We start from the raw sequence: 144179 nt of genomic DNA, 5'->3' as shown, positions 1-144179 counted from the left end.
CTTTTGGCATCGTTTCAATCCAAAATTGTTGAATGATTTTTTTTAGTAAATGAATAATTTATTTAGTGATCAAGAAACCAATTTTAGTTTTTTGAAATTCTGATCATTATATTTCGATATAAAGCAACGGAAGAACTCATTTTTCCAATTAATGAACGTTATCATCGAAAATAAAACATCATAACTGATTTTGTTATTATATTGTTATCAAAAGTTTCAACTTTCAACTGATCTCATTTGTTAAAAATCTCAAAATATCACAAACTGATCGGGTATGGTACCCAAAAGGAACACGAAACATTTTGTGGAGCGAGAAAATGAACCTTTCCATTTTTATTCATGCAACTTCAACCTATTATTTCTCACTCATGCATACATACACAGAGATATTTTCCGATCTCGCCGAGCTGAGAAGAATGATTTGCAATACAAGAGGCTTTGATCAAAAGTCTTTTTTTTCAATAATTCTTTTTTTCTCGATAGAGAAAGGCAAAGCAAAGACACACATACGCAGACAATTCCGATTCTAAAAATGAGCAAAACGTGTCATTAGCTGGGGAGAAGAGTATATCGAAATTTTGCAAATACTTTTTTTAATCTTTTGAAAAGCCGTCTTATTCAAAATATTTAGATCAATGCAGCCTGTGTTGTTACATCTATTAAACAAAGTGTTTGAACAAGATAGTTTTTCTGACTTTCATTAGATGGTGTACTAATTTTATAGATGAATTGATTTTACGCTTTACGCTAGCCCTTAGAATGATATTGGTCATACAAAAAGTAACGTTGATATCTGCCATGTAGTCATGTTTAGTACGTTCATTATTTTTATGATGTCAATTCTCTGTTAGTCGGTGGAAAAAAAGACACTATTTGTAATTATAAAATGAATATTGCTCAGAATCAAGTATGCATTTTAAGAAGTTCTTGTTTGTTTGCCTCCTCATTAATCTATAAAGCAATACATCATATCACTTGAGTTAGAAGAATTAAAGTGATATCCGGTTTGAAAATTTAGGTTACGAGTTTTAAATGAAATACATTCTTCAAGTATCGCATTATCTGACCGTGATTACTTTTCAAGTGAGAAAACTTATTGCTCGTGATTTGAATCCCTTTTGATCATGAAATCATGAACAATTATCATATAACTTGGATTGGATTTTCTAATAATGACAACTGTAACAGATTTCTTTCCATGTACCAACAGATTTCGACAAACAGAATCTAGTGGCATATATCGCTCGATCTTCAGTCACAGTGATTGCATATTTTATATGCTCAGCTAAGTTTAATTCCAGTTGCTATACATAAAAGAGTGAAATTAATGTTTTTTGTTAGATATAATGTATACCTAATTGATGGACTATGTATAGAACATTTTGGATCTCATATGGACATAAGTTGAGTTGAGCGAATCCCTAAAATAAATTCCGTGATATGCTCACTGATTACACCTCTAAAACGATTTCATTTAAAAATCAATCAAGGGAACCTAGATTTCCCACTATACGAAGACACTAACAGCTAGAGATGGGAGACTTATTGATATTTATCAATATTATCTATATCATGGCAACCATGGAGTTCAGTAAAATTATAATTTCATATTTTTATTTCGCTTGCGTAGTTTTTACTTAATGACGCTTACCCAAAAATTAGTAATATTTATCGATAATTTCGAGATCGGACTGCGAAATATCGATAGTATCGATAATCGATTTTTGTCCATATTTCTACTAATAGTGCCAAAATAGCTAAATTGTTGGTTTACATGGCATTCTTTTCGGAAATACAAAATACAATCTCGGGACGTTCGTTATCGGTAAATATTTTAGTAAAACAAACGAAACCAAACTTCTGTTCCTGTACAGTTAAATATCGCATCAAATACTAAATAAAGAAAAATATCACTTCCCGAGCTCATGCTTGCAAGTACAGTATTTGAAATATTCCAAGGACGCATTCAAATTATCATCATTTCTGCTTTTTCATCCAAATGGGAAAATGTATAACTGGTTCTGAATGGATTTTTACATGCAAGAGAACAATTTATCCGCTCCAGTGAATTCAACTTTAAATTGCCCCTCCCTACCCGCCGAAGAAAAGCTCGTACATGCATCAGAATCGACGTGACTCGCACAGGTTAATGCTGACTGGTACTTCACAATGTAGACATCCTATTGTGTTTGTACCATATCGGTGGGTAAGTATTCCTAGAAACGGAAGAGTCTTCGCAACAACGGTACCATCAGCAAATACTGGAAATGTGAGCGTAGAAATTGCTTCACAAAATGGACTAGAACAAAAGAACCAAGAGGCATCAAGGGAATGAATTATTTGTTACTTTGCCCTCATGCTCTTATCCTAACCGATATTTCCGCGCCACCGGTGCTCCCGCATCCAAAAACTCGATTCCTGCTGTCAAAATCGTTTTCATCTTCTTCGTCGCAGCCAGACATATCAACACATCTGCTACTGTTCAACGTTAGAGCGAGAAGCACGAAATGGAAAGTAAGTGTAACAGAGACGACTAGACCAACTTTGAGAGCGTTATTCCGTAGCGGCTCCGCCCAGCGAAAGGGCGTGCTGAAAATTTTATCGACCTCAGAATAAGGTTTAATAATATTGGTTTCGCCACCGAAGACGTTTTCACAGGCGACGTGTTGACAGGGAAAACGGGACCAAGTGGTCGTAGATGTCTGCGTATAAACCGATGTTGAAGCTCTGATGACTGCTCTCAGAGCTCAAACGATTGCTGATAGAGAGTAAAACTCATTCTAAAAGCAGTTGGTACAAATTGAGTCACGACACGCAAAGTTTTTAACAATTTTGTTCGATCCAATGTACAGGCTATGAGCTTGTACTTTCATTAGTATTTTCCAGCAGCATAATGCTTGGGGCCAATCGAGTAGCGGTAGCTGGCCGAACAATGGTGCTGATGTATTTTTTTCGAGCTATTTACGCGCCAGGTACCGACTGTTGGAGCTTATAGAACGCACACGGTAACCGCGAAAGTTTATTTACAGGTCAAAGAGACTTTTTTTCCAGATTGATTGTGTTGCACGAAAATTATTCGATGGGTGGTGAACAAGTTTATTTGAACAGAATCCCGTAAATTATTCTAATTATATTTCAATTAATGCCGATGTATGGAAAATAATTTATTCCAATTCAGTAGTGCTATCCTAGTTGGAATGACTAATTAATCTGGTACGTTCTCAATGAAAAAAAGAGTCGTGGTAGAAACCGATGAAATCAGAATGACGACATCAATTTGGTTGAGCATAAAACGTACTATTTTTATGAAATTTGATTCACTTCTAAAGCTGCTGAAATTCAATTTGAATATTTATTCGATCAAAAACTCAATTGACAATAGATTTCCTATTAATCTGAATATGGCCCACTACCTAAATTACGTTCAGAGGAATTTCGCGTTGCTGAATCAGTATCGCTTTCACGATGTATCTGAAACGGTGAGTAGTTTGAAAATTACTCTAAATTCTTTATTCGAATTCTCCGAATGATGATACACGCATTAAATGGGTTTGAATCACAAATATTGAATTCCAAATTACTCAATTCGACCGACAGTATGAAAGAAGATTATTTACAATCATAAGTACAGTCTTGGCATGACATTCCTTTTGTTTAACTTGGCATATCTGTTTCAACAGATTTCACAGTCGATTCATGCGTTCCTACTGACACTAAAAATCCTTCCAAGTCGAGGTTCGGACATACTACAGCTGGTTTGTAAGACCAGCGTCCTACGCATTGAACCGACAAATAACAATCATAAGATTAGTAAATCATACGTGTGTCGCTGTTTCGTTTATGTTTTTCATTGCAACATGTTCTCAAACCAACATACCAAGATACTCCAAACATTCTGAAACAGACTACAAATATCCAGGCTCGCATATGAACTGTGAGAAATTTTTTTAGTGTGCAGCCTGGTGAACAGATGTCGACGTGATCGCTACTACTTTGGATACTGCAGTCCCATCGCACCTAATTTTTGCTCCAATATTTGGTCGTAGCGGCGGTTTATTTTTTTTCTTTTTGTCTGTTTGAATTTGCGTGTGACTTCAAAAAGAACATGGAAATAAAATGTCAGTTTACACTTGTGTGAGATGTGTTCTAATCGTTGTAAAAATATTCTGTAAAGGACACGAGAACACTGTAGTTGCTTCTATTTTCCTATTTTCAACTATTTTTGATGACTTAATTTAAAACTAACACAGGTTTTTATAAAGTATTGGTCGGGTCTGTATATCTGTTACCTAAGATGCTACTTTGTATAGTTTTCTGAATTATATCGTTGACTTCAATCTGATTATTATGAAAGCCCTCTAACTGGCATGATGCTTAATCCAGCCAGAAATTCATCGGACCGTCGTACAGTGATGCAAAGGTGGCAGAAATATTAATGCTTTTCAATTTATTAAAAAATCAAGAATCAGGTAGCTCGGAAGTCGAAAATTTTCGAATGAGAAATAAATTCTCCAAAATTTTCATAATTTTGCATAAAATTTTTACTTCATTATTCGAGAGACTGAACATGAATATCATTTCCCATGTTTCAAATTAAGTAGATGAAAACGTGCTTATTCGATCTAGCAGTTAGATAAACGGTAAATGGTAAACGCATATATTGTTAAATTTGTCACTATTTCCAAAAGATTCAGACGATGACTTCGAAATTTTGTGGCAATCCACACTTAGAGCTTCCATGTCTAACTTCACGAAGAATAATTTTGAACGTTCTACCTTGAAGACGATGAAAAAAGCTCCCGAAACCTTAGGCAGCATCTCAAAATTAATATCTGATAAACAAACATGTTTTAATCCACTTCGTGTTACAATGGGCACTTTCGCATTAACATTTCCCGAGAATTCGATGCAAGTTTCATATGGGAAATTTTGAATAACTGTTTGCGGAGCCGGACTCGGGAAACTGTCGAAGTTGTGGTAAGTTTTAGGGCCATTAAATAACCAGGCCCACAGGTTCGAATTAATTAACAATCTGTTTCGAAAATTTCGTACTTTTTTGTATCGTCAACTATATGAAGGTTAGACATTTCTATCTTTCATTATCCAGTCTTTACCTCAGCACCGCTTTCAACAAAAAAACACACACCGGTAACAGAGATGTGTGCCTATGCCGTGATTCTGTTTTCTTCAAAACGGTTGAAAACTTGGACTCATGTGTGCTTGATGCCGGTGGACTTGCTTGTGTTTTCAAAATTGAGCTTCGGTGTTGGTTTTCGTTTCTTTTATCACGTGTACGAAATCGAGCACAACACACAGCGTGCTTTGTTCATAAAGGTGGTGTTGTGTTTTTCTTCTTCCGTACTACCGCATGTACGTACCGGTTCGCTTTATAAGACGGTTTAAAATTTTAGACGCTCATAACCTCATAATTTCGGAACCGGAAGTTATGTATGGAATCATAAGACAATAAGCCATCGCTGAGAAAAGTAAGTTCGTTTCATTTTAGAAATTGCGGAACCGGAAACCGTGGTATGGTATAGCCGGAATGAATACAATCAGTCGTCAACAGACAAGGCCTATCGATTGGAGCTGATTTGAGCCCCCCGCAACCCCTTTTACCTGTTTTTTGATTCACTGCTCTGTATAACTGCTTGAAATATTTAACACTCTTTATCTTGTGTCTCCGGAACCGGAAGTCGGACCCAGATGAAATTCAGAAGATTTGTATGTTGATTCGAATCTAAGTTTGTGAAAATCAATCACGCCATCTCTGAAAAATATTTGAAATTGTAATTTTTACACTATCAATTTTCAATTTTCAATAATAATTATAAGACCTGTCATTTGAATCTAATTTTGTGAAAATCGGTTCAGCCATCTCTGAGAAAAGTTAGTAAACATAATTTCTTCCCAAACAAAATTCATGAATTTTATATTATTTTACCCCATAATTGCAGTACCGAAAATCGGATTCAAACAATATTCAGGAATTTTGTATGAGACCGCAAGACCTTTCATTTGAATTTAATTCGCGAACTGAGCCGAATGGTATATGACACTTGGTCCCCCGGGCCTCGATTCAAAAGGATTTCACAGTGATTGCATAACCTTTCTCTATGAGAAAGGCAAAAACGAATTGACCGAAAGCTATATTAGAATTCAAATAAATTGGAAAGGTATTATTTTACTCTAGGTGAATAGGATATTGTTTCATATGATATCAAGCTGAAAATTTATTTTGTGATCTAAATATATTGACAGAAATCTATTAAACAGGCAATTAATTTATTGGTTCTACTAGCCTACATATGGAAAGGAATCACTGTGCGTCAAAAGCTTTCAGGAGAGGCAATAACTGCTTCTTTTTTATTCAATATTATAATATAATTTTAAGGCACACTGCTTAAGCTCTAAAATGCCAAGGGTATTTACTAATCTTAATTACGACTAACTTAAAACTAGAATAGTATCATTATGTAACGTAGTATCGGGGTAGCGGATTCTCGAGAATTCAGCTTTCAGCTGGCGATCGGCAGTGGCCGGTGAATTGAATATTGCATGAGGGTCTTCCATATGGCGTTGGTGCATATCCATGTTGGCCGCATCCATCGGTCCGTGTGGGTCCGCGGGAAACACCCCCAGGCTGCGAAGGCCCGGCGGGTGACCCGCATGGTGGTCATCGACTGGAGCGGTCTTTCGTGGGCGGTGATGATGATATTGCCGAAGAGAATGATGATGATATTGCCGAAGAGAAGTAAATATTGTGGAAGACATGGTAAAAAGGGGATGTGGGAACAAAATGTCTGAAAACGATAGAAATCTAATTAGTTGCCATCGAGATGGTGAAGAGACAGGGAAGGAGAGCGAAAAAGTTAGTGACAAAAAAAAAGATCTTGTTAGTTCCAATTAAGATGGTGGACAGGGATAGGGATCGAGAGAATAGGGCGAATGTTAGTGTCGAACCGGTAGGTGGAGTTTATGCTTTCTGAGCGAGGAATAACACATTATACTTATATATCAATGTGTTTAAGGTACTGGTATATGAGAAGCATATATGAACTATCCCGACTCGTCAACACATCCCGAACCGGAGCCTCAGGCGGTCTACCTTGGGCCCTAAGGGATTCCAGTAGCTTCGACCTGGCGTCACGATACTGTACGCCCGACCACACGACATGCTCGATGTCGCCACAGGTGCAGAGACCGCTCTCCCGAGCCCAACACGTCGGAGATGTGCGTTGAAAGTGTGGTGATTTGACATGAGCCGCGACATAACACGAATGAAATCGCGACTCACGTTCATCCCCCTGAACCAAGGTTTCGTCGATACCTTAGGAATAATAAAGTGTAGCCATCGTCCCAGTTCGTCATTCGTCCATGAAGTTTGCCAACCTTCGAGAGTTTTCTGGCGAGAGATACTGAAAAATTCATTGAATCAGATTGGTCTTTCATAAATATCACCTTCTAATGCGCCAATAAGTCTGCCCTTCATTGCCCGGAATGGAACAATGCGAAGGGACCCAAACTAACGATATCGAACCGTCCAGATAAAGCTCTCAAGTGTTCCCATATTTTCCCCACAAAATAGGGGGGATACTTTCCTGGCTTCATTGCCTGGAGAGCTTCTATTGAACTTAGACTGTCCGTGACAATGAAGTAATGGTCTCTGGGTAAGGTTTCAATGATCTCGAGGGTGTAATGCTTTTGGAGACATTCTTCCAAATTCATGGCGCTTGCGGTAAGGAAATACACAAATTCAAATCGCTTGCTAAATTAAGGACTTCGACATCACACTTTTCGTTGGCAGTCACATACAGGTTTCCTGGAAACGGGTTTAAATCCGTCTTTACATCCTGAAACTCAAACGTACGTAGTCCAGTACGAGTTTTGGTATTTTGCACGAAAGTCTCAAACAAACCAAACCAAATTCTTCAACAACTGGCAATGTAGGGGTGACCGGACAGCTTAATTCTATTTCTTACCACTTGTTAAAATTAGTTTCACTATAAATTAAATCAAAAAACGTTAGTAATATGTAGCAAAACAATCGAATAGTATCTTGCACTTTCCATTATTTAGTACTACAGGGCGTGAAGTTTCGAGACAATACCTGTATTCCCAGCGAATAGGATTATGTCGCAAGGTTGAAACTACATTCTCAGAAAAAAATGAAATTTACGGTTGACGTAAATTCAAGAGTGCCGTAATTTCTTCGGTGATGAAACAATATTACATATACTAACATGTAAATATAAATCGATGCTTCAGCTTAATTAACTGTGAAGTTAAAGATATGATTTATCTATATATGTTTTGAATTGTGAACGTAAGTGAGTCGCGACGCTCCTTCCATGTGCATCTATTAGGAAACAAATTTTTCTATGTGTGTATCAAACAATCAATTCAAACACGATTTCATTTCTTTTTGCGCTCATTAAGTTATCTTAAGGTTCTTAAGTTGTATTCGTTCTTCATTTTTGTCTGGAACTGTATAGTCTGGTTAAGCTCCACAGGGAATTCAATTTAGCCCCGCGGTTCCTAAATATTGGATTCTGGATTGGTCACTTCATGATCACTTGCTACAAAAACTAATAGAAGTTTTTTCATATTCATAAATTGAGAATTGTAGCAAAAAGTTGAAGCTACACAACTATACCTATAGATAAATTGGGTAAAAACCTAATTGTAACCGGTGTTTTTTGAATTCCAAGAAGTTTCCGGTTTTGCAAAAGAGCGGTTGCGTTTAGTCCCGCAGTATCTGAAATTTTGAGTTCTGCATATTATTTATAATCACAAGTTAGGAATTGTAGCTGAAGGTTGAAGCTATACAGCGGTATGGATAACTTGGGTAAAAACCTAGTTGAAATGGATACTTTTTTCAATTCCCTAAAAGTGTCCCGCTTAGCCCCGGTCTCTCCTAGGGTAATGGTACCTTCATTCATATCAGCATCACTATTTATCTCATAAAACCATAAATTAGAGTGAGAGCAACTGTCTCTATTTATCACAATCCGTTGATTGAAAGTCGAACGTCCTGAATTGATAACAGAAAACTTGTCTTGTACCATCAGGACAACGCCAGGCTTCGCACTAGTTACTCTGTGAGAGCTTACTTGAGAAGATTTGAAGCGTTCAGCCTGGCACCAATTTTTTCTTGTTTTGAAAAGCATCAAACCAATTTTTTTTTATAAAAAATTTGCATCTACAGAAGAGCTTCAAACCAATTACTAGAATTTTTGCTAATATGGCACAAAACTCCTCTGCGAGAGGAACTATGAAACTTCTTAAACTGTGGCCAATTTATAGAACAAAACTGTGCAAATTTGATTGTGTAGAGCAGTGATTGCCAAATTTTTTCGGTCGAACACCCATTTTAAATATATTATTCGTTCTACTGTCTTTGAAGTAGAAAAAAATAATTAAAATTCTGCGACAATCAACATTTTTGCTGTTAACTCGAGATTTAAATAGAAATGATACAAAAAATAATTTACTTTCCAATCCTAACGCGGTAGAAATTTTTAATTCAAAACCTATCGTGCAAACATTGGGTAAGCAAAACAACAACAAACCCTCACATATCATTTCTCCACCGGAGAAATATTAAAGTGTGATCGACTGGTAGAGGAATGAAGTTTTTGAGTGCGAAATCGGATTACAGGAGATCCACTAAAAAGTGAACTTAATAGACCGTGCCCAGTCAGATGAAATACCAAGTTCTTTTCTAGCGGTAAGTCTTCTGAGTTGTGTATCATAAAATCCACAGTAGTTCAGTCAGAGCGATCTCCCCGGATTGGAGAAAGTTGCGGACGGAATTATAACTATCTCTGAAAGCCTCTGACGCCAGTTTTAGGATTTCAATATTTTCATTTTATCAGTCATAATTTCAGACTCTCTTTTCGTTGGGTAATGGATAAAAATTCTGCATTAGAAGTGTTTCCTTGTGGCGTATGTTGATAACACTATGATTTTTTAGGAGCTCGCTCTCACGCCGTCCTCTCACCCAATAATAACTAGGCGATATCTAGATCTGGATTCTACTCCTCTAGTTCGGGATTGGAATACTGAACTATCGAGCAAGGTTTCTGAATCAGAATACTGAATCTGATCCTGGATTCTTGAAAGAGATTCTTTACTCGACAAAAAGTTTCTGAACTTAAGACAGAATTCAATACCTATATTCGGAACATATATTTGGATTCTAGACCTAGAGTTAGATTGTGAATCTGAACTTCTGACAGAGACCTTAACCTAGATTCTGCGTCTGAATTCTTATGTTTACGTTTTGTTTTAGACTAATCAGTGCGTAGCAGTTTATGTTGAACTGCTACCTCCGACCTGACGGTTCAACATAAACCGCTAAGCAGACGTAAAGCTAATGCTATTGGCAAAAATTAAAAAAAACAACAAGGATCAGCCCCATGGGGTTGTTCGAGCCATTGATGTGGATCAAGGCAACCAAAATTTCTAATGATCTACAATCAAAAAGTTCAATCAATCCTAACCAACACCGAACATCATTTGAAGACAAACACGAGAAAAGGTCCGAAGTGCAAATGACAGTTTCTCTTTGTTTACTTTCTCATTCGAGTATTACGGTCCAATCAGCAATCTTTCCATCTAACACTTCACATAGGATTATATCAAAAACCATCTTCTTTCGATATGCACAGTAGAATTTGTTGGAAATTACTGGAATTTGCCGTAATAATTGAAAGAGAAAGTAAACCAAGAGAAACTGTCACTTGCTCTTGGGACCTTTTCTAATGTTCATCGATATTTGTCTTAATTTGCATTTGTTTTATAACCGACGAAATTGCACCATTATACCAAATGTATGCAATTATATCTTTGTACATACTTGCGATTTCGATAATTAAGCTTCTCTTCGCCAAGCTTGTGTTCAAGTTTTTTATGCAAGCAGTTTTTTTTTAGCGTTAAGTTTCTCTACCATTCTGCGATTTCGGTTGAAGCGATAAACTATTTCTCATTATCAATCGAGTTCATCTAATATAAATATAGAATTAATCTTAAGCACTAAAAATTTATCCAGGGGTAGTTGTCAATTTCTCATGGGGAATCGACTTAACATGGAATTCCGAGTTTGCATGACACAAGATCAGAGCATATCAATTAAGGGCTGAGGCCAGTGTATTTTAGGACATTTTAAAGGGCTATTCTCACGCTTCAAACCTGATTTTCTCAGAAACGGTGACGAATATGAAAAAACACAACTGACAATCTCTTAGAAAATTAGTTTAGATTATTCTGTGAAAATTTCAGAATGATTGTTTGACTTTAGGGGTCGGGAAAGTCTTTTTTCTGAAGGAAGAATTGCATAACTGAAAACAGCAACTTTCAACTTGTTCATTGAATACCTCGCCTTCAAAAGCATGGATCAAAAATCTATCCTGACAATGTCTAGATAATTTAGTTTAGATGCGATTAGTGCATAAAACATATATGTTGTCGCGATAAAAATTTAGTGAATGTTATTTTTGTAATGGTAAGTCTATTTCTATGGCGGCACCATTTTTTCCTGCTCTTGTATCCTGGTAACATAACGAAACATGAGAGAGAAATAAAATCGGCTCAGCAAGGCTGCCAAACAAGCGGTAGCTTTATTGGATTTTATGCGATGTAGTCAAACTTGTAACTGAAAATATCAAAACTTTCTTGGCCACCCGGCCACATCGAGAGTCATTTTACACATTTACGAGAGAGCGACACGGTTTTACGCTAACAACTGGCCTCAGCCCTTAAAGCTTCAAATCGTTTTACGACACGTTTTTGTCTTGCTGTCTAGCAACAACCTACCTCTAGCATGCTACGAGTAGAACTGAAACGTTAGCTTTAATTTCGCTTCTTTTTATAGATTCGCGTGCTTCCAACAGCTTCGCTTTTGCATTGATTAACTATGGCAGGGAAATCAGGTATGCTAAAGATTTTTAGCAGACAAATAGGACACTGCTCGCTACTAATCAAAATTTCAATCATATATAATTGAAAATACGTGGCTTGATACATTCAAATCGAAACGTAGAAATATTTCCTATCAAATGATGAAATAATATGAATAATTGATACAAAATAGACTGAGCTGTAGGTGTTTAAAACCTAACCACAATTCTACATGTAGTTTTTCTTGAGTTTCTGATTTGCACCCCTATATAGAAAATAAAAATGTGTTCCACATCAAAAACTTGTAAAATGGTTATGTGCACCTAGCATAAATTAGGGGATAAAACTTTTGCCCTCACAATCTGTACGGCTAGCAAACTGACACTCGTTTTCGTCAAGACGTCTGTTTGGATATTACACTTAGGGTAATATCAAAAAAGTGTTTGCAAATAGTAGTTACTTTACTGCCTAGCGGTTTATGCAATCAAAATCGTGAACATTCTGACCTAGAATCCTGATTCTGTGTTCCGAACGAAGATTTTAAGCCAAGATCTGAATTCCAGATCAGAACTCCGTACAATAATTGGAACTCAGAACCTGGACCTGAATTGAGTAACTTGACCTAACCTCAGAACATGAATTTGTAATCTGAGTGCAGAATATGAATTCTGAACCTAAAACCGAAACTTCGTTTCTGGACCAGAATTCTTAGTCTGGATGTGAATTCAGGAACGGAAGGGTGGATCTCAATATCCAGAATTGAGACTATGATTATAAGAAACTCCTTTTCAAAGTTGATACATTTATACGCAGTCGTGTTGATGATTTGGAGCAATGTCTGACCATGTTTATATGTATTGTATCACATTTTTCTCATCGATAGGTGACAATCGAAATGATCATCATCTGATTGGATTGCAGCCGATGAATCACGTCTGAAGTGTCCAAAAGTACGGCTTTAGTATTTTGAGATGCACATGGTACAATCCTTATCGACTATCTTAAGAAAAGAATAACAATCAATAGCGAATACTACATAACGTTGTTAGATCGTTCAAATGTAAAAATTAAGAAAAAACCACCGTTGGAATTCACCAATTCACAAGTCGATGGCAACGATGGTTAAATACAACGAATTACATTTTGAATTATTTCATTATCCACCGTATAGTCCAGGTGATCTCATAAAAATGCTTGCCAGTAAGAAATTCACCACAAATGAAGAAGCAAGCGCTGAGTGTGAAGCCTATTTTGAGGCAAAAGACAAATCCTTCTACAAGCACGGCATCGAGAAGTTAAATTGGAATGATTGTATTGCTCTTGAAGGAGATTAGATTGATGAATAAAATCGATTTTTGACAGAAAACCTGTTTTAATCCACCTAGTGGTGTAATAATGTCTTTCTCTTCTTTTCTTCAAAATAATTTGCTAGGATTCTTGAGAGAATAACCGGAATTGCTTTAGTTTACTGATAATGACTACCGATTGGAGTAGTTGTGAGGCCGATCTAGAATTATTTCACGTTTTCTGTTTCGCCCGTTTATGTGCTGGTATACAATTTTTAATACACTTTACCCTATTACCTATTACAGGACCTTCCATTAAAAACTAAGCTGGTGAAAATCTATGGTGAAATGACTATCGAATGGAGGTCAGTTTAGATTTTTTTTCGTTTTTTGTTTTGCTCCTCTAAGTGATCGTATAAAAGTTTTCAAACGCTTTGCCTCATATTCCGGAACCGGAAGTTACATCCAAATGAAATTCAGAAGTATTGTAAAGGACCATTAGACAACTCATTCTAAGTTTGTTGAAATCGGCTAGCTCTAAGAAAAGCTATTAAGGGACCGTTCGTGAACCCCGTAGACTCACTAGAGTGATGGGGGAGGAGGGGGGGGGGTTCACGAAAGTCTACAGTAGTCTGCGAGGGAGGATGGAGAGGTTTAATTAAAGTCTGTGTAGTCTCATAATTATTTGTAAAATTTTTCAAGACTAACTTCGTTAATCTTCCGCTTGTTTCCTTCGATTGATTAAAAAAAACATTGTTAAACTGTTGAGCCAAATGCACGATACGTGCAACCTAAACCGGTTCAGAACATGAAATTTGTTGAAATCAAACCTGCTAACTATTTCCACCCGTAAAATTTTGATTTTTGTCACTCTACAAGGAAATACATTTTCTTTTTTTTTCGTTCATCCAGTAAAACCTCTTGAGATTTTTTGTATATCCTAATCTTTTAAATAACTGCGACTTTATGACAACGCTTTATAATAGCGAGATTATCGTTATTTGAACACAGATACCGATATGATATTAGTAAAATTCCCCAAATTTAATTAAAATTGAAGTTCGTCATTTCAAATCCATGTATCAGAACAAATTGTCTCAAATGGCACGTTCCCCTTGATATTTGGAGATTTGTGCCGACTCGATGGATAAATTTAATATCCTTTTCTTAATCCACAACAGAATAAAATCTTTAATAAAATTATAAATTTGCTCTAATTTTCAAATAGTCTATTGTTGCGTTCGCTGTGTGTCAAGTAGTGTCTTCTTGTTGGAACAAACCTTTTGTAAATATTTCCACTAACATAAATTGCCCAACCGCCTTTGATTGTCTCACTAGGTCTGAAAATGAACGGTACATTTCTTTTGAATGCGAGGAACGGACTATTCGGACTCTAAAATATTATGTCTCGCTGTTGGACGCAGTATTGCCACAATATGTTCGTCTATATTCACGATGGATCAACACTACTGACCGATTATGTTTAATATAAATCGTCACTATTTCGAAGTGTTCTCGGGGTATATGTCAATACCTGATTGAAACCTTACTTTGTTCAACTTTTTTTTGATTTTGTTCAACCCTGTTATAGGATTTCCGCGAATAGACTATAAAAATCAGTTTGAGCTATCAGTGACTGTGGACAAATAACCTCTCACTAAAAAATTAAAAAAAATTGTTTTGTAAAAAGTCTACGTAGAATTTAAATGGTGGGGGTGGGGGGGGGGGGGGTGGCTTATTTGAAAAGGCTACGAAAGTCTACGAGGGGCTCAGGGGCACAGTATTCTGATCCCGGATCAGCTCTTGATAGAGTTTTTGAACCTGAAAATAGATCCTAAACCTTGACTCTTCACCTGAATTCTGGACCTAGTTTCAGAACATGGACCTGGATTTTTGAGCGAAAATCGGGATCCGAATTCTAGGCCTGCATTTTTGGACCTGGGTTATAGACCTGAACTCCTGACAGGAATAAATAGATTTTCGTGTGTTTTGGACATAAGTTCTGATCCCAGACCTAGTTTCATGGTATAAATTCCTGACAGAAATTTTAGATCTGAATTTAAATTCTGAACCGGGAAACAGAATTCGGGGTCTGAATTTCGAATATGAATCTGAATTCTGGATCTGACCTCAGAATTTTGAACAAGATTTTGGACTCGAACTATGAAAATCATTCCGATCATTTGGATTCTGCGAAGATCTGTTTTTTTTTTCATTATTTTGTATGAGTTCAGTTTGGAATATAGACATGATATAAATTTCTAATGAAACATTGAAACTATTTATCATTTCGACTAATGATTTTATTGAATGGAATGAATAGTTGCAGTTGAATGACTATTGTATTAGTCAGGTGCAGCAGGGATGAGGAATATGATTGGAGGAGATTGGCAGGAATGTAAAAAGTGCCGTATGATATTTTTCATGTATTTTTCACATTAAATTCCAGTTTATATACCACCAACATGTATGTTTCTTATTTTTCCCTATGTTCAATAATCACTCTACACTCTCCATTCTAAATTCTAAATTCTACATTCTAAATTCGACCATTAATCATCAAAGTCATTACGATAATCAAATATTCATTATATAAAATTTCGCCCTTTTTGCGTCGTCTACACTTTATTAATCCGTAACACCGAAGCTGAACCTCGAAAACTCCATAATAGTATGTGAGCCAAAACGATTTTTCTTTTGAATATGAAATCGGTTTAGCGATCGACCTCAACGATGACATTCGATCTTCCTTGTCCGGTTGTATAGATGATTTTACTAGTGATTGCAAGTTAGAAAATTTAAGATCATGTTTGAAAAATCTCGAAGGTGTTTTCTATGTAGGCTTTTAGAAAAAATGTTTCTCAGTACCCGTGATATTTTTTTTTCTATCCAAAACTACCTAGGTGATAAAGGTAATGCGTAATGATCCCCTACACTCAATTAGGAAAATTGCAATTTTATTGATTCTTTCAATTTGTCTGCATTCAAAGTTCTGCAATGAAATGCTGCACAAAACATCCGAAGGCGAAATCACCTTAGCAATTAATTTCTCATGCCCGCTTAAAGCTTCTTTCATTGACTGAAGGTCGCCTATTCATTTCAACTGCCAGCAGTCCCTTTTTGAATCAATTTTTGATGAAATGCATCCCGAAAACACGCTGCAGCTTGACGTTTCTCTCCCTCACTTACCCTTCGCATGCCGTTATGGAACCTATTCTCGGCAATGAATAATATAGTTTCAGGCAGTAGCACACAAAAAGGGTATTAGCATCCTAATCTTGTGTGAATGATATCGTACAGATGGATTCAGGATTTTTCTTCGACTTTTTCGCTAGGTTGTTCAAGCTCTGAAAAGTAAGTTTCGTTAAAACCGTCACATGGTGATATTCGATATTGGTGACTTTTACCAATTAGCCAATACCGTTTCGGTCCCAAGTGCATCCCTGATACGGTACCTTGTAGAAAGTAAAAACAAATATTAGTTCTCGCCACCCCTTGGGTGCCTGTTCGGCCACGAACTGACGGAATAATCCGTGAGCGCTCGCGTGTAGGGCACTGCGTGGTGAGATGAGAAATTGCACGCAGTATAACAGCTTGTTGTAACTTCATCCGAGCGAACCAAAACTCGCGCACGCCATCGTTGTTACAGTTTAACATCTGCACCGTATCGCTTCATCGTGAACTAACAACAAGAGGGAGGATTAAACCACCACCAAGAGAAACATTCATTGCTTGCCTATGTTGTTCAGATCAGGATCTAGGATCAAACCTACCCTCTAATGTCCATTTTTCTTGCGAGTTAGATTTAATATCACGTCGGAAAATTGATTTTATTATAGCTTTAATTTCGGTAATACATTTATTTGACTGTAGTCAAGTTTACTCAGTTACCCCTGTATAAAACAACATAAGAGAAGTATTACCAAACGGTTTCATGGAATAAACGCATCTGAAGCAGAGGCTAGTGAAATGGGCCGAGTTTTATTGCATACCTGCTATAAATCTGGGAGTCACATTCTTGGTTAAAAACGCAAGCCTTACCTTTCCATAAGCGAACACAATTCTTATGAAGATAAAAAAAACTTTTGTTAATATACCGCTTGATATTAAACATCGGAACAAAATTTGCACACCTCTTACTGCTTAGTATACTTTCTCTGATATGTAAGAAGGCATACCTGGCCGTCAATTAGGAACTCGGAAATTAATTTTTAGAAAGACACAATAGAACAAATTATGCAAAATATAGTCCGTTCAATCGATTAATGCGTCTCTATGGTCAATTTTGACCTTACTATGTAAAAAAAATCAAATTAGAATCCAATTTTATCGTAGACATAATGCGTAAAATAAGTAAACATTGTTAATAATGTATATGTAGTCTGCATTTGACAATTCAAAATTGTCTAATTAGAGAAATGCCTGAATTTTCAGTTTCTCAAATTCCTAGCTTCCCAAGCTTCTCGGATTTCATACATCACAAATTTTGAAATTTTCGAATTCCCATATTCCCAAGGTCTCAAATTTTTATACATCAAAATTCCCAAACTCCTGAATTCCGAAATACCCAAATTCCTACAAGTTACAAATTACTGAATTTCCAGATACCCAGCTTCGCTGATTTTCAAATTCCTAGTATCCGAAATTTTGACATTTTCCGTTCCCTAAATACTTAATATTCCTGAATTCCCAGATTACCAAATTCTTAAATTTCTAAATTACAATATTCCCAAATTCCCAAATTTTCAATTTTCTGATATACAAAAGTTTCCAAATTCGTATTTTCTGCTATTTTTAAAAATTCTAAATTCGAAGGTCCAATTTAAGATTTCATATGTATTATTTTTCGTCGATTGGGATTATTTTACTTTAGATCCTCCTTTCCAAAAATAACTTCACGCAAGAAAATCTAAGCCAAGTTTGGTGGTAGTTGTTCCGGAGTTTGGCGGTAACATACACACATACACACATGCATTTTGTTTTGTTAATTCAATTTACAGTTTTCAGAGATATGGGTATTGTACCAATAGTCATCTCATTAGTACAGTCGCCATGTTATTTTGGCAATTAGTCGACTTTCAATTAACTAATTGTTAGAAAAAAAATTGGATACAATATCTTTGCTTCGACTCTAAGAAGCAATACCGCAGAAAAAAATAGTTTGAAAATTGAGCAATACTACACCAACGCGAAAACTCAATGCGAATACTCCTATTTTCATCCTACGATTAGAGTAAATCTATCGAACAGAGAGCGCTGATCTCACTGTAACTAGCGGTTGTCGTATATGAGATGACTTTTAGAGCCGAGAAGAATGAATGTACCGTTACCCTATTTTCAATTAAAAAGAAAAAAAATCCTGAATGCTCTGTCAAAATTTACGTTAATCTTCAAAATCCAAGAGCTCTTACCAATATTGGATGAAGTTGAATAGGTTTGCTTTTCTCTAAAAGGATATGGAATTGCAGGAAACTAATTTTTTATTAGAACCTCGAAGATCTCTAGTTTTATATACCATTCGACTCAGCTCGACAAGGTCTAGAAATGTCAGTGTTTGTTTGCTTCCTTTCGGAGAATTTTCAAGCCATTCAAACCTGATCAATTACCTTACAGTAGCTTCCAAACAAACCGATCATTGTTGGATTCCGTGAAGCCATCTCCGAGAATATTCAGCAGATAGAGAACAATGCGGCTTGTCAGTTATGCCATTTTCAAGATCATATATCCAGAACCAAAAATGTTTGTCATTTACGCTTCGAACTTGATCGATCATTCAATGATATCTTTCAAACCAGCATAAAAGTATTGAGGCGAGAAACTTGATAGCATAATAGCCGACGACGTCTGTATAAAAACCTTTCAAAATCCACCTAGTTGTAAGATAATGCTTTCTCTAGCTGTTTAAATGGTCTTATAATTATAAGATTATATCATGGCCATTTGTGTTGTGAGCCTGTCAAATAATCTAATAGTAACTTTCAAACGCGCTTAAGACTTTCTATATCGATTCAGGCATTTGCGATTTGTCAGTTACGTCACTTCTAAGATTACATCTCCTGAACCGGAAATGTTCGCCAGTTCTCTTCGAAACTTGGTCAATGAACTTATTGTAGCTTTTAAACAAGCCTGTTTGTATGTTCTCAGAATTTCGGAAGCAAATAATGTCCTCATGGTAATAACCAAATCATATATATAATAGGGCTGAAAAGTCACCACTTGTGGCTGAACACCCAATTTAAATCTTATTAATTTAATTTTAACTCATATTCCAAATAATTGTTATTTTAAAAAAAAGCCTGTTTGTCGAAATTCATTGAGGGATCTCCGAGAAAATTGAGCGGATAAAAAACAATGAGTTTTGTTGGTTACGTCACTTATACTATTATAACTCCAGAATCAGAAGTGGCAGCTATTTGAGCGATAAGAAATAAAATGCGTTTTGTCGGTTACGTCACTTATGCCATTATATCTCCGGAGCCAGAAGGTTGATCTTCGAACTTGATGAATGGCGCAAAAGTGGATTTCAAACGAGCCTTAGCTCATGGAATTCGGTTTAGCCAACACCGACAAAAGTGAGCGATAATTTTTTTAATTGGAACACACATACATATACTCACACGCTCTCAGACATTTTTCGATCTCTTCGAACTGAGTCAAATAGTATAAAATACTATGGGTCTCCGAGGCTCCGTTCGAAAGTCGTTTTTCCAGCAATTCTATTGCCTTTCTATAGAGAAAAGCAAAAAGTCCTAAAAGTACACGTACGTAATGCTAAAAAGGTACAAATACACATATAGACATTTACCAAACTCATCGAGTTGAGTTAATCCAGGAGCATTTCTATAGAGAAAGGCAAAAATATAGTCATTTTGTTTGCATAAAATGCATAACCAGTTTAAGGTTTATTCAAACATTTCCGATCCGATTCAGTTTTAATCCAGCTCCAAACCCCAATATTTTTCCAAACGTTTCAATACTTGTCCTTGTCCGGCACCGTTTCGTATGGGTGCTGAGCCGGAGAATACACGTGTGGATACACGCTTTGAAGAGAGTGAAAGAATACGCTGAGGTCTTTTTACGCGGTTTTTTTATGCGGTTTTTACGCGACTTTTTTTACACGGATTGCTGGTATTACGCGGTTTTTTACGGAAGGTGTTTTTGGCGGAAGTTGGTGAACCGAAAATTTAAATATCGCGCTTATCAAAACTATGTTCAGATAATAAACTGAATTTTCCTGAAATTATACAAACCTCAGAACGGGACCAAAAACTTGTAACAATAATATCAAAAAAGGAGGCTGAATATATTGACGGAATTAAAATTGCTTTATCGAATGCAAATAGAAATTTAGACAAAATACAAATTCTAACCACAATTCCGCCAAACTGGACCATAAAAAAATTCAAAGACAATTACAAGTTCCACGCAAATAGGTAATTTATCAACTGCAAATTTGGGTTTAGCTATAAAATAGGGATACTTACTTCAAAATCGGTTACGTTGCGAAAAATGGGGAGGCCACTTCAGGAATTTTTACTCGTATTCGAAATCACTTTCGGCGAAATGGCATTCGGCGAACCAACCAAAATGTTGTAAAGCACCAGCATTATATTATTTAAATAGTTTGGTGTAAGAGAAGTGTTTGTTAATAATTTTAAAATTCTTGAAAAAATAATGTTGATTCCATTTTTTGAGCGTATATATTATTGCAGGATTCTTCAAAAACCTTTCCTTGATATTTGAATGAAAACGAGTAATTTTTTTTTGGCTATCGATCAACATGAGAAATAGTTCTGAGTCCAGTTTTGAAGAGTTCAAAGTCAGATTCGGATAAAAATCAATAGCTCTCTAAAGGCTGGTAAAGACTTTCATCGTTGAAAACCGGCCCAAGCATCTTAAAGAAAAACGAGATGTTGTGCAAAGTGAACATACTCCGTGACACATTCATACACACACTGACAAATATACACATTGGCATTTATCATCACAGAACCTAGACAGGAGTCTAACGAAATATAATTCAATTGGCATTCGTAGTGCCAAGAACTTGGCTACGTTTCATTGGCATTTTTTGTATATGTTTATTAGACAAGGCACGATCCGTTCTGTCTAAGATATCAAAAGCAATCAAATCCACAGAAAGAAATAATGAAATTTACACGAGATGTAAATCAATAGTAACATGGAATAGACATGGGTTCAATCGAAATTTTGATTGAAAACCTTCATCGATGCAAAACTAAATTGAATTGCATTGAATTTTCAATGAATATAACTGTATCTTTCAATTACCGCTTATTTTGCGATTAAATTGTATTGAAACGTACAGAATTGTAAAGTAATTTTATGTTTAATTACCTGCTCCAAATCTGTGCATGAAAATAGATGTAAATTCACAAAATATTTTTATCTGTGTAGGTATTGATAATATGTCTGCAATGACGTCAATCAACTGTTTCATTTCACTACCGTAGGTAAATAGATTAAATTATTAAGGAGTGATGATACAGTTCCTTTTATTAAACTAAGCAACATATTTGAAACGACTTATGCGGAAACGCATCTGAAATACAAATGGCAGTTACTCTTTGTTGACCAATATTACGGTCCAACAAAGAGGGCGGAGGATCTATACGAGAAGCGTAACACTTTTCTGTTTGCTTGGGGAATTAGGCGTGGAAAACCAACGTTGCGGTGCTGCCAGAGACACGTGTATCGAGCCAGCAGACAGGGCATTTGGAACGACGTGTGCGTGTCGAGGATTGACTTTTTGTTGTTTAGCCTAAAACTAATTGATAGGACTCTTCTAATTGGGCAGCTGTTTCGCGTGAATTTTTACCGAAAATCGAGTGACTGCACTTCCTGTACGGCTGTCTGTGGCCACTTGGTAAGCGACCAAAGCCGTGAGAAAGGGAGAATGGAACTAATCTGTTGAATTATTTCCTGATTATTTTTCGTCTAATATTCGTGTAATCTTTTTTGACACTTTTCAACATAGGTTTAATGAAGCAATTTATAGATCTTCGATGTTTGTTTTTCGCTTCGTTGTTGTTCAAATTCGAGCGTTCCGTTGCACAAAGTTTGTTTACCTTCACTTATTGTCTGTCAGCCTGTCCCAATTCAGGGTTTTCTTTCAACATTCGTTTTCTCAAGTTCGGTTTATTTGGCCTGGTGAATTACTGCTCAGCCGTTATGCACAACTAAATACGCTGCTTTGTGAAGGCGGTGAGGATTATGATGGCGGGTGTTCAGGGATTGTGGAACACAAACTCTATAATTGAATTCCATTGTTCGAATCGATTGAACGCATGATAAACTTTGCCCGTTTCTTGCTTGTAGAGCTACGATGAGGAATTCTCGACAGAATTTCCCCCAAATATATTTATGTCTTCTTCGAAACAGTATGAAGACAGTGTGAATGACAACCTTTTTTGTTGTAAATTCAAAATAACAGATGTGAGTAATTCACCACGAAATGTTTAATGTTTCAAGATAGAGTTGAGGTGAATTCAACAAAACAAACAGGTAATATAATTCTGTTGGTCGACTTTATGATTGTTATAATTAGTTTAATTAGTTTAATGTATACATTTTTGGTTTGTTTTTAAATTGATTGAAAATACAAAATAAGTGCTTTTTTATAAAGCGAAAAGATTTTATGTCAATTTGAGAGAGAGATTGAAAAATTTCAGTTAAATAAAATTTCGATGCATTAATATATTAATAAATCAATAAATGAGGCGATAACTATTTTGTTCCATGCATACGATAAACATAAAGGTATTTTCTTTAAGAGTTTGCTGATTTGAAATTTATATAAAACACTTTTTTTTTTGTTTCAATTATAGAGGCTTTAATATCTTAGGTCATTCGCCTCTTCGGACCAGTAAATCTTTCTGACCCTATGTGCGGGGTTGGGAATCGAACCCAGGCGGGCTGCGTGAAAAGCATCGACTATCCCCTCACGCTATACCCGTCCCCCTGTAAAACACTTGCCAAATTACGAAATGGTCAATTTTTTTATTTGGTAGATAATTTCTTGGCATTCAACATTCAAATATTATTCCGACAATTTTCACACAGCTTCGACAACTTTGTCAGGAATTTGAGAGCGTATTTTAGCAATGATATGTTGTATATTGATTTCCAAAGAATCAATCGTTGCTGGTTTATCCACATAAACCAATGACTTCATGTATCCCCACAAAAATAATCATGTGGCGCCAAATCACACGAACGCGGAGGCAAATTGATGGATCCATTTCTCGAAAAAATGTTGTCGTTGAAATGTTCTTTCAATAAGTCGATTGTTTCGGACGCAGTATGACAAGTAGCACCATCCTATTGAAACCAAATTTCGTTGAAGATTTGGCAACAAAGATTCATTGTTCATGTTTTTTTATCGATTTCTATTTCCACCGCATCGAACAGTATATTTATCGAGATGCATCGGTAATTCTTTAATGGCATGTGGAATACCTTTGCTCCAAATACGGTAATTTTGCATGTTGACGTATCCAACAAAAAATTGACCTCATCACTGAATTTTGTGTTATAAACAGTTTTAATTTAACATATTTGGAAGCGTTGTTCTGGAATTAAGCTATTCATGATGATTTGCCAAACAATATTGAGTAGACGCGTAACTTTACATTGTCAAAAAACAACTTTCAGACAACAGAGTAATCCCTATTGAAAGAAACAAACCTCCTAAGACAACACCCGTTAGCACTCAGGAATCCAGGTACTGAATACTTTGTAAAATGTGAACCAATAATCATCTGACATGACTAAATGGATAAAATTATGAGTACAATAACGAATTGATGTAATTACTGCACGATTTCATAGTTTTTTTTTCATAAATACGTTTATTTCATAGGCAATATACATAAGTTTTTCTTCGCCGTGGCATCCACAATACATAGTAGTTTAAACCTAATACATTTCGAATATCATATTAGTATGTTGGTACTCATTAGTTAATCTAAACACTGTTTTTATCAAGCGAGTTGCTATTTTAATTACATTAAATAAAATACATTTATTTTGTACATGATCTTATAACTATTTCAGGATTGTTTGTATCAGTTCACCACTTATATTCAATATCCTATAGTTGGCTATTGGTTGAACTCATGGAAGAGAAAACAGTTTAACATAAAATAAAATTTAAATTGGAACTCCAATGGATTTAATGAAATGATAAAGAAGTTTCATGTATGGAAGGTCACGACAAGCAAGAATGTCGCGAACTGGGACATTGGATAGTCTACCTTGGGTACGCAAGGAATTTATTAGTTGAGATCTGACATCACGAAACTCCACGCATGTCCAAACAACATGGTCAATATCGCGGTAACCTTCGCCGCAAGCACAATGATTAGTCTCGGAAAGTCCAATTCGAAGGAGATGTGCATCTAACGTGTAGTGATTGGACATGAGTCTGGACATCACACGAATGAAATCTCTACTCACATCCAGTCCCCTGAACCATGCCTTTGTCGATATTTTAGGAATAATTGAGTGCATCCACCGACCCAGATCATCTTTATCCCAAGAAGCTTGCCAGCTGGCAAGTGTTCTTTGGCGAGACGCGCTATAGAATTCGTTGAAAGCAATCGGTCTCTCATAAATTTCACCCTCAATAGCACCACGTTTGGCTAAAATATCGGCTCTTTCATTGCCTGGAATGGAGCAATGAGCCGGAACCCAAACTATTGTGATTAGATAATTATTATTCAATATGTCGTTCAGACACTGTTTTATTTTACCCAAGAAAAACGGTTCATTTTTGCCAGCAGCGTTTGAGCGAATGGCTTCAATTGCACTCAGACTATCTGTGAAGAGGAAATAATGGTTTGGAGATAATGTGACGATTACATTCAAGCTATAATGAACTGCTGCTAACTCTGCTATATAAACAGATGCAGGTTCTTGAAGCTTGAATGAGGCCGAAACATTATTGTTGAACATACCAAACCCTGTCGCTTCTTCCATTCGCGATCCGTCCGTGTAAAACATTTTCTCAGAGTTAATATGCCTGAACTTACTTGAAAATATTTTTGGGATTTCCATAGAGCGTAGGTGGTCCGGGATTCCACGCACTTCGCGCTGCATGGATGTGTCGAAAAATAAAGTTGAGTCAGGTACATTTAGGAGGCTGACACGGATAGGAATATATCTTGAAGGGTTGATTTCCTGTGACATATGGTTAAAATATACTGTCATGAATTTTGTTTGAGATCGAAGCTCGACTAGTCGTTCGAAATTATTAATTACCATGGGATTCAGCACATCACATCTTATTAGCAGGCGTGATGAAAGCTCCCAAAATCGATCTTTTAATGGAAGAACTCCCGCCAGAACTTCAAGACTCATTGTATGTGTCGAATGCATGCAGCCTAAAGCAATTCGCAAACAACGGTACTGAATTCGCTCAAGTTTGATAATATGAGAATTTGCAGCGGAACGAAAACAAACGCATCCATATTCCATCACTGAAAGTATCGTTGTCTGATACAATTTTATTAGATCTTGCGGATGAGCACCCCACCAAGACCCTGTTATTGTTCGAAGAAAATTTACTCTTTGTTGGCATTTCGTTATCAGATACCTAATGTGTCCTCCCCACGTGCATTTGGAATCAAACCACACCCCGAGGTATTTGAAAGTCAAAACCTGTTCGATTATTCTTCCCATCATATGAAGCTGAAGTTGCGCGGGATCATGCTTTTTTGAAAAGACGACCAGCTCTGTTTTCTCCGCAGAGAATTCGATACCAAGATGAACAGCCCAAACGGACAATTTATCTAAGGTATCTTGCAATGGTTTTTGCAGATCAATAGCTTTGGATCCAGTAACTGAAACCACGCCATCATCTGCCAATTGTCTTAGTGTACATGGGGTTACTAGACAGCTGTCAATGTCATTCACGTAAAAATTATAGAGGAGCGGACTGAGGCATGAGCCTTGCGGGAGACCCATGTAGCTAATTCTGATTGTTGCCAAATCGCCATGTGAAAAATGCATGCGTTTCTCTGACAAAAGGTTGTGCAAATAATTATTTATAACCGCTGGGAGTCCATGTTGGTGGAGCTTGTCTGAAAGAACATCAATGGAAACTGAATCAAATGCTCCTTTAATGTCTAAAAATACAGATGCCATTTGTTGCTTTTGAGCGAAGGCAATTTGGATGTCAGACGAAAGTAATGCAAGGCAATCATTCGTCCCTTTATTTCTACGGAAGCCAAACTGAGTATCTGACAACAAACCGTTCGTCTCGACCCAAGTGTCGAGACGTCGTAGAATAATTTTTTCGAACAATTTTCTGATGCAGGACAACATCGCAATGGGTCTATATGAGTTGTGATTGGAAGCTGGTTTCCCCGGCTTTTGAATGGCGATAACTTTCACTTGTCTCCAGTCAGGTGGAACAATATTTTGCTCAAGAAACTTGTTGAACAATTCCAACAAACGTCTTTTTGCGAGGTCGGGCAGATTCTTCACCAAGTTGAATTTAATTCTGTCCAATCCAGGAGCGTTATTGTTACAAGACATGAGTGCTATGGAAAATTCCATCATTGAAAAGGGGCTATCAATGGAATCATCATTTGAAGAAGACTCCCTAACAATGCTATGCGTAGGAACGGAATCTGGACAAACTTTCCTCGCAAAATCAAATATCCATCGATTCGAGTACTCCTCACTCTCATTTCCTACGTTACGATTCCTCATTCGTCTGGCCGTATTCCAAAGAGTGCTCATTGAGGTTTCTCTTGACAAACCTTCCACAAAATGTCTCCAATAGCTGCATTTCTTAACCCGAAGTATGTTCTTGTACTTGGTTTCTAAAACCAAGAATTTTTCAAAATTCTGAGGAGTTCCTCCTCCTCGTTTTAAAAACGTCTTGAAAGCATTTTGTTTCGCGTGTTTAGCATCTGAGCACTCTTTGTCCCACCAAGGATTTGGAGGTCTTCTGTTAGACGATGGACCAAGAAATCGTTTGGTTTGGGCTTGTTCTGCGGCCTCCAGAATCGAACAAACGAGGAAGTCATATTCTTCAAGTGGGGGAAGCTCTTCCATTGAAGTTAAGACACTTGAAATATTACTTTGGTATTTAATCCAGTCAATATTTTTTGTCAAATCATATGGAATATTAACTGAATTAGCAATGCCTTTGTTACTGCTAATTGAGATGATAATTGGTAAATGATCGCTACCATGTAAATCAGGAAATACTTTCCAGGTGCAATCTAGTCGAATTGAAGTCGAACAAAGAGATAAATCTAATGCACTTGGACGTGCAGGAGGTCTTGGGATCCGTGTCATGCTACCCATATTTAGTACCGTCATGCTAAAATTGTCGCAAATATTATATATTAGAGATGATCTGCTATCATTGTAAACGGAACCCCACATCATTCCGTGCGAATTGAAATCTCCTAAAATCAAACGTGGAGCAGGAAGGGCTTCGACAATTTCATTAAGCTGTCGTTGTCCAACTTGAGCTCTTGGAGGAATATATACCGAAGCAATGCAAATGTCCTTTCCTTTAATGTTTATTTGACAAGCAACAACTTCTATACTAGAAGTCGAAGGAATGTTTAATCTATAAAAGGAATAACATTTCTTAATTCCTAAAAGCACTCCACCATACGGGGAGTCTCTGTCGAGACGTATAATGTTAAAGTCATTAAAATTTAAGGCTATGTTTGATGTAAGCCATGTTTCGCACAAAGCAAATACATCACATTTTTGACTATGCAACAAAACTTTAAATGAATCAAGTTTTGGCATGATGCTTCGACAATTCCACTGCAGGACAGTGATTGAATCATTTGCGGCGGATGATAAATTATCCATCAAATGATACAAAACCTGAAAGAGCTGGCCATTGAGCTGATAACTGTTTCAAAAAAGTTCTAGCTATTGGAAGGAATGCTGTTATGATGGTCTTTAGAGGTTCAGAAATATTGAATGCAGCGAAAATCCATTCTACAATTTCCGAAAATTTCAGTAATCCTGTTGGTGAATGTGAAATGGAGCCCACTGGATTATTGTCTTTTCTTGAGCTAGTTCCTGGATTGGTTTGTGAATTTGACAAACCAGGAGGCACAGTTTTTGGTTTTAAATTTGGCTTTTTAGCTTTAACACGGGGATCTTTTTTTGAAGGTATAATTTTAGGTGTCTTTTTTGGTATTTTGTGGTTTGTTAATCTCCTCTTAACAGACCCTTGAGGAGTGACAAACGAGGTATCTTCACTATTTCCGTCAGAGTCAGATTCCTCTGGCTCCGCAAGATTTGAAAAACCGTTTTCGGTTTCCAAAGGGGAGACATGTATGACCGTTTTGAGCATTTCTGCATATGTGCGCTTAGACCGTGCTTTTAAAGAAAGCTTCATTTTGTCTTTACGCAGCTTAAATGCAGCGCACACTGAAAGATCATCATGAGGGCTTTCCCCACAATAAACACATTTTTCAACATCTTTATCGCAAAGATTATCCTTATGAGGCCCTTGACATTTGATACATTTGGACTTATTACTACAGTAAGTAGCTGTATGTCCGAATTTTTTACAGTTCGTGCAATTCATAACATGCGGTACGAAAAGCCGAACAGGAAGACGAATTTTATCGATATAGACATGGCTAGGCAATGCAGATCCGGCAAATGTTACGCGAAACGAATCTGAGGGACGATAAGACTTTTTTCCATCGACAATAGATGCTGAGTACAATTGTTTGCACTCGAGTATCTTAACTCCCTCAAGCATGGAGTTTTTAAAACGGCCAACTCCATTTTTAAGTAAATCATCTGCTGTCAGACTTGCTTCAGTCACAACACCGTCAATTTCTACCTCCTTCGATGGAATGTAAACTCGATATTCAATAGCAAATAATTTACAGGTTACAATATCGTTTGCCTGTTTCAAGTCGTTAACTACAACTCGAATTTTATCTCTATTAACCTTACAGATTTCTTTAACTTCAGAGAAATGTGATGTCAAATCCTTTGTAATTTGCATCAAGTTTAAAATCTTTTCTTTTTTTCGAAGATAGACTATCCATGGCCCAGTGGTACCCTGTGGATAATGTTTAGCCCTCGGAGTATTTAAACTTTTACTAGTATCCGGAATCGGATTCGGATGATCTTCCATGAGATCATCCATTACATTAAATTTTTTTTGTAAATTAATAATACCAAAATATAAACTTATGTTTAGTAAAATTTCAGATATAAGAAATAAAAAATAAATTAAATTAAATCTACCTTGTAGCTGATGTCTCTGTTCCTTTATCGTGAAGAACGACGTGAAGCTCTTCCAACGATTTCCAATTGGCAGTCTTTTGCTGTTTCCAATTGGCAGTCTTCTGTCGTTTACTGCTATCTCAGTTGCTCTGCCGTCGTTGTGAACACCACTGCACTTGCTGTACCTGACCCCAGGTACAGTGCTTTTGCTCTTGGTGGCGATCAAATGCGATGCTTGCAGTGTAGCACCTCGCGATATATGCCGTCTCTTTTGATCCTACGCAGCGTACAAATTCTGGTACCTGGTAGATCAGCACTGGGTTGCTTTAGCACCTCTGTGCCTTTGCACCCCTTCGTCTTCGCACCTTTATGCGATGGCACCTCTGTGACTCGTCACTTCTATGCTCTCGCACCTCTGTGTCTCTACACCTCTGTGCGTATGAACGGGATGGCCTTCGTTGCTAGCTTTCCAGTCGGGAAACGCCCCGAATATTGCGTTTGCTATGGGCAGTTTAACTACCTGAAGCTTAGAATTGTCTCGGTAGCAGCCGTTAACTCACGAGCCAGTACAATCGAAACACAACCTCTTCGCTTGAATGGTTTTTACTGAATCAATTTCATAGTTGCCGATGTAAATGTTTTGAACAACATTCAGACATAAACCCGACTAAACCAACGAGGTGTAACTCATATATACAATCATTGATTGCTCTTGTTGTTTTCCTACTAATTGATTGTTGGATATCGATTCCATATACCTTATTATAAAAAAGAACCGGAATTTTCATTTTAAAATTCCAGACATAGTTCCGCGCTTGTCCAGTCGGTAAACTTTTATTCTCTCAACGTTGGCAACACTTTTATACACATTCTGTCAAATTTTGACGCATATCGTACGATTAGTTTTTGTTTGACGTCTATACAAAAAGTTGAAAAATTTTCGTGTGGCGATTTTTATAATGGATGAAAATTTAGAACAACGTGCGTGCAAATTTTCAGTTATATTTAAGTGATCCGAAACGATTAAAATGTTAGAAAAGGCCTTTGGTGAATCGTGTCTAGGAAAAACACAGGCATACGAGTGGTATAAACGCTTCAAAGGTGGTCGTACAAGCTTGGATCATGATGAGATCCCTGGCCGCCCAACAACATCTGTTACTGAAGAAAACATTGAATCGGCGAAGCAAATCGTGTTGCAAAATCGTTCTGTACCGATTAGAGAGATTTCTGTGTTGTTGGGCATCTTTTATGGATCAGTCAAACAAATTTTAACTGATGTTTTGGGTTTGAAACGCGTCGCTTCTCGGCTGGTTCCAAAAAAGCTGAATTTCATTCAAAAACAGCGTCGTGTTGATGTGGCCAAAGAGATGATTTCCAACGCAGATAGTGACCCCAAATTCATCGAATGCATCATAACTGGTGATGAGGTAATATAATTCTGTTGGTCGAAACCGTACAACAATCGACCGAATGGCGCTTCGAAGGCGAGCCGAAACCATCCATTATAAAAATCGCCACACGAAAATTTTTCAACTTCTTTGTATAGACGCCAAACAAAAACTAATCGTACGATATGCGTCAAAATTTGACAGAATGTGTATAAAAGTGTTGCCAACGTTGAGAGAATAAAAGTTTACCGATTGGACAAGCGCGGGAATTTTAAAATGAAAATTCCGGTTCTTTTTTATCATAAGGTAAGCAATTTCATAAATAAGTAGCAAATCTTCAGACTTTACATCGGATAAGGCTTAATACATGCCTTCAGCATGGCAAACAATTGTTGTGCTCGGTTTGATAGACAAATTCGACTCAAGATTGACTAGTACAAAAATGCAGTCTACTTGCCACTTACCATGACCTAGAACACGTTGCAGGAATGTAAACAAACACTCTAAAAAATATACACTGCAACAATATTAACCGTTTTTTCAAGAATTAATGATTCAAGCAAAAAATTAAAATGAAAAAAATTACATCTTTATTTCTTTTTGCATGATCCTCATTTTAAACTAGCTTTGACAATAAAAATTTGACGTGAATTTGATTAGTGTTTTTTATTGAATGGATTAAAGTAAAAACAACTTACCAGCATTTACGAAATATTTAGTTCTTGATAAAAATTCAACTGCTTAAGAGCAATAAATTTCTCTCCTGGGGACGGATATAGCGTGATGGGTAAGTCGATGCCTTTCACGCAGCCCGCCTGGGTTCGATTCCCAACCCCGCACAAAGGGTCAGAAAGTTTTTCTGGTCCAAAGAGGCGAATGACATTTTAATGTTAAAGCCTCTGTAATTGAAACAAAAAAAATCTCTCTGGAGACCTTTCTCCTAGGAATAACTGATCTCGAAATATGTATACATGAAGTTTGTGGAAGCAGGATTATCGTTGAATTGTGTCGATTTAACAAGTTTTCTCTTTCACAGGTATTTAACAAAGAAGGGTTAATTATTTGCCAAGAATTAATTAATACGGCAGTTGATCTGTGTGTTCGTCAAATTCAGCAAACCGTACATAATGATCGGCACCATAAAAAACAAAATATAAATAAGAATATCTCAAGAAGTCCTTCCTTTGGTTCCACAAAAGTGACGCTCTATTTTGCTGCATCTGGTATCGTACCGTTACGCGAGTCCGGTGATGGAGTGATACGAAGCAAACGAAGTTATTTTTATACCGAATGGCATACCGTTTGGCAATCCGCCAAACGAACGATTGTCTTGCGTTGCTCTCAACCGAAATTCAAATGGCATTTGCTCGTGAAGAACAAATGGCGTCAGTTTTTGTAGACATCAAGGGGGCTCAGTTTTCATAAACATCCTATCCGAGAAGTTGCATCAGCATGGTCTTTCGCCAGTTTTGAATAACTTTTTGTATAATCTATTGTCCGAGAAACACATGTATTTCGCGCATGGTGATTTGTCGACAATACGATTCAGTTACATGGGTCTTCCTCAGGGCTCATGCTTAAGCCCCCTTTTATACAATTTTTACGTGAACAACATTGATGAATGTATCAAAACATCTTGCACGCTAAGACAACTTGCCGACGACAGCGTTGTGTCTATTATAGGACCCAAAGCTGCCGATCTTCAAGGACCATTATAAGATACTCTCGACAAATTGTCATCATGGGCTCTTCAGATGGGTATCGAGTTCTCTACGGAGAAAACTGAGTTGGTTGTATTTTCAAGGAAGCGAGAACCAGCACAATTACAGCTTCAACTAAGGGGTGAAACCATAGCTCAGGTCTTCACATTTAAATATCTCGGGGTCTGGTTCGACTCCAAGGGAACCTGGGGATGTCACATTAGGTATCTGAAACAAAAATGCCAGCAGAGAATAAATTTTCTTCGTACAATAACAATGATTGAAAACTTTGAAAGGCTTATCGAGCTCAATTCTCAGACCCGTTTCATGTCCTTGTACTTTAATTTCATGGCTCAAAATATCAATCCTTCTTCATATATTCCCAACCGTGCTCATTTCTTGGATACTTCTAATTCTACTGTGTTTTTCGATACATCCATGAAAGAAGAAATTCGTGGAATCCCGGATCACGTACGCCCTCAAGTGGCCCCAAATATTTTTAATAACAAATTCAGAACAGTCAACTGTGAAAAGATGTTTTACACTGACGGATCAAACATCAACAGGTCCACTGGCTTTGGAATCTTCAATCAGAACATCACCGCTTCTTACAAACTCAGTGATCCGGCTTCAGATTACGTCGCAGAATTAGCTGCTATTCAGTACACCCTCGAGATCATTGGAACCTTGCCCAAAGACCATTACTTCATCGTCACGGACAGTCTAAGCTCAATAGAAGCTCTCCGGGCGATGAAACCAGGAAAGTATCCCCCATATTTCCTGGGGAAAATACAGGAACATTTGAGAGCTTTATCTGAGCGGTCTTTTTTAATATCGTTAGTCTGGGTCCCTTCGCATTGCTCTATTCCGGGCAATGAAAAGGCAGACTCATTGGCTAAAGTGGGCGCATTGGAAGGTGATATTTACGAAAGACCAATCTGCTTCAACGAATTTTTCAGCATTTCTCGTCAGAAGACACTCGAAAGTTGGCAAGCTTCATGGAGCAATGGAGACCTAGGACGTTGGCTATACTCTATAATTCCAAAGGTATCGACGAAGCCTTGGTTTGAGGGGATGAAAGTGGGTCGCGATTTCATTCGTGTGATGTCCCGACTTATGTCTAATCACTCCGAGTTGGGTACGCATCTCTGGCGAATTGGCCTCGCTGAAAATGGTATCTGCGCTTGTGGCAATGGTTACCACGACATCGAGCATATTGTGTGGTCATGTGCCCTGAATCGTTTCGCAAGATTACAGTTAAGAGACTCCCTTTGGGCCCGAGGTAGGCCACCAAATGTGCCGGTGCGAGATGTACTAGCAAGTCGCGATTGCACTTATATGTACTCGATTTACATCTTTCTGAAAAATATTGGTTTATCAATCTAGTTACTGCTTTTCTTTATTTACATCCTTTACAGTTCACCTTTCCCCAAAATGCCATATGGTGACGTACTGATTGGTTTTTGGTAACCACACATCGGAAATTTTGAGCCAAAATGAAACGAAGATTACACGAAGACTTTGAAGTTATTACATTATTATTATCTGTTTTTTGTTATTGTATATTGTTTGAGTGTGTATGTAACTATTTGTTTTTTCCATACTAACCTGGAGTAACCGCCAGTAATTCGGCTCCCTTTTTTAACACTAACCTTAAATTTTCTATAGTGTAACCATAAATGTATTCCCCACTCTTTAACTCTCCTACCAACCTTGTATGTGTATGTATATATGTTAAATAATAATTGTAATTATATTGTACGAAAAAATACAATACAGAGTTTGGCACCTCTGAGCTAAAGCTATGTGCCATATCAAATAAACGATCTGAAGAAAAAAAAAATCCGCCAAACTCGTCAGAACCCAAAAGAAAAAAATCTGGGAGAGCTTCGGAAAATAGGGAAACAAAAACGACAAAGATTTGAAGAAAGACTAAATGAAAGTGTGTAGAAAAGTTGGCGCAAGTATTGCACTGAATTTTATTGTTTAAATAGTTGTTTGAATAAACCAACAATATATGCAATATATGCCGGTAAAAGCTTGAAGCTTTTCAAATCCGTTTTAACTGTAAGACTAGTAACTTCGTTTTGAAAAAATCAAATTCAATCGATTTGACGTCAAACGATGGTATCCAACACTAACTTACAAAAGAATTAAAAATAGGACAGTTGTTTTGGTGAACTGTCTTGAGAAAAAAACATTTCACATTTTTGTCAGTTTTCACAGTTCAGTTCTCTTCAGGGTACCCAATTGATTTCCCAAAATTTCTCCTTGGGCAATTTTTTTGGTACGAGTAATAGTATTCGAATTTCAGCGAAAGTGCATTCGTTCTTTTCAATCACTAGTCTTCAGTCGAATCGGTTTCTCTATCCAAACAAAAATAATGGTTTGCCGTTCTGAAGAAGTGTACGAAGTTTGATTGAAAGCGAAAAAAGTCAATTATAATTTTTTCCCGAAGTTGTACTTCGCTACAGTTAGACGTTAACTCATTCATTGGAGGATTCATCTTCTTGGGTACGAATTCAACTCCGTTGGCTTTGTACTAGCGTACCGTGTCCTTCGCGTAATGCACTGATGCGAAATGCTGCTACGACAGTACTAGAATATGATATTTTTGATTCGTTGTGGAAAGGCGCCGCTGCAAATATTTCCGAACGGATACATCTACTGTCATCGTTTCTGTTGTCAGAAATGGATTCGAAAGTATTTGATACTAACATATTGCTTGCCATATGCAAAAATTGGACTTTTTACCGATTTTTCTAGTAAGTCGATATATCTCAATGCTTCCTCCAGCACGGACCGGAAGCATCTTACAATGAAATCTAACAAAGCATTCAGGAGCATTTAGCATTCATTGATTACGTACGTTGATTTTATGCACAGTATTTTATAGTATATCGTTCGGGACCTTATTTTGACATATGTGGCTTGTTCTCCACTTTTTTCGACTCCTGCTAGTTGAAAGTTTTCAGCTTTGGGCTTCATCTTAACTAGAAGTAGGCGTTTTAAAAAATAAGAGTTTTCACGATTTTCTGGTCCAAGTTTCGGTTCACGCCAGATTTTTTCTTGTCTGGGAATTTAAACTTTTCACCCTACCTCTGAATCGCATTACTAACTGCTCCGATACTTACATCTTCAATTTTCGCCAACTGACTCAGTGAAACGTAGGATAAAGTACTTCATTTGTGCACGGTCTTATTGTGCTTTTCCAAGAAAATACTTCGCACTCTTATGAACACTGAATGCACCGGCACATGAGACTCACATTTGCAGATTTAAATGTAAACAATAATACGTACTACGTTCTGAAACGTCATCTAAAAACGTGATTAATCCACCTAGCAGTGAGATGATACCTTTTTTATCAATACGCATGTGTTTTTGCATGGATATTCTTAGGTGTTTTAGTTCTCATGACATTATTTTAATTATCGTCGTTTTAAACGGCAAATTGAGATTTTAATCACTCATTACCCTGTAATGCCGAAACTGCAAAACATATCGAATTTCAATCTTAGCGTGCGACAATCGATTGAACATTCCATGAGATGTCGAAGTAAGTTCCACTTTAGAATTTTTCGTCATTATTTATAGTACTTCCAGAGCCGGTATTCAGGAATTAGCATAGCCCAAAATGATTCGAATGGCCATAAATTATTACGCCAAACAATTTACATGAAATTTATAAACTCATCATCTGTAATTCCAGAATCGGATAAAATTCACCAATTTTGTATGGGACCTTAAGTCCTGTAATATTTGTTTTTGAAGTTCGATTTGGTCTTTTTTGAGAAAATGATTGAGCTTTGAGAATCGATTCGATACTGCAACCGAAATTCTAAAATCGGTGTAATCGAAATCAGTTAAATTCACCTGAGCAGTGTGTAGACATCTTTGAGAAATTGTAGTGCGAATTAAAATTTGGGGGTACATTCCGAATCCAAAAACGAATACCGCTCAAACTGAAATAAATTTATTTGGTAATCGACTATCCAAATCTGCAAACCCGATAAAACTGATTAATTTATGTGAAATGGACATTTTTATGCTAATCACCCTGCATTTTCTAAACCAGAAGTCGAATCTGACTAAAAAGTAAGAGGTTTTATAGGATTTTAAGACCTCTCATTTGAATCATTGATGATTCTTAGATTTCATTTGAATCATAGATCGGTTCGGCCATCTACGACAAAAATTAATTGCATTATTTTAATTTCGTTTCACATATCATCCTGTGGTTCCGCAATCAGAAGTCGGATAAAAACGTAATTCAGGAACCTTGTTTGGGAGTATACGACTTTTCATATGAATCTGAGTTTGTAGAAAACGGTTTAACCATCTCCGAGAAAATTGAGTGAAATTATTTGTCACACACGCATTTGCTGATCTCGACGAACTGAGTCGTATGGTATATGGAAGTCATGTTCTTCCAGCATTTATTGCTGTAAATAGTTTAAATCAATATAATTATGGAATTACTTCCAACTCGATAATGCTGGTAACATCTGGTTTACATATGCCATATTCGAAAGATTATGTTGCCAAAAATGAACCGTGCTAAAATTGGTCCGAGGCAAATTGTCATAAAAAAGGATACTGTACACAGTCTTTTTGGTACTTAGAAACAATTATATGTAACAGTATAAAAAATCGTGTTTCATGTTGCTCCCAAGCATTGCTTTTTCATACAGCGCTCAAAATTCCTTCTACTGGAATAAGGCTTACACAAAAATATCGATATCTCCGTTAAAAATGGACGGATTTTAACAATCTATGGCTTGTTGGATAGGTATTACCGAGCGAAATCTAAGTCTGGAAACATATTCTGTTTTCAAGGTCAAATGTGACAGATACTGTCAAAAAACTGAAAATTTTGACATAAAACTTCGTATAACTCAAAAAGTAAACATCCGATCTCAAAACCATTGAATAGCGTTCTGGGTGACCTTTCATTTGCGACTAGTTTGATCAAAATCGGTCCAGCCATCTCTGAGATCTCGACCTCTTAGTTGACAACACACATACAGACACACACACACACACACACACACACACACACACACACACACACACACACACACACACACACACACACACACACACACACACACACACACACACACACACACACACACACACAGACATTTGCTCAGTTCGTCGAGCTGAATCGATTGGTATATGACATTCGGCCCTCCGGGCCTCGGTAAATTTTTCGAAAGTTTGAGCGAATTCTATACCTATTTTTTATATATATAAAAAAAGGTAAAACAACAAAAGCACGTTACAATCGTGCTTAGACTTTCTAGGACACCCTATATTGGGATATGGCAGAAACGTTGCGTACACAAAAAATATCGAAATTTTTGTTAATAGTAGATAGATTTTACCAATATATGGCTTGTTTGAATGATTTTATCAAAGAATATCTAAGTTTCAAGTTTCAGTTTTTTTACATAATCAATTGTGATAGACAAAACTGAAAATTTTGACAAGAAATAAATCAAATATCTGAACCATTTATTGGAGTTTCGGATAATGGGTAGGCTTTTCATATGAGACTGGTATGATCAATGTCGGTCCAGCTATCTCTGGACCTCTACAAACAGAAAAAAATATTTTGTGAATATACATCTATTTCCATGCACATATTTGGAGCAGATAATTAAACATATAGTTATCAAACTTTTGATCCAACCCATGTCTATTCCATGTTACTATTGATTTACATGTCGTGTAAATTTCATTATTCGGGGACGGGCATAGCGTGATTGGCAAGACAATCGCCTTCCACGCAGCCTATCTGTGTTCGAACCACAACCACGCACAAAGGGCCTGGAAATTTTTCTGGCCCGAGAGGCGAAGTACCACATTAAAACTGAGAGGCGAACGACCAATGTTAAAACCTCAAAATAAAAATATCATTATTTCTTACTTACACACATATAAACACAGACATTTGCTCAATTCGTCAAGCTGAACCGATTGGTATATGAAACTCGACTCTCCGGGCCTCGAGAAAATTTTTCAAACTGATCGAATACTATAACTTTTTTAATTTATACAAAAACGGTGAAACCTATCGATATGTGCAGTAATCAAGATGCCTCACATACTTGTTACAGTTTGACTGGTGGATGTTGTTTTACACGCATTCACTGTTGCTCGGAGGCAGTATTGATCGGCACTCGTCCTATGCGGTGAACACGGCAAGTTATCAGATAATCGTTTATTTCTCACATGCCATTAGCAGCTTCCATCATGAACCTACTTCGGCATTCGATATGTGAATTAGGTGTGATCCAAACACGATGTGATGTGGCTGAGGTCGAAAGAAGGCGTAATGTTTGTCCCAAGTCATAGGCACATCTGTCAAAATTTGTCAGATCTTAATTTCAATCATACAAATGTAAAATTTGTTTTAAACTTTATTCATTCTTCATTCAACATCGCTTTTTTTACTCTCATTCTCAAAACGATTTCTTTTGTTCCGTTCATCCGATTCGTTTATTTGCTTTCGAAGAGCTGAGCACCGATGGAAAGCTATTGTGCGTTGATTTGAAACTTATTTTACAGACATTTCCGGTCAGCATCCAGGGAAAGGAAGAGTCGTCGCTACTCCTACTCCATATTAGACGTTCGTATTTCGATTATATTATTGATCTAAATCACAGATTAGCCTTCACGTGTGTTTACAGGCTTCAGTCAAAAATTTTGATAGTTTTCTGCCCTTTTCTATCACCTTTCGGATACCATTTTTGACGTTTCATCGGCATCGGATTAAGCTATTTTTTCACTCTTTGCTGAGACGTTTGTTTTTTTCGTAACAGTTCCATAGGAAGCTGAAAATTGGATATTTGTGTTTTGCCCCTCCGCTTTGTTCGGTGGACTATGGAACCAGTTGTGTTGTATGAGTCATTAGACAAATATGCTTTTTTTTCTTCTTTTGCATCCATCAGAGCTTACGATGATGCTTAGTCTAGTTCTGATAGTAACATCAACAGAAGAAGACTGCACAAATATAAGCGACAGACTACTTACCTGGAGGGATCGAGCTCCTTCCTCAGCAATAGCAGTTCACATGTTAAAGCTATCGAAGAGATTAAACATATTGTAAGGACGACCGCCAGAACCTAGAAACAAAGAAATGGAAAAGAGGTGAAAGTGATGATCTCTTCTCTCAATTTGCAAATCCCTGATTAAAAACTTGTTGCGAACCTGAAGCGTGAAAGTGATATAGGCTGGCTTATACCCGGAGCTAATCGGTTTGGCTAACGCATCAAAAACAGTTTTGATGGGTGTGAGCGACCGAAAGTGCTTGTGGCCACAGCCAACGACACACTCGCGAGTGCGGCCTGTGGAGGAAGAAAGGACCGAAAAGAAGACAAAGTAAAGTAGCAGAGATTATGCACTGTTGATACCTGGAATTATCGTTTAATATGCACTCGTGCTTGAGTAGAGTTGTTCAGGAGTGAGGAAAGTTCTGAAGTGATGCATATAGATTCGACAACCCGGCCTAATTATTGTAGTCTAAGAATAGCCGATGATAGTCATTTTTGGTTGACAAAAAGGCAGGATTCTTTTGAATCAAGTGTGCTTTAAATCGTATCATCCACTGTAATCAGGCACACTCGGAAGTTGAAGGTTGATAGAAAGATAGATGAATGTATGATTGAAGAATTCATGAATTAGAGATAATAACATTTGTTCATTCAATACACCTGCAATCGGATAAGCAATTTTTACCTTAAATGTGACAATATCGATTACCTGGGACTTATTATCAATTCAAAAGATTGTTAAATGTCTGCGTCACTTTGTTAAACGGTTCTGACATTTGGATGGATTCATATCAAATAATTTTCTATAGATTCAAAAACAAAAATAAATCAATGACACACACGTGTAGCGCCGTGGGCTTGCGGCACGTTTTGTGTGCTAGTAAAACAGATTTTACCGACGATCAATTTATTCATTCCATTTATAACCAAAATGCTTTTATAATTTATTTTCTCGCCTATAGCGGAATTGTTCATTGTTTGTTAGCAGTCCAAAATCTTTGGCATGACCACAATACTTTATCTAGCTGACTCCAAGTACGCATCATTTTATAAAAGAACTGAGTAATATTCGAATCTTTTTTATAGATTCAATTTTATATTAACCATAGATAGAAGTTGATTCGAATAAACTAAAAGCTTGTTTTAATGCATACCTCTACTCACGTATATTGTTTTGTGGCAGAATTGGTTTCTCGGCTGTTTAAAACAACAAAATGGTCAGTTGTTTATCAAATCACAATAATAGTTGTTTTAAAATGAGAAATCACAATAATAGTTGTTTTCAATTAAGAAATCAAGCCTGAATCTGTAAATTACAAACTAGAGCTTGATTGTTTAGCACAAATGTTAATTGTTTCAAGAAAAAATTGGTTCAATCAAACCAGAGTTGTTGTTGTGTCCAAAAAAGTCCTTGGAATTACGCAGCATGTATTGATTTTTTCAATATTTTTTTCTACTTTTATCACTTAGTTTCAACCGGTATTCGAAGGTTTATAAATAGAAAGATTTATAGTAGATTAGGTTAGCGGTTTTCGGTTTGTGTATACTTTTTTAAACCGCTATTTAAAACTTGAATTAAGAAATTCTACATAGCCACAAAACGATTTGTTATTAATTTTTCTAATTTAAATGAATCTATGACTGAATATTAACATTGCATTTTTAATGTCATCGTAATCGGACTTGTCCCCTATTAGGGATGTCCGATATCGAGTCGATACTTTGAGGTACTTTCTTTCAAGAATCGGGTATTTTTTGTATCGATATCGCATCAGAGCGATACTGTTAGTATCGATACTTTTGGTCTCGATACTTACAGTATCGCAACAGATTGAAGTCAATTCCCATTACGACGGAACATTTTGTTGTTTCAATTATAGAGGCTTTAACCCTAAGATCATTCGCCTCTTCGGGCGAGAAAAACTCTCTAACCCTTTGTGCGGGGTTGGGAATCGAACCCAGGTGGGCTGCGTGTAAGGCATCACGCTATACCCGTTCCCAATGGAACATTTTTATTTCTTCGGCTTCGACGAAAATCCAAGCTAGCGCATGTATTGGTATGACTTGGACTAGCCGTCGTTGAAATTCGTTCTCGACAATGTCGCTTCGTCTCACAGGTGCGCTGAAAGAGAGTGCAATGAAAGAAAACCATCATACTCTCAGAGAATTCAAACATTTCAATTTGTTCACACTCATTGCACTCTCTTTCAGTACGCCTAATAGTGATGGAATAATAGCAATATGAATTAGCTTTTAGTGTAGTATTGGTGTATCGACATAAAGGCATGTTCCTACACAGAAAAAAAGAATTGTAACAATCTCGATATGATTATCAATCGGTGGGAAAAAAAATTAGACGTACTGAACATCAAACGCAATGATTTTTTGTTTTCAAGAAATATTGTAGATAAATCTCACGTTATTACAAAGAAACACCGTTTTGAGTACATTACATCACCTTAACTGTGTAGAAACACCTTTCTGTACATCATACAATAACGCCACAGTCGACAATTTTATTTTATTTTTAAATGATTGCTGCTCAAGTATCAATTGATACTTACAGGTATCGATACTTTATTGCCTTTTGATATCTTGTATCGATACTTTGCCTTCCGAGTACCATCCCTATCCCCTACACAGCCCAGTAATTTTTTGCTCTTGTGTGTTCCACTTAATACCGTTACAAGTCTGCTAGTAAATCATTGCAACAATTGCGAAATTCACACAATCAATGAACTAGTACGTACGATTATCGATATTCGGGAGTGTGGAAAAAGCATGTCAGCTTTATTCGTATTCATGTCATTCAGTTAAGTCTCTAACATTACCTACCCGCTTTTTTTCTGTATATGGAATATTTGGTGCTGGTCCTAAAAGCAACACTTCGTATATTTGATCCCCGATTGGTAGGGATTCTTGCATCAGTAGTAGGGCTAAATCCGGATGAGATGCCGCATCTTTTTAGAAATCGATATTTCTTTCAAAACTATTCCCTGAAACAGAATTTAACTTATTGAATTAATTACTTCATTGTTTTCCTCTCATTTAGTTGCATTGATCAATTTTGACATATGTTTAAGCAATTATATAGGTAAGATCTTGAATAACGCTCAAAAAAGTTCGAGTTCAAAAAAAAATATTTATAGTAATTTGAAGGGGAAAAAAGTTTACTTTTACCCCCAAATTTATGCTAGGTGCACATAACCATTTTCAGTTAAGTTTACGTTTCGTCTTCGACTCATCAGTGCGTCAGCAGATTATGTTGAACTGCTGACGCAAACCCCCGGATCAACATAATCCGCTGAGCAGACGTAAAGTTAATGCTATTTGCAAGACACTTTTTTTGTACACATGAAGTGTAACGTCTAACCTGACGTCTCGAACGAAACAAGTTTCGGCTTACTGGCCGTACAGATTGTGGTAATTTGAAGGGGAAAAAAGTTTACTTTTACCCCCAAATTTATGCTAGGTGCACATAACCATTTTCAGTTAAGTTTACGTTTCGTCTTCGACTCATCAGTGCGTCAGCAGATTATGTTGAACTGCTGACGCAAACCCCCGGACGTAAACTTAACTGAAAATGGTTATGTGCACCTAGCATAAATTTGGGGGTAAAAGTAAACTTTTTTCCCCTTCAAATTACCACAATCTGTACGGCCAGTAAGCCGAAACTTGTTTCGTTCGAGACGTCAGGTTAGACGTTACACTTCATGTGTACAAAAAAAGTGTCTTGCAAATAGCATTAACTTTACGTCTGCTCAGCGGATTATGTTGATCCGGGGGTTTGCGTCAGCAGTTCAACATAATCTGCTGACGCACTGATGAGTCGAAGACGAAACGTAAACTTAACTGAAAATATTTATAGCTTTCTGGCTATATGAAGTACTTATACTTGAATTATCACGGTGAAAATCGGTTCTGTCATGTTCATGTATGTGCGAACACAAATACATTTTTTTCAATTTCGTTGAGCCGATTCTGATTCATAATGGAAGAGAAAGCTCTGCGTTTACCGTCCTTTGATGCAACTAGTAACCAACTGAACAGCTCTTTCGAAGTATGCTACTAAACTGCCAGTCCTCAACATTAACATTATCATAACATTACCTTTATTAATATCAGTTGAGCCTCAACTGTTAGCTGTGGAATTAATTCATTACCTCATCAACTCCGACAGTGCACAGGTGGGGTTTTATATTTTCAACCATCATCACAAATGGTCAACATCTAATCAATAATATCGATTTGAGAAGCCCCGACGAGGCAGACGACACTCTTCTAGGTACAAACGATAACACGGCATGTAATAAGGGAAAACTTGAGTGCAATATGCGGTAAGAGTGAAATTCGTTATTCATTCAACCGAATATGCTTCTCACAATTGTAAAAACATCATTCATCTAGGTAAGGATGATCGACTGATAATGAATGTGCCCACCCACGCTTTGCTTGCCTCTGGGAGTGGTTATTCCTAAAAGAGATTCTGTAATTCCTTGGGGAACTGTTCCAGAGAGATCGGATTTGTGTACGTACAGTGGATGAATGCTTTGTTCTCTTTTGTTATTGCCACCGACTGGGGTCGGTAGTGCTAGTCACGATTATGTTTCTCGGTAACGCCAGGATGAATATCGAACTGTTGTCTAAACTTAAAGCAACCGCAACAAATAATGATGCGATTGAATTTCATTGGGCCAAATGCCATTTTTAACTGTACCTATGATAATCAAAGTACAACTTCAATAAGGCCAGAAATAAACAATTGTTCCCATCCATCTCAATGTGTCATATTTTCAAATATTGTTTGACTTTTGCAACTATTTGCAACTTTTCAAGAGAAGACAGCGCTTAAGCTTCAGTAATGGTTTCAATATGTTTCCTATTTTAGAATTAAATTCAGGCCTAGGAGAGAACTAACCATTTTTCTCCATTTGGAAACTTTGAGTAGACTAATAGCCATTAGAGATGGTCGGGTTTCGGATATTTGTACCAGAAACCCGACTCGAACCCGAACCGTGAACGGGATGGTTTTCATTTTCAACAGGTACGGGTTAAAAAATCTGGTCGGATTTTGGATCTTTTTTACGGTTCGGGCGGGTACGGTTGAAGATTTTTATTTTTTTTTATCGTGTACGGGTCGGGTTCGGGTTTGGAAGAAAAAATAATCTAGGGTAATGGTGAAAGTTTTTTATTTTCGATCGGGTACAAGTCGGGTTCGGGTTTGAAAACATGTTCACCCGACCATCTCTAATAACCATGCAGTCATGGTCATCATTGTACCTATTTAAAAAACGAAATGTGTTGAGATAAAAGTACATTTATTAGTATTCTAGTACCATGGAATAATAACTTTCGATTTTTATCGATTTCAGAACATCTTCGGATAATAAATTGAAGTTACTATATGATTATGGAAACAACATATATATGCGACTGGACTTTATTGGGGACTGCATCTAGATACAAAAGCTGTTCACCTAGTTTTCTAAATGTTTTCTTAGGAATAAGCTATTCATAAATATTTCTAAATGTGCTAGACTCGTCAGTAGTCTAGACGAAACTTGAAATTGCAAGAATTTGTAAAAGGGTACACTCTGTGTAATTTATAGCTCGTTGAACCTTCTTGTGTTCCACTTATAGATGCCGGTTTTGAAAGTCACAAACAAAAAAACACAATACACAATAAGAGGTTTCTGTTGATAAATTACTGCAAAGTGAAGTTTGCTGCTCTAATTGGTTACACCTGCTGAATATTCATGAGCTAGGTGGTTTTCATAAAGACAGAAAAGTTGGGAAAATCAAGAACGATTGTTTTTAGATTTGGAAGAAAATTTGTACATGTCTTGAGTATGACAAACCAATAATGTTACACAGATAGGGAGATCGATTCGACTCAAGACTGACTTTTTAAATAGTGAATGTATTTTAGGCATTCATTTTCTTTAAACTCTTGTTACTAGGAAAATGTTACATGGGAAAGATTAAATGAGATATAAGAATCTTCACTGGAAACAAAAGTTGAACGCTTTTCCAATAATCACAAAATCAAGTGAAAGAAAACAAGTAAAAAAATAAACGCATCTCTTGTCTTTAAAATTAATTATGAAACCAACACTTGACGTTATTTTGTTAGTTAAAAGTTTACCCATTATGATCTTCCGCCGTTCGATTCGTCGATGTGAATTTTCCAATTTCCAATTTTGATTGCACCATTGTTCTAAAATAATTGGTCTTCCGATATGATTGTTGAATTTTAGTGATTTAGCGTTATGCGATAACATTTTGGTTATTTAGCGTTATGCAACACAAAATGTTTTTGCCTTTCTCATATAGAAAGGGTATGCAATCACTTGAAAAACCGACTAGTGAAAATTGGCCAAGGCCAAGTGTTATATACCATTCGACTCAACAATGTCTGTGTGTGTGTGTATGTGTGTATGTATGTGTGTGTGTATGTGTCAAATAATCTCACTAGGTTTTCTCGGAGCTGGCTGAACCGATTTTGACAAATTTAGATTCAAATGAAAGGACTCGTGGTCCCATACGGAATTCCTGAATTTCATCCGGATCCGACTTCCGGTTCTCGAATTATAGGGAAAAGTGTGTTCAATATTGTACACCGTCACTTAAACCTGCGAAGCAAATAACGTGAAAATTTATCTAAACTGGTCTCAAAACTACACAAATCGATAGTCATTATCAGTAGGCAACTAATCAAACCGATTCCGGCTATCCTGCTTCCCGGTATCCGGTTCCGGAAGTACCAGAAATAGTGGTCATATACACCAAAATGGTTCTCACTCACTTTTCTCAGCGATGGTTTGACCGATTTTCACAAACTTAGATTCAAATGAAAGGTCTTTCGGTCCCATACGGAATCCCTGAATTTCATCCGAATCCGACTTCCGGTTCCAGAATTATAGGGTAAAGTGTGTTCAATATTGTACACCGTCACTTAAACCGGCGAAACAAATAACGTGAAAATTTTTCTAAACTGGTCTCAAAACTACACAAATCGATAGTCATTATCAGTAGGCAACTAAACAAACCGATTCCGGCTATCCTGGTTCCCGGTATCCGGTTCCGGAAGTACCGGAAATAGTGGTCACACATACAAAAAAATGGATCTCACTTTTCTCAGCGATGGTTTGACCGATTTCCACAAACTTGGATTCAAATAAAAGGTCTTCTGGTCTCATATGGAATTCCTGAATTTTATCCGGATCCGACTTCCGGTTCCGGAGTTATAGGGTAAAGTTTGTTCAATATTGTACACCGTCACTTGAACCGGCGAAACAAAAAACGTAAAAAATTTTCTAAACTGGTCCCAAAACTACACAAATTGATAGTCATTATCAGTAGGCAACTAGACAAACCGATTCCGGCTATCCTGGTTCCCGGTATCCGGTTCCGGAAGTACCGGAAATAGTGGTCATACACACTAAAAAATGGATCTCACTCTTTTTTCTCAGCAATGGTTTGACCGATTTCCACAAACTTGGGTTCAAATAAAAGGTCTTCTGGTCCCATACGGAATTCCTGAACTTTATCCGGATCCGACTTCCGGTTCCGGAGTTATAGGGTAAAGTTTGTTCAATATTGTACACCGTCACTTAACCGGCGAAACAAAAAACGTAAAAAATTTTCTAAACTGGTCTCAAAACTACACAAATCGATAGTCATTATCAGTAGGCAACTAAACAAACCGATTCCGGCTATCCTGGTTCCCGGTATCCGGTTCCGGAAGTACCGGAAATAGTGGTCATACATACTAAAAAATGGATCTCACTCTTTTTTCTCAGCGATGGTTTGACCGATTTCCACAAACTTGGGTTCAAATAAAAGGTCTTCTGGTCCCATACGGAATTCCTGAACTTTATCCGGATCCGACTTCCGGTTCCGGAGTTATAGGCTAAAGTTTGTTCAATATTGTACACCGTCACTTAAACCGGCGAAACAAAAAACGTAAAAAATTTTCTAAACTAGTCTCAAAACTACACAAATCGATAGTCATTATCAGTAGGCAACTAAACAAACCGATTCCGGCTATCCTGGTTCCCGGTATCCGGTTCCGGAAGTACCGGAAATAGTGGTCATACATACTGAAAAATTAATCTCACTCTTTTTTCTCAGCGATGGTTTGACCGATTTCAACAAACTTGGATTCAAATTAAAGGTCTTCTGACCCTATATGGAATTCTTGAATTTTATCCGGATCCGACTTTTGGTTCCGGAGTTATAGGGTAAAGTTTGTTCAATATTGTACACCGTCACTTAAACCGGCGAAACAAAAAACGTAAAAAATTTTCTAAACTGGTCTCAAAACTACACAAATCGATAGTCATTATCAGTAGGCAACTAAACAAACCGATTCCGGCTATCCTGGTTCCCGGTATCCGGTTCCGGGTGTACCGGAAATAGTGGTCATACATACTAAAAAGAGGATCTCACTCTTTTTCCTCAGCGATGGTTTGACTGATTTCCACAAACTTGGGTTCAAATAAAAGGTCTTCTTGTCCTATACGGAATTCCTGAATTTTATCCGAATCCGACTTCCGGTTCCGGAGTTATAGGGTAAAGTTTGTTCAATATTGTACACCGTCACTTAAACCGGCGAAACAAAAAACGCAAAAAATTTTCTAAACTAGTCTCAAAACTACACAAATCGATAGTCATTATCAGTAGGCAACTAAACAAACCGATTCCGGCTATCCTGGTTCCCGGTATCCGGTTCCGGAAGTACCGGAAATAGTGGTCATACATACTGAAAAATTAATCTCACTCTTTTTTCTCAGCGATGGTTTGACCGATTTCCTATACGGAATTCTTGAATTTTATCTGGATCCGACTTTTGGTTCCGGAGTTATAGGGTAAAGTTTGTTCAATATTGTACACCGTCACTTAAACCGGCGAAACAAAAAAACGTAAAAAATTTTCTAAACTGGTCTCAAAACTACACAAATCGATAGTCATTATCAGTAGGCAACTAAACAAACCGATTCCGGCTATCCTGGTTCCCGGTATCCGGTTCCGGAAGTACCGGAAATAGTGGTCATACATACCAAAATGGATCTCACTCACTTTTCTCAGCGATGGTTTGACCGATTTTCACAAACTTGAATTCAAATGAGAGGTCTTCCCATACGGAATTCCTGAATTTCATCCGGATCAGACTTACGGTTACGGAGTTATAGGATAAAGTGTGTTGACTCTAAACCGTTATTCCAAATCTTAGGGTCAATTGAAAGGTCTTATGGTCCTACCAAAAATTACTGCATATTTTCGAATGCGACAAACATTTAAATCGTAATTTATAGTGCGTATTAGTAGAGTTTGTATGTCATGTTAGTTGGTGGCCGTACGAACCGAATTCGATTATACCGGTTCTCGGGTTCCGGTGCCGGAAGTGCATATAATAGTAAACCCACTTCGTTTTCTTAAGGATGACCTACGCAATCGAAGCACTGTTTTATTCTGTATGTTATACTAGTTAATGCACAAACAATCTCTTGGTTTCTTTCAAAAATCAAAGAAAAAATTTTTGAATAGAATACCACAATAGCATACATGAGAAAGGCAGCATTACACCACTAGGTGGATTAAGACAGGTTTTTTTAATGGCTGGATGTGTTTTTGCCTTCATTACAGCATGATATTCACGATCAAGCTCTATCATTTCTTCCACTGGATGAATTTTGGAATGGCACCTAATACTAAAGTTAGACGTATTTACTCAAACAAAACATTCATAATATGTGAAAAGAAAATGTAAGAAATGGGATGAGTCTGGTAAAACTGAAATGAATACAATACTGTTGCTGAATACAGCTTGTTGTATGATTTCATGATTCATTAGTTTCAATTTTATTTTATTATTTTTGGTATATCTGTTTGAAAATCTTTTTATTTTTTAAAATACTAAGAAATTCAATTGCAATAAATTTTATGTTATAGGTCTACCTTAAATTTATTTCTAGAAATTTTAACAACTGTCAGCAATTTACTTAAACAGTGCACAGTGCCGAGCATAGAGATTTAAAAACCCGCGTAGAACAATATTGTTCTTGCATTTCTCCTAATGTAATGTTGCTAAAAACAAAGTTTTTTTTTCTGAACTTTCTGAAAATTATGGTCAAACTAGAAATTTGTCACCGAAAATCAATAACTGAATGTAGAACACATAATAAATTTATGAAACATTTATTAATCAAACAATCAAATGAATCAGAGTTGAATAAACAACTTCCGAAAGGCAAAACTATGTTTTCAAATAACTTTACACGCCGAATTGTGCGTTCCACTAGACAGATTCTAGCTGACATTTTTATATTGGTCTAGATCCAATATTCGGATTTCATTGGGTTAAATCTTCAAAAATATGAATCTGGCCTAACAGCTTAAGACAAGTAAAATATGTAGAAAAAAAAGTAATATGAAATGACACACATCCAATCAACCAAAAAGACAATCGCATGTCCAGTCGAACAACATCCATTCTTCCTTCAAGCTTTTATGCTTCATTCCCGACATTTCATCAATCTCCACTCTACACACGGGAATAATTTTGAATAGGAAATTTGATACTTTAATGGCGTTGGCCTTCAAAGGTCGTGTTTTTTCTCAGTTCAGCAAACAAAGCCGTGGTTACTACCGCTATAATCAGTTTAATTCAACAAGAAGCTACCCAAACCAGATGATTATCACACTGTTTATGACTGCTCTTTCCTGACGCTACTATAGGGAGTAAAAGGTATTTTGAACATTCATTTTCGTAGGTTTCAACTTTCAGGAAAGGATACGGAAGGTTCATACAAGAATCAAAATACTCCATTTTCTTCCATTTGGATTGTAAAACAATAAAACTATTATTATTACTCTTATGCTTAGCCAAACTCACAAGCGAGAGATCCTATTCTGAGTAAAGGATTAGTTATTGTTATCGTAAGGGAAAGGATAAGTGATGATGTCCATCAGTGGAGGGGCGTTCCGAACGTGGTAGACTTAGTGGTGTACTAATCAGCAGGAACTTGGTAGGGTTTAACAAATCCCCCTGCCTAAATCATCAACTGTCGATGAAGAGTAGCTAATTTGATTGCTTTGTTTATCTCTGAGGTCTACCAATTTCAACTTCTGCCGCTTGCGAAGGAGGATCAAAGCGTGATCCTGCTGATTCCAACGGTCGTTCGTACAGGAGATGATGCCCACTTGGGTTCCTTTTCTACACTTTGGCATCTCAATCTTCGATGTAGGCGTATCTTTATTTATTAACATCATTACTGATTTTATGTTTCTCGTTTGCCGATCATTGTCTGCTGGGTGTTTTCGTGGTTTCCTCTGAAATTTGTCGAAACGTTTTATGGAGCATGAAATTGTCGGTTTTATTGTTTTTTGTTTAATGCAAAAAAGTTTCGCTAGGAAATTTCATCCCAAACATGCGACGTATAAGCGAAGTGATCATAAAAGTCTTTGCTTGACCGCAGAAACCAGATGTTTTATGATTGCCACTGCGCACCACTCGTGTCACGCCACTCTGTGCTAGAATTAACTGGTTTTCAAGTAGCTAAGGCGCAACTTAATACTGCATTTATTTCTTGAGTGCAGGTTCTGAATGAAATGAATGATATATATAAATACAGCCTGGTTAAATACTTATTGCGATTATGTGCAAATTACACACTGAATTCTATTTTATACGGTGAGTAGCGCCGATTCATAAAAACATTGGAAAAAGATTTGGAAAAGGGCCTAAAAATAATTAAAAAAAAAACTTTTTTAATCCACCTAGTGGTGTAATGATGACTTTCTCATATTACATAAATTTTCAACAATATCCATAGAAGATTCTGATCAGTTCCTGTTTTTTCAAACTTGAATAAAATCAAATAAATTCTTCGATATAAACTATCATCATCTTTTTAATTTGTAAAAAGTTATGTCAAGTTTATATATGGCAACCCTGCACGCTAAACAAAATTGAACAAATCACGCAGTGTGCTAGGCGGGTGCGTTTTATTCTTCTTCCGTACCAGCACGTACCGATGCGTACCGATTTCGCTTCATTTTGTATGACAGTTTGAACGTGTTGATACTCATTGTTCTATAATTTCGGAAACGGAAGTCGGATCTGGATGAAATTGCACAGGATCTTTTAAGACATTTTTATAAAATTTACGGGTAAATTCATCTAACAAAGTCTCCCAACTGGATGAATTTACCCATAAATTTTATAAAAATGTGCACCTCGTTTCGCCATCGCTTGTGAAAAACATACTCATGAAATTGAAAATTTTTACTGATTCCGCTGTAAGACCGAAACCGGAAGTCGGATTTGTATCAACTTTTCAAGAATTTTTTGAAAAATTTCAAGACCCTCTATTTGCATCTTAGTTTGTAAAAACCGGTTGAGAAGTTTCTGAGAAAATTTAATGCACTTTTCCTCATAGATTTGCACAAAGTCGGATATCGATAAAATTCAATATGGATCTATGGGACTTTAAGACCTTTCATTTTAATCTAAGTTTGGTTCAGCCATCTCTGAGAAAATCGAGTGATATGTCACAGTCACACATACTTACATACATACATACATACACACAGACTCAAATGTTCAGTTCGTCGAGCAGAGTCGAATGGTATATAACATTCGGCCTTCCGGGACTCGGTTCAAAAGTCGGTCTAATAATATGTCTAGGCATCTTCAAGAACATGCTGATGAAAGAAAGTCATTTACGTCATTTTAACAATTATATCTCCTGAATCGAAAGTGTTGACCATGAGTCTCCCAAAATGAATAAATGAGTGTGTTTTCTGTTTTCTGTTTTCTGTTTTCTGTTTTCTGTTTTCTGTTTTCTGTTTTCTGTTTTCTGTTTTCTGTTTTCTGTTTTCTGTTTTCTGTTTTCTGTTTTCTGTTTTCTGTTTTCTGTTTTCTGTTTTCTGTTTTCTGTTTTCTGTTTTCTGTTTTCTGTTTTCTGTTTTCTGTTTTCTGTTTTCTGTTTTCTGTTTTCTGTTTTCTGTTTTCTGTTTTCTGTTTTCTGTTTTCTGTTTTCTGTTTTCTGTTTTCTGTTTTCTGTTTTCTGTTTTCTGTTTTCTGTTTTCTGTTTTCTGTTTTCTGTTTTCTGTTTTCTGTTTTCTGTTTTCTGTTTTCTGTTTTCTGTTTTCTGTTTTCTGTTTTCTGTTTTCTGTTTTCTGTTTTCTGTTTTCTGTTTTCTGTTTTCTGTTTTCTGTTTTCTGTTTTCTGTTTTCTGTTTTCTGTTTTCTGTTTTCTGTTTTCTGTTTTCTGTTTTCTGTTTTCTGTTTTCTGTTTTCTGTTTTCTGTTTTCTGTTTTCTGTTTTCTGTTTTCTGTTTTCTGTTTTCTGTTTTCTGTTTTCTGTTTTCTGTTTTCTGTTTTCTGTTTTCTGTTTTCTGTTTTCTGTTTTCTGTTTTCTGTTTTCTGTTTTCTGTTTTCTGTTTTCTGTTTTCTGTTTTCTGTTTTCTGTTTTCTGTTTTCTGTTTTCTGTTTTCTGTTTTCTGTTTTCTGTTTTCTGTTTTCTGTTTTCTGTTTTCTGTTTTCTGTTTTCTGTTTTCTGTTTTCTGTTTTCTGTTTTCTGTTTTCTGTTTTCTGTTTTCTGTTTTCTGTTTTCTGTTTTCTGTTTTCTGTTTTCTGTTTTCTGTTTTCTGTTTTCTGTTTTCTGTTTTCTGTTTTCTGTTTTCTGTTTTCTGTTTTCTGTTTTCTGTTTTCTGTTTTCTGTTTTCTGTTTTCTGTTTTCTGTTTTCTGTTTTCTGTTTTCTGTTTTCTGTTTTCTGTTTTCTGTTTTCTGTTTTCTGTTTTCTGTTTTCTGTTTTCTGTTTTCTGTTTTCTGTTTTCTGTTTTCTGTTTTCTGTTTTCTGTTTTCTGTTTTCTGTTTTCTGTTTTCTGTTTTCTGTTTTCTGTTTTCTGTTTTCTGTTTTCTGTTTTCTGTTTTCTGTTTTCTGTTTTCTGTTTTCTGTTTTCTGTTTTCTGTTTTCTGTTTTCTGTTTTCTGTTTTCTGTTTTCTGTTTTCTGTTTTCTGTTTTCTGTTTTCTGTTTTCTGTTTTCTGTTTTCTGTTTTCTGTTTTCTGTTTTCTGTTTTCTGTTTTCTGTTTTCTGTTTTCTGTTTTCTGTTTTCTGTTTTCTGTTTTCTGTTTTCTGTTTTCTGTTTTCTGTTTTCTGTTTTCTGTTTTCTGTTTTCTGTTTTCTGTTTTCTGTTTTCTGTTTTCTGTTTTCTGTTTTCTGTTTTCTGTTTTCTGTTTTCTGTTTTCTGTTTTCTGTTTTCTGTTTTTATATTAGAATTATTCATGTACATGTAATAATTGTAGAAATAGCAAGCAAATAAAGAATTCATGGAAATATGAAAAATGGTATTAAAATTAAGAATCCAAGTATCTCAAGAACAGCTACTTTTAGAAGAACGGATATCATGAACAAATTTAATCTGTAGGTTTTAATAAGAGCTTTAAAATAAAAATTATCTAAAAAAAATCGAAACCCTGATTCTTTTTTATTATTTTTTTTTTGGTTCATTTTGAAATTATTGAGAAAAAAAATCAAATTTTTTTTCAGCGTACATTTTTTTAGAGTGGCCTATTGATTCTCTACAACTTCCTCCTGGAAGCCATTTTTGTACGTTGAAAGGTTTCCAAATTACAACGAGATCCGTAAACTGTTTTAGCTGTAAATTCTTCATTTTTCAAAAGGCACGGATGGGATAGCCATCAATCTGTAGGTTTTAATAACAGCTTTGAAATAAAAATTATCAAAAAAAAAAATTAAAACCATGCTTTTTTTTTTATTTAACTTTTTCGGATTATTTTGTAATTATTGAGAAAAAAAATCAAAAATTTTTTTCTGTGTATATTTTTTTATAATGCCCAATCGATTCCCAACAACTTCTTTCTGAACGCCATTTTTGTACAATTAACGGTTTCTGAGTTTCAACGATTTGAAAAAGGCAATTTTGGTGAAATGCAAAAATACATACGCCCTTTTTAAAAATCGCTTCAAAACTTATGGTTTGCCATACTGAAGCCATGTGCAAAGTTTCATCCAAATCAGAGAAGGTCGATTCTGATTTTGTCACTTTTTCGTCTACTCATTCCTGAAATTGCTCCACCTGAAAATTAAACTTGTCTTGTAAACGGTCCAAACTATTGAAATCGAATATTTTTAAGTACAGCAGGTTGCCCAGTTTTGTTCCATAGTAAAGAATAATCGTTGCTACTGACTGGACGAATCAACGACTAAAACATTTGCGTCGGGGCCGTCTCTGGGGAAACATTCCGTCTGGACACCTTGCTGCAAAATATCCACACAAGTAGAACACGCTAGCACGCGTACTTTGAACCTTGTCGCCGGGTTCGTCACGCAAGTGAATACCTTTGCCAGGACCTGTCTCGTCATTGGGGTTATGTTGACAGTCAGGTTGTTCGTGTTGGGAAACCTTTTAGTTTTATTTTATATCATTATTACATTAAACTCGTATTTACGGCTTCTTTTCTAGCACGAACCTTACCGTAACCTGAACAGCTTGAAAAACGGTCGGAATGGCATGGAATACTGTAAATAGAAAAACGGTAGGTTGAAGCAGCTGAAATCTGGTCCCATGTTTCTGTTGATGTATTGTTTATGTGACAATAATTGTCGCATGATCACGGTGAAGCATTTAGTGACATTTGAATGAACAATATCTTCCGATACATAGAGAAGAACATGAACCAATCGAAGTTACGCGCACGAAAACCCTTTTGCTGAAAAATGGGTGTTGACACCTACGCAGAAAAAAAAATATTCGTTCCATAGCTTGCATCGGGCATGAACTCGCTACCACAGCCGCACATAAACAACATAATCATCGAATGAGCCAATATTTTCTAAAACAATCCAATAATTTATTGTTATCAGGCCTTCTTTGGAATGTTACACATCTTGAAAAGCAGACAGACACAGTTCCAGAAGTACCGAACTCGATCATGCCGTAAAGCGCCCCGATATGCGAGTATTCTGTGAAAGCATATTCGAGAAGAACCTCAAACAGTAGCGTCATTCGGAAGCTTATTGGTCGCAGGATTAAAGCTTTATTAGCTCGCATCAACTACACGGGAGATAGCCTTAATCTGATTTTATGAACCACGGAAACTCACCATGAATCGAAAATCGGAAAGTTTTCGCCCTTCGTTTAAGGTACGTTGCCTCCACTGTTTCTGATTGTCGGGTTTTCGACAGATTGGCGGTGAATTCTCGTACCGGTAGACGGTTTATTCTTCTCCGTTAATCCTGAGTGCCACGGCATGGTAACCGCCCTGGTATCTCTTTTGAATGCCGAAGGAAGGATGCGAAGAGGTAGCGAGGCAATCAAAGTTTAACTTTAATTTATTCAAAACTGCTACCGTGCATCGATACACAGTCACGGATCTAATTCAACAAGCATGATTGAAAGTTGGGTTGGTCTAAATCCGCCCCAAAGCGAATGAACGAAGTCGGCGACCAAGTTGTGATACTCAAATAATTCACTTGGGTTGCCCAGTGGCATAGAACTGAGCTGGCGTGCCACGGAAAAGGCACGTGAGGTGAATATGTTGAAACTAGCGAAATATATTCATGATTGAAGTATAAAATACATATTTATATCAAATTTAGCCGAAAAGGGTTTGGCATTAGAAGATCGAATATATGTCTGGTGCGTTGTAAATTTATTGTATGTATTCGACTGACACAAGAAATACAAAAAATTGAGCTTTTTAGATTAAAAACGGATTGGTCCCAAAGCATTGAACCTAATTCGATGCTTTTCAATATATTTGGCCATTCATTAGAGGGACATAAGGTCACTGCACTACTTGTGAATCGTTCGTAGTAAATTCTACCGATAATCAAGAGATCATTTAGAAATGTAGTTTTTATGAGTTATTATTTACCCGATTAGAATTAGGCAAGTGAGAACTTTTGCTCAAACTCTCTCCATTTCTTCCATTACAATACCTAATTTTGTGCAGTTCATTTTGAATATACCGATATCAATTATCAACAGAGAGTAAAATTCTAAACGAACACTTTGACATTATAGAACTCAATTATGCATAGTTTTAAATCGAAATCATGCCTGCATTGCCTTCACACAGACAAACACATACTCACATCATAGGCTTCAAGTAGGACCGCAGACAGACGAAGATACCTAGTGTGGTCACATCATGGTTAGTGCCCTCGTTCCGGTCGTACTAAGCTGGCTGGTGAGTTGGAGAATTTATTTGGCTCACACATGTACAGTAAGCCGCTATCATCACTAACGAACCAGAGAATGAGGACACTAAATATCAGATCTTAATCCCCTAACATATGTGTAAATGCGTGAAGACAGTTTTTGGGAAAGCGTACATAATTGTTAAGCTTTGGAAGTTTATCGCGTAGTTCAGTAGTACTTTTGTTTGCTTGAATTGTTTTTTTTTTCAACTTTAAAAAATGTGTTTTTTATTTCGACAAAATTTAGAACCTTGCTAAATGTATTTAGCAACTTCGTCGATGTCCGTCTGGAAATAAAATGAAATCTTATTGCTCTTGTGGGGCTTTTGTGTTGGTTGATTAGCACTATTAATCATGGCCAAAGAAAATAAATCAGAAATGAATCATTAGCCTCTGCGGTGGCTAAAATTATAAATAACTGGTTTTGCATCTTTCGTATCTTCTTTAGAATGGATTACTTTTTCGGGCTTCATTTTATTTGTTTCGTGAGTATAGTTATGGTATGACACTGAACTCAAACCAGAATGTGTAACTTTTGTAGTCAAGTAGTTGGTTCCACAATCAACCTTAACACACAGATTACTCGTGAAGGCACTATCATATGATTAATTTTCCATAGGGTTGAAAAATAAACCAATCGGATCATTCTGCTTAAAATTACAATTCAAGAAAAGCGAAAATCTTAGTCTAAAACTCTTCCGCTTTCCTTAAAACTGCTCGAGAAAAAATATTTCATTTTCAGCTTACTTCCACTGACACATTTGATTAGCAACAAACACATTCCTATGTGGATTTCCTCTTGCAGAAATTATTGCGATTTAAAGATTTACCTACCTTCTATAAGTGATCCGGCAAAAAAGAAACCTTGAATTTAACACGCGAAAGGCAATGGATATGTAATGTTGTCGTAAAGCTATTTATTTTTCCGCAAACTACTTTTGTAACAGAAAATATTTAGTTTTGTTTATTTTGTGTAGCGCAATCTAATACATATCCATTGAAGCAGTGTTGCTAACTTTTTTATTAGTGAATTGAAATCTACATTCATAAAATGTAAGCAGTTTTCCATCAAACGTTGGTAAAAAATTTATCAAAACTGATATTTCATCCAAAAAGTCTGGCTTAACGTTCGTTTGAGAATAAATTATTGTTAAAAAAGATTCCTTGAAACTCAATCGTGCAAGCCACTTTGATAAACTGGTTGCACTGCATATATGAATACATAGATCTATGACATACGTACCAAATAAAATGTACGTAATACACAAATTACCAACACAAGTTAACTTGGTTTACTCTTGATCCTTAAGGGAATGCATTAGTGCGCTGATCTTACAAGCCATGGGAGGTTGGAATTCTCTGCATCACCACAAGTGTCACGGAGTGATGTTAGTGAGGCGAGGAAACGATCAGGATTAGCTTGGTAGATAATACGATCTTATTATTTGAAAACCTACACGCGATGTTCGTAACCTGAACGCTCGATTGTAACCGATCTTACAATAACATGAAGTAATTATCAAATTACACCGATTCAAAACGACGTGTAACTCCGTATTATTTCAATAATGCAATATTTTCGTTTAGAAATCATGTATGTACAATTTAAATTCTTAAGACGGTTGTCAATCAATTTGAAACCATCTGAATCGCCAATCTTACTTCATAACACAATGTTAATAACAATTGTTTTACAAGAATAATCTACAAAAAATTCACAATAATCGTTTGATTTTTAACATGCATTGTTAAATTCGTAACGAAAATTTAGTTTTTAATCCTATAGTTTTTTCTCAATCCCCCAGACAGCGTAATACTGACAGATAAATATGAAATACTTTATTTATTTATTTGTTTATTTATTATCATTGTTATGTCAATCGGATATAAAAATCTAAATGGACGAGGATGTGAAAAAGCCCATTTGAGTAGCCAATCAAATGGGCGCAAAACCCATCATCTTTTGAATCAAAAATATGAATAACAATAATTACAATACGAGAATAAAAATAATCACAAATTAACATACATATGACAAATAACATCAAAACAAAGATTGTAAAATATATAGCCAAAGTTCAACAAATCTTTTAATTTTCCTAACAAAGCTACTAGATGATTCCCCAAACTCGAAATGATTTTCCACAGAAGTAAACGTTCGAATACATGCAGCTATCGGCTCATTATAGCCAAATAGAGTTCTGTGAAAACTGTTCTGAAGCAGAGTTGAATTTCGCAGCGTTCTGCTTGGAATCCGAAAATTGATTTTGGAACGTAGCTCGGGAGCATCAATCTCTCCGTTTATCAATTTTGCGATGATCAATGCCTGTTGAATTTTTCGTCGGCGTAGCAACGTATCAGTCCCTAAAAGTTCACATCTTTCCGTATATGGTGGTAGATTTGCAGGGTCTCGCCATGGATGGTAAGTGTCGCAGCGCCAAACGAACAAAGCCTTTTTTGAACTCTTTCACGAAATTTGTTAAGGCAACCAAATCGTTTCAATTGATGGCCAATTATGTTAGTGGAACAATTTTCTTGCTGACGAATAGTCTTATGTGAAAAAGAAACAAAGAATTAGATTGGACTACTTTAATAGCTCGAGGAAATAGATAAAAATTTCTTTCGAAGTAATAGTGTTCTGATAACTGAGAGTAACTCCTGCAATTTGGAGAAAGATAATAGGTTTTATCAATCATCTATTGGGCCACATCCCTCTCCAACGAAAGGTGTATTTGAGGTACAATAACTGCTATTGTATTTTGTTAAAAACTACGACTATGGATTCCGGAGATTTGGGTCTGCTAGAAATATCAATTTGATGCTCAACAAAAACCGAGAGTCAATTGCTTCGATAGGTGATTGACTGAAGCTCTGTTGACCCCATTGGTTTCCAATTACAAGACGTTTCGTTGACGACTAACCAAAGCGCAATTGATCGCTTTGATTTCCGATACCCAAAATTGAGATTAGTTTTCATTCGCTCTTCTCTGTGGCACAGTATATAAATTTCAGTTCAAGAGTCAAATGCATATTCTACTATGAATCCCATAGTAATATACATATTTTGGTTAAATACTTTACAGCTTTATAGTCCTGTAAATAATTCGATTCAATTTCCGTCGTCTTCCATGGAGATATCCTTTAAACCAGGGGTTCCCAAACCCCTTTACTAAAATTAACTAAGGCCTCAGACCCCCTTCAACAAATTTCTTTGAAAATTCAATTTCATGTTTTTTTTAATATTGATGTTAAATACTTACCAATTTCAGAGGATGGTCAAATAAACACAACTTTTTTAGCGTAAATATTTCAAATAACAACTTATATCAAACAATAGGGGGTCGATTTCTAGACCTCGTCGACCCCCGCAAAAAGGATATCGGTCCCAAGGGGTCTATATCGAGCACTTTGGGGTACCCCTGGTTTGAACCCACCGAGTTACCATGACCGCAGCAAACTGCTGCTACTTTTGTAGAAGATCTACTTCTGTCACAAATCGATTGCTACAAGCTATTACAATTGTTACAATTAGATATTCGAATTTTTTTTGGATTCTCTATGCTCGAACCCATTATAGATAATAACCATTGCTAGAATGCGCTGCATATTCAAAAACTGTTTCAATAATTTCGAATTTCATTTATCGCGTAATATTATCAAGAAATCATTCCTAAGGTTATTGCCTAATTAGTTTCAATTTCCATAGAAATAAATTTAAGGAAATTTTGGATGATTGTAATGTTGTTTGAAAAGATGAGAAGGTTTTATGCTAGTTTGACAAATACGAACTCCAATGGGCTTTTCCCGGCACCAGCAAGAATAAAAATAAAAATTTCGCTGAGGAGGAACAGAGTTTGCAAAAAGTTACGTTATTCTTTAGAGGGGGTTTCAAAGGAAGGGGGGTTTAAATTTATTGAAATTTAGCCTGACATAATTTATACATGACGCCAAACATGAGAGATCATTTCAAGCACAATTCGAACCTTTTGAGGCCAAAAGGATAAATTCATCCGTGTGGTTTGTCCAACAAGCAATGAAGCGGGTTACACTTTCGAAATCTCAGGCATCATTGATACGCGTTAACGCGTTAACAAACATTGCGATTTGTCGTTTATTCCACATATAAGATTACATCTCCCGAAATGGAAATGTTCGTCATAACCCTTCCCAACTTGATCAATGATCACCTTGTATCTTTAGAATGTGCCTAAGTTTATTAAAATTCGTTACGTCATCATCGAGAATATGAACCGTTGAATAAAGAGCGATTAGTCGGTTACCTGTATCTCCGAAACCGGAGGTGACCGCCGTTTGATCTTCGAAATTGACTGATAAGTAAATAGTACATATAAAAAACGTGATTAATCCACCTAGCAGTGAGATGATACCTTTTTTATCAATCCGCATGTGTTTTTTGCATGGATATTCTTAGGTGTTTTAGTTCTCATGACATTATTTTAATTATCGTCGTTTCAAACGGCAAATTGAGATTTTAATCACTCATTACCCTGTAATTTCTAATCTGCAAATCGTATCGAATTTCAATCTTAACGTGTGACATTCGATTGAACATTCCATGAGATGTCGAAGTAAGTTCCACTTTAGAGTTTTTAGTCATTATTTATGGTACTTCCAGAGCTGGTATTCAGGAACTAGCATAACCCAAAATGATTCGAATGGCCATAAATTAATACGCCAAACAATTTACATCTTCTATATCGGTATGAATTTTAAAAATTCATCATCTGTAATTCCAGAATCGGATAAAATTCACCAATTTTGTATGGGACCTTAAGTCCTTTAATTTGAATTTTTGTTTTTGAAGTTCGATTTGGCCTTTTTGAAAAAATGATTAAACTTTGAGAAACGATTCGAAACTGGATCCGGTGTTCTAAGATCGGTGTAGCCGAAATCAGATAAATTCACCTGAGGAGTGTGTAGACATCTTTGAGAAATTGTAGTACGAATTAAAATTTGGGGGTACATTCCGAATCCAAAAAAGAATACCGCTTAAACTGAAATAAATTTATTTGGTAATCGACTATCCAAATTTGCAAACCCGATAAACCTGATTAATTTATGTGAAATGGAAATTTTTATACTAATCACCCTGTATCTCCTAAACCAGAAATCGGATCTGACTAATTTTTATAGGATTTTAAGACCTCTCATTTGAATCATAGATGATTCTTAGATTTCATTTGAATCTTAGATCGGTTCAGCCATCTACGAGAAAAATGAATTGCATTATTTTAATTTCGTTTCACATGTCATCCTGTGGTTCCGAAATCAGAAGTCGGATCCAAATTTGGAAGTATACTAGTTTTCATATGAATCTGAGTTTGTAGAAAACGGTTTAGCCATCTCCGAAAAAATTGAGTGAAATTATTTGTCACACACGCATTTGCTGATTTCGACGAACTGAGTCGTATGGTATATGGAAGTTATGTTCTTCCAGCTTTTATTGCTGTAAGTAGTTTAAATCAATATAATTATGGAATTACTTTCAACTCGAAAATGCTGATATCATCTGGTTTATAAATGCCATATTCGAACGATTATGTTGCCAAAAACGAACCGTGCTAAAATCGGTCCAAGGCAAATTGTCATGAGAAAGGATGCTGTACACAGTCTTTTGGGCACTTAGAAACAATTGTATGTCACAGTATAAAAATCGTGTTTTCCGTTGCTCCCAAGCATTTCTTTGTCATACAGTGCTCAAAACTTCTACTGCTGGAATAAGGGGAAAAGTCGTTTACACAAAAATATTGATATCTCCGTTAAAAATGGACGGATTTTAACAAACTATGGCTTGTTGGATAGCTATTACCGTGCGGAATCTAAGTCTAAAAACATATTCTGTTTTCAAGGTCAATTGTGACAGATTTACTGTCAAAAAACTGAAAATTTTGACATAAAACTCCGTATAACTCAAAGAGTAAACATCCTATCTCAAAACCATTCAATAGCGTTTTGGGTGACGGGGAGACCTTTCATTTGCGACTAGTTTGATCAAAATCGGTCCAGCCATCTCTGAGATCTCGACCTCTTAGTTGACAACACACATACAGACACACACACATACACACACAGACAGGCATTTGCTCAGTTCGTCGAGCTGAATCGATTGGTATATGACATTCGGCCCTCATTCGGAAAATTTTTCGAAAGTTTGAGCGAATTCTATACCTATTTTTTATATATATAAAAAAAGGTAAAAAGTCTAAGCTTGCTGAAATCTTCAAGAAATTTGAGCAGAGAAGTAAAAAGTGCCCAAGAAATTCAGTTAAAAGGACCAGAATGTGACACCAGACAGAGGATAGTATTATTACTTCATGAAAATGCTCCACGTCAAATTTTGAAACTGGTCTAAGAGTTGATAGAGAAGTTCGGAAGTGCTATCGCATGCGCCTTCCTCACCAGATCTAACCCCTTCAGATTACCACCGAAAGGAAACAATCTCGCTGAGTAGCACTTCGATAACTTCGAATTCAATTCTTTCTTCGAGTCGAAAGAGGCAGATTTTGTTCATGAGAAATCCACACTATTTTCCAGAAAGATGATAAAAATATGTAGTTAGATAATCAATAAGCGTTTGTTTTTGCCTTTTTCGTATAGAGCCTGAAAGAATCGCTGAAAGAATCGATATATAATTTGAAAATTTGTTTTTTTTATAAGTTGTTTGTATTTTTTTTAAATTATGGTGTAATTATCATGTAAATGTTTGTGATTGTTTTCAGAAGATAAAAGTTTTTACGCCTATCTGTAAATGATATAAAGCTGTTTCAACTCAGTTGGGTTTTTGCCACGCTGTTAGTTCATTTAGACATTATTCCGATGGACTTGGTTTGATAAATAAATACACCTTCGAAAAACTCTAAATCAATAGATTTGATAAATCTTGCAAAAAAATATGGTTCAATATAGCTTATGGTCAGTTATCTGATGTCTACAAATATGTTGTCAGGTCAGTTTTATGATCCTTGTTAAATTTCGTAACTGATTCAGTTCCTTCATAAAGCATTAACTTTCTAAGCACTTTCCAATTGCAATCAAAAGATTTATTCGGATTTATAAGTCATCTTTTCTTGACTGTACTAGGGGTGTAATGCTACTATTCAGGGCAAATATTACCACAAGATTGTAAAACGTCACTTTTAACTTCAAAACTTTAGTTTCGTCCCACTAATTAAGCCCCCTCATAAACCGAGTTACTCACCATCCTCATTTTCCAGTTTCATCATTATCGAGCCTATTGTTTCGTCTTTCTTATGAGACCGCAGCTAGACTACAGAATTTACTACCTCAACAGAATAGCTGGAGCAAAGCAACTGCATTGTCTCAGTCGCTTTAAAGGTGGGCGTATGGAAATTGTTTGAATTTTATTGCATCCCTTGCGGTTTTACCAGAGAGGTAGTAAAATGCATTGCCCTACTCAAAGGTTTACAGACTATCGGCAAGCTTCGATTTTATTACATGACAAAACCAGTACCCTGATTTAATAAACAATTTTTCGGGTGTGACAAAATGTGACTTTTCTTTTACTATCAATTAACATGTTTCTTGTTCTGAAACCGAAAAACATTGAAGTAATGTATAGCCAGTAAAATTCTGTACACATGGAATATTGCGTAATTTGAGAAGCTAAGCAATTATAAATTGTATCGTTTGTAGAATTATGTCACCTGTAAAATTCAGGACTTCTTTCTGTGTAGTACACAATCGACCTGGGTGCGCTCCCCTAACTACCGCCGAGAGAAGTTTTCCAACGCGTATTGAAACCTGACATCTCAACTTATGGCCTACACTCTTAGAAAAAATGAAATTTACGCTTGACGTAAATTCAAGTATGCCGTAATTTTTTCGGTGATGGCACAATATTACATCTACTAACATGTAAACATATATTTTGCGTCTGTGTCGATGTGAGTTTCAGCTAAAACAACTGTGAAGTTAATGATATGACTTATCTTTAAATGCTTTGTATTGTGAATGTAAGTAAATCGCGACGCCCCTTTAATGTGCATCTATAAAGATGTAACATTTTTTAAGTGTGTAGGAAGACGTCAACTTGAATCGTCAACTTGTCATCAATCTTTCGTTTTTTGTTTCATTCGAAACCAAGTAACTTTCAAACCAAGTAACTTTCAAATCACATAATGTTTTTGAATATAATTTTGTGTTAAATACGACGTTCTTTTTATGTGCAACTCATAAGATGTAAAATCAAAAGTTTTTTTCGGACTGTGTATGTTTGGTACAATTTGAAGTCATTTTAGTAAAATTCTGTTCTATGACGAATTACGTTCTCATGAATTGCGTCATAAATACTGATGTTAAACATTTCCAGAAATACCTCGCATCGTCTTTGGAATAACTTTTCGTTCACTTTTCGAACTTTTATTTCACAGCAACAAGTGAAGCATCTGTTGACTGTAGTAGCATGTATCCAAAATAGCGGCAGGGTAGTTGTGTGCTTTGGTAGACGGTAGAATGCGTTTTATGATAATCTTCATTGTAGAGTTTTACGTTCATAGACTCAATTGTTAAAAAAAAACTTCAGGTTTTGGTCCTCCATATAGCTGGCTAAATCAGAAGTTACCAATTGCATGCACTGCTGCGAGGCTTAGGATCAGTATCCGCAATTTTTGAATCAAACATCGGATTTTCAAAGTGGTTGTCAGAAATGAATTTATTTTTTTTAGTTTCCTTATTAATTTATTTCGTCAGATAAATGAAGAGTCAGACAATAAACTTTTTTAATCCGAATAAATGGTAATAAATCGTTTACCGTTTAATAATATGGGTTTCTCGAGCAATCTGTTGTTTAATCACTACCAGAGCCCACCACTAAGAGCGCTGTAAAATATTAGTCGTAAATAGTTGATACTGAAGCAAAGAAATGAAAAATAAACATTGTAAATGTCAATTATTGAACTTTCAAGACTGTTGATCTAATATCCAAAGACCTCAATATTTTATTTTCTACATAGGTGAAGGCAATATTCGGATATATTCTTTGCGACTGCGCCTTGATCTCTAGAGAAGAATTTGCGGATACTGCCAATATCAAAGAGATAAGAACTTTTCACTCAGAAGTATAAGTAGAAGGGTCAATGTAGTTCCCATTTGAGAAAGTACTGAGCGGTAAATTATGTTCGATTTAAATTGAAATCCATTCACCTCATGGTCAGATATAATTTTTTTTTAATTTTAATTTACCGCAATGAATTCTCGCTGTTAGGTGGTTTTGCTCTTTGTTTTCTAACAACTATCGAAAGAGCGAATGAAGAAGAAACATCTGAAAACAAGTTGTCTATCCACTACTTTCATGGCTCTGTACATGCAGTTTTTCGGGTAATTTTCTTTTCGAGCACATTGATTTGAATCACCAATACAATGATTTTCTGGCATTTGCTTGTATTCGCAAAGCTCATTCCAATATAATCAGTTGGGTTCAAAAACGGACTGAATCGATTGGTGGTGTCAGTCCATAACCGTTGTAAGTCGGCTTGAACATTGCTTACCTGCTCATGAAAAGCATTAATATACCAAATTCTCTAACAGTCCGTGCGACAATTAGGTAGAATTCAACTGATAGATTTACTGGTTACCGCAAAAGGCGTGGTCCAACGGAGCTGTCCTGTCAAGCAATGTCGCATTGTTCCATGCTGAACAGGTAAAATTTACTCCTTACCAACTACAGTTATTTATTGTATATGGTGACGTTTGCCAAGCTTCCTTTGACACTACACGCGTCCTGTAAAGACAATAACTTAACTACGCTTTAAATTACAAACCACATAGTAAGACAATCCGTAAAATAGAGAAAATTCAATGAATTATTGATTTTTCTGTCTGCTTTCTGATCAGTTTTATTTTGTGAAAAGTTTTATTCAATTAATGATTTAAAACTCTAATTATTTAAACTAACTGTCCCTATATACCGGATTCTTAGGACATGGTATACAATTGAAAAAAAAACCATTGCCCGCCAAACTTTACTTACATTTGCCCCCTTTTTAGGCACCCTTCCAGCGATTGATTTTCAAAGGTGCGCATATCGCATTTTCCTTGTTTCTTGAAGCCGCCAACGAAGCTCTCCCTCTCGTCGAAAACGAATCATAGGAGAGATAACCAACGAGAGAAAAATCGGTGACAAGCCAAAAGCATTGCACACTTGCGAATACACTAACACAGCTTCGATCGAAACGAGTCCACTGCGATAGAAGAAAACACGGAACCTTGTAGAGATAGAAACACATTCTAGTGCCTGTCAAACGGTACTCGATTAGATGAAAGACAGAGATAACTATAGTAACGACCTGTTGACTTGGCGAGAGTGTAGCTGTGCTTTCCGTGGATCGGCGCTCAGTGTGTTCGTGAGAGAATACACCTATTCTCCGAGGCCTTTCATTGAAAAGTTATGAGGTATGGTTTGTTTTTCTACTTAGTTAGATATAAACATTCGTAAGGAGTACATGTGCACAGCGGATTAACATTAATTATAATTTTTATTGTTGTTTGTTTAATTAATAACAATAATAGGTGCAGTGCGTAGTGCGCGAGACCAGTGTCGTGCGAGAGCTTGTAACCGCGAGAGTAGATTGGCGTACGCGGCCACTGAGCTTGACCAGCATCAAGCAAACGAGTCTCGTGTGTCCATTGATCCGGCTTAAACGTCACACCCAATCCGCTTCGGTAGGAATCAGCTGATTAAACCTCTCCTGCCGGTGGTTGCCTACTCCTGATGTCTCGAGTGTACGCGTCGTCGATCTCCGAATTCATCCAATGGTGACTGATTAACTTGGATTAAACTTGGAAGTGAACGAATCTTGTGGTTGGAATGTGCCAGTGATCGAACCGATTACGTTGACCTAGTGACCATTATATTACTATCCGACAGATTGTTATCGGTTCCGTCAGGCATGGTTAACTAGCGAGTGCAATGTCTGATGACTACATTGGGAGATAAGTGAAGTCTAAGTTGCATGACGTAGCTGCAGGGTGGCTAAAGCTCGGCGTGATATCTCAAAGTGTGTGAACTGGTGTAAATCGTGTTTCGTGTTACTAGTGTTCGATTAACTGAAGTACTTTGTTTGCCAACGGTGACCAAAAGATCGTGAAAATTTTCCCCTTCGGAGAGCTACATTCGTCACTTGGGAGGTGAGTTCTAGTGCTAGAGTTTCAAGTAAACTTGGGATATTCAGTGTGAGAAAATAGATTCATTAAATTTATGCCGTCGGCAACGCAAATTCAAGAGGAAACTCAGTATTTTGGTTGTGGTTATATTCGTTTATAGTTTATAAAATTAATCCGATTCTTCGGAGACCTTAAACAAGAACAAGTTTAAAAGACCGATCGAACTGAGTTTTTTTTCGGTGCAGCATGATGAGTGATAAGTGTCTTATATCGCATATAGAGTATTTAATACTGATATGGAAGGATGTATGGACAGTAGGATAGTTTAAACAAAAGATTAGCTAAATACATGACATTAGAATATGCTAGTTGGTTTACATTTCACCCATGAAATTTGATAAGGTTCCGATTTGAAATGATGAGATTGATATAGGGCAATATATATTTAGTAGTAACCTTTGTGCCAAAAATCCTACTTAATGTTTGTTTTGTAAAAAAAAACGTTTGTATCATGCAAATTTATATGTGTTTAATGGAACGCTAACCCTCAAACCTCCAACTTAACTATTCTCTTTGTTTCCGATATATCAACAAAGCTAAATGCATGTTGTATCTATTATTTCATTGATTACTAGGTTTTCAACCAACAAACTCCACAGTAATCACTATCACAATAGAAAATGTTCAATATTTGTGTTACAGCAAATTTCCACTCAATCGCATCAATTTTCATTGTATCATTTGAGTCGATGTACGCCATTCACATAACCTGAATGAGTTCGATTGTTAACCTCACACACAGAGTTAAAAGGTGATTCTAGTTGGAGAGATGAATTACTATACCAGAAATCAGAACAAAATGGCTCAAGTGGTACGTTGCTCTCCCCTGCATAATCGAAACAGCGCAAAATATAACGAGCTTGATTTATAAAGAAAATGAGAAGACTCTTTGTACGGATACCTTATGTTGAACTATTACGACTATTATCTTCACAAATCTTCAAATTACCAGAGCAACGTGCCACTTGAGTCAATTAGTTTTGATTTCTGATGCGATCAATTATTCTTGAATTTCTTGTGATCGGTTAACTTTTACAATTTGCTACAACATTCAAGAGTAAAATTCATAAATTATTCCCATATTTCAGTTTGTACTGGAAAGAATTGAGCCAACAGTTGCATATTTTTTATCATGACGATTATTGGAAATGACCGTTAATTTCCTTAAGTTATGTTTTATGCTGACATCGACATCAACTCAAGACAACGATTACATAATTTTGGCAACAACAATCCAGTTAGCAGCTGTCCTATCTTAAGCCGTTGCAGCTCCCGAAGCATACTTCAGGATTAGTAGAAAATGCAATAAATTTATCACTCGAAACGTGACGTTTATTTTGTTTTTTTTTTTTGAACTTTCGCCAACAATACTTAGGATCACCATTTACTCCTCAACTGTCTACTCAATTTTTGCAAGCCTGGAATGGTCACAGCGGTATAAGCTTAATTTTTTGTATCAGAATCGTATCTAATTCGGTTTCATCCCAGGGTTAATAGTCATTTCATTGCAAATATGTTTTATTTATGCATTTATTTCTGTTCTTCCTCCTTATGGATTTAATCCTACATTGCACAGAAGAATATTATAAACTGCCATAACTTCACCTAATAACTTTTACCATTGAAACGGCAATTACGTGATGAATTTGGGTGAGATTCTCAACTCCACATATAGGATTAGGAAATGTTTTTAGTCAGTTCGTTGTACGAAAATAAGGTAAAAACCTTTGTAAGAAAAATGACGCTCTCAGTTACACACTTATTCAGACTTGGTAACGTTTTCATTTTTTTTTGTTTTGGTTCTCGAGTTCAATCAATTCAATTATTCAATACATAGGGCGCTGGTTTTACAAGTCAGTTGTAGTATGTTCGAACCCCGACCTGGGAGGATTCTTAGTGTCAGTAGGAATATAGTACTAGACATGCAATGATTCTGTACGCTATAATAAGGCCGCGAATTCTATTGAAATATTAATGCCAAATTCCACAAAAGGTATGTAATGTCAAGGCTTGGCTTAGCTAGTTTCAATTCAACGAAAACCGGTCAATTTCAATTCAACGTAAAATTTATCTTCACTCATGATTCTATTCTTGGTTTTGCAAATCAGTATTTAGGATTGTAATGTTTTCGTTCATCGTGTAATCGTGTAATCTGTTTTTACTTAATTATAGATATAGAGATTTTAACATTGAGTCTGTCTTCCTTTTCAAAACATGGGAAAATTTACGTCATGCAAATCAGAGATATACAAGCGTGAAAACTTCAAACAAATCTTTCTAACATTTCCTAAAGTTTTAAATTTCATTTTGAGATATTTATTTGTACCGCATATTTAAATTGTTTATATAAACTCCAGATTAATCATTTATATTTGAAAGGAGTTGATTTTGCTGAAATTTTTCATCATATAAACAAAGATAAACAATATCTTTTTGAGTACCAAATTTCATCTCTCAAAAAATGTAATTAAGAAGAATTGCAGTCGGTTGCTGTATTAAATGTATTGAAAATTTTAAACATACACTGACTTAACCCCTCATACGATGTAATTCATAAAGACCTAATTTGTCAAATGACGGAAAATTTTATTTGTAATGACTTAATGTTAGATGAGCTTGAATTTTACTGGTTTCGACTGTAACTGGCGTTCTACTAGGAGGTGCGACTGTATGAATTTAAATGCACCTTTTACCGACCAAGCAGATGCATGCTTCTGTGGCTCAGTCGATTATCAGACGAACTTGCGATCCAATGATTCTCGGTTCAAGTCGCGGCGGGTTGTTACAAAATTCTTTTTTTTTTATTTCAATGAATTTCATGTCATGGAGTTTTAGACACAATATTAAATGTTCTTCCACGTAAATTTGCGTGAATTGTGACGCTCCTTTTATGTGCATCTAATAAGATGTAAAAATTTTTAAGTGTGTATCTTGAATAGTGTGAATGAATAAAAGTCTCCGTGTATTCCTACATATGATTGAATAGTATATAATTATGTTCTTCCAGTTATTGTAGTTGGAGGTAGTTGCAATTTTAAATCCGATGAAAATGATCTATATTCAATGTAACTTGATATCACGTCATAATCGAGAAATTATATGACCAAAATCGAACCGTGATTTTAGTATTATATGTAATAAAAATTATGATTGATTGCAAATGGTAATTGTTAAGCTCAAATTTAGTTTTATTAACCCAAGTTGAAATGTTTCCTCAGGTCATTTTCAAATTTCATCCAATGCTCACCTCTGAAATGGACATCGGCTCTCATAGCCACCAGCTGAAGAGTTTATCCCAGGTTGGCGGTTCAATGCAAAGAGCGCTGGTCTTACAAGCCAGTTGTCGTATGTTCGAACCCCGACCTGTAAGGATTCTTAGTGTCAGTAGGATCGTAGTACTTATCATGCAATGATTTTGTACGCTATGAATCGAATGCGAAGTCTATGACACAGAAAGGCCAAATTCCACAAAAGGAAAGTAATGCCAAGACTTTACTTTTTGGTGAGCTTTTCTTAGATTGTCCATATAAATTGACGTACAACCCTGAAGGTTTACCTTACCCTAGGAATAAAAATGATGGTATTCTGATTCTGTAGTTATGAAATAATGAGCAACAACTGTTAAGTTTTGTGATAATCACTTTAGCACGGTTTGGCAATTCAATGTATAGGGCACTAGTCTAACAAGCCGATTGTCGTATGTTCTAGCCCCGACCTGGAAGGATTCTTAGTATCGAAAGAAGCGTAGCACTAGTCATGCAATGAATTTTTAGTGCGCTTTGAATCATCTGCGAAGGCTATTGATACAGAAGGTTAAATTCTTTCACTAAAATTGATGCATAAATCTTGTGGCTATAAGAAATGTGTCATCATTTTCGTATCAATTCAAACAATACTACCCTGATTGAGTGAAGCTTCAAAAACCAATAATATGAACAATCGTGTTTTCAAATGCGACTATTGCCATATATGAGGGAACCGGTACAACAACTTTTATTATAATTCGGTGAAAGATGTATTTATTTGTCATATATTACTTTACGAAATGTTTATTTTGCATTAGAGCTTGACGTTTGAAGGTATTTAAGATTTATCATTTGACTAAAAATCATCTTCAAATAAACTATTGCCATATCTTATAAATCTTCCGAGAGGAATACAATATTGTTTAGATGAACTTAAGTTTACACTTCTCGTTGGATATTTCTTAACAAAGTGCAATAGAAATAAAAGTGTCGGTTTTTGCATAATTGAGATAATTTATCGAAACGTTTTTATCTCAAATTTATTTATTAATTGTCAAACTGATCTTTTTACAATTTTAACGTTTAAAAAATATGGTCTAATAATTGTGCAGCTCTATTTTAAAATATTGTACTACGATATAGTTCTTTAAATGGTCTACAAAACCAAAATGTACAATGAATTGAACAGACAGAATTTACTGTTTAACGCATCAAATGCATCCTTATGTTACTAAACCATCAGAATATTTGCAAAAAAGACTACCAATAATATTCTTCATATTGCTTGTCAAAAACTTCTATGGCTGCGTTAGTTGTTAAAAATAGAATTCGAAATCAACCTCAATAAGGTCGCAGTAACTTTTTCCCATCGCCAACACGGAACAGGATACATTCACCTGTTCTGATGTCCCCTACTATTGTCGATGGTATTCACAGACCTCCGGCAGGAAGATTTTCTCACAGCCCAACAATGCGTCCAAAGTGTCAAAAATCATTCAACTTTTTTTTGTTGTACGTCACATCCATACAGGTAATCACGTCCAGCGAACCCTCGGTCACTTTGCTACAGGTCCGTTCAATCGAACCTTTTCTCTCCGGTCCAACTTCCTTTTAATTCATATTCGAACCGATTCTGGTTGGCTCGAAAATATTACCCATAGAAATACGATCAAAATTATACTTCTCATAGACTCGTTTCTCGTCCACGGTGTTTTCGAGATCGTGTGACTCACAATAGACGGTACACCTTCTTCTCGCACCTATACCTGACTGCCAAGTTTGGTGTCAGTGCCGGTGCGCATTTCGTTCTTCTTACCGATACTGCCTTTGTACTGCTCTTAATCAATGAAATATCAATCAGAATTTTTCTTCCTCTTATTGCCACTTACACGTTTGCCACGCACCACTCGGACGTTTGCTGTCCAGAGTCTTATACTACTGGACTGTCCCGTCGGTTAGTTTCACACTTTTCAAAAATTATGACTTTGATTTCCTCTTCACCGTTTCGACGTGTCAGGCTGATGTTCATTCATGAAAAAATTGGCCATTCGGCTCTGGGCCCGGAATGTGTGGACTATTCGACAGCAACTCGGATATTTTCGGATATCTCATTGTCAAGATTGATTGTTGGGGTTTGGAATCTCTTTTGCCGTGAAAGGAACTTGACAGATGAATCGGTTTGCTGAGCTTTATTGGGATGGCTGATCTTTAATTTGATTTGAACTGCGAAAGTGTGTAATTAAGGTCCGACAGATTGGATGGCAATTGGGCTCCGGTCCAGCCACCGACTTTTTCGATCCGAACATTTTAATTTCGGCAGAACTGTTTAGCTAAGGTATAAAAGCTAAGAACGTAAATCAATTTGCGCGTATCTACTAAAAAGTCTAAATCGGGCGGCGACGTGACGCCATCCAAGTTCAGGTTTGCTAAAAGGGTCAACAGGGCGTCACATCTGATCGAGGTCAGTCCAAATGTCCGGCAAAGATCCAAGAGAACGACTCTTGCCGGATCGTGAAATTTCTTAAAACACGAATCTTTATGAGTGCTTAAGTGCTCTTTATCAAAAATATATATTTATATACATACGAAAACGAGAATAAAAAGGCGAGTGAATGGAATCAAACACATCACCACATCAACCGTGGAGTAAAGTACTTTTGTGCCGATCGGAAGACCCGCGACGAAGAGATTCTCGGACCCACATGTTGAGCTATTTCGGACGATTTTTTATTGTTCGATGTTCATATTCATGAGAAACTACGATAAAATCACACTCTCATTTTTTATGGTGCGTGGCAGTTCAGAAAGTAGTCGACGGTTGACAAGCAACGGGAATCGATCGGTTACATCCTCGTCTCCCTCTCGTCTGGGTTCGATCCAGCGGTGTCCACGACATCAGTTTTTTTACAGCCACAGTTTATGGCAGACAGAGTTCTTAATTTTTCACGATTCACGATTGCTAAGTGCGTCGCGCAGATAAACGTGGTGATCACCGTCTCGGTAGACCGTCCGGGAGGAGAAGGAACTGACTGTACCAGAGGGAATCGTAAAAATATCAATAATTGGAATATGAACCCCCTCCCCCCATTCGTCCTTCTAGCCGATTCATCACTGCACACATGAAAGCACACACATTTGCCTACAGTATAATATGTTAAAACACTTACGGAACAACATCATTATTATTCCATTTTCCCCCTGCGCTTATCTTTATGCATAATTATGTCATTTGAGACACGATATTGAAATGGAAAAATTTGTTCCAAACTTCTTGGGGCTTCCAGTGCACTGTGTGTGCCCCAATATCTACCAAGACGACCGACCGGTCACCGATTGATCGAACCTTGGTGTTTCACGGCGTTCTTCAATTTGTCGTTTGTTCGAAGATGTTTCTCGCTGCCGCCTTGACGGTTGATTCACGGTCGAATTGAACTGAATTCTTTTCGGTATTTACTTCTTCGGTTTATTTTTTTTTTCATGTGCTCGTGCAGTAGCAGTTCAAAGTGGAAAACAAAATGCCATATACTGCTAATTCTGTAGAACATATACAACGAGGCCAAGTTGTCGAGTATACTTTAGGGTGGGACAAGGTTGTATGGGAAAAAGATGAAAATGTTCATTTTCTCGCTCCACCAAACTTTTCGTTTTCCTTTTGGTTCCCTAAAGCACCATGCAAAATTTTTGCCCGATCGGAGAAACTATATTTTTGCGCCCACGGTTTAAAGTTTGTATGGAGAAATTCACTTTTAACAAAAAAATCGGTTGGAGATCAACCTACCGACATTTGCAAATCAATCCGACATTTGTTGAAAAAGTTATCAAAGAAAAACCGACACAAGGTCTGAACAATGGCTTATTCCTTAATATATCTAGCACCACTGTTGCTAGTGAAAGTAACATGATGTGACTTCCCTTTAATGTGCTATAACGGTTGATCCGTTTTGTTCGATGTTTTCACGATAGTTACTCAGCAGAGTATAAAGATTAGTTTTAAGTGACAAACCATGCTCCAAACCTTACAGTAAAGACACAAAAAGTAATGTAAATTGTGTTTTTGTTTGCATAAAATAGTACCATGTATATCTTCTAAACTATAAGAGATAGAGAGTTTATATATTCCGCAAAGTTTTTGGATTTGAGTTTATCTAAAATATTGTAGAAGATTCCAAAAACCTATTTCATCAAATTAAAAAGTTAGACTTTTTTGTGACTTTACAGTGAGTTTTGGAACATGGCTTGTCACTTAAAAATAATCCTCATACTTAGCTGAGAAACTTTTGTGAAGACATCAAACAACTAAAATCAACCGTTATAGCATAATAAAAGTAAGCACAATCATATTACCACCACTAGCAGCAGTGGTGCTAGATATATTAAGGAGTGAGCCATTGTTTGGACCTTGAGTCGATTTTCCTTTAATAACTGTTTGTACAAATGTCGTATTGTTTTGCTGTCTTCTAAAATTTTCTTCCTCGATAAATTTTCTACGAAAATAACACATGGACTGATTTTTAGAGTTCATAGGTTGATCTCCAGCCAATTTTTTTTGTTAAAAGTGAATTTCTTCATACTAAATCCCATACAAACTTTAAACCGTGGTCGCGAAAATATAGTTTCTCCGATCGAGCTAAAATTTTGCATGATGCTTATGGGACCCAAAAGGAACACGAAAAGTTTGGTGGAGCTGATATCAATTTTTTGTCCCACCCTAGTATACATATATAGAGACTAGAGATGGTCACACGAACCCGGCCCGTACCCGATCGAAAATAAAAAAATTTACTCGTACCCGAGATAAATTTTTCTTCCAAACCAAAACTCGAACCCGACCCGTACCGATAAAAAAATAAAAATCTTTACCCATACCCGACCCGAATCCGAAAAAATCCCGAAACTCGTTCAACCCGATCCCAACAAACATATCTTTTTCTCGAACTTGACCAATACCCGCGGTCGGGTTCGGGTCGGATTTCGGGTACAAATACTCGAAACCCAACCATCTCTTAGAGCATGTTCAGGAAGGTTCCAGTTCTAGATGCATAATTTATGTCAGTTTTAAAATTTAAAGAAACTGGCAGCCCCAGCAGCATTTTACTTGTGTTTCAAAAAAAATTCCAGTTTCAAATTTGACAGTAGAACTGTTCGAATAAATAAAACTAAAACGGTTTGCTGGACATACGTTTGTTCCAGTTTTAGTTTTATTATACATCACCCATATAAAACTTCTTGCTACTGAATTTGCTCTTAGAGATACGGACAAGTTTCAACGTGTTACGACTTGCCGTATTTTGAAATATAAGTGAACGGCGATTACTATACAGACTGCAAAATGATATTCGATTTTTTTAGTTTCATGGATTTTATATAGACTTTTTGAGTTCCGATTTGCGTGATATATACAATGTGGTAGGCTAACCGTTACTAGTTTCATTGGAATGTCAAACGACCAACCAATGTCCATGGCATAATAAAGGAATTATTAATTTAGTGGCATGTTCAACTATTGCATATTTAGTGATGCAGTACCAGCTCCGTCTGTTATTACCAGAATGTCGTAAAGCCGACGTCACCGTATATGTTCCCTTTCAGATAATACTATTTTCAAATTGTTGTGCTAAGTTTCCCGTCGTACAGGAACCGATTAATAATTACCGTAGAAAAACAATACGATTCGCTGTTACAGAGCCATCACGTAAAAAAATTAAATCATTGATTTTACAGCAGAAACAATTTATTCTTAATAATATATATTGTATGTTGATAAGAAAGTTTGTATTTTGAACATTTTAATATAAAGTTTTAACGATTTACAATGGAATTTATTATATTTGTAATATTTGAAACAATAGGCAAACTGTAAAACCAATTGTTTTCCTTGAAAAATATTTGAGAAAATCGAATTATTAAATAATTTCAATTATTACGATACTTAACAAGTTATACATTCTATTGTTCACACTTCATTGAATAGTTTATAGCAATACATTAAAATTTATTTTTATGGTCACTGTTAAGATGTTTATGGATTTGCAACAATAAATCGTATTGTTTTTCTACAATTTTTTTTCTAGATTCACAAAATTCACATCGGCTGTGCCAGAATATTTCACTGAATTGATATGAACCTTTTAATGAGTTGTGAACAACCTTTATACAATAGAATATATAACTTGTTAAGCATCGTAAATTTTTACAATAATATTTATAGATTGTTCAGTATCGTTACAATAAAAAAAAAATTTCCCTGCACACTCTATTCGGAAAACTATAAGGTGTACTGTTTGCGTATAGTTGAAAATTCCAAAAAATGAATGCATTTGTTTGTAAATAATGAAATGAATATTTTTTTTATGGGTAGCGACTCCCAGCAGGAAAAGTGGTGAAATCAAGATCGGCTTGCTTCGATGTGGATGAAACTTTGCATGCGTTTTGAGTGTGTTAAACTACTTGACTAATTTCAATAACGGACTATTGTATTTCTTGCATGTGATTTCTCTAAATCTTAATTTGAGACTGTTAACTGTACATAATCGGAAATCCAAGATAAAGCTCTAGAAAACACACACTGAAAAAAAAAGTTGAATGCTTTTTGGATAATTGAAAATTTTGCACATCAAGAGCGAATACGTTTCTACTTAAAGTAGCGATTCTCAGGACGTTTAGGCATGACATTCCAAGAACTCGGGTTTTTTGTTAAATTTCGCTATTTCAACAGGTTATTAGAAATAGTATATTGCATTTCCAATAACAATTATTGTACGTGTAGTTTGTACCACGAAGCAATCTTAATTTTTCAAACTTTATATCTTATTTGTTCGTCTTTTTCATTAGTGCATATATTTAGAGTAGAATGATCAGTTGATTTCCTGAAATATTTCCGTAGGTTGACACTTTTTGTTTATTCGGCATTTGATAAGAGACCAGAGTGAGGCAGTTTTTGATGTACAAATAGCAGCTTCTGTGTTACAAGACTATTCTGAAAGTGCAAGAAAAAACACATCCGCGTATTTTAAAAATCAATCTTGGATCAATCTAATCTTTCCATCAGGAAAAAACAATTAGTTTTCTATACTGAAGACGTTGGCAATATTTCGTCCAGATCGGAATCAAAGCATTGACTTCACAGTAGGAGGAATAGATATTCAGTAATCAGCTTTATGCTAACTGAACTTGTTTTTTGTTGTCCTACATAAAATGTTTGGGTTTTTTTTTTTGAGATTTACAATACCTAATTTACTATACCTAACAACCTACACATTTTATTGTGTTTGTTCGAATTCATTGCATTGTTTATAGCAATATATTTAAACACGCTTCTAAGATCACCAAGAAGTTTTGATTTGTTCGGTAACAACAATACCTCTGTAGAATAAGTACACAATAAAAAATCGTGTAAATTTACGTATTTCGAGACCGATCTATTTGAGCGTCAAAAATTACATTCTTGTACACAAAATTTCTTCATTTTGCTCTATTTCTAGTATTGCAACATGTAATTCTGCGTGAAAGGCTGGGTATGTTTACGCAGCTTTATGTCATTCTAGTAAAATAAAGTCATTCGACGAGTTATGTTTTCTATGAACTGTGTCATGGTTTTTGCTCTGTAGATTCCCAAAAAAACACAAATAAATTAACCGCAATACCAATCCCACTCAAAATAGAAAAGTTTGCTAAAACAACAGAAAACATTAGGCAAATTTCATTTCTCGATTCTCCATTCGTCGGCTTGCCGGCAGATGATCAAACTTCTAAGACCGGGCACGAGTCACGGAATGGGATTGATAATATTTATTTTTTACTGTCATCGATGATCCCGTGAGTGGTGCGACGATGGAACACGCATTGCGAAGATGAGTGTTCCAGGAATTTCGGGTGAGCAAAAGGAAAACTAAATCACCTGAAATGTCCTACCGTCGGACGGCTAGCACGAGTCATGCTTTTAAGCGAAGATGAAACAGCCAGCCAATTTGTAGTTCTTTAAGATCCGCAAACAAGATAGCAGTTCTTGATGGTCTCGAAGCCCAAGACACGCCTAAGCCGGGAGGGCGGTTTGGAATCCTTAGAACATTTGTCAAATACGAGTTCTAGCGGCTTTTGGTTTGTTTAGTTTTTTTTTGTGGGCTCCACCGTTGTGCCGTTCGTGTGTCCATTTGCTCGTCGAGCCACGTTTTACAATCATGTTTGACAAATATTGAAAGAAAACGAAGATCTTTGACTGCAAATATGTTCGTTTTTGGCATTCTCGAAGAAGTAGCCGTCCACGATCACAAAAAAAGTGTCGCCAAAGTGTTGCTTTTTGAAAGTCCACTTTCGATCCCCTCGCGATCACATTCTTTCCTCTTCTTTCTGCACTTTTCCATCGCAGTCTTTTTAACGGCCATTAATCGTTCGCTGATCGGCTGTCTAATGGATATATTTATTTTTGTTCCTCACTCCTTCCACGCCTTGCAACAATCGGCAATCCTCCCATATAGTGAAGAGGAAAAAGCTTCAATCTCGAGAGCTTTTTACTCGAATCATTCACTTCCACTTCACTCTCCTTATCAAAAATCATAAAAATAGACATCGTTGGTGGTTTTCCTCTTTTCTGATTCTCCCGTCTGTTTCGCACACGGTGGTATATCAGCCCGGGCAGTGAAGAAATGTCGCAAGAAGTGTAAGTATCTTTCGAGATGATTTTTTAAGTGTTTCAAAATTTAAGTGGGTCCAACTTCTCGGGAATCTGAGACAGCACTGGTAACTTTTCAGTGTTCGCTTTTATTCGTTCCAGTAATTTGCTCCGATATCAATTATTGGCTGGATGTCAAAATATCACACAAAAATTTCCTCCATTTCCTTCCTGTCTGTGTTTCGTCTGTCTGATCAAGCCTTAGGTCGTGGTTTGAAACAAGACCGGCTGTTGATTGTCAATTTGTTTTTTTTTCATCTTCCACTTCTCTCTGATCGTCCAGTAACAGATTCTGACTCAACAGTCAATCGATGTCAAATTTGATGATTAAACTTAGCAGCGAACGGGAATTTTCTGGAGTCTTAATGGATTTTGAGCTTCGAAATTTTGAATGCCAAAGCAGAACCTAGATAAGAATCGTCATGGATGGACCAGTCGGAATGTCAACCGAAGGCCTCTTATGTCTTTCCGTGTTTGAAAAGATGATATGAAATTGGAAATGTCACTCATGCTTTGATCCACGGGCACAGGTGACCTTTTTCCCTTTCTTGCTTTGACGATTCGACAAAAGCAGCTTTAAATTACTAACAGAAACATTCCATGCATCAATCGGTGAGTCAGGCTGTCGCAATATTACTCAATTTCTCGTTTGGGAAAAAATATGATCCCTTGCCTCAAATTTCACAACTCCAGATCCAATGCTGCAATCAAAAACTCTACATTCCTTTCAAACCGAAAAGGCGAAACAGCTTTTACAGCTCAACCTTTGTGATCCATATCGGAGGGGATGATCTGTAGGTTGCGAACACACTCGGGCAGTGAAAAGTGAAAAAACCGAAAGACGAAGCCGCTCAATTGGCACCTCTGAAAAAGGTTGCATGCCCTAACGGAAAGACAGACCATCGAAGCCATCTCGAGTTTCCAAACAGTAATCGATCGTTACCGAACTGGTGTGAACTAAAGAACTAATTACCTCGACCGTTTGATGCACTTTTGACACCGAATGTCCTTTGTAAGTAATGGAATTCATAAGGGTTTAGTTTTGTTGAGTTATCTCGATCGAATATTGAGTTTCTTAGTCGTTTATCGCTCCTTTTTGTGTTTATGACAATATTTGAACCACATTTCCAAATTATTTAACCGGAAAATGGCAACCAAGGTGAAGATTCTACCATAAGATTAATCTTTCTGTAATATTCTGACTTCGGAATCATTTGAATAATTTGCCAATTCTACCTTAAACAAAAATACTTCAGGTATTAATTCTAAATATTTTTGTTTCTTATTCGAGTATTTAGCAATCGAACGTGCTTTTAATCTACATTGCAATATATTTTCAACAGTATGGGAAACATGTAAATAGTATGCGTATTCGAGAAGTGACGACGTTTTTGTGATAAAAAAGTAATTATCTGAAATAGGCTTCAAAAATTCATAATTAGTTTTCCGTAAATCTTCTTTGCTTTTCCACATAATCTTCGTGTACTTCCAAGCGTGTTCAGTGCTTCTGCATCAGCTTCTTCACCTAATCTGCATATATGATCACTAAAAGCTTTCAACTAACTACTAACTGTCTACAGTTAGTTCGTCAATGGTTAGTAAATTCATCGGACAATGTATTAATCATTATTCGAGTTCTTGGTGCACCAAAATCACACCATTTCGTAGTTCTTGGTGCAACAAAATTACAATTTCACGGGAGTGTTATGTTATGTTATGCTTGTTATGAGTGTTTTTTCGTCCGGTTCTTAAACTGCAAGACACATTGTCTAATTTTTCCTTCATTCATTACTGTGGGTCCATAAACCAGGCATATCGATGAATTTCAGCAGCTGATGATTTTTTTGTTCCCAAAAATCCTATGACAGTGTGGAATTCATAGCTTTCGGGTCGATTGTCGTGGACATTGTTAACTGTACTCACAGATAACATACGACTACAGAATCAAAAGAATACTTGAAATATCGGCATAAATTCAAATGTGTTGAGATTTATTGATGTTGAAATGTAAACGAACGATCCTTCCTTTTCAAACGTGTCTCGTTTTAAATACTAAAATCAGCCGAATCTTAACACAAATCGCGCCAATGATAATAGGTGTAGCATTCTAGATTACTAAATTATCGGTATTTTTTAAACGTTTATCAATCTAAGATAAACAGATGCCGATAACGATAAAATACCGGTTTCAGCATTGTTTTACTAATTTTATTCGAATATGTATTTCACTCTCGATTCAGTATATAAACACAAAATTTTGTTTAACATTGTTCTATCTACTGGAAAAATAAACAAAAATAGATACACCAGAATCGGTCTTTATTGAATCGCTCGTGAATTCATTCGAGTTTTCATTCAAATTTAGGAGCTTTGTTTAGGATGTAGTCTACATTTCGAAATACAACTAACCAACCAATTTTCAAACAGCGCACTATATCCTTCGAACTACTTGCTAGATTCTTCATATAATTCTAGTTTATATATAATTCATGATTCATTTCCAAGAAGTAGACCAAAAACCAAACATTTATTGCCCGTTTCACCATAATCCCTTTCATAGTTCAAATTAAAATTCACTCCATGTTCTACTTTCCCGGAGATGGTTTAACTTAGTTGATTGAAATTAGTTTATGCAGTGCGGAAAGATGCTCACAAAAACACTTATTACCTCGATTCGTCTGATAAATCGTAATTTTCTACTTTGCCGCTTGAAAGACGACTGAATTTAGCGAATCAAGATTAGTTAGTCGTTTGAAATAGAATCCATGAATTCCGTTTCAGTCACTGAATTCCGTTTGTATCTACTGGAAACATAACCAAAAAAATGAGTACACCACAACTGGTTTTTATCAAATCGATCACGAATACATTCGAGTTTTGCCTCTTTGATGATCGGGATGAATCGGGATCACGTTTTCAGTATGACAATTCATTTTTTGACCCGAGATTAGCGACCAATTAGACTCACAAATGACAAAAAGGGTGTATGAATGTACTTGTTGTAACTCAAAAACTAAATTGTACAAAAAAACGGGTGCCACGAAAATGTTTGAATATAACTTTAAAGAAATATACACCGATTAAAATGATTGAATGTAATTTCAAGAATTATAAAACCACCTAAATAACGCTATCAAAAAAAGCGTATCTTTAATTTTTTTAAAATATTTTCTTTCTAATTTAGTTTTTTGAACCAACGTTTGACGTTAATTTGATTTGGTTCAAAATGAATTACTTACATCTAAAACAATTTAAAGAATGAAGTCACTGCTGAAAACTGTTTCTTTTCATTTAATACTAGTATTCGATAGAATCCTTTCGTTCTGTTTTTCACTACAGATACTAATTAAACCTAAATTAGGAGGCATTATCAAAGTTTCACGTTTGTAATTAGTTTTTAAAAAACCTGCATACTATTCTGCAAATCAAGAGCAATAAATAAGCTCATAGTTACCTTACTCCTAGAAGTATCCGTTCTCGAGATATGTAGACATAAAGTCCATAGAACTCACACTCCAGTTTATGTTGAATTGCAGCGTTTTGATAAATTTACACATACAATTACTATTTTTCTAAAATTTAATTAATCAAATGTTCACTTGTCTCAATTTCTACGAAATCTTTAAAATTAAATAATAGTTATTCAACTAGTAAACATCGAATTATGCGATCAAACAATTTACACTTTGTCATTTCAAACTTCGATAATGCTGATTGCAGTGTTTGTATCTTAGTTTGTAATCACCGTTGGGATACCCTTTCCAAATCCATCACCATTGCGATTGACGATCACCATTGCGTTAGAAGGCCAATTTTCAACACTCCACTGATCGTACGTAAGAACCCTCCCCAAAAAAAGTGACGAGAAGGGAAACAGAAGAAAAAAGCAGAAAGTTTGAAAGGGAAGCACTTCGGCAAGCGTTTGAACCGCGAAGTGTTTGCTTCCTCCAGTTCGCTGCCATGTATTCATTAGCTATAATTACATGTTAGTTCCAGCGAGTTGGAAGCCGACGCAAAATGGCGGAGGGATAGCTCATCTTTTGCTCGAACACTGCACGGGATGATGGAGCACTCGGGGCTCTTTCCTCTGCAGAGAGCAAGTTAGCTGTGTTATTTGCACTCTCATAAAAGTATTATTAATTAAACCTGACCGAGTTGATGAGAAAACTTTTCTTTGTCCAGTAATTTGGGCGAACATCACTCGGTAGCTTCGAAATGTTCCAAAATCAAAATTTGAATGAATTGATTAAATTTTACACGCTTCATTAATTTGGTTCCTCTGGTGTCTGAAGAAATTGGAAATAGCTTATCGACAAATGAGCGGATAGTGGAACGGAGAGAGCGGAGTCCGAACAAAATTGTTCAATGGCCCCATGATCTCTTTTTTCGGCCGCTGCTCACTGGAAAGAAATGAATCTGAATCATAAAAGCAAGAGCTACATAATTAATTATAATCCTCAGTAGCAGCTCGAGATCATAAATATTTATTTATTTTTATTTTTATTTATTCTTTCACTCGTTTTTTTTTTTCACTCGTCCGCTTACATCGGACCGGAGTCCACTACAAGCGCGAATGTTCACCTTTTTGGTGCACGAGCAACACCGTCCCGCAAGAATGTGTCGGTATAGATGATCAATTGCATTTAAATTAATCTTAATTATTAGATATTTTTCTCCGGCTTCTTCGTTGGCACCATTGGCACCGGCAAACGCAAAGCTCAGCTGTGAGAAGCGATCACTGACAGATCCCGCAACGGCGTAGTTTGGTCTTAAACAAACAATTGTTCCGGCGGTGTGTGACTACCGAGTTTTGGAGCGCACATTTTTTTCGGAACTCAGAAGCACACAAACGAGCCGGTGGGGCCACCGTTGCCATCTTTTGTGTGTGAGAAGGCTTTCTCGCTTGTCATCCAATTTAATCGGCCGGCAAGGTAGACAGTTCAGTCTAACCTCAATAAACGGTAAGACGCTGCTGAGAAAAGCGACATCTACAACATGCCAGCAAGTGGAAGCTTCTGTATTCGAGGGGTTCTTCGCTGGCAAGCATTGATGTCACCGACGGTCGGCTTTATTTTTTGGTACTATAGAGTATGCGACAGTAGTGGTTCCGATAGGAAATCGGTTAGGAAAATTGAATCTTGAAACCCCTTGGCTATCGCGAGGTCGTAAGGCTCTAGCAACAGTCGTTCGCGGGAGGCAGCCAACTGAAAGGCCAACGAAAACAGATAATACAACGCACAGCAGTCGGCAGCAGTCAATGTAGAGAAAAATGTGGAGAACGGGCAAGATATGCCCCGCGAGGTGCTTGACAGTAATCAAGAAGATCGCGCGTCGGCCGAGTATGTTTGTGTGTAACGGCAGCGCGGTGATTTTCAAAGACCTCTGTGGCAAAGTGTCAGCGCGGCTATAGCCTGCTGTCCAGTGTCGGCAAAGGCAATGCTTGTAGCCAACAGCGATGGAGGGAAGAAGACAGAAATGTTCAGAGAGAAGGAGAGATGAAAAATATTATAAATATCCATATATGAAAAATATTGTTATTATTATTATAATTTGAAACTGGTTTTATCAAAGTCTGCTTCAGTCAGTGCCTGCTCCATCCGATCTTCAGTGGAGCTCGGAAGATTCTCAAATCAAGAGTATTGCTCTGACTTTTGCTTATATCAAAATATTCTGCCATTCTCCGGTGCACCGGTCTGAGCACCCTGGAGAACGCGAGAAAGAAAAAGCTCTGTCTACATAAATAACAATAAAAACGAGAAATAAATTAAGAAAAATATGACGATATTATACGCTACTGTATTCAGAGTGCTATTGAACAAGGGGAAGAAGCTGACGAAGGCTAGGGCAAAAAATGTTTTTACTGTAAAGTTAAAGCTTCTGCGCTGTTTAACAAGCATCCCGAGAGGTTGCTATAAGCTTAACGAAACAGTCCGAAGAGAAAAAGTGCTTGCGAGGTGTGAAGCTCTAATGGTATAAAACTTCAACATCCAGAAGCTGAACCGGAAAATTAGAAATTCACCAATGTCTATTGCCGATCCCGGAATGGCATAATTGGATATTTTTATTATGCTACCCTTCCACACCCAGGCCACGGTAAAAATGGGTAGCTCCCAAATTCCCCAAAATCCGTCGAAATCGATGACCACAAAGGCAAAATACCGCAACCAAGCAACGAAGCGATCAGTTGCGGTTCCGCTCGGGAGAGAGCGATAAAAATAATCGTAAAAATAATCAACGACTATCAAGATTCGGTAGATACAAATTTTTTATCGCCTCGAAACTAATTTCGGTCCGCAACGGCCATCCGTTAAAGATCTCCAATAAGAAAAAAAAAATCTTGGAGAAAGATGTGAAAAAAGTGGTAGCACCTTCTTTGCATATTCTAACGATTTAACAGCAGCTCGTCTCTTGGTCGGAAATGCCGACTACAGAATGGCATGCACCCTGCTGTGACCTCCCGGTAGGGGTCCACTGAGCTGCTCGCCAGCGTTTTTGGAAGCTGCCAAAAATTTACCGCGATCCAGTGGATCTGACAGTCTTTTAATTGAATTTATTAACGCTGCTTCTGGTACTGCAGTTAGCAATATTGAAGGAGCTTCTGCGCAATGCACCGATCAATCCGTGTCGGAATGTGTTTAAGTACGAAATGGCCTGGAATTTGAGCTAAACAGTTGGTATCCGCCGGCATTTTCTGCAGTGTGTCGAGGTGATGAAACCAGTATTGACTGTGTCTTCGGAAGTACTTTCTAGTTTGTGTCCGACGTCTCTCAAAGGAACAGGAAATAATGGTGATCGCAAATATTACAAATGTTTTAATTGTGTTACTTTAAATTCCATGCACACATCTTCTATTGTAAGTTAGGTTATATGTTTCTTTATTGTGAATACAACTCATAAACATGATTTTTTTCCAGAAGGTTTGATAAAACAAGCTTCCTCCACGATTCTAATGCAACGTATGCAACATCTCTCTCAATTGCTTTATTAACAGAAGAATAAACTAACCTGATTTATGATACATGTGAGGTTATAGAGTTATTATTATTGTTCTACACAAAAACAACGATTGTTTTGTAATAAGAATACGTTCTAATGAGATGAATGTAATAGCTCAACTTCCAAAATTTGGCTCCCTCAAAATACCTAATTCAAGCGAGGTAATGCTTTAGTAAGAAATTTTGAATGACTTGAGGCATGGTTCAATATTTTCTCTAATATCGAAAAGTTATGTAATTACTGCAAATATTATTGTTTATAACAAAGACCAAAAAAGCATGACAACGACGCAAAACCATGTTCTGAAATCTTAAAAACTTGATCGCTGAATTGGTACATATTTGCCCATACAAATTCATTTCGGCTAATTCGAACTCCATGCCCAGGATTCGGAAAAGTCGAAAGTTATGGATATAAAATTCCAATAAAACATTTACATTTCAGAAAAAATGAAATGACTTTCACCAACTTAGACTCCAAATATTGGCATCTCTAGTCATAGGCTATTAAAAAATTCAGTTTCAATTTCCGGTTCCAGAGTTACGTATCGTTAAGTGAATACATACTAATAACTTCATGGCGAATGCTGGAACTTAATTACCTGCTATTTAAATCAATTTATCACTAGCTCAGTGTTTATATTATTAGTAAATAGTTTCTTTGTGTTGTCATGCTTGAATTTTTACATTCAACGGAAACTCATAACGATCGACATATTAAGGGTGATTTTGAAAAACCGCTTCCCGATCATAGAACCTTTAGACGGATAAAAATCAATTTTCGGTATCATGATTAGTTTTTTTTTTGTTTCAATTATAGAGGTTTTAACCTTAAGGTCATTCGCCTCTTCGGACCATGTTAGAGTTGGGAATCGAACTCGAGTGAGCTGCGTGAAAGGCATCGACTAACCCATCACACTATACCCGTCCTCCTGGTACCATGATTTAAAAAATCATCAAATCATGAAACATTATCATGAGGTCATGCATATTATTTATGATTTCATGAGCAAAATGATTCATAGCATGCGTTCATAAAATCATGAATAATAGAGAATACATGTTTCATGATTTACATGATTTTCTAATCATGATACCGACAATGGTTTTTTATACGTGCGTTTATTTCTTAAGCCACTATACATTAGTTCTTCTTTTTCATATCATCTACCATATATAGTACTTTAAACTTTAAACTTTTATATTTATATTACTTTAAGCCATATATTTCGAATATAGTCTTAACAGTTAATCATATTACTACTAGTTTTCTTAATTATTATATTAGTATTTCAGTATTCCTTAGTTAACCTACTCAAAAACACGGTTTTTATCAAACGATTCGCTACATTTAAAATTACTTATATATTTGTATATAATTGTATACCAAAATGAACACGAGACTTTTCGCAAGTGTATGAACCTCAAAAGCACTCAAATGTTAAATATTTTGCAAACTATTAACATGCAAACATACGTAGAAGAAACATAGTTTATTTGTTGTTTTAATTAAAAAAAACCCATTTTCATTCTTTTAGTGCTGTGATTCTTGTGATATGAGCTCCATTTTAGAGTTTTGGACCGTTAGTGGCGGAATCGGAAACCGCCACTAACGGTCTAGTCGAAGTAAATTTGTATGGTCATCAACCAAGAAGACTTACAAAACTATACTTAATTATGTGGATTTATACTGCAACTTGTATTCATTTACCTTTTTTAAAAAATTACTTGATATTTTTACGTGGTACATCTCTATACAGTAATTGACTGAAATTTTTTTCAAGCCATAATTCTTAACCGACGAACTTCATGGTTTTTTAAACCACCAGCCGAATGCGGTTATCTATAAATTAGGCATTTAATATAGAATTGAGAACAACACGTGAAGATACATAGATAATTGTTGAGCAAAAATTACAGAGTCTTATGCTACACAAACGTTTTCAGAAAAATACTTACAAAAGGTTTTTTTTTGTATTTATTATTTCAAAGCAATGCCATACTTTTTGTACGCAATTACTTAGTTTACTGATCATTTAAAAAATCCAAACCTCAATATCTTTGAAATTCTTTTGAAACCAATCAACTTCAATGAATATTGATGATAAAAATACACCTAATTAAAAATGGTATCATTACACTGGTAGGTGAATAAAGTACTTATGAAATATATGTTCCAATAATACTTATGAATGTATTTATACAGTTTTGTGGTTGTTTTCACCATTTTTTTTCTTTAGTGCAAGATTCGAACATTTTAAAAGTTTGTAAAAAATTCTGTCCAGTTCACTGTAATGTGATTAACTGTCTATCGATGAACAAAAGACATTAATAACTGTGCTTTTCAATTTGCGGAAATTAAATCACTTGATTTTTTTTCTAGTACTGAAAAAATTAAACCATCATGTTTCATAGAGAACAAATTGAATCTATTAAAATAGAAACTGGTTCATAGTTACACAGTACGAGTTCGGTCGTGTGGCACCGAGTTACGGGCGCTTGAGTGTGCAAAACCTATTTTTTTGTCAATGATTGATTTTATCACCTCTCACTATAACTGCTTTGTATTTTTTACATAATTCAAGGTAAAACAAACAAAAACTAGTTCAACCGTCAAAATGCCAACCGTGTGTCGTATTGATTGTTAATTTTTCTACATTCATTCAGTGAAAAGTATTACAATTGGTTAAACAAAAATAAAAACAGATTTTATTGGTGGGCGATATCGCGATGGACAAGTTTTTTGTTTTTTTCTAGACAACTAAGAAATAGAACCTAGATCGACATATGTGGATATGAATGATTGATATCTATTTTTTTACCCATTAATGAACCATATCATCACAATGACATCTGGCAGTGAGAGAATCCAACCGGTGCTTTGTGGATTGCGTAATTTTACTGCTTAAGATTTGGAAAATTTTCTTCCGAAACCCAATCGTCGTTGTCGTCGTCGTCAACATCGAAATCACGATCGGTTGGCAGTCGTCCTCGTAGCTACGTCGTGGCAGCTTGCTTCAGCATCCCGAAAGCCCCACCAACAAGACTGGTTATAGATAAAGCGCGATTGATAGAGTTTTTTAATGTCCAATACTCATTCCACTGTCGATTGATGAAAGATCACTGCAACAGAGGTGGACCGTTAGCGATCGACTCGAGGTGACCTCGTGCCCCCAGGGTACCGACTGAGTTCAACCCTGGTGTTCTGACAACACACGTGATGAGCTTCAACGCTAAAAGAGGGCCGCAGTCGAAAGCAAAACAACTTTGATAATTTTGGAATTCAAGAAGAGGGAATAAGAAGGGAAATATTTTTCATGAATATTTTATTGATTCGTTACGGATTCGTGGCTGGTTGTTTGCTTTAACTTCTGCAGTCTTGTTCCTTTACCGACATCGGCTGTCAGGTAGCTATGGCATGTGGAAGCGTGGGTGGACGCGAGGAGCTGAAGCAAAATCAAGATTCCAAATTGGAATCAAGTTCATTTCAAACTGCGTGTATAATTCAATTAAAACGAGTGGGCTTTCTAAAGAGATTTTTCACCCTCTGGGATGCCGAACCTATCTTAGTCACTCATTTGATCACAAACGGTAGCCCCGTTTTAGTTCTCAGTTTGATGTAGGAAGTGGTGCATTGCATTTCAACAGAAAGAACAGCGAGATACTCTTGATTTGCTTTCCACTAATCCGCCGTGTGGACGAGCAACCGAAAACAGCCGAACTAACCCCGGGGGCGACTAATCGATTAAAAAGCTAATGATCAGAATCCGCCTCTAAAACAAAAGGCACAAACTACGGAAGATAAAAACCGGTGGATAAAAAGATCGTATTTATTACTTTTCACACCTCATTACCAGAAACAAACATAAATTTTATGCATAAACGATGGTTGTGTGGAAATTCGAGACGAGGCCATCGCATAGCGAAGGGAGAAGGAAGACTGAAACCAAATAGCAAACACACGATTCGATGAAAACGGAACATGATGAAACATAGAAAAATAGAAAACTAATTTGTTAAGAGTTTTATTCCAAGCTTAATTGATAACTTTAACAGTGTTTCTAAATCTGATCGTTGTATTTCAAAAATATGTTAACAATTTGTATACTACCCTCGTCGATAAAAATATTTTAGTGCTTCTAGTGGTTATTTCACGACGCAATTCTGTGCAGTATCACATTTCAGCCAATTATCGCAACTCGAGTACTCGAGTTCATGATTTGGGCTAGCTCGCGTGTGCGCAACGGTCCAAGTGAACCCACCTCAACAAATCCATCCGCCTGTCGGGCTAGGACCGGACGATTGTCAAAGTGCCCACTTGAGGTCCGTGTCAAGTTGTTGTTCTTCGGTTAAGAAAACAAATCAATGATCAATGTTTGTATACGTTTGTTTACGTTCTGCGCTCAGGTGATTGAGCAAGGCGAAATTGCTCTGGCATAACGATTTTGATTGCACCCTCGAGTGGGCGACCCCTTGACCACAAGCGAATGTGTTAGTGCCGATAGTTTAGAGTACGTTACATCTATTCAAGGCCTAAGATAGCTCAGCAAGTAATGCCGGGTGGTCTATCCAGGTATGGGTTTTCGGCATACTTCACATTTTGCTAGGTAGGGCGTTGACGTGAGAAAGAATATAGGATTCCTCACGTTCCTTGAAGGCTTATCCTTTTCTGTGACTACCAAAATTAATGCCCACACGCAGAGGATGGTGTAATTTTGGTAAATTGAAAGCCTGTGATCAGTGAAAGGGATTTTCAACAGGACACAGTCACACACACACACTCACAAACACACCAACTATTACCGGACGTTGGAGTTGTCTTTGTACATACACAGTGCATTGAATCAATGACCAACGGCTCCTGCTGGACAAATCAATCACCTTCACAGTGGTATCATTTTTCACTCATCACAATGCTATGGCGACTCATCGGTGGATCGTGCTGACTCAGCGCCGGTCCATCGTAAATCTTTACCGGCGCCTCACTTTATCATAACTTCTACTGTTCGACGCTGAACTCCTCACACAGCCCTCTCAATGCAGGTAACTGGAAATGCCTCCAGTGCCCATCCGAGCCATGACGCTATCCACAGACTACTCCGACCCAGGCGAATGAACAGCGCGTGCAAGAAAGAGCAGACGCGGATAATCACTTAATCAATCCTCCCCAATCCGTCTGAATGTATTTAAATCGATGTAATTTGAATCAGATATCAGAGGTGAGAAAGATAAACGATCCCTTCCCGGACAGGGCGCTGCAAGTGAGTCGTCGGAGGATGAAACAAAACAAAACCAAAGCCAGTCATTAATATCATTAGGAAGTGGAATTAATTTTGTCTAATCTGATCAGCTGAAATCAAACACTCACAGCAAACGATATGTGAACTTGGTAGCTGGTCTTCTGTCAGAAAAGTCGGGCACTCGAACGGAACTAGCAACAGGAATGTTGTGACGTTTATGATTGGTTGTTCATGAGATCGAATCAGTTTAATTTTGTTTTCATTATAAAAAGTACATAAGAAGTTGGAAACAGTACCGATTTACTATTTTGTTCGTATTTTCATTCACGAAAATTAATTTCCACATTATTTTATTTGGCATGAAATGATCAAATCCAGAATCAGAAAAACAACGACCACGCCATTCTTTTAACCGTACTAATCCAATTGAAATATTTACCTGCCAATTGATCGTCATCAGGAATCGCGGTCATAGATTTTGGAAATCACTACCGTATCGAAACATTGCTCGGCCATAAAGCATCGTTGTACACAGATTCTCACGATTGCGCTTTCCCATCACAAAAGGGAAGCCACCACCGATCAAACGATATTTCTCCCGGATGGAGAAGCAAAGCGTGAACTTGTTTTCGTTGAACGAATTCACTAACCAGGCTGCCGTTAGAAAAACCTCCAAACGAAACACATGCCGCGTGAAAGGTGCAAGCCGGAATATTCTAAATTATGAAATAAACCTATTATTCAATTGTCTGGCGGCCGAGCTCTTTGAGAAAAACCAACAGCGAACAAAAAAGGGAAAATTGCCGAAGCATAAAGTTTCGGACTTAACGATTTCTAGCTTTCGAGTCGCCTGGTGAAAGGTTTCCGTAAAAATGAGCACAATAAACTCGTGTAGATATTAGATGGAATATTAAAAATCTATAACCACAATTGCTCACATATATCAGCTGAAGCTGATGATTATTGAGGCTTAGGAATGCTTTTTCCTTCTATCTTCCTCGTCGTATCTGACTATTGCTGACTGAGACGAAACCGGCCACGGCGCAGAGTGGATACACCAGGCAACCACCAGCAAGGGAAAGGCAAAATAGTGACAAATATTCTATAAATTTTCGGTGCCTTTTAATGGATTATTTATGTTGCTGTCCGTTCACCTCCTATCCTGTTTGTAGGCTGCCATTTCTTCTGCGGAGCTTGTTTGCGGTTGTAGCTATCTCGACTAGGATTGTCTCTTTAGTTTATCACATTCTCGTTTCTTCGTCGTTTTGCTCTTCCCCCATTAGTAATGTTCGGTTTGCCGAAGTAACCCCGGGCATTGATCCGCAACTTCTGAAAAATCTACCAAAACCAACATCCAAACAAACTACCTCACTCAATCGTATACAGTTCTTCAATCACTTATTATCGTTACACGCATGTTTGTCGACCTTTCTCGACAAATATGGACTGGAAGAAATCGCTGTGTGTCTGCCATTCCATTGACGGAGCTTCGGTTAACATGCATACTGAAAACAAACAACAGGAGTCCGGCGAACATCGGAATCGAGGAGGATAATCCGATCCGATCCTGGGGATTGCAAGGACCCCGAATGGTCTGGGATCGAAATTAGGCTGTTCATTGTCCTTTTCGGTTTATTTCTTCATTCTTCATTTTTTTTCGGGCCTACTCGTAAGGCCCACGTAAGCCGGGTGTGTGGGTAAGGTATTGGCAGGATTAAATTAGTTGATCTATACCCAATGATGGAATAGTGTATTTTTTTCTTATTTTATCTCCGAAAGCTCAATTCGGTAGCAAGAAGGCGTAAAATTGTGCGCTTTTGTTCGTTTTCCTCCTTTGTTCGAGTCCTTTGAGATCAAAGGTTCGAGCAGAAATTTAATTTTTCGCACTTGGTGGTGGTGTACCGTAAAGCTCAAATACTCTTGAATCGCAAGCCGACCAAAAAAACCGTGATCGTGTAGATACCAACTAATGTACGATATTGTTTTCACCGTTCTCTTTCCAGCCCCGGAAATCCTACAGCACCAGCACCACCGCCTGCCATCAACGGTTCTCCAGATCATCAACAACAGCAGCAAAAAATTAGCACCGTGGCGCTTCATTCGACCGAGGCCCTGATGGCGGGCTTTCTCAAGTCGACCGATCTAGGTCCGCACGGTCCGCACGGTCCGCACGGATACGGCGGTTCGCATCATCCGCACCATGCCCATCCGCACGGACCGTTGCCGCCCGGAATGCCTATGACATCGTTAGCTCCGTTTGGCTTACCCCACGGGCTCGATGCTGTAGGGTTCCCGCAAGGTATGTGGGGTAAATATTCGCTTTTTCTCTCTTATTCATCTGCTAGCTGGTAAGATAGCTTGTATAATCAACGAAAGAAAAAATGTTAACTATTGTAGAGACAGGCAGAGGAAGGCGGCATTTAGCTCGGGATAGTGCCATCAGCCAAGTGTACGGCGATTCTCAATTCGATTCGGTAGTCACAAAATTGTGAAGAGGATTAAGCTACTCTTCAGCCAGACTGGTACGAAGGCCTTCTCTGCCCCCGACTGCAATGGTTGAAAACTAGTAGCACTACACGTTTCGTTAATTATACAACAAGAGTTCGTGATTGATATGTAATATTAGTTTTAGATCTTGTTTGTTAGAAATCCATTTGAAAGTAAGCTCTCCTTGCCCTTTCACGGTTGTTCTTATCTGAAACTGAAACTAAAGCACACGAAAAACGCGACCAACCGGCAGCGTATCTCGGCCACTCACCGTCGGAGAGCATCAGATCACGCTCGAGTGATTTTTCTGACAATAATTCATCTGTCATTTTGGTTAAAAGCATTCCCCGAATGACGAGGGGCCCAACGGCTTTTAGATTATTGATACTGCGCCGATGATATACCGGGTCGGCAAAACGACCGACGACCAAAACGGTCCGGCGGAGGAAATTTGTCCTCCGGAACGGATGGTGCTGGAAGAAGAACAGTTTTTTGATATGTCGATGACGGGCTTTTGCCGCCGCTCCACTGCCGCCAAAGGGTCATGGTGTTATGAATTGTTCACACGATCTGCGAGAGATGGTTGCGTTAATGTTTCGTTAATTCCATTAGAGAGGCGGCCGGTCGAGCTCAGTCGTATCAACTTTCTTCACCGAGCTACCGTGCTTTTAATTGATCTGACTACCACCACCACCACCACCACCACCACCATTCTCCCTTTCCTTCGGGTCGTGTGATCGGCTGACATCGTTGCCGAGAGTTCGGTTTTGCAAACGCACGATTTTTCGAACGGTTGATAAATTTGATTTTGATTTGATTTTGATGCGTTTCTTTGGCTCCCACGGCTAGCGGAACTGTTGTTTGGCGGCATCCGAGACGAAATGGGATGTGAAACAAGAAGAAAATGGCGGCTCTCGGCGAATCGAGGTAGTCATGTTTGTCCCTAATTACTTTGGCTTTCAAATTCTACACTGACATGCGAAATGACGGCAGACATTAATGGATATTGAGTGTTACATCGAATTTAAATTAGCTTCAGAATGTTGGATTTGTTTAATTATTCTTCCTCTGTTGGGCTTAATAAATAGCAATCAGCGAAGAAGCGGCCCAAATTTCTTTTTGATCTGATCGGAGAACTTTTAATTGATTTATCAAATTTCACATTATCTTTGAAACGATGCGATGTGATTCAAGGGATTGCCAATTTAAAGGATAGCTTTGAAAAAGAATTTGAATTTATCCATTGCATATTTTTCCGTTGGCGAATTGGCAAGGCAATAAATTTGTTGCTTCAAGTTTTTAGACTGAAATAAAGTCTAGGTTATAGCCGGGAATAAATCAATAGAATTTCTTAATAATCCTTATTTTGTAGTTGCTTTCTCATTTTTAAGATAAAATAATACTTGCAGTTTTAGTTATGAAATTGAGTTCGTTGTAAATAGAAAATCCCGTTGCATCTTTCAAGAAAATGCCTTTCTACTAGCAATTGTTAGAATGAAGTCTGGTACCGTCGTAGATCCTGCTGATATGCCGCAGATTATTCTTAAAATCTTAGTTTTTTTCCTAGTTTGATAGCCATATGAAATACCGGTTTCTGGAAATCTTTATTGTTTTCACTTCTCAAAATATGAATGAGAAAAAATTTTGACTATCATCATAAAATTACAATTACCATAAAATTACGTTTCTCAGCGCCAATCCCAAGTTGTTCGAAATAATCATCTGTGAGTCCATCTTCAACGTATTCAGTGAATTGTGTAGACTCAATTTGTGTTAAGGCCCAAACTCTTGTGTTCTAATGTTAAAAATCGCGACACAAACGCAAATTGATATTTGTCCAAGCAAAAAAGTTTTTTTTTATCTGAAAATAAGTCCGCACGGGCTGAAATTCTCCGAATCTCATTTTCCAGCAGGCGTACAATCTCCTCATGTTTTATTTGAAGAGATTACAAATATTCAGCAGGTTTATAACATCGCTAGACAATACAAACATTAGTTATATGTCGAGAATGCTAATAACCCATTTGAAAACTTAGTTTGAGACTAAAACTATTTACTCGGAAAACGACTCAATCGATTCACAATCCTATAAATCCTAATTCTTCGATATTAGATTACCGCTTGATAACGGTTTGAGCAATGGTATAGTCAAATATTATTGGTGTAGTCAGAGGTAACGGAGAATTTCGAAGGAAGCTGGCACTTTCACTCTCCCTATGCAATACATTTCTAATCAATATTGTACATGAAGATTGTATCAAATGTATTTGTGATTTTAAAAGCATACACTATAGTAACAGTAGTAAAATGAAACTAGATTCGAAATGGTTACTATAAAATGACAAAATGAGTTATAATATAACTTCAAACAGACAAAGCCAAATTACAGTGGTAAATTATATACTATTAATTATTTCTACGATTGATTTCAATTTTTTTTATTTGTTTCCTGGACATAGCTAAATATATTTTTGGCAGTTTTCGTTATAGTAGCGCCCCCCTATTTGATTAACAGGATTATTTTTGGCATAATTTGTCATATTTTTCTGAGAATATTTGACGACTTCTTAGAAGGTTGCTAGGAGCATAGATTGTAAGAGCAATGATTCCGATACAAGGGGAGAGTCGCTTAACACAAACTATATTGTGCCTCTAAAAAAACACGTGATATACTGTGAGTCTAAGTGTGCCACGCTGTTCCCCATGAAACAGCTACTTGTGCCCCAACTGTGCAACTGTATGAAAACGAAAGTGCCAATATTGATAAATGCACTGTGTTAATGTGTGATTGGCACATTGTTCTATGCGTCCTCCCCTTGTTCCGATAGCATTCGTTGACAAAAAGTGTCGTTGATAGAGTGAATCATCGTAGTTCTGCGGTTCTGTGTTTATAAGTTTATATGATCAAAGAGGAAATGTAGTCCCGTTGAACTTACGAAGTAGAATATAAATTGTATATAGTAATTTTATTGGAAATTATGACTGAAACGTTTAACGGGGCCTAACATATTTATTTATCTATTGAAAATTGTATTGTATTGCCCCACGAAAGTGACTGACTGTGACTGCGATTGAATTTCATTCTGATTTGACTTCTAGTTCCGGAAACTGATTAGAGTAAAAAGTTTCAATTTGCTATATAAATCTGATGACGCAAAAGTGGTATGCAACTTTCACAACTGGTCTCAAAATATTTCCAAAAAAAATGCGAAACTCAATACAAAGCACTAGACATTTGGCTTGCCAGTTGAACTAGTTTTATTTATCGTCAAGAAACTAGTCATTTTTTATCGTCAAGAAACTTTGTTGCATAAATCCATATTCTGTAGTTTGATGTATCCCTAAAATCTTGAGTTTGTACTTGACGGGAGCTTCGCATGAAAACGAAGTTTTCTGTTCTTTAATTTTGAGCGCGGATGAAAAAAATGGGTTGCTCTATCTTGAAACTTAACGTAGTTATTATTCTTCATTTGAGATTGCTACAATGCTAATTTTATGTAAGTCATTGCTCAAAGCAGACCTAAATGGTGTAAATTTTATTGCCTCAGGATTTGATTGTGGAATATTTTTTTATGTTTTTGTTTTTATTTTTACATTCTAAAACAGCGATTTAAAAAAAAAATTACATCGAAGTTTTAATTCTAATTTATTAAAATTGTTTCAAAAAAGTGGGAAGAAGAACTTTTTTCGTATTTTGCTCATCGCGAAAATGTTACAGTTCAATCTGACATAAAAACTTTTGCAATATGTCAAGCTGTTCTTCAGTTTTCGTGCACGCTAGTTTGAAAAATATGGTTTCGAGAAAGTCGCGTTCAAAAGCTTTAGTTACTATAACAACATGTTTCCATCGATTTATCTATATCTAAACTGCTACTCTTGGTTCATACAGCATTCTCTTCGACGAGCACATGCAATCGAATAATGATTAAAGCAAAATCAGATTTACAGGAGAAGATGGTTAAAAATGATAATCTTTTCCGGTAAATGAAAAATATGCTTTCTTTTTAACGCCAGTTTGTTTGAATGATTTTACTGTCACGTTTAAAATCCAAGTTGATTGTAGGAAATGTAAGAGTGTGTCTTAACGCATCCCAAGCTTCACTGTCTGTCAGTAGTTTACAGAAAATATCAGTTTTCATGTGTTTCGCTAATAACTCTACATTCTACTCTACAGCTCAATGGGAAATCGATTAAGAAAAGTCCGAATTAAGAGGTTAGATGACCCATTTTGGATACAAAAAAAATCGTGTTCCGGAATCATCGTTCCATAAACCAACTCCGCCTAAATGCGGTGTTAGCATCAAATAGATTCAAATATTACAGAGACTTTCGATCTCTGGCTATATTTTATATGCAGACACAATTTTTTCGGTCTTACCAATACTCTAGCTTGCAACCAGTGTGTTTTTTCTTGTCAATCCTATTTTAACATATAGTTTTCATAACCAGCTAATCATAACATGTTGATGTAGTATGATAATGCTCACATTCGAATAGGACTCTGGAAGACGGTCCAAAATAAATAACTGATAATATGTATAGAAAGATTATTTGTACTCAAACTAATAGTTAACTTAAATGATGAATTTTGTACTGTTTCAAGATTTGAATTCTTCGAGGAAGAGATATTAGTTGTAACTTACTTGTGCCTCTTATACGAGGAATCTTATAGACGGTTTTTATGAGAAAAATCAAACTCGAACGTGAATAGTCTGGGTAAATTAAACTAATTTCGAAGAAAAGCAATCAAACTAAAATCCATTTGATACAGCCTAACTTTTAAACGGTTTCAAACACTTTTTCACGGAACAAAAAGTACTACGAAAATTTTGAATCGGTATAATGAAGATTCTAGCAATTCAAAATAAATGGTTTCGAGATAATAATGTATAAAGCCTTAATGCTATTCTGGTGGCTCTGGGAAACGTTGTTTCACACTTTTTTAAATATTTTGATGCTTTGGAAATCTGCAGTGGTGTAACATTTTTAGCATGAAATGAAATATTTCATGAAGAACAATTCAATTGCGATGCCAAAGCATTGAGAACAAAAGTCGAAACTCTTGTTTTTATTTATTCGACCTTGGTTGCTATAAACTGCAAAACTCTACTACATTGGCATTACTCAAAAGCACCGAATTCCACACACCGCAGCACAAAAATGGCGAGCTCACTCGTTAGAATGACAACACATACCAAATTCACTGATATGTGATTCAGCTGCCAAAACATTTCATACGTTCGGGGGATTGTAAAAACTCAGAACGCCATATTCTTTGTGTCGATCACGATCACCCATCTGGTCTGCATGGTTTCCATTTTCTTTGTTTCCCAGACCCTAAAATTGCACCGAGGCGTGATTCGGAATAATATCTCAGCCCTTCAGAGTAGGCACATACGCCGTACCGACAGATGGACGTCCCACAGACAAACAACGGAACGACCCTTGCCACGACACATTTTGATCGGTGACAAATTGTAACTGTCACTCGGCAATTTTGCAGTAGCTAAAACTCTACCATTTCGAAAGCCCTATCGACGACATTTGACGGTTCCAAACTGAACCGAAAAAGTTGTATTGTGCGTTTTTCGAAGGGTGGCTCTTGTTTAATCTAAATTACACACATACAAGCGACGGACCCTAGCAGAGTCGACCAAAAGTTGAAAAAAATTGTTACAATATTCTCCTTCTACTATCACTTGGAAAAGGGTGCATTGTATTGAAAGGGAAACAGAGGCGGCAATCGAATGCGACCGTAGTTGAGACAGGCGCCCGTGTCGCTCGAGACCAGGCAGTCGACGCCATTGGAAAGGATAATGCTGATTTATGAGAGTTTCAGACATCGTGCGCTTACAAATGGCACTTTTTATGTTCGACTGCTGTTGTTTTAGCAGATTTACATTAGAATAAAAAAGAAATATACAATCAACAATCGATCGGTTGAGCAATAGCCGTGCTAGTACAATAACTCAGGTTTTAGTAAATGCTTTTTTGATTTCCAATACAAAACGCTTTGTTTCTCGGAATAGTAAGATACTGGTTTATTCGATTCGAACTTCAGATTTGTCCACACAGACAGCGCTCGGCAAACTCTGCACCGCTGCAAGAACATCGCAAACAACTCGGTAGCAACCATTCCAACCAACCAACGAATTGCGAAGCACTCTGGTAATAACTGCTAAGCACTTTTGCTGCCTGAAATGTTTGTGCTGAAAACAAAAGCCAAATCATATCCCTTCACTGCAGACACACATACGAAACAAGCCCACATGTTGCATAACTCTACCTTGGGTCGATCTCCAAACTCGTAAACACACACTGAAACATCCGTGAGCAAGCAAACAGCAAGTGGAACATCTCTGGACCTAAGTTTTCTCGGTATCGCTCCATTTGCCTCATACAATTTTCCCTCGTTCGGAAGAGCGCTTTCGCATTCATTATGTATGTGCCCGTAGGGGCGGAAAACAGTTCGCACCACGCTGCCTGGAAACCTCAAATAGCATCCGTCGGTGGAAACGGAAAAACACTCAAAAAGGTTGCAGCATCTACATTATCATCACGCAGGAAGCCTGCAAACAGTAAGATAAACCGCTTAACGGGGTGGCAACCAAAATATCTCCTACCCACTCGATTTTTTACCTTCTACTCCTGTAGCCCGGCTGCTGAACCCATCTATGCAAGAAGCTGCTGTTCCCCCACAACCTACCAACGAAACAGCAGCACCAACGGCAACAACAGCAACAACAACAACGACGTCGCACTACAGTAACTAACGAGACTGAATAGTAACCTATTCCAGAGTCCCCTCGTATCTTCGCAGCGTATACCGAAATCGAAACGATCCTCCATTTTTTTTCGCTCAAGCGCCTCATCAGAAATGTCGGCAAAGACATTCACGACAGCTCCAGTCGCCGGAGAACGCACAAGAAAAACGTCATTTATATTTTATGGTGATGCTATCTGCTTCTACTGCGGTGGTAGAGTGAGCCCCAGGGAAAGGACAACAAGGACGAGAAGTGGTTGCTTTTTACGATGCTGGCAATTTATGGGTTCTTCTTTGAGGTGGTTTGAAAGACCCCCAGCAACCCACTACCTTCCGTTTCATTTTCCTGGCAACTGTCAGACCCCGGTCCATTTTGGCTCGTGCTTGATTCGGTTCTTTGCTTGATGCCCCCTTTTCACTCCGCACCCGAAGGAAGATATGTATGATATTTGTTTTTCTGCATGTTTGTGGTTTGTATTTTTTCTTTCGTAACCTGGAACATGCAGTAACGTGTTTTCGGCCGGACGCAACAGAAGCACTATGTTTCATGTAGAATAAGATTTTTTTTGGATACCAAGCTTTAATATAACATGACTATTCTAAAATAATGGAAAAAGTTTCTAGTCTCAGAAAAAGTGATGAAATTCACACAAGATGCAAATCAATGGTTCTGTAAAATAGTAAAACAAAATGATCCTCGGAATATACATTGTTAAAAATCTAGTAATCACAGTTTCATATTTGAGCCGATGAAATATATGTTGAATTTGAACTATTCCCTTGGATTGTAATATTTTGGAAAAAAATATAGAACGTTTATTTGATATTACAGTCGTATTGAATAAAAATAAAAAAAAACTTTTTTTCGATTTTGTAGCGATGAAGTTTACAAAATAGATTTTCGATTCTGTTTCATCCACATCACCATTAGTTATCATGTCGTATAAATTTTCATATTCATATTTTCAGGACCAAAATTAAATGGGACTAATATTTCTATAGTTCCTAAAACTGAAATCATCGAATTGGTATTTTGGAAAAAGCCTGATTTTTTGAATACTTGGTAATTTAAATTAAATTTTTTTTTGATTTGACAAGTATGTTGTTGTCGTTTCAAATTTCTAGTAACTTGACGAGGTAAAACTTTAATGAGTGGAGAAGTAAGTTTTAAACCTTCTTCTACTTCTCCTCTAGTATAAACATATGACTATAGGTCTGAAAACCTCAAAAGCAATCAGTTTTAAATAAAAGGTGAAGAGCGTGAACGAAGACTAGTAAAACTTCAAGAATTAGAACACGAAAATATCCAAATGCAAAATTAACTTGCAAAATCATCAGCAAAATGTTTACTTCCGTACGAATTAAAGGAATGAGTTGTTGAGTAGTGTTTATCACTTGTAAATTACCCTCTGAAAGACACAATCAAAAGTACTTTTTACATCGTTCTTCAACTATGGATGAATAAAGAGTTTTGTACGGTAATCCAAATTACCGAAAATCAAAGTTCTCGATCACGCAACACCATTAGTATCGAATCACAATATCCACGGTTTCAAAGAAGGAAAATGTTTTCCATTTAATGGAACTAGGATGATTTCTTGTCGTTTTTTAAAAATAAAATATGGAAACAATTTTTCTTGTTCATATTAGAGCACTTTTCTGTTCAGCATCGTACAAAGTGAAAAAGTTTCGTATCAATTGGTGCAGCAGTTTTCTTTTTATAGTGTTATCGAGCGGTTTCAAGAACACGCACTACAAAGTTAAGATCCAATCTAGTATGAGTTGCCCAGGTAACCAATAAGCACGAACTAGGGCTGCTGTATGAAAACATCTAATTACTAATATACATTTTAGTCACTCTTAAGACTTCTTAAATGCCGACTGTATGCAAGTTATACAACTATTCACAGAAAATGCTTATTTGGAGATAGTGTGCACTGTCAAGATTTTTGGTATTGAGCTCGATAAAATTACTGTACCCTTACCCTTATTAGGGCTTATTGGTTATTAAAGACACTTGAAGAACTGCATACCATCGGCGGTTTTTGTATTTGAGCTAGTATTTAAAGTATCTATATTAAATATACTCAGAAAATTGAAAATAAATTTAGTGAAAAACGTACGAATGGCGCAAAACTGAATTGACTCAGCACCATCCAGCTAACTTACATATGTCAGTTACATGAAAGCATGTTTACAAAGTTAATCCATGGATAGAAATAATTGGAGGCTTATAACATATTAAAGCTATCCGGTTTAACCCCGGGCCCGAGCTAAATGCGGTCTCCCCTATATTGAATTTGCTCTATCTCATTTCCTATTTAATCAGTTTTATTCTCAGATCCGACCTTGTTTGATTCGATTTTGGGTACATCGATTGATTACTAAACAACATTTCCCGAAAAGTTTTTATACCGAAAGCACCGTTTTCCTCTTAAAATTTAGAAACTAATTCGTCATAATGTTATTAAAGTATCTTCATCTGCACACCTGAAAACAAGAAGTATTCGACTCAAAAATGCGCGATCTTTTAAAATCGATTTATGTTTCATATTTTGAAATTTCGTTTGATTGTTTAAGTTAAACGACCTATTACGAAACATACAGATCGAAAAAGGGGATTTGTGGATTATAAGCTTATAATTAAATAGAAGTATGTTTCAATCCCGTTTGGTGAAAAGAAAGAACCCACTGTGACAAAACAATGCGTAGTAACCCTTACACAGTATCTTATTAGTCACTTGCAGTAGTTTTTTTTGCTCCAAATTTTTATCCCACCAATAATCACACCAATCCTGCATTTACAAAACAATGAAACATTATTTGTATTAATTAGCATTTCAAACTTCCGATTGATTTTGAAGCCCTCGTACACCATTACTTTTTCTTCGAGATTTGTGAAAAACACTTCTGAACTCGCAAATTTTGCTTGAAACAAAACATTCGCTCATGTCATCAATAAACAATGATCGCATTTGTACACGTATAGAATAAAAATGTCAAACTGACAAAAAATTGAGCTTGTTATAACGATTTATTTTATTGAAACAGTGATAACAGAAGATCTGGTTCGAAGGTGTAAATATTGTTTCTTGAAATCACGAAACAAAATGTTTCCAAATGGGTTAGTGTGTTTCAGTAATTTTTATGATTTCAACTGTTCCACTAAATGCTGCGTTATTTGAAACCTAATTTTTCGGCGTGTAGCAAACGAATCCACGCTCCATTTAAAAAAAACGACATTATGATTTCAAATTACGATTGTAATTTGAAATTGGATGCGACAATTGAAGAAAAACTACGATAACTTCGTATAAACATTGTTCCTAAACCAAGAAAAACGTGATTTTATAAGGAATAAACGATATAAGTCTTATTTTCTACGACCCGAGAACGCTAACAGAATGACAAATTGTATATTTTTGTCTGCTGTATTGGTATGACATTACCGGGCAAGGTAGCCGAATGAAATTAATAGGACCGAATTTCAATATTTATTGCAAAAATAGTGAATCATAGAAGCTCACAGTCAGATGCGCAATAATATGCACTGCTCACTGTTATTCGTTTTTCCCCTAACTATTTTTGAATCAACTAAACTGCCATTCTGTGCATAAATGTCCTATATTCTCAAGAATTCCCTATGTATATGGGACAATTATGCGTAGAACCGCTGTCGATAACAGTAAAAAAAACAAAATCATTTCGTTTGGATCAACAACGTTTCAAACCATTTTTTATAAACAGCGTTTAGACTTTATTTCTTGTGATAGATAAATTAAATGTATTTTAACTGTTCTGACTAATAGTTTTTATCAAATTGACACAATGGAACGTCGTTCGACTACTGTTGAAATGAGGTGACAGTAATACTTTGTTCAAAGATTTTTCATCAGCAGCTTTGGAAAATTGAAAAATAACTGGAATAATCAGTTTAGTAGAATTAAAAGCAATGAACATTTTTCAAAATGCGACGAGAATTTTAATAAAGATCGTCAATAGATATATTCAAAATCGATGTTGTTTGCAATACTAGTTTTGAACATGTTTTTGAATTGCGAAATTTGGTTCCAACACTTACTGGAAGACAGAAGATAAATTATATTGGTGTTCGTGTGTAGTGTGTTCTCTTGCGGGCTGATACCACAGGGGCGAAACTTAGATTTGAACCACACAGCGGCCGTGCAAAGCCCAAACATTTACGAAGGTTCTGGTTACTTTCTGAGATGTGGATTACATTCTGAGTCTTCTTCGGAAATGAATATGTTGTACATTGATAAGTCTTCTTCGGAAATGAATATGTTGAGATGTTAGCATTTCGAAAATTTTCATTTCTAATATTTCATGTGTCAGTTTTTCCAGTTCGTTTTTTTGGAGATGCTGATGAAAACTTGGTTTGCATACTTGTGTAAATTATATTTAAATTGCTTTCCGAGTTTCTGCCCTGCGGTTTTCAATTTCTAATAAAGTGCCCGGAATTTTTTTTTACATAAATACGTTTATTTCTTAAGGCAATTTACATAAGTTTTTCTTCGCCGTATCATCACTTTTACATAGAATTCTTAACCTAATATAATACTAATATAGTCACAGCGATTTGAGTTTAATAAAACATATTCCTCTTATTTTTTAAATATCATATTAGCTATTTCGTTATTTATTATTAAATTTACTTAAGAACATTATGTGAACCAAGCGATTAACTGCTATAAATTATAAAATAAGCTGAAATTGTTGATTTCGTAACCTATTTTGAGTTTGTTTGTATCAGCACATCATTTTTATTTAGATTTTGCTATTGGATGAACTAAAGTGCCCGGAAATTGATATTAGTAAATAAAACAATTGGTTGAACGGTTAAAACACTTATGAAAATTTTTGATTCCACATCTACTCTAGTTGCTGATTTGATTGACGTGTAACAGCACAAAATATTCAACTAAATTTGAAGTTGATTTTACCACCAGATCTGTTGCTTTGAAAACAAAAATAATAGCTTTGCAAAAAAATTCAATTTAGTGGTACTTTGTTATCTCAATACCACTGGATATCCTGTGACCTTAAATTGATATCTTTAACTACATTAGAAAGCATTATTTCGAGTATTTTTTCTGATACTTGAATGTCATAGAAACCGTTTTCTATCATGCAACCCATCCATTAGCTCTAACATTGTTCAGTTTTTGGATATTTTGTATTTCAGATTTGACTTACTGTTTAATCTCAGTGTGAAATAAAAAAGGTATTTCAAGTAACTACTGCTGCTTATTAAGTTGTGTAAAATCTACAAATAATTCACAGAAATGCTTTACCTGATCGATGTCGTTGTGATGTGTGTCCACCATGGAAACTATTTGATTGGTATGTTTACTGAGTCTACCACTTGGCCATTCGCCACGAACATTTGTTCGTCAATTTTTGAAATCACTATGCCATTGGTTTAACTGTTCATTAAGTAGTTATAAATCTCAATAAACTTTGGCAGCTGGTGATGCTTTTGCACAGAAATATCTCATTACAGCGTGAACTTTACAGCTGACGGGAGCGACGAGTGTCGCGGACATTGTTTGCCGTACGCGCGGATAGGCAATTGACTACTGGATCAAAACAACTCTTGTAATAGCTGCACGAGTACTTACGTATAACTTTGTATGTGTTACGATTTGTCCAGCAGAATGTGAGTCAAGTCAAGTCATGTCAAGCAATATACTTTTGTTGTTTGCCTTTAGAATATAAATTTAACAGCGAACCCCGACCTGAAAAAATTCTTAGTGTCAATAGGATCGTAGCACTAGACGTGCAATGGTCCTTTACACTAAGAATTGGTTGGTCAAACTGTAATACCAATGCCCTTTGCTTTTGCCACGTTTTTCCGCTTGATGTCCGACGGCTAAAATATTCAAACTAAGACTGCTAATTTCTGAACACTTATTTCAGGATGTGGATTTTTTTGTCTAGTGTATAATAATTTCAGTTAACTTATTAACAATTTTTGATAAATATCTATAGTGTGTTTCAATCAAGCCAGATAAATTTCTCTGTAAAAAAACAATAATAGCAATACATACAGATGCTTTAGTTAATTTTTTTATTATTCATACTATTTCGAATTCGCTGCATCTATTTCACAAAGGTGGCTGGGTAAACTCTTCGTTATGTACCATTATTACGACCATAAAATTTTATTACGGATATGCTCTCAGCAATGAAAACACTGAACCAAACTTACCCTAGAGTGCAATGCCTCTAGAAACACCCAGGCTTCTTCCTGGTACTTTCTCACCATTACATTTTCGCTGTCGACGAACGACCGTTATTTACATAACTTGCTGCCACGATTGCAACGAGAACATCCCTTGCAGTCAGCGGATAAGCTTCCAAAGGCCCGGCGGCACGATTTTTCCCATTCGTGGGCAGCTCGAACGGTAGCGGTTTGGTGTCATGTTTTGCTAGCAATTAATTTTTCCAGCCTAATTGAGACGAGTGCCGCTGCTTGCAAAACATTTCCTCCGAGAAAAATGCTTTGAGAATCCTGAGGGTGGTAGAATGATGTGTAAATATTTGTTTTTCGCACCCACGAATCGATGCAACGGTGATTCTACGCGGACGGTGGCAGGCTGAACGACGATGGTTTAGGGTAGGGGCTGGTAAGTCACGTGTCTCAGACTTATTTGTACGGTTTGTCTAGCTTTCGAATCGGTAATTGATATTTAAACAGAATAACGAAAAAAAAGAGCAAAACAAACTCGGTGCCAGTGTGGTGGATGTGGATCAGGACAAACGGAAATCAAGTGTAAGATAATTCTACACTCGAACGGCCACCGACTGCCGGTGGAGGTGCGTTCGAAGGGGAAGTGAACCTTAAAATTGAAACTTGATAGTTTTCCTCCGAATCGGTGAGTGTGGTTGTCGGTACTGGAACCGTACCACCGCGTACCACGGGGGCTTCTCTACGGCACTGTCTGGCACTCATTTGGCTTTGGTCGATCGATAAGTGCACGTTTTGTGCTGTGTCTTCGGTTGCATACTTGCTCTATTTGGACAGTGGTTCGACGACCTCGATTTCGGGCGATCTACGGGTATTCCCAATCATTCATTTGTAATTAGTTTTAGTAACATTCACACGATTCTCTATGACATTACAAACTGTAAATCAACCATGTTAGGCTTGTTGTTACATTCAATTGTAGTGAAGCTTTCTGTACATACAACAAGTTGTATTTTTTCAATCCAATATTAGCTACTGGAGATTATTATCGTAAAAACATATTTTGAAAACAATGTCAACAATGCATATCATAAATCTAAAGCTGCGCTCATGTTTCAGTTTCATATACTAACACAATATGTTATATAAATACATCAGTGCAATAGTATGTGCTGTGGCACTAAGAAAGATTTATTAGATTATTTTGCAATTGACTAACATGTTCTTTAAGATTTGACTGCACACTAACCCTACGCAATACTATTGAACTGATCCTTAAATATTAACTATGTTAGAACATTACTGTAAAATAGAACACAGGAAAATGCGAAGTAGAATACTCATGCAATATTATTTTTTCTCATTTGATTCTTTCTTGACAGGAGTGAACCCACGAAAACAACGACGAGAGCGTACCACCTTCACCCGTGCCCAGCTGGACGTTCTGGAGGGACTGTTCGGCAAAACGCGCTACCCGGACATTTTCATGCGCGAGGAGGTTGCCATGAAAATCAACCTGCCCGAATCACGAGTACAGGTTAGTTGAATTCATTTTGTCGTCCACAATAATGGCATTACCAAAATACAACCAATACGTTCCGAATATTGTTGCACATCGTTTTTATTTTCGCTCAAAATCCCTACTACAGGCTGTCGAAATGTTATTTACCAACGACAAGTGTCGGCACTTTCCCACTGGCTGTTCACGTTACTTGAAAAAACAAATTCAATTGCAATAAAAATGAAGAATCGGGGCTGGAAATTCGGTGAGAAAATTTTGGCTGGGAAACATGTGGAGCTTCCTATTTTATTCAGGACGATTTGTGAATGGAAAATTGATACTGTCATCTTTGCCGGAGGCTGACGGAAAGGGATACAAGGATGGTCGGGCGCGTGTGATGTTGATTCAATTTTAATTTTTAATCAATCTTCCGTTCCGTCCCTGCAACGGATTTGTGGAGGGCGAGATCCCAGTACAGTCCATTATAGTACCGAGACACTCCGAATTGTGTCGATGGTGCTCTAGTTAGAGAGGGTGAATAATAAAGTGATAATCGAGGATTTGTTATTCATGGGGAAAATGTGCAGAGTGTGTGGGGGCGAGATGTTACGAAAACAGTGCGGTATTGAATTTCACCGTCGGTTGACAAGCAAAATTCAATTTCACGAACCGTTGCTGTTGGGTAATTGGAATCGAGAGATTTGTATCTTGCTAAATTCTCTTGAACGGTTTCTGCAAAGTTTGCAAAAGCTGTGGAATGAATTTAAAATTGATCAGTTTCTTACTAAAACATGCATGCTTCATCTTGTTTACGAATTGATTATTCAAAATTTAAGTTCATTCGACAAATGGTAGAAATTCGAATCATTTTTTAATGTTACCTTGAATACTAGCGAATACACGTTTCTTACCAATCATAAATTTGGTAAATTAAATACACAAATTCACATAAACCGATTTTTTTTCTTTCCGACCGACCGTTTTTCTTACCTTCGATGGGCCGATACATTCGTCATTCGAAATAACCATAACCATAACTATTATCCTCGGCAGTTTGTTTGAATGTCAGAGCGACTTCGATTCCTTATTGCTTATACCAGCTGCCGAATCCAGTTGAATTGGCGACGGCTGTATTTGCGCAACGGATCACTTCGAAATTGATCGATTCATGCTTGCCTCTGGTGTTGGGAAAACAGACAATTCTACAAAAGATCACCCGGGAACAGACGCAATAATTGCTTGGACAAACAGACCGCACCCGGAACAGAACTAAAAGAAAAGAGCAAAGATCAAAATAGGCAGGAGTGAGTTTGCGAAAACTAAAGGGTCCTATTCTGTGCATCATGTTACGTGCTTTATCTTCGAGCTACACACGAAAGCCTCGATGATCTGGTAGCACTTTTCGGGAAAAAGGTGATAATGGGCTGTCTCATTAAAGGTTTTCCCAGAAATGCTGTTTTCTGCCTAGTCAGGCCGAAATGAAATGATTGATCATGTTTTGGTCAGCTAGAGCGGCTGGACGCAGAGAGATTCAAAACAGATTGAGTTGTAATATTCTGGGAGGAATGTTTGTTTTTGCGGAAGTTGACATTTCTTGTAATCGTTTTTGTGTTTGTTTACTTGATATCGTAGTTGGGTCAGCTGTCTTTTTTTCGATTCATAGTTTGGGCAAAATAATGTCCCAATTCGATTCACAATCAAAATGGTTGTTTCTTGATGTAAACTGCCTGTGGAAATGTTCATCCAGCTGTCCCTGAAATCCCTTCGCACCAAAAATAACAGATTATTTATGTAGCTCATCAGCAACTATTAGCAACTTCATTGAGACATAACGCCCACAGTCCTTGGGGAAATTCACCCTCCTGCTGACTACTGAGCTCTGTGTGTGCGTGGAACAAAAGGAAATGAAAACGCAGCATTGAAGTCACTTTTGCGGAAAAATCCAGCTGTGCGAGGAACCACAGCAGTCGAGTAGGGGGATACCAAATGGAAAAAGGTAATGATTTCGTAATCACGTTTTCATTACCCGAACAAATAATCCTTCACGAAACCGAGGGAAAAAAAACGCAGGGAAATCGAAATCCGTTGTTGGTTGTCGCTGTGGCGGGGGAGGAAAACGTAATAAAATCAAATGAATTGAAACAAATCACTGCTCGGTGCGGGTGAGGGGTTCGAACTCGCCGCGCTGCTTGGCAGAGGGAGTAAAGCCCTGTCAAAGTGCGTTCGACTCTCGGCATCGGTTGGTAGCCCAAGAAAGGAAGGAGAAGCAGTGGTAAATAGCGAACAAGTGCTGGGATATAGCAGATATTGAATTACTTTTGTACTTTTAAGAGTTCTTCAGACTCGACAGGAGTCGAACGGTTCGAATTGCTCTTTCGTTTGTGGCGTGTGGCAGTTTTTTTTCCTGTTAGTTCTACTGCTTTTGACATCAAAGTGCATTTGTTTTGAATAATATTAACTATTATTGACATATGGGCTGTATGGCGATCAATTTCTTTCTGTTATTTTCAACATCAAATAACATGTGACTTTGGAACTATTTTCTTGTGATTTTTTTCAGTATTACTGCTGATGCTGATGATGTTAACGTAAATTTTTTCTCTTTTTCTCATGATTCCAGGTTTGGTTCAAGAACCGACGGGCCAAGTGTCGTCAGCAACTTCAGCATCAGACCTCCTCTAGCCTCAACAGTAGCAAAACGTCCAGCAATACGTCAAGTTCGTCCACGCGGCAATCCGGAACGGGAGCCGGATCATCTTCGTCATCAAACAACAACAACAACAACCACACTTCAGGCAACGGCAGTAATAAAAGTTCGTCGATAGCCAACGCAAATAACAAACCGACGATCAAACATACGCCCATGAACAACCACAACAGCGGAGCTAATAGTGCCAGTGGGCCAACCAGTTCAGGCAACAGTGCAAACAACAATACAAGTAGTCACAATGGTGCCAGCCTAGGGATAACACATAGTAACGCCTCCCCGATCCTTCCTATAACACCGTCGACCTCAGTTAGTCCACCAATAAATGTGATTTGCAAAAAGGAGCAACCGTCCTTCCACCATGGCGCCGGTAACGACTCAATGAAAGGTTCCTCCGGTTACGATTTACTGAAAGATCAAGATCTGAGTCTTTCACATCACACTTCGGGTTACGTGAACATAAATTCGCGGTTAGGACAGTCGCTTGGGTCCGGTGGTGCTGGAGTATCGAATGGCCCTTCGGCAGGCAATTTAACTCCACTCGGTTCAAATTCCTCCATCATGACCACACCCTCACCTCCTATTACTCCACAAACGTCACACAATCCGCTTTCGTATGTGCCAAATCACGAGACATATAACTTTTGGCACAATCAGTACCAACAGTATCCTAACAACTATAACACATCGTCCTATTATAGTCAGATGGATTACTTCCAGAATCAAAATCAAAGCAACTACAACATGGGTCATTCGGGCTACACGACGTCTGCTAACTTTGGCCTTGCTTCAACCTCGGCACTTGCCGGTCCCATGGGAGGTCAGACCTTCAGTCCCAGTGGGTTAGATTATATGAATCCCCAGGATAAATATGTAAATATGGTTGGATAAGCATCCGACTCCAACGATCAGGGGGGACATTTTCTCCATACTTCAGTTCGTCTAAAAGTTGAAAGGCCCACAACATTCACAAAACTAATGTTATCCCTACTTGAATCTAGTTTTCGTAAAATTGGAAATCATATCATACCCAAACGAACACCATTCGTTTCGTTCGTCTATTTCCGATCGCATTTGTTTGTTTTTTTTTTGTGTTGAGAAGAACTAATTTATTCATTAGTCTGCCATAGGGACAATTATGACTCGTTAAATGAACGTTTTTTCGATTTTGAAATCAGTGTATAGAAAATCCAAATCAATCAAAATTGAGGAAAATAATATCAAACTGCTCATATCAGTATTTTTGATAGGATCGAAATGCGAGATTGTTTGGTTAAAAAACAAACAATATTTCCACATACATCGACTTACCAGCGCCAAATGTGTTACTAAATCTGAAGCTATTGTTTTTGAAAGAACAAACTACAAATAATTGAATGGTGTAAGCTCAAGTGTGAAGCGACTTGCAACAAGGTAGCAAAAGTCGTGATCGAGAGAGTAGAAGAGAAACACGAAGAAGTAAATAATACACAGAATGGTATTAAAAAAATTCACACACCTGTATAGAATAGATAAGCCAACTGAATGAGGTGAGAGAATCTGTGCAATTTAAGTTTTCGAAAACGAAAGTATGAGAGTCAGCAAGCATTGCTCTTGCCACATAACCGAAATACTCCAGCGGAACTCGATTTGTTTCCAATGTTTACTGAGAAATTATCTTTTTCAGTCGTATACAATATTTTATATTGAAGTATAAACTTTTAACTCAATTCAAATGAGGTGAACAAGAGCAAAACACACGATAAGATTAGGTATGCATAAGATTAAACAAATAAATAAATTAAAACAGCCCTTTGAAAAAGCTACATAGTTGTACATGGATCGCTGATTTAGAGATAATGTAAGTAATCAAATGCGCTCTTTCGAATCACGAAGAGAGGGCGCCAACAAGAGATAGTCGACCCACATGAACTGCAGGAAACAGATGCCACTTGATGGTCATGTATCGAAAAGTTGATTGCAAAATTATTAATTATGAAATGAAAAGATGCAAAAAAAATCTCTAATTGTACATAGTAAATCGAAATATTATATAATTATATTATCTCAAAAATAATAAAAAGAATGAAAGCAAGCTATGTTTGAGTTTTTAGTTGAATCCGAAATAAGTAGCCTTCACAGAGAACAAACTAAACTTTTACGTTTCGGTGAGTATTTTGAACGTAAGATAGGACGCGTTAGGTTGCTGTCAGAGTGAAAGCGTCACGCGAAGCGTCTAGACGCGCGTGCGAGCTAGATGCATTTGATCAAAGCAAACCTGTCATAGTTTTTCCAATTTTTCAATACCATATTTATAAAAAAATTTATCTTTCGCTTCATAATAAGCTTCAGTTTCAGCGATGACCTCCTCATTTGAGCCAAATCTTTTTCCCTGGAGCATTTTTTTAAGATCAGCAAAGAGCCAGTAGTCACTGGGGGCTAAATTTGGCGAGTATGGGGGTGGGGAAGCAGATCAAAGCCCAATCCGTTCAATTTCGCCATTGTTTTCATCGACTTGTGGCAGGGTGCATTGTCTTGATGAAAAAGGATTTTTTCTCTGCATGTGCGGTCGTTTTTTGCGATTTCCTCCTTCAAACGCACCAGTAAGTCAATATAATAATCACTATTTATCGATTTACCTTTTTCGAGGTAGTCAATGAAAATCACGCCATGCGTATTCCAAAAAACTGATGCCATGACTTTGCCAGCTGACTGCTGCGTTTTCGGACGCTTTGGAAGGCTTTCGCCAGCTGTGCGCCACTCAGATGACTGCCGCTTCGACTCTGGAGTGTAGTGATGTATCCATGTTTCGTCCATAGTCACGTAACGACGCAAGAAATCTTTTTTGTTGCGAGTAAATATCGATAAACTGCTTTCTGAATCATAGACTCGTTGCTGTTTTTGTTCCATCGAAAGCAATCGCGACACTCACTTGGAAAAAACCTTTTTCATGCTCAATTTTTCATGAAGGATAGTAAATACACTTCCATATGATATCTGTGTCATCTCAGCAATATCACGGAGCTTCACTTTACGATCTTTCATTATAATTTTTGTCACTTCACTCACATTTTCCGGTGTAACGGCTTCCACAGGTCTACCCGAGCGTTCCGCGTCATTTGTGTCGGTACGACCACGTTTAAACTCGGCCAACCACCGACAAATCGTTGCTTTTGATGGACAAGAGTCCGGATAACATTTTTTAATCCATTGTTTCGCTTGCACGGTGTTTTTACCCATTAAAAAACAATGTTTTATCAAAACACGAAACTCGGTTTTTTTCCATTTTTTAAACAAACTACAAAACGACTTTACTTCAACCTCGATAACTCAGCTGTTTCTGGTCGGATCGACTTAAAATTTTGACCCGTTTCAAGCAAAGGTTAGTACTCTAGAAAGACGTGGTTACTGGTTTACTACGAGCGCCATCTCTGCTTTAGTCTCGGGACTTATTGATCCATGTGTTATGACATAGATTGTTTTAATAGTGAAAATTTTCCAGTAAAACAACTGAAAATCACCTCAAAACAGTATTGATTGATTTATTTATTTATTATTCCTGGATTTTGATATTAATACGTCTTATTTACCATTGGGCCCTTTCTCAAAATTTACCCATTGGGAAAATGATAACTTTTTGATCGTGAATATCTCTTCTTGTACTCAACGTATGAGCATAACTTTTGCTACACGCCGTCGGAACTGTGATCACCATTTTATGATAACATTTTCAGTTGTATGATATAACCACAAATAATTCATAATTAAACTTTTCTAAAAATTATAGTTTCAACGAGAATCAAAGAGGAATATTCATAATGCGTGTTTGTTTTTTCCCGCACCCGCGACGACGGTTTCGAGGTAGTAGGCCACATCTCATTTCTGTGTTACCTACTGGTTAGGTATAATAGGTTAGCCCTAGGTTTTGTTCATTCTAGCTTGCGCAGCTGACTGAGCGGGAAGTAAAAGAAGTGAAGCACCTGAGGAAAAAAATTACGGCGAGATTTATTTTTTGCATAATTTGCGAGTTTCGCGTCAAACAAGGACAATTGAACCGGCTCAAGGTTCATTTTTGGTGTGGCCAATTTTTTTTTTGTTAATCATTCGCAATCTATATCATAAAAATGATCCATTATGGTTTAAAACCTTAACGTCTACCTTTCACGCGTTGGAAATTTCGTTTGAGAAGATTGCACATTTTATTTTCCACGATCCACGTGCTTTTATACCGGCCCTGGAAATTGCATCAGCATTCATTTGCTGGTCGTTTGCATAACGACGAAAAAATTCAACAAATCAGCCCATTTAAGAGCTTTAAATGTTTACAAAAGGGCTGAAAGAATTATTCAACTGTTGCAAATTGGAAGTGAAAATAATCAGCTAAGGTGAAATGTAGCCGAATGCGCGCATCTCGATTTTGATCAATTATTCAAAAACTAGACCGATTTTCGAAAAACCACAAAAGTTTTCGAAATCAAATTAATCACAACTAAGTATTCTTAGAATTATGTAGCAGAATTTCACAAAGAATCTGAAAGTGCAACTCAAAACTATAAAATTTTAAACAAAACAACCGAAATTTGATAAAGTTTACATAAACTTTTCCACATTTTTTTATTGCTTGCCCGCTGCTGTTTCGTATTGAGGTGGTGTGAGAAATGCACGGTGGCATTAAATCGTGAGCTACATATCACTAATGACGCGAATTTATGCAGCATTCGGTTTTGTGTTGAAATGAAAACGAGTTGAATACAATAAAATGGGTATTGTAAGAAATCGTTTATTTTCTAAGTAACTGTCGTTTATAATGCTAGTAATGTCCAACTCTGTTGAGCTCAATGCATTGATGTTGCTGAAGCAATGATGCTTGGCTATGTAATATCATATAATTGATATTATTTTAGATTGTAGGAATTTTTATAGCAAAACTAAAACTTCAAACTTGACAGGCTACTGAATGAAATTAATACAAGCCAAGTATTATCGTTCATGTAGAATATTTGTAAATATAAATGTGGCCTGGTGAACTACTGGCAAAGATATAGAAAATACTTGAATGTTCTCTTGTCTTCTATCGTTATTTTGAAGGAGAATCCATGCTTGCTACTAAACTCAGGCATATACATGGTTAGCAAGTTAGTCAAGACATATACATATAACTCATGTTAGTCATTCATAATTATTCATAGCTCTAGTGTAAGAGTAATCACTAACAATCAGGATTGAATTAGCATATATTCAAGGTGTGAAAGAATCAAAAATCCGTTACAAGAGTCTTTTTTACAAGCCAACGTAACGAGTGGTAAGCCCACTGCGCTCAATCACTGAAAAAAGTTCTGGTTTCTATGTGTCGGTTTTTTTTGTTATGCTTTGTAGGGCAATTCGTTCAACTGAAGCGTATAAAATTTTGCGCGCATTTTATGACGCTACATTTCACCTTAAGTGAACTGCTCGCAGTGCGGACTTTGCATGAAACGAGTTCATATAAAAACAAGCTTTGCGATCAAGAAAAATGCACCGAACAATGTTATAAGGAATATATAAAAAAAAATACACAATCTGTCCTTTCTGAAAGTCAGAAATGAGTTCTGTGTATAATGCTACACAGAACTCATAGTTTCTTTCGTTGAAATATGTGAATCGGAAGTGAAAATTATCATTTTAGTGTTCCGAACTTCGCACCAAACAAATGCAATACAAGTTTGATTCGTCACTAACACATTCAATTACAACGGGCAACGCTCATACACAATGCAAAGGTAAAAACACATCTTTTTACTAGTATGGGTGTCGTTTTGTTTTATGCCGGGCGAAAAATAAAGAATTTCTTAATGAGTATACTCGGTTCATGCACTCCAAATCTGCTCTTGTAGTTTATAATAAAATATGGCATTGTTTAATAACAACGGAGATCCCTGAAAATTTCGAAAAACCTTTGAAAATATCTTTATATACGGCCACAATAGGGATGCCAGATATTAAAAATAAAAGTATATGTTTGCAAAATTAGGACTGATGAATCCGGGCGCCCTATACAGAGACCTAATTTTATTTCACTTCCAACTTATTAAACGTATATTAGAAATCACCCTGCGTCCTATGAGTTTAATTTATTAGGTGCTGATAGAGCGTTTATCGTAATCATTGACTTATCACAGATCATTTCCCCTGATTTTTAAAACAACTCTAGTTCAAATCACGCGTTTTTTTATAACGGCCAATAAGCCACCTGTCAACTTCCACTTTCGAAAGAAATTCCCGGCAATTTGCTATGAAAAATGGAGTATTCAATTCAACACCAGACGAAACAGAAAACTTTTCTCTCCCGTTTACTATTATGACTTACTCTCAGCGAGTGCCGAGTCATTCGAAATTACTCTTCAAAGTGAATGTTGATGGATGGCTTATTGGCCGTTATAAAAAACGCGTGAAACGTTCATTATTTTAGATAGCGTATGTGCTATCATGAAAAAATTATTTCTATATTTTTGTTGTGAGTTATCATATATCATACTCGACTTATCATTATGATATGTCTTTTATTTAATCCCAATTTTTATCTGTATTTGTCGTTCGCCAGAGTTTATTTCGTGCTGGTTATGTCTCTGACATTACTCGTTCTGCTAATGGCACTACTTTTGATGGGATGATACGTAATTCAGAAAGCAACCAGATTGAACAGAACTCGTATATTTCTCCATTATATATGAGAATCAACTTTTTGCCTTTCCCGTATATAAAGGCTATGAAATTACTGTGAAAACCGACTTTCGAACCGAGGCCTGGATAATCGAGTGTCATATACTATTTTCGACTCAGCTCGTCAAGTACGCAAAGTGTCTGTCTGTCTGAAGATTTTGACCAATTTTCATGAACTTAGATTCAAATGAAAGGTCTATAAATCCAATAAATTCCTATTGTATTTTACCTGGCTCGATCTTTCGGTTCTGGAGAAACGGGGTAAGATGTGCAAAAAAATAGTAAAGGTGCACTTGATTTTCTCTGAGACCGCTCATCCGATTTTCTTCAACTTAGTTTCAAATTAAAGGTCTGCTATTGAATTTTATTTGGATCCGACTCCCGGTTTCATTCGGATACAACTTCCGGTTCCGGAATTACAGGCTGATAACTAAAAAATCATTTAAGTGAGTTTTGATACATGACACCGAAAAATCAAGCCAAATACATTCAAATAGCCATATAATTCTTCAATTAGGAAGGTATGGTTAATTGATGATCAACATCGTTGATTTTGGGTATACAAGATCAACGTTCCTGGTTCCGGAAATACCGATCTTTGCTTCCGGTTTTGGAAATACAGGGTAGTGTGTATGAAATTGCAACCTGTTATATAAAGCGATAATGCAAAACGTAAAAATTCTTCTAACTCTTCTAATTTTGTTATAATTTATAGGTTATGCGTCAAACGAACCGATTTCAGATATACCGATTCCTAGCACCCAGTCCTAGAAATACCAGAGATAGTAGTACTCGAAAACTACATCTATAAAATCTAATATACTGCTTCTGATTATTGTTTGGATCCTACTTCTGATTTCTGAACAACAGGGTGAGATCTTTTTAAAATTTCAAACGGTCATTTAGAGCGAAAATGCAAAAAAATTGGATCAAAACTGCTAAAAATTGAAAAGGTTATGCTAGTGTATATACAAACAAACTTATTTGTCTAATTCAATATTCAAAGAACAGTTTTTTAATGAATCCAATGGTAATATTAATGAGAGCATGAGTTGAGAATGAAAAAGGCATCATAACACCACTAGGTGAATTAAAACAGGTTTGTAGTTTTATGTCGAAATATTTCAAGAACGTCTTCATGCAGGGGAAAAGCTAATTTCAGCAAATTGACAGCTTTGAATCTCTAATATCGTATTTTCCTGAATAATTCACTATTTTTTCAAACAAAAACTTGAATTTTTGTGAATGCTTGTAAATTCTTCCTTGCGACCTGATTTTGAAAAGAGTTTTCACAAGTAATTAATGTCAAATGTCGATTTTCATAACTAGTTTAAAATCAAAAATTTCAATTACTTTTTCAGTTAATTTTGTAATTCTTGTAGAAAGCATTCTACTTTTTACCAGTGTATAATAATTTTATAATGTTCATAAACTCTTTAATCTCCTACAATGTTGCAAATATTCTTCGTGTAATTAATTCTTTCATCGATCTTTGCCGCCAATATGCTTCTATTACTTACGAGACGGACGAATAACGTTGAACTATCCACTGCACGAAAAAGAGAAGGGTTGTAAATGAATAAGCAATAATCGTAGAGAACCCGAATATACTAAAACATTCTTTGCTGCTGGTATACATCGTGCATGTTCGTTTTGTACATTCGTTTGTCATTCGTTCATTTACTTTACTCTTCTAATTGGTTCGAATTGCGTCACTGCGATGATCGTTGGATTCCATTCTTCGAGAAGCATTCTTTCTTCATCTAATAAATTCATCATATCTCGTGAGATAGCAGCAATGGGAGAGTGCTGGGATATGTTTCATCACATACACATAAGACTATGGTAACAATGCAGGGGGAAACGTCTTAATTTGCTCTTAATTTGCTGTTTCAAAGTCAGCACGAATAATCATGGCGAATTACGTTTTGACGATGATCGCTGTATGAATATTCGTTCCATATTCGCGTTAAGTCACTCGGGGGTATGTTCAATGCGAATAACAACTGTAAGGAATAGGTCTTCGTGCTGGCAACGAAGTAGCGTCGGCTTCGTTCGTACCCGAATATACGGACAAGTCGGAATACCAAAACGATTATCGAACAAAGGCGAAGGGAAGCGAACGATGATCATTGGCGTTCGTTGCATTTTTGATATTCGAGCAATATTGATCTCCTATAACCTCTTCTTTTTATGCACTCAATTATTTCTAGAATATCAACAAAGGCATGGTTCAGGGGACTGGAAGTGAGTAGGGATTTCATTCGTGTTATGTCCAGAGTCATGTCCAATCACTACACGTTAGATGCACATATCCTTTGAATTGGACTTTCCGAGACTAATCATTGTGCTTGTGGCGAAGGCTATCGCGATATTGATCATGTCGTTTGGACATGCGTGGAGTATCGTGATGACAGATCTCAACTAATAAATTCCTTGCGTCACCAAGGTAGACTATCCAATGTCCTAGTTCGTGACATTCTTGCTTGTCGTGACCTTCTTTACATGGAACTTCTTTAAAAATTCATAAAAACAATTGGAGCTTTAATTTAACAATTGACCCTTTTCTGACTTAGTTCTGACTTCAACGGTGTCCATTAGTTAATCAAATAGCTAAATTTGGATAGAAGTGATGTAATGATACAAACAAACTCGACATAGTTTATGAAACGATCAACAAAATGTATAAATATAACAGCTTATGTCATAATTTGAGTAGATTTAATAACAAATGACGAAATACCTAACACAATATATAAAAAATAAAACGAATATGTTTTATTAAGTTCAAATCGTTATGATTATATTAGAATCATATTAGGATAAGAATTCTATGTAAAAGTGATGCTACGACAAAGAAAAACTTCTGTAAACTGCTTTAAGAAACAAACGTACTTATGGAAAAAAATCTTCTTTGACACATTCAAAACAAGCATTCGCCTTTAAAAAAAAATGGTTTATTATACTGAAAACTTGTTCAAAGTTTCATCCAAATCAGAGAAAGTCGATCCCAATTTTGACAACATTTCTGCTGGTAACATCTGGAAGTGCTTTTGTTCTGATTAGCAAGGTCTGTAAACTAGAAGAATTGGTAACCTGGTTTTAGTAATTCGCTTATTTTCACGAAAAACAATTATGTTGTTTTACAATTATCACCCGAACCCAAAGTCGGAGAAAAAAAATATTCTGGAAATTTATTAATTTATTTATTTATTTATTTAGATATAATCAACAGAGACAAAATGGTCCTAATGATACTTTCTAGTAATAGTAATTCATAAGGCACCCTGAGATCCCTGCGAACCTAAGCAAGAGTTTAAATCCAGATGCTAAAAATGTTGCATATATATCTACACAAAATTTGTAACAAACGAAATTTACTCATCTCGCATATAACCTTCTCTCTAACAATACCGAAAAGAAATTTACTTGATATTTCGTAAATTACGCAATACTATCATGAGAACGTAAACTATTCAAAGAACAATGGATCTGAAATTTGTGTTTCAAGTTTTGAGAAAATTATTAATCCCATTATCAATCGCATTTAAATGAATCTAAATTCGACTTGGTTGTGAACGCTTCGGTGCATTATCTAATCACCCACATCATGCATCGATGCGACGAATCGTACCCTCTGCATTACCATACTTGTCCATCACTCTAACAGAAATCGATTCCCTAAAGCAGAGGCAGACTTCAGCAACTGGTATCTCAACCATGCTAACGATGTCTGCCGATCAACAAATCATGTTTAAACACTTTGAAAATTTCACTGTTTAATTGAGTATGAAATGTGAAATCAAATTTTTATCCTTTTTTGTTTGAGCTGAAAATTTGGCCTCATAAATCGTTTGATGTTTTCCAACTCGGCATTAATCCACGGAGGTTTCCGTCAAGTTCTACATACAGCCAGATAATTCGATTTGAACATTTTTGCTGCTTGCTTCTATTCATCTTCAGGGGCCACTTACGTGCACCTCGCCTCAGTCTGCTTCAAAGGGATCGCGGTTCGTTTACGCTCTTGTTTATCAATTTCGGTGGATTATTTCTGGAAATCCCGTTTTATTCGCTCAGCAGGATGACTGCGGTTGTTTGATTTTGATTGAATCGATGTAATTAATTTGGAGCAACGAGCGGTCTAGTTACGAACCTATCGCTCAGTCCAGTACCAACGAAGAGCAATATTTACAGGGATATTTGACGATTCGATGCAGACAAATCCCAACAGGTGAATAATCGAGATGCTTTCACGTAACGTGATTAGCTAGTCTTGGGAAAAGTTTTGTTTTTTCAGTATGTCTAATGTTTGCATCAATCATACATTTGAACCAAGTTTTACAGTTCAACTATTCATATTCTTCTGGTGAAGCTACCCAACAACAACTCGGACGCCATTGTGGCAAGAATGATTTCAATCTTTGGAACACGTTCGATGATGAAGAAATTTGTTTTCTTTTTGTCTTTTTCCAAAACATACTGTATTTGCATGACAAAACTTCCCTGTCCATTTATCATCACGTTCGACTGCCAGTGGAAAAAAAATAACGTGCCATTGTTCGCATCATCGATTTTTGAAGTAGCTACGAGACGAGAAATATACCCGAGTAAAATTAACCGCCACTGATCATTATAGGTAATTTATTCTTTTCACCACGCAGTTGGTGTCCAGGGGCAGGCTGACCAGTAGAAAATGTGTTTCTTTCAGTTTCTGTCACCTTTCGGCTGCCAACATGCGCGTTCACCGCAGTCTGCACCTGAGGAAAGTCACCGAAAGGTGTCGAATGTAATGGGAGAAAACCCCGAAACGAACGGAACATTACTAAGTGGAGTGCATGATCTCATCGGGCGGTTGGAAAGGGAGCAAGTCCGGCATCGGGTCTTCTTGAAAAGGGCATTGGAATGTTAAGAATGTCGAATGGGGGAATTCCACATGTCTATTGTAGATGCGGCCCGATCGAAGGGTTTGATAGAAAAATTGTAATAATCGGTCACAGGCCCACGCAGGCTCTTTTATTTGATTTAGATTTGTAAATGTACGCCGATAAAGTCGATTCTACACACCTCACATAAATAACATAGAATATTGCATTAACGGAAATAAAGTTATTTCTCATCGATAATCTTCATTTCCGTTCAGTACAAAATCCACATCAGACAGAGTTGACTTTAGTATTTTAAAGTGGAAACAAATTTTTATGTTCAAACATTTCAAGGTTCTGCGAATATTTAAACCCTAAAATTGGATATCACATTTTTCTATTTCTCACTCTTTATTGAATATGAATCAATTTAACACTGTTCAGATTTCTTTTGGTTGATCAGCAACAAATCATGACTTTTCAACTTTATTTTCTACATGATTCGGTTAATACCATTAGGATACTATTTTCTTCCATAATTATGTGATTGTTTTTGGTAGGGAAAATTGTGAACCTATTTGTAATGCAAAAGTGGAACCTATAAACTAACTACTAACTAATTGAAGATGACATGTAACATTACAGCTAATGGTTCTTTATCTATGAGTCGGCGCAAATTAGTTGCACTAAATTGAGACCGAGGCGTTAAGACAATTTTCACATTTTCTGTATCATTTGAAGCGTTTTATTCCTGATGGAATAACAACTTGACTATATTGGTAACCATGCTTTATGGCTGTTCAGAAAATCAAATTAATAATTTGTTCTTGAAACGGTGCTTTGAATTTCTGTTTATAAGAAGAGAATATAAACATTTAATATATTGATTACAGTTCGCCTGTATTCCTTCTAAGGAGTGTATCGATAAGTAGTTAGCAACATTCAAACAGTTATTACTCTGAAATGGCTTAATTTTTTGCAGCGTGTTTTGCGGTGACATGTTTGTTTACATGTCAATAACAGCTGCGCAATCGACTGGTTTCGGTACTGTTTATCGTTTCAATGATGAGTCGAATTGATCCGGAAACGCGAAAGAAAATTCTGCACACTTGGTGCTCAGAAAGTGATGTCACGTACAACGAAATTGCAAAACGGGTGAAAGTGCACCACACCAGTGTCAAAAATTTTATCGAGAAGTTCGGTAAGACCCTTTCCATGAAGGATTTTCCCCGATCCGGTAGGAAAACGGGTCTCAGCCAGCCTGGCCGGGACTTAAAAGTGGTTCAGTACATCAGGAAAAATCCATCGGCGTCGACGCGGGATTTGGCCAAGCAGTTCAACACCAGCATCGGGATGATTCAACGGATCAGAGTTCGGAGCTCCGAAACAAAAGGTGCCGAAAAAGTCCCTGGTACAGCAAGTTCAGGCCAAAACAAGAGCGCGAAAACTGTATAACCGGATTCTACAGAATAAAGACGGATGCATCCTGATCGACGACGAAACTTATGCCAAGGAAGACTCTCGAGCGCTGCCCGGACCGCAATATTATACGAAATCGGTGTACCAAGACCTGGACGACGCTGACACCACGGTGGCGATGGAAAAGTTTGGGCAGAAGGTATTGGTCTGGCAAGCAATTTGTACATGTGGTTTGCGGTCGTCGATTTTCTTCACAAAGGGCACAATTAACGCCAAGGTGTACGAGGAAGAATGTTTGATGAAGAGAATGCTGCCACTGTACAGAACTCCGTTCTACAGTGGTTATCAAAAAATAATGTACAATTCGTGGAAAAGGACATCAACCCATCGAACTGCCCGGATCTTCGGCCAATTGAAAGGTATTGGGCAATTGTCAAGCGGCACTTTCGGAAGGAAGGTACAGTGTCCCAAAACATGCAGGAGTTCAAAAAAAAACTGGACAGCTGCCACCAGGAAAGTAACAAAAGTAACTGTGCAGAATTTAATGGAGAATGTCAAGTCCAAAGTGCGAGCGTTTCACCGAAACTAGGATATTCTTCAATATAATCAGTGAAATGCATAAAAATGTAATTTTGCTACAATATATCAAAAACTGATGTCAAAATATGTTTTTTTTCGCTTTTTTATTCAATAATCAATGTTGCTAGCTACTTTTCGATACACTCCTTATGCGATCTTTGCAAATGGGTTTTTATCATATATTAAACTTAAATATGTTGCTTGATTTCAATTTGATGGGATATCAATTGTTCGTTTAGACTTATGAATGGTCCCGGGTTGGCGGTTCAATGCATAGGGCACTGGTCTTACAGACCAGTTGTCGTATGTTCGAGCCCCGACCTGAAAGGATTCGTACTGACAGTAGAATCGTAGCACCAGCCATGCAATGGTTCTGTTCACTCTGAATCGGCTGCGAAGTCTGATGAAACAGAAGGTCAAATTCCACTACAGGAATGTAATACCAAGGCTTTGCTTTGGACTTATGAAGAAAGTTTTCACAATGGAAAATTAAACCAAATGCAGCAAAAACGCCATTAATTATCTTTTCCCATAAGCCAAGAGCTTCTTTTCTTAAATCAAACAATAACCACATTCTCAAATTGAATGGCTTGGTCTGATCAAGTAAAATACTTAGGTTTAACGTATGGCATAAAACTTACTTTCAAGGATCACTTTGAAGGAATCCAGGCAAAGTGTAATAAATATATTAAATGTTTATATTCTCTTACAAACAGAAATTCTAAGCTCTGTCTAAAAAAGAAATTGTTAATTTATAAACAAATTTTCAGACCAGCCATGCTTTATGCAGTATCAATTTGGTCAAGTTGTTGTTCCACCAGGAAGAAAACGCTTCAAAGGATTCAGAATAAAATTCTGAAAATGATTTTGAAGCGTCCTCCCTGGTTTAGTACAAATGAGTTACACAGACTCATAAATATAGAACCATTAGATGTAATGTCACATAATATTATAAGCAAATTCCGACAAAAATCGATGCAATCTTCAATTGAATCGATTCGCTCTCTGTATTAGTTAGTAAATTAGTATATAAGTTCCGTTTTCCCCATTACACAATACAAGTAGGTTTAGAATTTTTTTTAGTTTACTACTGGAATGAAGTAAACCAATAGTTCTGCGGGGTTTTTATTGGGTTTGAGGATAGGAATTACTTTAAGTTTTCCTTGTTAGAGTAAGATAATACACAACCGTGCACAATATTTTTTGTTGATGTTCGACAACTGCGAAACAGTTTTTAATGAAATTTTGAATATGTAAATTACACTCTAAACTAGTTTTTCGTTGAACTTCATCAATTTTTACCCACCATCTAAAAATGTTCCACAAAAGTGGATGGTCCTTTTTTTCAAGTACAGTCTTTAATATGCTTTTGATCCAGTTCGCCTTTATATCTCCGAAATTTGAAACAATTGATTCGATAAATTGAATTTTTGCTAAAAAGGCAGTTATCTGTGTAATCGAAGGAAATTCACTTGCTTCATCCAAATAAAAACAATGGTTTTATTTTCCCTAGTTCCTCTTTGAGCCTATATGTTAATCTTACGGAATCTGTTTACTATGATAAATCTTGCGATAAACTGAACAAGTTCTTTATACCCTTGAAAAATCAAGTAAATTACTAGTACGTTTTAGTACTAAGAAAACATGAATAGTAAACAATTCATCAAGGTACGTCTGACTTGAACTGTTTCTTGATCTTATGAACATCATTACTAATATTAGCAACAAACCTGTTTTAATCCACCTTATGGTGTAATGATGCCTTTCTCATGTAGAATATTTTGGTATTCTGTTCAAAAAATTTCTCTTCGATTTTTGAAAGAAACCAAGGGTTTGCTTGTGCATTAACTAGTATAACATACAGAATGAAACAGTTCTCTGATCGATTAGGCCATCCACTAGAAAACGCAGTGGATTCACTATTATATGTACTTCCCGAGAACCGGTATAATCGAAGTCTGTTCGTACGGCCACCAACTAACATGACATACAAATTCTACTAGTTTTTATTCAAATTTTGAAGATTTTATACAATTTTACCATCGCACTCTAAATGACGGTTTAATGTTTGTTGTTTCCGAAAATATGCATTAATTTTTGGTAGGACCATAAGACCTTTCATTTGACCCTTAGATTGGGAATAACGGTTTTGAGTCCAGTTTACAACATTTTTCACGGTTTTTGTTCCGCCAGTTTAAGTGACGGTGTATAATATGTAACACACTTTTCCCTATAACTCCGGAACCGGAAGTCGGATCCGGATGAATTTCAGGAATTCCGTATGGGACCGGAAGACTTTTCATTTGAATTTAAGTTTGTGTAAATCGGTTCAGCCATCTCCGAGAAAACCTAGTGAGATTATTTGACACATACACACACACACACACAGTCATTGCTCAACTCGATGAACTGAGTCGAATGGTATATGACACTTGGCCCTCCGGGCCAATTTTCACTAGTCGGTTTTTCAAGTGATTGCATAACCTTTCTATATGAGAAAGGCAAAAAAGTTGAAAATGCATGAAATAGTAAAAAGTGAGTAAATTGGCGAAAAAGTATCCAGAAGAATAATTCGAACATTCACCCATATAATAGGGATTCAAAAGGATTATCAATAAACCGGAAGTCGCCATCTTGGATTTTGGAACGACCCCAAACATTTCGAATGTCACGATGAAGTAACGGCGATCTACTCTCGTGGATCCTGCCTCCAGATGCTGATCGGCAATGGTTGGTGGTTTGGAACTTATCCAGGTTCCTTCTGTCCGGAAATAAACCCTAGGATAGACCGGCCCTCAGTGACCGGCGATGTCAAGTTGGTGAATATCATTAGAAACACTACTAGTTGCTTGCAGGTGCAATTAGACAATATTTCAAGCTAGTACGCTCTTCTGTCATTTGGTCACCTTATTTCATTCGTGAAATTCAACGCTTGTAAGCAAACCATATCGACTTACTCATCGCACTATACCAGAACCTAGAATTGAAGTTTATAACGTAAATAAGTTATACAATTTGAATAATTCAGAATTTCGCTGAACTTTGTGAAATTTTGTGAACTAAATTCGGAATTTTAATTTAATTTTTTCTGAATTGTAAAAAAAGATTGTTGAGAGTAGTATACGATAGATTTTTAGTGGAATTTACTAATAAAAAATTTTAATAACTTTAGAATTCTGTACATTCATAAACTTTTCTGAGATTGTGAAATTCGAATTTTAGTACTCTTTAAACTATAATTGATTTTGTTTTCGATAGCAGAAAATTTGAGATAGGGTTATTCTACCAATTGTCATATTATTAGCAGAGTCGCCATGTAATTTTACCGATTACTCGACTTTTAATCAACGAATTGTGATCAAATCTTATACAATGTCTAAGAATCTAAGAAGTAATACCGCAGAAAGAATAGTTTGAATAGTTTGTGTAATATTGCTGCTATAGCGACGCAAAAACTTAAAGCGAACGCTCCTAGTTTCATTTTACTCTTGAAGTCAATCTATTGAACAGAGACAGAAAATCTCATGCTAACTAATGATTTTCGTATATGAGATGACTCCTGCAGCTGAGATGAATGGGAGTACCGATATCCTACATGTTTTCACTCTTTAATGCTTGTAAAACATAAAATAAAATGTTTACAAAATGAGAAAATCTATTAACTTTCACATAATTTTTTAATTTTTTAACGATTTATTAAGTTTTAGTTGGTTTAACGTAAAGTTTCTATAAAGTTTCCATAGCTTAGTTCAGTTTTTGCAATGACTGAATGGAAACATATTTTGGAGAAGCCAAATGGATGAGAAACTCACAGAAAGATGATTTTTTGGAAAAAGATACGTTTTTTTCCAAAATTAAAAGCTTTATTGCGAAAAAGTGCTTTCAGATGTATTATTCAAAGTAATGTCCGTCGATAGCGACAACTTTCTCCCAACTTTCCGGCAATTTTTGGATCTCGGCTCGAAAAAAGGACGACGCTATCGATGAAGCAATCCATTTTTCTAACTCTTAGAAGGATTGAAAATGTTGATCAGCCAGGCCATCGAACGGAATAGGTGAAAGTCAGAAGGGACGACATCTGGGGAATACGGCGGATGTGGCAAGACTTCCCATTTCAGCGTTTCCAGGTACTTTTTGAGCACTTTTGCGACGCGAGGCCGAGCATTGCCGTGTTGGAGGATGACTTTGTCATGTCGCTCTTGATATTGTGGCCATAACCTTGGCGCCGTGAATATTCGGTTTTGCCTTCGACGAAGTAGCATAGCCGGGCTTTCCCCAAGATTTTCTGCGTTTAGGATTATCGTACGAACCCACTTTTCATCACCGGTTACGATTCGATGTAAAAACCCCTTTGGAGCAGTTGCTCACATACAAATAGACAGTACTCAATGTCTCCCCCTCCCCCCAGTTTCCTTCTTTCTGAATCGTACCCAGGGCCTTGAGACGTTTTGAAATGGCTTGCTGACTCACTCCCAACGATTCGGCAAGCTCTTCTTGACTTTAGCACGAATGTTCATCAAGTAATGCTTCTAGTTGTTGATCTTTGAAAGTTTTTTTCTCTTCCACCACCATGTTTGTCTTCGTCATCGAAATCACTATTTTTAAAACATTGAAACCACTCCTGACACGTTCTTTTACTCAGAGCAGCATTACCGTAAGTTTCTGAGAGCATTCGATGCGCATCAGCTGCATTTTTTTAAGAATTTTAACAGAAAAGTAAAACTTCCCTCAAATGGCGAAAATTGGGCACTTAAACAGACATTTTTGAGCGTGAATAGTACGAAAACAAGAACAAGTGTCACTGAAACGGCGATGACAATTCGTCAGGCACTGTACACACTCACTTTAAAGGCATTATCATCTATGTATTTTGACCAGCCTCAGCCGGTACAGCCACCTATCGGAAAACGGCGGAAGCAAAGTTGTACACCTGATAGATTTTGAGAAGTGGACCGAGATAGGTCCCTTACTTCGAATTGTGGAGAACGGAAAACATATTTTAAATTTGTAGGTCATGTTAGTTGATGGCAATACAAACTTACTTTGGCTATACTTGTTTAGTTATCAGGATACGGAAGTAGCGGTTAAAAATTCCAAAATGAAACTCACGTCGATTTCTGCATTTCTGCTCGAAAGTGCAAAATCAGAGCAATCCACGCCATCAGTGTTTTTCAATGAAAAACGGCAAAAGATGACTTCAGGTTGAGAAACAGATAGTAGATCGAGTGAGTCAAAGATTTCAACCATGGTAACGATCATGTAAGACCCTTTCATAGCGATTTCTGTCTATATTCGCTTTATTAATGCGCACTAATACTTGCATTGTGGTATTTCAAAACCATCGCAAAAAACTGGCATCATGATCTTTCTTTTGAGCCTTCCTTTCAGGCACTCGTACCGCTGTGAAGTACGACTTCAGTCCATTGTCGGGTAAACGTTCTGTTCTCTGACATATTATAACTGATCCAGCCAAACAAGTGCTCGAAGTGCGCTTGGGTGTGCGAGATCCAGTGGCAACATACCTTTCTCATCTGCAGAATCTTGCTCAACTATGGCAAGCTCATGAACTTTCTGGTCATCGCTTCATATCAAACATATTTTTGTTTCTGTTTTTGATATCGAGAGGGGTCAAGGCACCTCGGGCCACCCCTCTGGGTACGTACCTGAATACGCCATTGAAGTTATTTAAAATTTCTGTTTCGTGACAAACCAAAAATTTATTAGTAGAAATCAAATTTTTTGTCTCTATGAAATAAATGCAATCATCATCGATTGCAAGCGATAGAAATTTAAACTTTTTTAAAGTTTTGGTATATTTATCAAAATTCTTGAGATTTTAAGTGTCAGAAGTGTCAGAAGTTGTGATCAAAGTCGATTTTTAACTGAAAAAATAAATAATGTATAAGTCACAAAGTTTTAACATTACTTTGTTTGGCAAAATATTTCCAATGATGGAAATTCTTTGTATTTGTACCAAATTTCTTGAGATTCTTTGAACGTATGTACAATTTTGTTTTTCAAACATTGTTTTTGGTAATGATTCCAATAGTTTGGAGCAAAAAAAATATGTATGACATTGCTTTAATATTTGACTTATGTACAAATATGTGAACAAAATTGAAATGTTTACATCTATATATAAAAAACCCTTCTTAATCCACCTAGTGGTGTGATAATGCCTTTCTCTTCTTTCATAACAGTCTCATGAAAATATGTTTCATACATTTATTAAATAATTTTAGACGCCAATTGATTCAGATTGATTCGAGTAGTTCACAAAAGCATGCTTCAGTGTTTATGTCACACAGTCAGCATCATTTTTCCAAACTAGTGCTTGACATTTGCGTTGCCTATTTGTATGAGAACAGTGATGCTAATCTAAAAAAAGCCTTCTTAGTCCACTTAGTGAAATTTTCATATATCTTAAAAAATCACCATAGGGGGGAGTACATGAAATTTTCGAAATCGAAAAAAAAATGTTGATGCCAAAAGGCTTAGAATTGCATGAAACGTCGAGATTTAGTGTCATCTCGAAAAAAATTTTTTTTTCAAAAAGTCGACTTTTTGGGACTAGAAAAAATATGAAAAAAAAAAATATCCCAGAAAGTTGATTTTTTCAAAAAAAATTTTTTTTGAGATGACACTAAATTTCGATGTTTCATGCAGTTTTAAGGGTTTCGGCATCAAAAAAAATTTCGATTTTGGAAATTTCATGTACTCCCCCCTATGGTGCTTTTTCAAGGTCGAAAATTGTCAAACCTTTACCACCGGGCAGCACCCCTTACGCATGTCCGATTTAGGTCAAATTTTGCATGAAGGCTTTTTTCGAGGTGCTTAAACTTTTGAGCACTAGAACTTACCGAAAATAGAGGTGATCCTAAAATTTTGGCACCCATATATATATATATATATATATATATATATATATATATATATATATATATATATATATATATATATATATATATATATATATATATATATATATATATATATATATATATATATATATATATATATAAATTATGCCGTGTACTATCGCGGTTGAATAAAAAAAAACTTTATTTCACTTAATTTTCGGTTACATGGATTCGCTTACGTATCTCACTCAAGACTGACTAAAAATTCCTATCGCTAAACCTTTTGTTAATTTGGATTTGACAATTCAGCAAAGTTCGATATCGTCGATCGGCCACGTTGTCTTCGATTTTTTTTTTTTTTCATAAATACGTTTATTTCTTAAGGCAGTTTACATAAGTTTTTCTTCGCCGTAGCATCACTTTTACATAATATTCTTATCCTAATTTAATTCTAACATAGTCACAACGTTTTGAATTTATTAAAACATATTCTCTTATAGCTTAAATATCATCTTAGGTAACTCGTCATTAATTATGAAATCTACTCGGAAATATTATTTGAACCAAACGATTAACTTCTATAAATTATAAAATAAGCTGTTATTTTCAGACATTTTGTTGATAATTTTTCATAAACTGTTTCGAGTTTGTTTGTATCATTACATAATTTTTATTCTAATTTAGCTATTGGTTGAACTCATGGACGCAGCTGGGATCAGAACTAAGTCTTAAAAGGGGCCTTTATTAAATTGAAACTCCAATTTTCTTTATGAAATGATAAATAAGTTTCATGTATGAAAGGTCACGACAAGCAAGAATGTCTCGAACTGAGATATTGGATAGTCTACCTTGGGTACGCAAAGAATTTATTAGTTGAGATCTGACATCACGATACTCCACGCATGTCCAAACGACATGATCAATATCCCGATAACCTTCTCCGCAAGCACAATGATTAGTCTCGGAGAGCCCAATTCGAAGGAGATGTGCATCTAACGTGTAGTGATTGGACATGAGTCTGGACATCACACGAATGAAATCCCTGCTCACATCCAGTCCCCTGAACCATGCCTTTGTCGATATTTTCGGAATAATTGAGTGCATCCACCGACCCAGATCATCTCTATCCCAAGATGGTTGCCAGCTGGCAAGTGTTCTTTGGCGAGACGAGCTATAGAATTCGTTGAAAGCAATCGGTCGCTCATAAATTTCACCCTCAATAGCACCACGTTTGGCTAAAATATCGGCTCTTTCATTGCCAGGAATGGAGCAATGAGCCGGGACCCAGACTATAGTGATTAGATAATTATTGTTCAATATGTCGTTCAGGCACTGTTTTATTTTGCCCAGGAAAAACGGTTCATTTTTGCCAGCAGCGTTTGAGCGAATGGCTTCAATTGCACTCAGACTATCTGTGAAGAGGAAACGTTGTCTTCGATGTCGTGTGGTTGGTGGCTGGAACGGTTGCTATGCCGGGTTTACCCCGTGTCAGCATTTTCCTTGCAGCGTTGGTCGGCGGACTCTCGGCTGTCGCTATGTTGAACTATGGGTTCTTTACTGTTGACGTTGCTGTTCCGGATCCGGTATTTCGTAACACCTCCCCTCTAAGAGCGTCGATCGTCCTCGGTCGACTGTTTGGAAGCTGTATTGTTGGAAGCTTTTTGAAATGTATCGTCTTCGGTTCGGTTTTTTCGATTCTGATCTCCGAAATTTCGGGATCCGCAGATTTTCTTGTGGTTTGTTTATCTTCAGTGAGTTTCCTGTTCTTCGTGGTAGCGATTACCAGGATGAGAAGGCTAATGATTACTATGGTGACGATTGTACTTCCGACGATGGTGGTTTTTCTGTGTTGGTAAGATTTTAGTTTATCTCTTCTAGGAGTTCCAGATTTTGTATACTGAGGTCTTCACTTTTCTCTTGTATGTTATTGGTTGTTTCTGGGTGTTTGTTGTAAGTTGGCACCAGGTATTCTTCTTTTGCTGAGAATTCGTCTTCTTTGTGGAAAGTATAGTTTAGTACGTTTATGGTGCAGTTCTCTGTCTCGATGACGGTCGGTTCCGTTATGACTGTGGAGTCGCCGCAGGAGCTAGAGACTTTTAGATGAATGTTTGTATCGATGAATATGACGCCTCTTCTGATTTCTTTTATTTTAGTCGTTTGATCTGTTTTTCTTATAGGACATCTTGGTTTCTGGTGTGTTAGAATTCTATAGATGCATTCGTCTTCCAGCGGTGTTGAATTGTCGCAAATTTTACATTTTTGTAGTTGTGGCAATATGTGGTTCTGTCTTTTAGCTGCAAATTGGATTTTTGTGCTGATTCTTGTTTGATTTATGCTGGTAGCCTGTAGTTCTAGTAGCTCGTAGGGGTTGCTGTCCAGTATTGGTATCTTTATCAGAATAACGATGTTGTCCTTGATGATTGTTGAACTTGCTGAACTGAATTGAAAAATCTCGTCTATGAATTTAAGGTTCATGTCCTGCTGTACTAGTCTATGGAAGATGTATTCTTTCTCTTCTAACGATAGTATATTTTTATTCAATAGATCTTGTTTAGAAAATTCAACTTGTTCTTGTATGTCTTCTAGTGTATGGATGAGAGAATCTATGCTGAATATTAAGTTAATGTGTTCTGTAATAGTATCTTCTCTAAGTGTGTTGTTTATTAATGTTATTTGAGAACTAATTTTCCTAATGACATTTGTGACATTATTTATTCTGTTTTGGAAACTAGTATTGATATTGATTTGTTTAATTTGGTTATTTACAATTTTGTTTTCATGATCCTGTAACATTTCTAGGCTTAGTTGTATGGTTTTTAAATCTTCTTCGTCGGGATTACCTGCTATGTATTTAACCATTGTTCCTAATGCGTTGATTAATCCGCGTTTCTGTCTGTGGGGCTTAAGGCTTTTAAGTTTCTCTCTAGCAATTTTAATTTTTCTTGAAAGTGTTTCGTGTAAGTGATCTCTAGTTTTGAGGGATAGGGTTATTTTCTCAATATGGTTGATGTTTAGTTCGATGTTGCCTAGATCGATTTTTTTAACGATTCGTTCGTATCCTAATCTAATTCTAACTGTGTCAAGTTTAAAGGCTATAAGTCCATTGTTATTTGTCACATCTTTGTAGATTGTAGACGATACGTAGTGAGTCAAGAAAATTCTGAAATTAGAGTAGTAGTGTGAGGTTACTTTTTCAGTCGGTTCTTGTGGATTTTTATATTGTTTGTGTCTCTGAAAGTGAGTAGATTGTCGGTCTTTGTTTTTACTAATTTGAATGGGTCTTTGTCCTTTGTCTGTCTCTGTGATATTCTAACGTATTTTGTTTCGTCAGGTTTAAGTTCGAGTGGTGTTTGCTTATTTTCGTGTTTCTTTTCATGTCTTTGTTTGTTTTGTTGTAGTTGCGTTTTGACTGCTGATTGAATATTGTCTGCTGCCTCTTGTAATTCTTCTACGTTCGTGGAGTTTGAAACGTTGAAGATGATTTCTCTAGGCTTCCTTTTTGTAGCTGAATGTATAGTGTTATTGTAAATGTCGGTTAAAAGATTCATTACTTCAATAATTGGTTTGTTTGGAAATTTATGCTTTAATGTTCGATATAACTCAATTATTGTAGAATGAAATCTCTCGATTATTCCGTTTGATTGAGAGTTACTGGCATGGTGGATGGAAATGCCAAGATCGTTCAGAAACCCTGTAAAGTCTATGGATATGCATGCTGGTTCCTGGTCGCTGACGATAGTTAGTGGTCTGCCAAATATTCTGATATGTTCACTAAGTGCTCTTTTTAAGTCAACTATTGTTCTAGTTTCTAAAGGAATTATGTTTGCGAATTTTGAGAAGGAGTCCACTATCGTCAACCACTTTAGTCCTTTCATGAAAAAAACATCTATGTGAACTCGTTCGAAGGGTTTCTCCCCGAAAATGCTTTTCTGTATTAATTGTGGCGGGTTTCTATCGTATTTGCTTTTCTTGCAAACGCCGCAACTATCTATTAGGGCTCTAACCTTTCGATCGAGTTGGGGAAAATAATACCTTTGTAGTATTTGGGCTTTGTTTTCTTTTATGCCCCGATGTGCGTATTCATGTGTAACTCTTACTAGTTTATCCTGCTCTGCTTCCAGCCTGACGTCCTCCAGTAAAATTTCTGAAATTAGAACTTTGTAGATGTGATTAGATTCGAAATGTTTCTTGTAAGTTTCCTGAACCAGTTGTCTCAATCCTATGGGTACGCGTAAGCAATTTATTCCTCTGGGGTTGAGATATCTTTTGAATAATTGTACTATATCTATTTCGGTGTAATTTGGTTTGAGGATTGTGATACGTCGACGATTCGGAAATATTTGCTCTGACACTTCGGAATCAATGTTTGAAATTTTCAGGATGAGTTGTGTCTTGAATGTGTTAATTGGTTTTTCTGTACACCAAATGTAGTAATCATCACTAGAGTCGGCGGAATGTATGGTTGTTCCCTCACTCTCTGTTTCTTCATTACTGGTCTCGTGTTGTGGGTTCGCGTTAATCTCGTTTGTCTTTATTCTTGAAAGTGCATCCGCGACAACATTGTTTTTGCCTGGTTTATAAATTAACTCGTAGTCGTATCCTTCAAGTTCTAGTTTACCTCTAAAAATGCGTTTGTTTGTGTTTGAAAGAGAGTAAGTTAGCGGTTGGTGATCTGTAATTAGTTTGAATTTCCTCCCCCAGAGATAGTGTTCGAAATGTTTAACGGCCCAATACATTGCCAGGAACTCTTTTTCAGTTGTTGAATAGTTTTCTTCTGACCTGTTTAGAGTTCTTGACGCATAAGCTACTGGACGATCTTTTCCGATAGGTCCTTGAGAAAGTACGGCTCCTATCGCAAAGTCACTAGCGTCAGTAGTTAAGTTAAATTCTTTAGAGAAGTCCGGATGAATCAACACTGGATCTCTCATTAAGATTTGCTTACATTTTTCGAAGCAGAGTTCTGTTTCTGGCCCAATGATAAAATCCTGGTCTTTACGTAGTAAGGTAGTAAGCGGTTTCACTAGTTTAGCAAAATCTTTAATAAATCTCCTATAATATCCCAAAATTCCGAGAAATTGTCTCACTTCTTTTTCTGTTTTCGGTAGTGGCCAATTTTTAATTGTCTCGATTTTGTCCTGATTCGGTCTTACGCCATCTTCCGAAACTGTATGTCCTAGAAATTGGACCTCTTTGCGGAAAAATTCGCATTTATCAAGCTGTATTTTTAGATTAGCATCTTTTAATTTTCTCAAAATTTTGTCCAGGTCGATTTTATGTTGTTCTAGAGAGGGTGAAAATACAATGATGTCGTCCATATATACCAGACAACATTTCCCAATTTCTTCTCTCAATATGCAGTCCATTACGCGTTGAAAAGTCGCAGGGGCGTTTTTCAACCCGAATGGCATACGCGTAAACTCGTATTTACCAGAGTTTACTGAAAATGCCGTTTTTTCAATGTCTTCGTCATCGAGCTGAATTTGGTGAAAGCCTGATGCGAGATCTATAGTAGAAAAATAATTTGTTCTTCCCAGCTTTTCTAATATATCGGTAATCTCCGGTATAGGATATCTATCACTGATTGTTTTTTCGTTCAGTTTACGATAGTCTATTACCAGTCGAAATTTTTTTGTCCTGAAGAGTCTGCTTTCTTGGGTACTACCCAAACTGGTGACGTATATGGAGAGATAGATTCTCTTACAATACCGTCTTTCAAAAGTTTATCTACTTGATGTCTCACTATTTCTTCAAAAGCTTTGGGGTATCTGTAGGATTTGGTATGGATCGGTATGTTGTCGGTGGTTCTAATTTTGTGTTTTATTTTATGGGTAAAAGTGAGGTTGTCGTCGTTGCAGTACAAAACTTCCTTGTTTTTATCAATTGCTTCTTTCAGAGCAATCTTTTCTATTTCGTTTAGGTGTTCGTCCCTTATTTCGTACTTGGTCGTCGTATTTTTTAGGGGGATTTTCTCAATTTCGTAATAGTCTTTCCCTAGTTCGAGCTCATTAGAATTTATTTCGACAGATCTTTCGTCGGTGTTTTTCCGAATTGCCAAAATTGCCTTTCCGTTCATTTCTTCGTATAGTCCTGGTAGTATTGAAAAATGTTTGAGAACGATTTCCTGATCGATTATGAATGAACCATTTCGTCTCACGGGTATCTGGATGAATTGAAATTTGTGTTCAGTTAAGTTCAATTTTTGTTCTCCTGGGAACATTTTTTTCATTTTAATTAATTTCTTTCCTATTTTCAAGGTATTGGTGGATGTATTAAGTGTCGCTTTAATTTCGCGTAGAGACTCGTAACCAATAAGGCCATCAAAAAATTTATGGAAGTTGAAAACGTAAAATTTTAATTTTTTTCTGATTTGGAAAATATCTATTGAGGCTGATTTGTTAATCTTATATTCGCCCTTGATATTTGTTACTGTAGAAGGTGGTTCATCTTTACAGTCTTCAATGTTGACGTGAGCCGGAGAGATATAATTTTTGTTCGCTCCTGTGTCGACTAAAAACTTTAACTCTCCTTTAGAGGTCATGATTGAAATATATGGTATGAAGCTATTCTGGCTCATCATTTGTTTCGATTTCTTTCTTGGGCAAGCTGAAAATTTATCTCTTCTGAAATTAAATATTCGTCGTCTTCGGAATCGAGCGTAGTGTCTCTTGTGTTTTTGTTATGGTATTCTTGTTCTAGTTCGTCATCGGAGTCGAGTTCCGTGTCTATTTGTTTTTGTCCGTGGTTGTTAATATGCATTTTGGAAACATGAGTCCGCATAGATATGTCCTCGTCATTTTGTGAACGGTTTTTAAATTTACCTGATGGGGTCTTATCGTGCTGACGTGGGTTAGAATTCCCTGCATTTAGTTTTGTGTATTTATTTTGTCCGCTATTCTGTTGAGTGGAATAAGGTGTCGGATTATGTGCTTTTTTGTCGAGTCTAAATCTATATGCCGCATTAGAGTACTGTTGCGTAATTTCGAAAGCATGTTCTAATGTTTCAGGTCTGCAACTTCTCACGTGCATTGATATTTCCTCGTTCAACCCGTCAATGAACCGTGTTAGTGTTATGAGGTTTATGAAAGAATTGATTGCTTTTGTGGATGATTTGTAGTCGTCCATATTGGCGGCTGCTGATTTAATAGCAGTATCTATTGCTCGGATTTTATTATAATATTCAGACAAATTTTTCTTGCCCTGCTTGACATAAAAGAGTGACTGGATATGACTTGTTATATCGCGACGGTCACCGTACGCAGTAAGCAGCGCTTCTTTAATTTCCTCCCACGTTGTGGGGTTACCGGAAGCTATCAAGATTTCTCTTGCTTCTCCCGTGATTTTATTTTTTACACTACGGACTATTTGTCCATAACATATATCATTTTTGTATTGTTCAAAAAGTTGTAGCGTTTGTTCGGTGTCTTGCACCCAGGCTAAGACTTCCTTCTTATTACCGCTAAAATTCGGAATATTCCTGATCGGGTCAGGTGTAGTGTAGCTAAAGAATGGGTCATTCTATTTGCTCTTTAAAGAACTTATCGTTTGAATTAGTTGAGCTTGGTTTTCGGTCAGTCGCTTGACTTGTTCGACCAGCTCTTGCGTGTCAATTGGTTCCACCATAATTCTATTTGCGTCGAACCTTGCACTAGTTTTTGGAATTTTTAATTTTCGAATATCACGGTCTTTAATTGCTAGTGATATGTTCTGCAGTTTATTTTGTGAATTTTTACACTTCTAGTCACACAGAGTTCAGCTACTAATGATATACCCTCACTATTTGCCTACTACCTCGTTTCTAGTTTTTCACTGTTTTTAGGCCACTCTTAGGCACTCGTTTTCACTTCTTAATAATAATAATAATAATAAGGTGAAGGTTACTTACAAGATGATTCTTTTCATCAGGGAGTCTGCTCTTTGAGTGTGTAGCGATTATGGGATGGTTCCAGGTGGCGGGCTCGATCCTTTCCGATATCTCAAATTCCGGATGTCCTCTCCGAAATAGCTAACGCTGGAATGTCGGTGTCCTCCGTGTTCCCCGTTGGACGTCGAATCGTACCACTTTTTTCACGATAAAAGATGTTCTTGAATATTCACTTCACTAACACTTTTTGTTTCGTTTTTTACCACTTGGCTTACAGACTGCGCCAATTATGCCGTGTACTATCGCGGTTTGAATAAAAAAAAAAACTTTATTTCACTTAATTTTCGGTTACATGGATTCGCTTACGTATCTCACTCAAGACTGACTAAAAATTCCTATCGCTAAACCTTTTGTTAATTTGGATTTGACAATTCAGCAAAGTTCGATATCGTCGATCGGCCACGTTGTCTTCGATGTCGTGTGGTTGGCGGCTGGAACGGTTGCTATGCCGGGTTTACCCCGTGTCAGCATTTTCCTTGCTGCGTTGGTCGGCGGACTCTCGGCTGTCGCTATGTTGAACTATGGGTTCTTTACTGTTGACGTTGCTGTTCCGGATCCGGTATTTCGTAACATATATATATATATATATATATATATATATATATATATATATATATATATATATATATATATATATATATATATATATATATATATATATATATATATATATATATATATATATATATATATATAAAAGAGCGGTAAAAATCAATGTGTTTTGTCGGTTACGTCACTTATACAATCATATCTCCGAAACCAAAAGTCACAGCCATTTGATCTTCGAACTTGATCAATGGCCCGACAGTAGCTTTCAAACGAGCCCAAGTTCGTTAAAATCGGTTCAGCCATCTCTGAGAAAATTTAGCGCGTTCAAATATCTTCTGAAAGTGCACACACACACATACACACACACACACACACACACACACACACACACACACACACACACACACACACACACACACACACACACACACACAGAGAGACATTTTCCGATCTCGTCGAACTGAGTCGAATGGTATATAACACTATGGGTCTCCGAGGCTCCGTTCGAAAGTCGGGTTTTCCAGCAATTCTAATACCTTTCTATAGAGAAAGGCAAAAATGCAGAGATCATTCTTTGTAACCGCATCACGTAAGAACGGATGGACGGATTTGAATGATTCTTTTTTTGTTTGATCAGTTTTTACCTCCACCGGGTTCGAACATCAAAAAAAATTAGGAAAACCTGCCGGAAAAGTGGAAAAAATCCATAAAGTTGTTTTGTATGGATAATGGAATTTTCCACTGAAAAAGTCGCCAATGATAGCTAGATCTACGATTGATGTTTGGCGCGCAACGAGTTGCATAAGTGCTTGGCCGTCGAAGGAAAGAATACTAGATCGTGGAGATTTCACATGCATACTTGATGGATGTGATTCGTCATTTCGAACTACGTGCTTAAATGGGTATCAAAATTATTGCGAGCGAAAACGATATAAATGACTCAATGACTGTTCTAGAAAACCGTTGGAAGGAGAAGTTTTGATATAATTTACCAGTTGATGAATTGTGTTCAATGGAGTCAGATGAATAGTACTGGTCATTGCGGGGGCAAGATTAACAAATCAGAAAGGTTCGTAAGGTCAAACTAAGAGATTTGCCTTGTATTTTTCTTTCTAATGATTTAGATTAGACTAACAATAAAAACTTATAATTAAAACTAAACCTATAACCCTATATCTAGTTGATGACACCAAGCACTACAGGGCAGCAATAGTGCAATAGCACTACAGGGCAGCAAACTAAGAGATTTGCCTTGTATTTTTCTTTCTAATGATTTAGATTAGACTAAGCGCACACAGTCAGTGGTTATTAGATATCAATGTTCAAGATGATTACCATAATGAATTGAGACTGTTATTTCATTTTTATTTTTTTTTTTGTTTACTTTTTGGGAGCAGGGAAAAGCCCGATGGAGATGAAACTTGGCAATCTCTCTCTCCAGCAGGCATAAAACCTCCTCATCTTTCGTATCAACAGATTACAATGATCCAACAGATACAATAAGGCTTAACACTAACAATAAAAACTTATAATTAAAACTAAACCTATAACCCTATATCTAGTTGATGACACCAAGCACTACAGGGCAGCAATAGTGTTCTTGCTTCAACTGGCGGAGAAAAGGGGATAGGTAAATGGATGATGAAGGTAGGTGAAGGGGGTGGAAAGTAAGCGTGGTCGAACAACGGGGTTAGAATCGGTAAGTAGATCTAATTAGTAATCGAAAAGATGGTGGAAGACGGAGGAAATAAGTAAGTGCGGCCGGGTTAGTATTTGCAAGCGAATCTGATTAGTTTTCAATAGAAATAAAGAAGACGAAGAAAATGAGAAGGGGAGCGAAATGGTTAATATCATCGAGCGAATCTGAGTAGTTTCCAACGGTGATGGGAGAAATTTTTGTATTTTTGTTCAACCATCATTAGGTTGAACAAAAATACAAACGATTTCAGACAAAACCTGATCCAAAGTTAATCTGACAAGTGGCAATGAAACAATCGTTTGATCATATTTCGGGATAGATGAAAGTCGAAAACATTGGAGCAGCTATTGAATGTCCTGCACATACTGGAAAATGGTTCATTGTAACCATAATTTGTTCGTGCAATGGGTAAACTCAAGAAACGATGAGAGCGTAGATTACGTCGATGAATGTCCAGATTAATCAATTGCAGAAGTTCGGGACAATCGATACGTGATTGTAATAAATCAGCAACAAAAACGGCTTTGGAGACATTCCTACGAACAGATAGTAGATCCAGGTCAATAAGCTTACAACGATCTTTGTAGCTAGGAAGATTAGTGGGATCCCTCCAAGGTAAATTGCGCAGAGCGAATCTAACAAATTTACGCTGGATAGTTTCGATGCGTGCAATGTCGATTTGATAGTGAGGTGCCCAGACAACAGCTGCATATTCTAGCGTCGAACGGATAAGAGCATAATATAATGCATTAAGACAGTATACATTAGTAAAGCTCTTGGTAACACGAAAGACGAAACCCAATAGCTTGGAGGCCTTCGAAATCACATAATCGATGTGACTTTTGAAGTCCAGCTTGGAATCAAGAATGATACCCAAATCTTTCACGGAAGATTCACGTTTCAGTATATTGTGCGAGATGCTATAGTCGTAGGTAATCAGTGAGCGTTTACGAGTAAACGACAAAACGGTACACTTCGAGGCATTCAAAACCATTCTATTATCCTGACACCAGTTTGTGAATAAGTCTAACTGTGACTGCAAATATATAGTGTCTTCTTGACATTTAACTAAATAAAATAGCTTGAAGTCGTCTGCGAAGGATAGTTTGTGGCATTTTAATATGAAATTGAGATCATTGAGGTAGAGTAAAAATAAGAATGGACCTAAGTGACTGCCTTGAGGGACTCCAGAGTTGACAGCGAAAGGCACTGTAATGAAGTCTCCGATCTTTACAGACATTTCGCGACCAATTAGATACGACTCGAGCCAATTTAGCAACGATCCACTGAAGCCAAGTCTATTGAGTTTTGCTACTGCTATTTGGTGGTTTATTTTATCAAAGGCTGCAGAGAAATCAGTGTAGAATTCATCAACCTGTAGGCGTGCTTCTAGAGATCGAACTATAAAAGAAGTGTAGCAGAGCAAGTTTGTTGTAGTTGATCGTTTCGGCATGAATCCGTGCTGAGTTTCTGAAATGTAGTTGTTGCTGTTGTGTTTCAAGAAATCCAGAACTATAGTTTCAAATAATTTAGATACGGCACATAATGCAGCTATACCACGATAATTGGATACATCGGCTTTATTTCCCTTCTTGAAAACTGGGAAAATAAATGATTTTTTCCAAATATTTGGAAATGTTCCTGATCTAAGAGAAATATTGAACAACATCGACAGTGGAATAAGAAGACTCTTTGAGCACTTTTTTAATACTAATGAAGGAATACCATCCGGTCCAGCTTTGGAAGATGATTTCATCTTAATACACGCTTTTTCA

The 144179-nt window shown here is 36.7% G+C and overlaps 1 protein-coding gene across 2 annotated transcripts; it reads left to right on the top strand.

Moving 5' to 3' along the window:
* Nucleotides 1-67289: 67289 nt before the first annotated feature.
* LOC131425203 (homeotic protein ocelliless) lies at nt 67290-113904 on the top strand. Of its 2 annotated transcripts, none has more exons than XM_058586879.1 (4): nt 67290-67987; nt 94175-94470; nt 109012-109166; nt 111751-113904. In XM_058586879.1, the coding sequence occupies exons 2-4, from the start codon at nt 94287-94289 to the stop codon at nt 112726-112728; spliced, it is 1317 nt and encodes a 438-aa protein (XP_058442862.1). In that variant the 5' UTR covers nt 67290-67987; nt 94175-94286; the 3' UTR covers nt 112729-113904. The 2 variants fall into 2 exon arrangements, with proteins under 2 accessions (XP_058442862.1, XP_058442860.1); XM_058586877.1 differs by having other exon boundaries at nt 94175-94479.
* Nucleotides 113905-144179: the final 30275 nt, after the last annotated feature.

Source organism: Malaya genurostris, chromosome 1, assembly GCF_030247185.1.
Source record: "Malaya genurostris strain Urasoe2022 chromosome 1, Malgen_1.1, whole genome shotgun sequence".
NCBI classification, from domain to species: domain Eukaryota; kingdom Metazoa; phylum Arthropoda; class Insecta; order Diptera; family Culicidae; genus Malaya; species Malaya genurostris.
The sequence above is the reverse complement of the archived record's forward strand: the minus strand, read 5'-3'. Positions and strand labels throughout refer to the sequence as shown.

Bases quoted from the DNA above. Each gene is read 5' to 3' on its own strand.
- LOC131425203 (XM_058586877.1), top strand. From the start codon at position 94,287: ATGGCGGGCTTTCTCAAGTCGACCGATCTAGGTCCGCACGGTCCGCAC. The intron at 94,480-109,011 runs GTAAATATTCGC...CTTTCTTGACAG, and splicing joins GTTCCCGCAAGGTATGTGGG to GAGTGAACCCACGAAAACAA. The intron at 109,167-111,750 runs GTTAGTTGAATT...TCATGATTCCAG, and splicing joins TGCCCGAATCACGAGTACAG to GTTTGGTTCAAGAACCGACG.